The sequence below is a fragment of the Rhizophagus irregularis genome, chromosome 7 (genome assembly GCF_026210795.1).
Source record: "Rhizophagus irregularis chromosome 7, complete sequence".
NCBI classification, from domain to species: Eukaryota; Fungi; Glomeromycota; class Glomeromycetes; order Glomerales; family Glomeraceae; genus Rhizophagus; species Rhizophagus irregularis.
In genome coordinates, this window is record NC_089435.1 from 1364179 (window position 1) to 1508357 (window position 144179).

At 26.0% G+C, this 144179-nt stretch overlaps 23 protein-coding genes across 24 annotated transcripts; 13 read left to right on the forward strand and 10 right to left on the reverse strand.

Moving 5' to 3' along the window:
* Positions 1-1265: 1265 nt before the first annotated feature.
* On the reverse strand, positions 1266-4952 carry OCT59_027111 (uncharacterized protein; the record flags this gene model as incomplete). The annotated part of the gene is made up of 2 exons (XM_066136726.1): positions 1266-2204; positions 2676-4952. 2 exons carry the CDS (start codon positions 4950-4952, stop codon positions 1266-1268), a joined length of 3216 nt encoding a protein of 1071 aa, XP_065993187.1.
* Positions 4953-15182: 10230 nt separating this feature from the next.
* OCT59_027112 (uncharacterized protein) lies at positions 15183-16199 on the forward strand (the record flags this gene model as incomplete). The annotated part of the gene is made up of 1 exon (XM_025329274.2): positions 15183-16199. The coding sequence occupies one exon, from the start codon at positions 15183-15185 to the stop codon at positions 16197-16199; it is 1017 nt and encodes a 338-aa protein (XP_025173841.2).
* Positions 16200-20800: 4601 nt separating this feature from the next.
* On the forward strand, positions 20801-23059 carry OCT59_027113 (uncharacterized protein; the record flags this gene model as incomplete). Its single annotated transcript, XM_066136728.1, has 2 exons — positions 20801-22649; positions 23043-23059. The coding sequence occupies 2 exons, from the start codon at positions 20801-20803 to the stop codon at positions 23057-23059; spliced, it is 1866 nt and encodes a 621-aa protein (XP_065993188.1).
* A 604-nt stretch (positions 23060-23663) lies between these two features.
* OCT59_027114 (uncharacterized protein) lies at positions 23664-23939 on the forward strand (the record flags this gene model as incomplete). Its single annotated transcript, XM_066136729.1, has 1 exon — positions 23664-23939. One exon carries the CDS (start codon positions 23664-23666, stop codon positions 23937-23939), a length of 276 nt encoding a protein of 91 aa, XP_065993189.1.
* A 3381-nt stretch (positions 23940-27320) lies between these two features.
* OCT59_027115 (uncharacterized protein) lies at positions 27321-28429 on the reverse strand. The gene is made up of 4 exons (XM_025326912.2): positions 28208-28429; positions 27990-28130; positions 27680-27913; positions 27321-27586 (listed from the first exon to the last, which is right to left on the reverse strand). Exons 1-4 carry the CDS (start codon positions 28373-28375, stop codon positions 27449-27451), a joined length of 681 nt encoding a protein of 226 aa, XP_025173845.2. The 5' UTR covers positions 28376-28429; the 3' UTR covers positions 27321-27448.
* A 3175-nt stretch (positions 28430-31604) lies between these two features.
* Positions 31605-32454, forward strand: OCT59_027116 (uncharacterized protein; the record flags this gene model as incomplete). The annotated part of the gene is made up of 2 exons (XM_025326913.1): positions 31605-31742; positions 31813-32454. 2 exons carry the CDS (start codon positions 31605-31607, stop codon positions 32452-32454), a joined length of 780 nt encoding a protein of 259 aa, XP_025173846.1.
* A 2756-nt stretch (positions 32455-35210) lies between these two features.
* On the forward strand, positions 35211-36592 carry OCT59_027117 (uncharacterized protein; the record flags this gene model as incomplete). The annotated part of the gene is made up of 3 exons (XM_066136730.1): positions 35211-35280; positions 35499-35741; positions 35967-36592. The coding sequence occupies 3 exons, from the start codon at positions 35211-35213 to the stop codon at positions 36590-36592; spliced, it is 939 nt and encodes a 312-aa protein (XP_065993190.1).
* Positions 36593-38709: 2117 nt separating this feature from the next.
* OCT59_027118 (uncharacterized protein) lies at positions 38710-40241 on the forward strand (the record flags this gene model as incomplete). Its single annotated transcript, XM_066136731.1, has 2 exons — positions 38710-38966; positions 39069-40241. 2 exons carry the CDS (start codon positions 38710-38712, stop codon positions 40213-40215), a joined length of 1404 nt encoding a protein of 467 aa, XP_065993191.1. The 3' UTR covers positions 40216-40241.
* Positions 40242-48283: 8042 nt separating this feature from the next.
* OCT59_027119 (uncharacterized protein) lies at positions 48284-49806 on the forward strand (the record flags this gene model as incomplete). The annotated part of the gene is made up of 2 exons (XM_066136732.1): positions 48284-48540; positions 48642-49806. 2 exons carry the CDS (start codon positions 48284-48286, stop codon positions 49786-49788), a joined length of 1404 nt encoding a protein of 467 aa, XP_065993192.1. The 3' UTR covers positions 49789-49806.
* Positions 49807-52586: 2780 nt separating this feature from the next.
* Positions 52587-53559, reverse strand: OCT59_027120 (uncharacterized protein; the record flags this gene model as incomplete). 2 transcript variants are annotated; one of them, XM_066136733.1, is made up of 2 exons in its annotated part: positions 52587-53333; positions 53545-53559. In XM_066136733.1, 2 exons carry the CDS (start codon positions 53557-53559, stop codon positions 52587-52589), a joined length of 762 nt encoding a protein of 253 aa, XP_065993193.1. The 2 variants fall into 2 exon arrangements, with proteins under 2 accessions (XP_065993193.1, XP_065993194.1); XM_066136734.1 differs by lacking the exon at positions 53545-53559 and having other exon boundaries at positions 52587-52796.
* Positions 53560-55086: 1527 nt separating this feature from the next.
* On the reverse strand, positions 55087-58796 carry OCT59_027121 (uncharacterized protein; the record flags this gene model as incomplete). Its single annotated transcript, XM_066136735.1, has 18 exons — positions 55087-55109; positions 55379-55387; positions 55461-55582; positions 55648-55822; positions 55885-56018; positions 56102-56195; positions 56266-56442; positions 56519-56680; positions 56769-56963; positions 57035-57185; positions 57249-57289; positions 57359-57428; positions 57666-57715; positions 57820-57826; positions 57907-58000; positions 58086-58099; positions 58433-58483; positions 58752-58796. The coding sequence occupies 18 exons, from the start codon at positions 58794-58796 to the stop codon at positions 55087-55089; spliced, it is 1614 nt and encodes a 537-aa protein (XP_065993195.1).
* A 3438-nt stretch (positions 58797-62234) lies between these two features.
* On the reverse strand, positions 62235-64072 carry OCT59_027122 (uncharacterized protein; the record flags this gene model as incomplete). Its single annotated transcript, XM_066136736.1, has 5 exons — positions 62235-62635; positions 62710-63328; positions 63410-63579; positions 63657-63720; positions 63851-64072. 5 exons carry the CDS (start codon positions 64070-64072, stop codon positions 62235-62237), a joined length of 1476 nt encoding a protein of 491 aa, XP_065993196.1.
* Positions 64073-67146: 3074 nt separating this feature from the next.
* OCT59_027123 (uncharacterized protein) lies at positions 67147-69358 on the forward strand (the record flags this gene model as incomplete). The annotated part of the gene is made up of 3 exons (XM_066136738.1): positions 67147-68833; positions 69183-69198; positions 69274-69358. The coding sequence occupies 3 exons, from the start codon at positions 67147-67149 to the stop codon at positions 69356-69358; spliced, it is 1788 nt and encodes a 595-aa protein (XP_065993197.1).
* Positions 69359-69894: 536 nt separating this feature from the next.
* On the forward strand, positions 69895-70170 carry OCT59_027124 (uncharacterized protein; the record flags this gene model as incomplete). Its single annotated transcript, XM_066136739.1, has 1 exon — positions 69895-70170. The coding sequence occupies one exon, from the start codon at positions 69895-69897 to the stop codon at positions 70168-70170; it is 276 nt and encodes a 91-aa protein (XP_065993198.1).
* A 2587-nt stretch (positions 70171-72757) lies between these two features.
* On the forward strand, positions 72758-74355 carry OCT59_027125 (uncharacterized protein; the record flags this gene model as incomplete). The annotated part of the gene is made up of 1 exon (XM_025328516.2): positions 72758-74355. One exon carries the CDS (start codon positions 72758-72760, stop codon positions 74183-74185), a length of 1428 nt encoding a protein of 475 aa, XP_025166318.1. The 3' UTR covers positions 74186-74355.
* Positions 74356-83522: 9167 nt separating this feature from the next.
* On the reverse strand, positions 83523-90330 carry OCT59_027126 (uncharacterized protein; the record flags this gene model as incomplete). Its single annotated transcript, XM_066136740.1, has 15 exons — positions 83523-83909; positions 84345-84485; positions 84593-84967; positions 85036-85425; positions 85496-85888; positions 85960-86343; positions 86416-86799; positions 86872-87255; positions 87326-87700; positions 87768-88142; positions 88210-88593; positions 88664-89047; positions 89117-89497; positions 89570-89950; positions 90019-90330. 15 exons carry the CDS (start codon positions 90328-90330, stop codon positions 83523-83525), a joined length of 5430 nt encoding a protein of 1809 aa, XP_065993199.1.
* Positions 90331-95269: 4939 nt separating this feature from the next.
* Positions 95270-96752, forward strand: OCT59_027127 (uncharacterized protein; the record flags this gene model as incomplete). The annotated part of the gene is made up of 1 exon (XM_025322419.2): positions 95270-96752. The coding sequence occupies exon 1, from the start codon at positions 95292-95294 to the stop codon at positions 96750-96752; it is 1461 nt and encodes a 486-aa protein (XP_025166320.2). The 5' UTR covers positions 95270-95291.
* Positions 96753-100738: 3986 nt separating this feature from the next.
* On the forward strand, positions 100739-102268 carry OCT59_027128 (uncharacterized protein; the record flags this gene model as incomplete). Its single annotated transcript, XM_025332850.2, has 1 exon — positions 100739-102268. The coding sequence occupies exon 1, from the start codon at positions 100760-100762 to the stop codon at positions 102266-102268; it is 1509 nt and encodes a 502-aa protein (XP_025166322.1). The 5' UTR covers positions 100739-100759.
* An 11056-nt stretch (positions 102269-113324) lies between these two features.
* OCT59_027129 (uncharacterized protein) lies at positions 113325-116936 on the reverse strand (the record flags this gene model as incomplete). The annotated part of the gene is made up of 5 exons (XM_066136741.1): positions 113325-113329; positions 113401-113484; positions 113567-114002; positions 114073-114248; positions 114326-116936. The coding sequence occupies 5 exons, from the start codon at positions 116934-116936 to the stop codon at positions 113325-113327; spliced, it is 3312 nt and encodes a 1103-aa protein (XP_065993200.1).
* Positions 116937-121336: 4400 nt separating this feature from the next.
* OCT59_027130 (uncharacterized protein) lies at positions 121337-122416 on the reverse strand (the record flags this gene model as incomplete). Its single annotated transcript, XM_025328517.2, has 1 exon — positions 121337-122416. One exon carries the CDS (start codon positions 122414-122416, stop codon positions 121337-121339), a length of 1080 nt encoding a protein of 359 aa, XP_025166324.2.
* A 4916-nt stretch (positions 122417-127332) lies between these two features.
* Positions 127333-128754, reverse strand: OCT59_027131 (uncharacterized protein; the record flags this gene model as incomplete). The annotated part of the gene is made up of 1 exon (XM_025328518.1): positions 127333-128754. The coding sequence occupies one exon, from the start codon at positions 128752-128754 to the stop codon at positions 127333-127335; it is 1422 nt and encodes a 473-aa protein (XP_025166325.1).
* Positions 128755-134911: 6157 nt separating this feature from the next.
* OCT59_027132 (uncharacterized protein) lies at positions 134912-136614 on the forward strand. The gene has a single exon (XM_025332771.2). The coding sequence runs from the start codon at positions 134949-134951 to the stop codon at positions 136410-136412; it is 1464 nt and encodes a 487-aa protein (XP_025167465.1). The 5' UTR covers positions 134912-134948; the 3' UTR covers positions 136413-136614.
* A 389-nt stretch (positions 136615-137003) lies between these two features.
* OCT59_027133 (uncharacterized protein) lies at positions 137004-138196 on the reverse strand (the record flags this gene model as incomplete). Its single annotated transcript, XM_066136743.1, has 2 exons — positions 137004-138100; positions 138163-138196. The coding sequence occupies 2 exons, from the start codon at positions 138194-138196 to the stop codon at positions 137004-137006; spliced, it is 1131 nt and encodes a 376-aa protein (XP_065993201.1).
* Between the last annotated feature and the right edge of the window lie 5983 nt (positions 138197-144179).

The window sequence follows — 144179 nt, forward strand, 5'->3', positions numbered from 1 at the left end:
TGACTTGATCATTTTATAGCCCGTTATAATCTTTCTATTTGTCAAAAAACAAAAATTGGACACATATAGATCTTTCTTTAAAAACAGAATTGTTGAAAAAAAGGTTTAAAATGCTAAAAACTATTTAGGTTGGTACTATTGGATGATTAAAATAGATTTATTTGTGTTTTAACAATTGCATCACCCGTTAAACCATTAAATTTTTGTCTTAATAAATATTTCAAGAATAGAATGCGTTAAGAATGGCAGGATAGGATGGCTAGTAAAGAATATTCTTTTACAAAAGGTGGTAAATGGATTTTAGAAGTTTCTATAGAAATAGTTTGCAATAGTTTTAGAAATGATCATCAATTAACATATGTCGAGCAAGCATCCCATTGGGTACGTTTCTTATGAAGAATTTGGGACAAATAAAATTATTTTGCACAATAAAATAAATTCACTATGAACAATTATTAAGGAACTATTCTTTTCATCCAATCAAAAAAGCAAAGTTTTTATGATTCTACTTTTGAATTAATCAAGTTCAGGAATGCAAGTTCGATTTTTTTAATTAAAAAAAATTTTTTTTTTTTAACGGAAAAATGTCAGGTTTGACGTTTTTAATTAAAAAAAAGAATTTTTTGATTTTTTTTCTAATAAAACAACATCGAGTTCGACGTCTTTTTCATTAAAAAATGTTTATTTTTTTATTCTTTTAGTGAAAAAACGTCATTAATTAAAAAACATTTTATTTTATTTTTCATTTTTTTTAATTGAAAGACGCCGAGTTTGACATTTTTTAATCAAAAAAAAAAAACTATTTTTTATTTGTTTTTTAATGAAAAAACGTCAGGTTCGACGTTTTTAATGAAAGGGTCAATGGGTCAAATGGGTTAGATTAAAATTCACCCAACCCGTTATCAGATCAGTAAGTTTATTGGCCCAACACGAAATATTCAGGTCAACCAAACAGGTCACCCAAGTTGACCCGTCCCATTCGGGAACAGCTTCAATAAATAAATTTTATAATAATACTTTAGATATTATAATTTAGTTACAAGAAATAACGATTATAATATCATTCTAAGGTAATAATATTAGTAATTTTGAAATATGATGGATTTGGATATTATACTTAAATTTACTTAACAAATTGAAAAATGGTAATGTTCAATTCTTTTTTACTTTATTGTAAAAACTGTATGTAAAGTACACAATATAAATATTTTTTATATAATAACTGATAAATAATTCAATAAATAAAAAATAAATAACAGAATTATTTAATCAATAGGTTTGAAATCATCATCAATCTCCTGAAACACTTCTTGACTAAAAATTTTAGAGCTTGTAGAACTTGTAGAATATGCTTGTTGTATAATAGAAGTATTTACTTTTTCTTGAGTTAAATTTGCTTCTTTTTGTGTTAAATTTGCTTCTGCTTGTGTTAAAGCTTTGTCTGCTTTAACAAATTCAAGCATATCATTTTTTAATTTCTTATCAATATTAGGTACTTCAAAGATACGATTTCCATCCCTATTAAATATATAATAATCATTAATACATCCAATCCATTCAGATATAATATCTTCGAGCATTGTTATATCAGGTCTACTGGAAGGATCTGAATCCCAACATTTTTTCATTAAATCTATATAACATTGTGGAGTATTTTCATCAATTTTAGGACGATCCCCTTGACAAATTTTCGAGATAAGTTCATGATCATATGCTTCACCATTAAATGGAGGAATACCTGATGTAAATTCCCACATTATCATTGAGAAACTATAAATATCACTTGCTGGTGTATATGGTTCGTATCTTAATATTTCAGGCGCCATAAAAGGTGCAACTCCCCAAGCTTCATTAACTTTATTGTCAGAATTTTGTAAATCACTATTTATAGGTTTGCATAATCCTAAATCAATTATAAATATCTCATTGTAATCTTCTGACATTAAAATATTACCGTCATGAAAATCACCATGAGTTAAATTTGATTCATGGATTACTTTAAGTCCTAATATAATTTTTTTCAATAATTGTAATTTGTCTTGCCACTTAAATTTAATTATATCAGATAAACATTTTCTAAAACTTCCTTTTTTTGCATAACTCATTACTATAATATAATCTGAATTATTTGGATCTTTGGTAATTCCAAAGAATTGAACAAATTTTGAAAATGATTTTTTCTGACATTCATAATGATACTTCCACTATACAATTAATAATATAAAAAAAATTATTAAAATATTGCAAAGGAAAATAGAATTTGCCATTAAATATAAATACTATACCTCATTCAGAAAATTACTATTTAAATTTGATGAATTATTAAGCATTTTAAGAATAACCTCATGATTTGTTTGTCTATTCCACTGCTGTTTATCAAAATTCCAACTAAAGACAGGCCCATCTGACCAGATAGCTTTATGAATTTCACTAAATCCTCCTTTATCATAATAATTAATGCTTGACAATTTATTATAAGGTATCCACTCCAAAAATTCATAACTGCTTTTAGCACTAAGTTGTGCTTCTTGAATAAATTTATCAATAAATTCATTTTTACTGGTCCACTTTGAAAAATCTTGTTGAAATCGTTTAGCATTACATTGTTGGCACCACTGGTAATCAATACGTTGTTCACATTCATTGCATAATTCAACTTCATTTTTAAAATTTACTTTGTTACTTTCAGTTGCTTTTTGATGCCAATAAAAGGCTTTTTCTAAATTTTTTTCTATTGCTATTCCATTTTCATAATATATAGCTAATTTGAACATTGCAACTTCATGACCATTTTCTGCTGCTTTTTGATACCATTGAAAGGCTTTTTCTGGATTCTTTTCTGTTCCTACTCCATATTCATAATGTATGGCTAAATTAAACATTGCTTGTTTATTACCTTTTTCTGCTACTTTTTGACACCAATAAAAGCCTTTTTCTGAATTATTTTCAGTTTCTACTTCATTTTCATGATAAAAGGCGGCTAAATTAAACATTGCTAATTCATTGTCACTTTCTGCCGCTTTTTGATACCAATGAAAGGCTTTTTCCAAATCCTTTTCTGTTCCTTCTCCATCTTCATAACACATGGCTAAATTATGCATTGAATCAGTTAAACCATTTTCTGCTGCTTTTTGATACCAATAAAAGCCTTTTTCTAAATCCTTTTCTATTCCTACTCCTTTTCTATAACATATGGCTAAATCATTCATTGCTTTTGTATTACCATTTTCTGCTGCTTTTTGATACCAATAAAAGGCTTTTTCTAAATTCTTTTCTGTTCCTTCTCCATTTCTATATTTATTGGCTAAATAATGCATTGCTTCTTCATTATCAGTTTCTGCTGCTTTGTGACATAAATCAAAGGCCTTTTTTAAATCCTTTTTTGTTCCTTCTCCCTTTTCATAACATGTGGCTAAATTAAACATTGCCTGTTTATGGCCTTTTTTTGCTGCTATTTGACACCAATAAAAGGATTTTTCTAAATCCCTTTCTATTCCTAATCCATTTTCATGATAATAGGTGGCTAAATTAAACATTGCATCCATATTACCATCTTCTTTTTCTGCTGATTTTTGATACCAATGAAAGGCTTCTTTTAAATTCTTTTCTATTCCTTTTCCATTTTCATAACATATGGCTAAATTAAACATTGCATTCGCATTATTACCTTTTTCTGCTGCTTTTTGATACCAATGAAAAGCTTTTTCTAAACTCTTGTCTATTCCTATTCCATTTTCATAGCATATGGCTAAATTAAACATTGCTTCTTCATTACCTTTTTCTGCTGCATTTTGAATCCAATTAAAGGATTTTTCTAAATCCCTTTCTGTTTCTACTCCATAATTATGATAATAGTCAACTAAATTAAGCATTGCTAATTCATTACCATTTTCAGCTGATTTTTGATACCAATAGAAGGCTTTTTCTAAATTCTTTTCTGTTCCATTTCCATTTTTATATGAATTGGCTAAATTAAACATTGCGTTTGCATGTCCATTTTCTGATGCTTTTTGATACCAATAAAAGGCCTTTTCTAAATTCTTTTCTGTTCCTTCTCCATTTTCGTAACATATGGCTAAACTATACATTGCTTCCTTAACACTATTTTCTGCTGCTTTTTGATACCAATAAAAGGCTTCTTTTAAATTCTTTTGTGTTCCTTCTCCTTTTATATAACATGTGGCTAAATAATACATTGCTTCTTTAATATCATTTTCTGCTGCTTCTTGATACCACTCAAAGGCCTTTTTTAAATTCTTTCTTGTCCCTTCTCCATTTCCATAACATAAGGCTATGTAATACTTTGCTTCTTTAATACCTTTTTTTTCTGCTTTTTGATACCAAGTAAAGGATTCTTCTAAATTTCTATCTGTCCCTGCTCCATTTCTATAACACATGGCTAAATAAAACATTGCTTCTCTTACACCATTATTTGCTGCTTTTTGACACCAATAAAAGGTTTTTTCTAAATTCCTTTCTATTCCAACTCCATTTCTATAACACATGGCTAAATAAAACATTGCTTCTTTTACATCATTTTCTGCTGCTTTTTGATACCAATAAAAGGTTTTTTCTAAATCCCTTTCTATTCCAACTCCATTTAAATAACACGTGGCTAAACTAAACATTGCTTCTTTAACACCATTTTCTGCTGCTTTTTGATACCAATAAAAAGCTTTTTTAAAATTCAATTCTGTTCCTTTTCCACCTCCATAGCATATAGCTAAAATAAACATTGCTTCTTTATCGCCATTTTCTGCTGCTTTTTGATACCAATAAAAGGCTTTTTCTAAATTCTTTTCTGTTCCTTCTCCATTTCTATATGTATTGGCTAAATAAAACATTGCTTCTTTATCATCATTTTCTGCTGCTTTTTGATACCAATAAAAGGCTTTTTCCAAATTATTTTCTGTTTTATCTCCATTTCTATAACATATGGCTAAATTAAGCATTGCTTTAATATCACCATTTTTTGCTAATTTTTCAAAAGAATTAATACATTCTTTGCAATATAATTCTTCAGTAAAAGTTTTATTGCAATACACAATTTATGATGTTTACTGTATCAGTATCTTTATCTGAAATATTTAATTCACTAATTTTGGCTTCCATTTGATTATTTATTTTACTTGAAAAAAAAAAATTATTATTTTTTTTTTCAGACAAATTTTTTTTCAAACAAAATTTCTCTTAATATTTAATGAATAAAGTTATTAAAAGAGAATAATTTAACCAAAAGTAGACATGGGACTACGAAATAAAAAAAATAAAATGGTGAATATAAAAAAGTTTTTTAAAAGAAAAAGTACGGTGTACCGTTTGGATGAAAAGTGCCAAAATTTCGAAAAATTGATTTTTCGAATTTTTGAATTTTAAAATCTCCTTATAAGGAGATTCTCCTTATAAGGAAAATCTCCTTTTATGGAAATGTAACGTTACACAAATGTCCAAATAAGGAAGTTTGTATTACCAAATTTCCTTTTTTGGACGTTTTGTGTAACGTAGATCTATCCTATAAAAGGAAAATTTCCTTATAAGGCGATTTTAAAAGTTCAAAATTTCAAAATTTCGAAATTTCAAAAAAAAATTACCATAAAAGGAAATTTTTTTTAAGATTTTTGAAATTTTGAAATTTCGAAATTTTGAATTTGAAAATCGCCTTTTAAGGAAATTTTCCTTTTATGTAAGGGATCTACGTCGCACAATATTTAATTTATAGTGCCAGCCAGAATTATAATCTCCTTATACAGAAATTTTGTTTAAAAATATTTTTTTAACAAATCTGGTGGCTAAACTATTTACCCGAATTCCGAAATCATGTGTTAATATTTATTTTTACCAAAAATTGGAGTAATCCTGGCCGGATTTAAGAAAAATATTAATGTAACGTTACACAAATTTCCAAAAAAGGAAATTTTGCTTCTCGCAAAAAATTGGAAATTTGGTTTCACAAATACTCCAAAAAAGGAAATTTACATGGCGATCACTTAATTCCGGCCAGCATTATAAATTTTTTATATTCTTTATTAATTAAAAAAATTTAATTTTTTTTAATAAACTTTTAATTTTTTTTTTAATGATCTATATATACTTTATTAATATTAAGTTCATATACCATATAAACAAATTATCATAAGCTATATCCATCCAATAGAATGCAATCATCAAAATAATAAACTTTTAATAAACTTTAACTTTTTAATTTTTTTTAATAATAATAATAATTATTATTATTATTAGCATTATATTAATTTTTTAATTATGCAAAATAATTATCAATTTTACCAATGGCTGGTATCTTCTAATATTTGTATTTGAATAATACATATTTTTAATGAAGAAAAAGCAATATATGATAAAATTTATATTAATAAAATTTTTAATAATTTTTATTTTTTTTTTGTTTTTTTATCAAATTTTCAATTATACAAAATAAATATTTATATTTAAGTGATGTATTAAATATGTTTTTAATGAAAAGAAAACAATATATAATGAATTTATTTAATATTCTTTTTAATAAATTTTTTTATAATTTTTATATTTTTATTTTTTAATTTTTCTTAAAAAACTTTTTAACTTTTAACTTTTCTTAATTTTTTTGTTTTCTTTTATCAAATTATTTTCAATTATACAAAATAATTATCAATTTTACTAATGGCTAGCATTTTCCAATATCTGTATTTAAGCGATATATTAATGTTTTTAATGAAAAGAAAGCAATATATGATAAAACTTATATAATATTCTTTTTAATAAATTTTTAATAATTTTTATGTTTTTTTTTAATAAACTTTTTTTATAAACTTTTTAATTTTTCTTAATAAACATTTTAATTTTTTTTAATAAGCTTTTTAATTTTTTTTAATTTTTTTTGTTAATTTTTTTATCAAATTTTCAATTATACAAAATAATTATTACTGATTTTATTAATAACTCAATATTTGTATTTAAGTGATATATTAAACATATTTTTAATGAAAAGAAAACAATATATAATAAACTTATTTAATATTCTTTTTAATAAAATTTTTTATAATTTTTATAGGAATATGTTTTTTTTTCACCTGCAATATGTCACATCTTCCTTTTTTTTATTTTATTTATTTATTTATTTTATTACTAAAAGAGTGGCAAAACCCAGGCTATTACAAATAGAAGGAGAAAGAATTCGAAAAAACTTAAGACTAATATATGTGTATAGACCTTTATTTGTCATCCCCTACGGGACCTCACTCTTCGATCTGTACTATTTGATAAAGTAGGACTACGCTAATAAATCAAATGGGAACCATAAAAAAAACCATCTGAGAGACTAGCGGCTATCTAAAAAAAGAAAGTTAAAGGCAATCAAAATATAAAAATTAAGATCCGTATTTTCCTTTCAACCAAGGTTGCCACCTGTGAATACTGTAAGAGGTGGAATGTTTCACACTATTTTAAGTTGTGTTATACATATGATAACGAAAAAAGAACCGAAAATGTAGATTAAACTACTAGATAAATGTAAAAACTCCAAATAAAAGAGTACTAATATATATATATAATTAATTAAACTGTCTTAGAACTTGAAGGTCCTGGTACCAGGGAGTCATCGGTAGTATCTGGTGAAGGACGTAGTCTTTGCATGTTATAATCCTGAAATGAGAAATAATGATTCTCATTATTAATATTATCACGTTTGTTGGGCCGATATTCGACCTCTGCTGTATCATCTGATACATCAATATATTGAACGAGAAATTGAAGAAGGTTTTCGTTGTTGTATTCTTATTGTTGATTTTTTGTTCATATGATTTGATAAACGTGATTCTATCTAATAATTTTTGGCGTATCATATTAAAATATTTTTTTTTGAATACGGCGTGGAAAAACTCGTTGGGCAGAAAAAAAATGCTGAAGCTGTTTGCTAATTTGAAATTTGGCGCTTGGTAGTGTACTTGTGGAATGATACTGAATAGGGGTAGTTGACATGAGATAGTCATTTGTGTGTATCCTTAAGTGAATTTGATTGGTGTCTAAATTATGATCAACAATCTCAAAAAAGAAACTTTTTGAACGTCTGAATTCGTAAATCTTGTTGTAACCGGCTTTGTGTATTCTGGTCACGTGAAATTTTGTGAAAGAAATGAGAAAAGAATTATTTTCGCACGAAGGCGGTGAAAGGCATAAAGGAGTGTGGACATGTATAGTCGAGAATAAAGTATCCTGTAGTTGTATATTTGTATCTAAAACATTATTTTCAGCAGGTCCGTCTTCAGCAATATTACTTCTGATATCGGAAATAGCGTCCAACTGTCTATAAGATTTCAGAGACTCGTATGATACCGAGGAAAATCTATCTCAATAAAGTTTGAAGAAGTCATATCCCTAATATATGGGCATTAATAAGAACAAAAACCTTGTACTGTGACCGAAGCGCCCTACAGGGCCTCTTATCCCTTTGGGTGTTTCAAATAGAAACGAAAAAAAACCTTGCGCTAAATTACTGCGGAAAACTAACAAAATTAAAAAAGGGGGAAAGAGTTTTTTTTTTTTCATCTTCCTTTTTTTTGGTAATTTTTATATATTAATTATGTTGATCATTTTGATCACATGACTTTGTTAAGATTTTCCATTTTTTTAAAAAATCCTGGTGTGAAACCTTATGCACTTATTATGTACTATAAGAAACCTTATACTATATGTATTTTTGACCGCTCTGCAAGTTTTCTTAATATATCAAAAGAGATTTAGATTGTCATTTTGACTTTTATATGTAATATATTATAGGAATGCGACATAACACAGGTATGATAAAAAATAAAACCCATTTTTATTTTTTTATTTTTTTATTTTTTAATTTTTCTTAAAAAACTTTTTTTTCTTTTAACTTTTCTTAATAAACTTTTTAATTTTTTTTGTTTTTTTTTGTCAAATTATTTTCAATTATACAAAATGATTATCAATTTTACTAATGACTAGCATTTTCCAATATTTGTATTTAAACGATATATTAATATTTTTAATAGTAAGAAAGCAATATATGATAAAACTTATATAATATTCTTTTTAAATAATTTTTATATTTTTTTTAATAAATTACAATAAACTTTTTTTATAAACTTTTTAATTTTTCTTAATGAACATTTTAATTTTTTTTTTTTTATCAAATTTTCAATTACAATCAACCCTTGTTATAACGAACCCTAGATTCCAGACCTCAACTTCACTATATAGTTATAGTAAAGATTTTAAGAAATTTAATTGGTTAATTCATTATAACAAGGGGAAATTTATTATAGTTGTCTGAAAAATTCACTATATCAAGAGTTGACTGTATACAAAATAATTATCAATTTTACTAATAGCTAGCATTTCCAATATCTGTATTTAAGCGATATATTAATGTTTTTAATGAAAAGAAAGCAATATATAATAAAACTTATATAATATTTTTTTTAAATAATTTTTATATTTTTTTTAATAAATTATAATAAACTTTTTTTATAAACTTTTTAATTTTTCTTAATAAACATTTTAATTTTTTTTTAATAAGCTTTTTAATTTTTTTAATAAACATTTTAATTTTTTTTTTTTTAACAAATTTTTAATTATACAAAATAATTATTAATTTTACTAATGGCTTAATATTTGTATTTAAGTAATATATTAAATATGTTTTTAATAAAAAGAAAACAATATATACAATATATAATGAACTTATTTAATATTCTTTTTAATAAATTTTTTTATAATTATTATATTTTATTTTTTAATTTTTCTTAAAAAACTTTTTAACTTTTTTCTTAATAAACTTTTTAATTTTTTTTTTTTTGTCAAATTATTTTCAATTATACAAAATGATTTTCAATTTTACTAATGGCTAGCATTTTCCAATATCTGTATTTAAGCGATATATTAATATTTTTAATAAAGAAAAAGCAATATATGATAAAACTTATATAATATTCTTTTTAATAAATTTTTTAATAAATATTCTTTTTAATTAATATTCTTTTCTTTTTAATAAATTGTTTTAATAAATATTCTTTTTTTTATAAATTAAAATTAATATAAATTTGAAAATCATAAAATAAGCATATCTTAATCTGTTTTATAAGTTTACTTAAAGAAAAAAAATAGTTTTTAAATACTATTTTTAACTTTATATTTAAACGAAGATTTTGCTAATTATATCCAAAAATAGAAAAACAAGAAAATGGCATTTAAAACCTTATTTTGTATTTTAAGTAAACTTATAGAGCAGATTAAAATAGTACATTTAATATATTGTATATGTTTAAAAGATTGTATTATTTTATATATATGGTGAAAATTTTATTTAGAAAAAAATTTTTTTTTGAAATTATATAATTTACTTCTACTTTAGACATTTTTCAAAAAGGAAAGTGTAATGCATTATATATGTAATGAATAAATTTACTTATAATAAAATAATATAAAAAGGATATTAAAGGCAAATATTGGAGAGACTTATTGGAAAAAATATAAAAAATTTATTAAAAAAAAATTTTATTAATTTGCATTTTAGGTAAAATTATCTAAAATAAAATTTAGCAGTTTAAACAATTGTTAAAATTTAGCCTACAACATTACCACTAGCTAATAATAAATAATAACAGATTAATTATTGAAAATAAAAAATAGAAAGTATAATGTCTGTAATAAATAGCTTTTTTAGTATTATTACAAAATTTTTCTTATATAATCATAGCAAAAATTTATCACCTTATATAATAAATACTTTAAATACTCTTCACATTTCCATTTTTATAAGTATTCTAAAAACAGAATTTTTTCAGTAATTAAAATCTATTTATTATGATCTTATTTATCATATGGTTCATAATGTTAGCCAAAAAATCATGAAAAAAAAATTTTGTAGTAATACTACTAATAAATTAAATAAAAATTAAAGAATATAAAAGAATATTAAAAAGAATATTAAAAAAATTATCACACTATAATTAAGCTATAATGCTGGCCGGAATTAAGTGATCGCCATATAAATTTCCTTTTTTGGAGTATTTGTGAAACCAATTTTCCAATTTTTGCGAGAAGTAAAATTTCCTTTTTTGGAAATTTGTGTAACGTTACATTAATAATTTTCTTAAATCCGCCCAGGATTATTCCAATTTTTGGTAGAAATTAAATATTTCCTTTTTTGAAAAATTGATCACAAGTAATTGTAAAATTAATAAAATCAATTATAATTCCGGCCAGAATTACAATCACATGATTTCGGAATCCGGGTAAATAGTTTAGCCACCAGATTTGTTAAAAAAATATTTTTAAACAAAATTTCCGTATAAGGAGATTATAATTCTGGCTGGCACTATAAATTAAATATTGTGCAACGTAGATCCCTTACATAAAAGGAAAATTTCCTTAAAAGGCGATTTTCAAATTCAAAATTTCGAAATTTCAAAATTTCAAAAATCTTAAAAAAATTCCCTTTTATGGTAATTTTTTTTTGAAATTTCGAAATTTTGAAATTTTGAACTTTTAAAATCGCCTTATAAGGAAATTTTCCTTTTATAGGATAGATCTACGTTACACAAAACGTCCAAAAAAGGAAATTTGGTAACACTAACTTCCTTATTTGGATATTTGTGTAACGTTACATTGCCATAAAAGGAGATTTTCCTTATAAGGAGAATCTCCTTATAAGGAGATTTTGAAAATTCAAAAATCGAAAAATCAATTTTTCGAAATTTTGGCACTTTTCGTTCAAACGGTACACCGTAAAAAAAGCTCCGAGAAAAAATCAAATACGTTTTTTTTTTAAAAAAAAAAGGAGATAGCGGGTAGTTAAAAAAAATAAAACAATATATTTTTTAAAAAAGGGTAATGGGTGAGAAATAATAAGTTTAAAGAAAAATTTTTTTTTTTTAAGAATAAAAAAAAATTTTAAAGAAGTAAAAAGGGAAGGAGATGTGAGTGAATTTAATATTCACGGATGTCTATCGGGAAGATCAGGAATCGTTCGTCCATTCGAATCATGAGACAATCATGAGACAATGTCATGAGACTAAATCATGAGACAATCGTGAGACAATCATATACGCATAATCATATGATAGTAGTGAAATTATGTCTCACAGGTTCATTATTTGTCTAATAAGGATTTGGTTATTTGGTTTGATTATAGCTGATTTTTAGTTTACATACTCGGTTTAAATCAAAATTTATTTTTGAAAAAAGATTATTTTTTCATTATTTTTATTAGTTATTGTGGTGAAAAAATTATTTCTTAAGATGGGATAATGCAATTATTTTTCTATGGTTAGTTTTAATAAAAAATATTGACACCATGATAATAAATTTCTTTTATTGCCCGAAATGGCATTCAATTAGTGTTTCGATTCGGGCAGAAACCGTCATCCGGATAAATTAAAAAAAATATCCGGTTTCTATCCGGATTATCCGACTCGGATAAAAATCTGGATATATCCGGGTAGAAACCGAAATCCGGATAAAATTATTTAAATTTTTTTTATTGTAGATCATTTTTAATAAATAAAATTCGCGGCATTCATTTAATTTAATGTGGCATTTAATTAATTAAATTCGTGGCATTTATTTAATTAAATATATGGCATTTAATTAACTACTAAATTCATGGCATTTATTAAATTTATGACAATTAAATTTCGTGGGATTGATATAAAAATTTATTTATAGCATTTATTTTTTTATTTATAAATTTAAGTACAGTTAGTTAATGTAGTCCTAAGCCCTAACCAAAATAAATAAATACTGTAATCATTTTCTTGGATTTTTTTGTAATTTCACTTGAAACATATTTTTGAATAGTGGAAAATAATTCATAAAATTATGGAAACAGTAACGTTCAAGATTATATTACTCTAAGTGAAAATGAAGAGTCCAGTGATGAAGTTACAGAAATTGCTCTAATACTAAAAAGAGGATGACCTAAAAAATTATCTAGGACACTTGGAAAATAAAGGATGATAAGTGCTAGTAAAATAAGTTAACTGTACTTGAATTAACAAGTCAAATATCAAATAATCCAAATCCCTTTAAACTAACTACTACAATGACTAAACCACAAACAAAAGTGAGTTGGGTATGGGAATATTTTGTTAGAAAACAAAGTGAAAATGGAGAAATACGTGCATATTGTCAGTTTATATCAGATAATGGAGAAAATGTACAAAAAGTTATAAATATGATGGATCTGTTGTTAAGCATGGAATAACACCACCCACAGAACACATTATATCTGAAAACAAATCAATAATAAATGCCGCGAATTTAATATATTAAATTCAAATTATGTGACAAATCTTGTGACATAACTTAAAATTTTTCCTTGTGGTTAACGAATAATTAAAACAATAAAAAAAAATATTTAAAGTAATCAAATTAAATCATATATAATATTTTAACTCATCTGAAAATATATGAAATGTTATGATTTAAATTTTTTTAAAATTTTTTTTTATTTTTTATCCGGATTCTGGGTCAATCCGACCATTTTTTATCCGGATATTTATCCGGGTAAAAACCGTAATTATCCGGATACCTAAAAAAAAAAATTATCCGGGTTTATCCGGTTGAACCCGGCAACGGATCGAAACACTACATTCAATGGCCGTCCGGACACGTGATCAATGATCTGCATATACACTGTATTACGACTATTACGTAGACTTCAACCATTGTAACACCTAAGCCCATGATAAATCATGTTTGCCACCTTAGGTATTAACAAAATTACTCTTTATTAATAATATAAATAAATACAATAATATTCTTGGTTTAATAATATCACATGATAAATAGAATAATTATATTAAAATATATTTTCTTCCATTCGTAACTCTAGAATTGTAACTTATATTTTTGGGAAGTTATATCATTACCCCTATTTATAGTTGTTTATGTTTCACCAAATTCATAATTTAAGTCATGGACTTTTAACTTTGACATTTCCATGAGATTATCTTTATAAATTTTGAGATCCATGAATTTTTAATCCTTAATTATTTCCATCTATAATGATCATCATTACCCCCTTAATTATGATTCATAATAAATAGTACCCTAACGTTATGATCTACGAATTGGTCACCTGATATTTCAAATCACTTGATTTTAATGATCTACTAGTTTATTGTCATTGCGGACAAAAACTCTTTCCCCTTTCCATTTTTTCACATAGAAATCCGCAGTTAAATACTGTTTTTTTTACTTACCCTTTTTTACGTTTGTTAACGCTCGAGAAGAAAGAGGACCACTGGGTGGCCTCTTATGGAAAGGTTCTTCTCCTTATTACCCGACCTTTGAAAGCAGTTTTTATGATAAAATATTTTTTTTATCTCACACCCATATACATATTGAAAAATATGGCTTCTTTTTTTCCTAAACATATTTCCTTGGGAAAATTTTCTTTCGATGTCTCATTCCACAAATTTCACGTGACTAGACCCAAACGGGCTGGATGTAACAAGATTTATGAAATCAGGAGATCAAAAAGTTTCTTTTTTGAGCTAGTCAATCCCTCAACAAACACCAATGATATTCATCTTAAAATACACACAAATGATTATCACATGAAATCGACCCCTATTAGCTACTCTTCCACCTGTAGCTTTCCTAATCTGAAATACCAGATTAGTAAGATGTTACAACATTTTTTTTCCCATCAAAAAGTCATCCCCCGATCTATTCAAAAGAAATATTTTAATCTTATTCGTTCCAAATTACTTGATAGATATTTTCTTATCAAATCACGTGCTGACACAGTCACACAAAGAAATTCCCGCACAAAAACTTTCTTTAATTTTTCTTATAAACGTTATCGTTTTTACTTTGGTATTTTCACACCATGTAACTTCTCCATTACTCACAATTTTGGAAGTGAACACACACAGTTGTGTAGTGTCCCCTCTCCCTTCATTATGTCTCATAATAGACGAGCCTGCGTTTCTCATCATAAAAATTTAGACATTTTTCATAATGTCAAGAAACACACCCCGTTATTGACCCATAATGACACTATTAACCACAAAGAAGCTCACGCATTGCGCACTTATTTCAATTGGAAACATGGCACGAAAAAACACGTTTACTCAAATCGCTTAGGCATTTCGTACGATGTCTCGTACTTAGCGAACATATATAACCATTTCAACACGCAGAAAAAACACCTTATGTACCGTAAACGGTTAGATAATTTCCGTTCACACCATTCCGACAATAGTAAAAGGAGTAACAAACAAAAATCCCGCTTTCAGCGGGCATGTAGATCGGTTTTCTACAATCGTGGTAATAACAAAAAGTCACAGAGACGTGTGGATAGTCTTGAAGAAAAACTTCAGCGTGCTAGACAACACCGTTTTCTATTTTTACCTTCACAGCATATTAACAAACCTATACAACATGTGAATTACCATAACCCGTTCCGCCGACCCGCTCCACGTTATCCAAGGGACGATTCAATTAGTACGACAAGTACTAGCTCGCCTGCCACCAATTCACAACCCGTTCCCGTCGAAGATGAGAACATTTGGCACGACAAGCTGGGTATTTGGATTCCTAACAGTCTCCTTCCTTACGTAACTGACGAACCTGTTTATATTTCTAAAAGACAGGCCAAACTCAAAGGTCAACATTTTACGCCAGGCTGTGCGTATTGGTTAGATGGTATTAAAAAGCGTAAAGAAGCTCATGAATTAGCTTTACGTCAACAAAAAGATCAAGAAGCACATGATAATGCTCGCCTCACTCTTGAAAAAGAACTTTCCGCCAGAGCTCAACTCTGGGGTACCTCTATCAACCGTATAGAATATCGTGAAGATATGACGAAAGACCTCACCAGTTTCCAGGATCATTATCACAAGAAAATCACGCCTCTGATTGAGCGTCGTGCTGTTCTAGAGAACAGGCTTAAACAGGGAAAAAACATTTTCAAAACTAACAAACAATTACTCCAGTTAGAACAGGAGCTTGGTCGTTTTAATATCGACTATTTCTCAGTCATGAACATTGATGACTACCATTATCGTTATAAAGGACACACATCCGATGATGCGAAACAACTTGAAATCAGACCACATAAACGTCCTCCTGTCTCGACTATAATTGCAGACAGGCACACCACCCACAACAAGAAATTGAGACTAGATATTCTCTCTTCAGCAGACTTTAAAGTCTCCGCCTCACTTTAACAATTTTTAGATCACCTATCAGCTTATCTTTTATTTTTAGTGGCACGCTGATAGTCATAGTTTACGTTATACCTAGCCACTTTTTTTTATTTTTTTTGACTAGTATTTTATTACATCTTTTTTTTTGGGTAACCCCACGTACACCTTTTTAACAACGTACAACAATAAGAATAGTGTGAACCATTCCACCTCTTACAGTATTAACAGGTGGCGGTCTTTTCGACCGAAAGAAAAATATGGGTCTATGTTTAGATTGCCTTTTCTTTGGTCCATTGGGATGTGATGTCATGTTAGGGACTCCTCCGGGTTCGTTAAAGGTACCAGAGTGGCGCTGTCCTCGGGCGGTTTGATTATAGCTTAGTATTAGATAGCGTTCGACTTTTGTTTTATCTTTTGTTCTTGTCTATCTTTCTGTAATCTTGTTCACGTGGTTTTTAAAAATAAAAATAAAAATAAAAAATTGTCATTGCAAACCAATTATCCTCATGGCTAGTAGTTTAACGTCTTTTCGGACCAATATTTATCCTTAAGTCATATGATTGTTAGTTTAACGTCATCCTGGACCAATTAAAAATACAATTTTAAACTAGAAATTTATATACTAAGATTAAATATAATACTGCGCCCCACAATTATTAAATTTACTAGATAAGCTACGGCATTACACCATGCAATGTTCGTCCGTCCAGAACGTGATCTATATTAAGCACAAAATTTTCTTGCAGTACCAGCTTAAGGTATAGTTAGGAAAATATTTTGGGTAAGGATAGGAAGGCGATTTAGGAAAGAATGATTTATAATTCTGGAAACTTTGTAAGATATCCAAGTAAAAATTTTTACTTTAAAATGTTTACAAAACTCTCAGAATCCTATTGAATCCCTAATAAATGAGGTACGATATTTATAAGTATATGTTTTGATTTTTTTTTTTTTATCATAATTCATTAATTTCTTGAAATTAGAGAAATAATATTTAAATTAACAATTTTGAATCAATTACATATTCCATCAATATTTCTATATCTAGGAAGAAAAAATATAACTACTTGGTTCAATATTAGAATACAATATTGCAGAATACTTTCTATTATTTTAAAATCATCGTCTGACCAAGTTGTAGGATCCAAAAGAAGTATAGGATTTTTATAATTCCCCATTTTTAATATGTGTTCCCAAATTTCAATTTCTTACTTTCATTTGTAAATCATATCTTTTAATAAGTGAAACCAAAGATTTTTCAGGAAGTGAAATAAAATCAAATGATTTAAATATATTTTCGGGTGATTTAGCCATTAAATCTGTACAAATTAAATAATCTTGTAAATGATCAACTAATTCTTGAAGAAATAGTTCATTAGCGGCGACCATGTTCATTTAATGAAAATATCCATCACAAATATACCTACATTTTTTTTTTATAATTAGCAACACATTTTATTAATCATGAAACACGAAAAGGTACATAATTTTTTTAAAATACATAGAGACATTGGTTAATTATATTAACGATAACCCTATAACTAACCTATCTTAACCACTATAAATAAACACGCTCTAATTTACTCTATGCACCAGACTACGCCATCAATTATTTAATTATCTATACTAATTTATACCCAAGGACGGAATCTTCCTAAAAGACCAAATCCAGGCTCCATGGACTAGAGCACCCGCAGGTGGGTGATACGCGACAAGAACAACCCTCGTTTCACACGTCTCAACGTTTCGTGATGGCTAAATAAAATTCCGTTTGTTGATCGTTACGCCCACTGTCCGCTGATCAACCGATGTTGCAACCGCTCTCCAAAATAATTGGTTCTTCGGAAAAAAATTTATTTCCTTTTATTCTCCGTCTGCCACCGCCCGTTTCACACCAAGACAAAAAGAGATTATAGAGGGATTTTTTTATATCATTGATGAACCACTCCATTTTTTTTTTTAAAAAAAAAGATAAAACTGACGCCTTTATTTATTTATGGCAAACGTGACCAACAGCCTATTTTATGTAACGTATTAACAATTATAGTTCATGCTTCACAATAATAAGGGTTATGAATTTGATTATTGTCTTCCGCACCATATATGTTAAGTGCGGATAATAGAGTGAACAGTTGATAACTGTGTAACTCTACAATAATAATGATATTATAATCAAAAATTTCTAAATTACCATTTTAAAGAATTTCAAAGTGTTTCTTATATAAAGTTCACTCAACCCTCGAATCTAAAACTTATCAAATTCATCATTATCATAATAAACTTGTTTAGTTTTTTCCAAAATTACCAAATTTCAATCGAATGTAAAAATTTTTCACATCATCTTTGTCTTTGCGAATGAATTTAATAAACAATAAAAAGGAAGATAAGGTACATAATTAAATTACAAAATTTTTATTCGAATAAATAAAGAAGAAAATAAATAAATTTTAAAAATATCATTATAAAACATTTTTAACGAAATGATGAATTATTGTAAAGGTTCATGTATTTACAAAATGTGAAACAAAATTTCCAATTAAAAGATAAATATAGGTTTTGGACAGTATCCGTTTTTTTAACTAATAACATATTTATGATATTCACCAATACGGATACTATTTAATTTCAAATAATCTAATTATTCCGATAATCCAGTAGAATAATTTAATCAATTTGCTCAATTATCATTACGACAAGAAAAGGATTTAAGATTTAAAAGCATTGATTATTTCATGAAATAAAGTTTATTTGATATTTATAATCAAATAGAATAAAAAGTGAAATAAAATTTGTATTATTATTAATAAATAATCTTAATAATTCATTTTTAATCATAGATATGAATTTCGTCTAAAAGTTGTAGATTTAAATGTCTCCATAATTAAATGAAAGCGTCTGATAAATTTCATTATCAAAATATCTCTAGATTCTTTAGAAAATGCGAAAGTACTACACTAAATATTATATTTTGTGCCTTTCAGTTAAAATAACTAGTCTAAGTAGTTTCCATGATCATTTAAGTGTAAATAACTTGTTTTAGGCATCATAATTACGAAAATCAGGATGATGTCAAATTGTCAAATCAATTATTTAATTTAACTCTACATATGACTAGTGTATTTTAATTCAGTCAATAATGATTGAAAGTATTGTATTGTGATTTGTGACTAACTATTATTAAATGATCTTTATTTTTACGTTATCTAAAACAGGAACTGGCTCATGATTCACCTGATTCATGTGATACACCCTGCAAAGTCAACTTACATCATTTGTTTACATTTATTTAAAAAAACTTTTTTTTCACATTTCTTTCTTTATTTTTTTTCTCACGTTTATTTTAATATTTCTTTTCTCAGTTAATTTTTTTATTCTTTCCAACGTGAAAGTATATTGGTTTCTTACTTAGAAAAAGCGTAACTATTGTCTGATATATTGTTCCAAAGTTTTGAGTCCTCATTCATCGATTGTAAATATTTTATGAAAGAAAAATATTTTATTGATTTGATTTAAAATCATGTGATCGATTTTTTTTTTTTGATCAATCTTAAAAATTTTTTTTTAAGTCAGAAGCTTCTAAACCATTAAAATAAAATAAAAATTATTACTCATAAAAAATAAAAATTTTTAGTAAGATCCGCACCCTTCAAATCAACAAGCATGTGAATTGTGATGTCCGGACTCCGGATAATGAAAACAAATCTATAATGAGTTACTGAAAAGTATGTTTTAACTAAAATTAGAAATCTCGTCGATTAATATATGTATCTTGATACAACAGATTAATAAAGAAATGCAAAAAAAAAAAAATTTCATCGATTATTATTTTCTAAATATTTTTTTTTCCGATGCTTTGATCTGCATTATTGATTAATGTTGGACAAGAAATAATGAAACATGCTTAAAATCAAAATTTGAATTACAGTGATGGCGCATGGACTGGTATAAGCAATTAGAATTTGTTTGTTCTGAACTTGAAGTTAATAATAATTTTCTTTTAACATTTATTTTTAAAAAGTTTTTATATATTTATCCTTTATTAAATTTTAAAGTATATGATGTCCACGAATTTTTTTTTTTTAATGCTATATGTGTATAACATGATTTTAATTTATAATAATTTATTTATTATTATACGTAACGTCAAATTTCCAAGAATACTATTGAATCATCACATAATAACCAGAAATAAAAGCGAAATAATCCATTTAAAAATAATGGTTTTTGTACACTTATCAAGTTTTATTTGTGAAAATATTAAATTTATACTCATTATCCAAATTTAATTTAATAAAATTGTTTCTTATAATATTAAGACTTTCAAAGACTTTTAAAAAAATTAAACTTGTTCATTATTTTTACATTAAATATTTTTTTAAAAGTGATTACTTATTTTATTGGTATAGTTTATTTTAACTCAACGCAGATCAGAGCGCCGGAAAAAATATGGCCCGAAAAATTTTTTTAGTGTAACATCTGCTTTAGGTTAAAATATTCCTTTTTAGTAAGTAGTTACCCATTCAATGGCATACTGAATAAAAGAAAAGCTTTTAGTCTAAAAAAAAGTTTAAAAAAAAATTTAAAAATTTTTTTCGGTAAAAATAAATTTCTAAAATAACTAAATGGAAACTAATTTGAGCAATTTAAATATCTCAAACAAAGATACTGATACAATAAACAACGAAAATTGTTTATATTGTAATAAACCTTTTATTGAAGAATTATGGTGTAAAGAATGTATTAGTTCTTTGGAAAAATTAGCCGAAAATGGTGATAAAGTAGCAATGTTTAATTTAGCTAATAAATATAGAGATGGGGAAGGAGCAAAAAAGAATTTAGAAAAAGCATTTTGTTTATATCAAAATGCAGCAGAAAAAAATCATATTGAAGCAATGTTTAATCTAGCCAAAAGGTATTACAATGGAGAAGGAACAGAAAAGAATTTAGAAAAAGCCTTCTATTGGTATCAAAAAGCAGCAGAAAATGGTTATGAAAAAGCAATGCATAATTTAGCCATATGTTATGTAAATGGAGAAGGAACAGAAAAGAATTTAGAAAAAGCCTTTTATTGGTATCAAAAAGCAGCAGAAAATGGTTTAACTAATTCAATGCATAATTTAGCCTTATGTTATGTGAATGGAGTAGGAACAGAAAAGAATTTAGAAAAAGCCTTTTATTGGTATCAAAAAGCAGAAGAAAATGGTTTCACTAATGCAATGTATAGTTTAGCTATATGTTATTACAATGGAGAAGGAACAGAAAAGAATTTAGAAAAAGCCTTTTATTGGTATCAAAAAGCAGCAGAAAATGGTTTCACTAATTCAATGCATAATTTAGCCTTATGTTATGTAAATGGAGAAGGAACAGAAAAGAATTTAGAAAAAGCCTTTTATTGGTATCAAAAAGCAGCAGAAAATGGAGATGAAAAAGCTATGTTTGGTTTAGCCATATGTTATAGAAATGGAGAAGGAACAGATAAGAATTTAGAAAAAGCCTTTTATTGGTACCAAAAAGCAGCAGAAAATAGAGATGAAAAAGCTATGTTTGATTTAGCCATATGCTATAAAAATGGAGAAAGAACAGAAAAGAATTTAGAAAAAGCCTTTTATTGGTACCAAAATGCAGCAGAAAAAAATCATATTGAAGCAATGCATAATTTAGCCCTTTGTTATTACAATGGAGAAGGAACAGAAAAGAATTTAGAAAAAGCCTTTTATTGGTATCAAAAAGCAGCAGAAAATGGTGTTAAAGAGGCAATGCATAATTTAGCCTTACGTTATGAAAATGGAGAAGGAACAGAAAAAAAATTAGAAAAAGCCTTTTATTGGTATCAAAAAGCAGCAGAAAATGGTTTCACTAAAGCAATGCATAATTTAGCCATATGTTATTACAATGGAGAAGGAACAGAAAAGAATTTAGAAAAAGCCTTTTATTGGTATCAAAAAGCAGCAGAAAATGGTTCCACTAATGCAATGCATGATTTAGCTGTATGTTATTACAATGAAGAAGGAACAGAAAAGAATTTAGAAAAAGCCTTTTATTGGTATCAAAAAGCAGCAGAAAATGATTTAGCTGATTCAATGAATAATTTAGCTGTATGTTATTACAGTGGAAAAGGAACAGAACAAAATTTAGAAAAAGCATTTTATTGGTATCAAAAAGCAGCAGAAAATGGTTTCACTAAAGCAATGCATAATTTAGCCATATGTTATTACAATGGAGAAGGAACAGAAAAGAATTTAGAAAAAGCCTTTTATTGGTATCAAAAATCAGCAGAAAATGGTTTCACTAATTCAATGTATAATTTAGCCTTTTGTTATTACAATGGATTAGGAATAGAAAAGAATTTAGAAAAAGCCTTTTATTGGCGTCAAAAAGCAACAGAAAGTAACAAAATAGATTTTAAAGAAGAAGTTGAATCATGCAATATATGCAAACAGCTATATACTAATTATCAGTGGTGTCAACAATGTAATGTCAAACAATTTCAACATGATTTTTCAAAGTGGACCAGTAAAAATGAATTTATTGATGAATTTATTCAAGAAGCACAACTAAATGCCAAAAATAGTTATGAAATTTTAGAATGGATACCTTATAATAAATTGACAAATATTAATTATCATGCTAAAGGAGGATTTAGTGAAATTCATAAAGCTATCTGGTTAGATGGTCCTATTTTTAGTTGGAATTTTGACAAACAACAATGGAATAGACAATTAGGTTATGAGGTTATTCTTAAAACACTTAATAATTCATCAAGTTTAAATAGTAAATTTCTGGATGAGGTATATCTATTATTTATATTTATTAGCAAATTTTTTTTCTTTTACAAAAATTAATTTTGTTTTATTATTTATACAGTGGAAATATCATTATAATTGTCAGAAAAAATCATTTTCAAAATTTATTCAATTTTTTGGATGTACCCAAGATCCAAATAATTTAAATTATATAATAGTAATGAGTTATGCAAAAAAAGGATGTTTAAGAAAATGTTTATTTGATATAATTAGATTTAAATGGCAAGAAAAGTTACAATTATTGAGAAAAATTGTATTAGGGCTCAAAGTAATTCATGAATCAAATTTAACTCATGGTGATTTTCATGATGGTAATATTTTAATATCAGATAATTACAATGAGTTATTTATTATTGATTTAGGATTATGTAAACCTATAAATGATTTACAAGATTCTGACAATAAAATTAAAGAAATTTATGGAGTTTTACCTTATATGGCACCTGAAACATTAAGACAAAAACCCTATACACCAGCAAGTGATATTTACAGTTTTTCAATGATAATGTGGGAATTTACATCAGGTATTCCTCCATTTAATCATGTAGCACATGATCATCACCTTATTTTGAGTGTCTGTGAAGGGAAACGCCCTGAAATTGTTGAAAATACTCCAAAATGTTATATAGATTTAATGAAAAAATGTTGGGATTCAGATCCTTCCAATAGACCAACCATAACAATGCTTGAAGATATTATATCTGAGTGGATTAGATGTATTAATGAATATTATAGAATAAACAGGGATGGAAATTATAAATTTGAAGTATCTAATATTGATAATAAATTAAAAGATGATATGTTTGAATTTATAAAAGCAAACAAAACTTTAGTAGAAGAGCAAGCAAGTGCTTCTATTATACAATCTCATACACAAGCATATTATACAAGCCGTAAACTTACTGAAATCTTAGTTCAAGAAAAGTCCGATTGTTTTGAATGTATGGTTAAAATTTAATAATTCTGTTATTTATTCTTTATTTGTTGTACTATTTGTCAGTCATTATATTTCAATTTTTACTATAAAATAAATATTTAAATACAGATATAATAATTATCAAAATAATCTTTATTATAATTTTTATTTGAAATTTGAAATTTATGTTTAATATTCATATCCATACTTTAAGATTAAGAACTTACCAGTATAATTTATTGCCTTAAAAAAATATTATAATTATATTTCATAGACTATGGATTCTTAAAATATAATCATAAAGTTCATTTATTGAAGTTGTATCATCAATACCATCTTTTAAAACAGCTTGGATTATTACTTATTTCTATTTCCTTTTTAATTAAGATTGATAAACTAAACTTATATTTGGCCAATCCCTATTAGTGCTCCGCAAAATTCGGGTCTAACCCGGATAATTCAACCCGAGTGAATTTTAAATCGGGTCGGTACTAACAATTTTAATAACCCGTGACCCGCATGACCCGACCCGTCGGGTCGGGTTATTCATTTCCTTGACTCGGGTTTTGACCCGAATTAGACCCGAATGATCATTAAAATCACTGATCACATATTGATTACGCGTTAATATTGATTAATTTTATATAATTTTGTTAGATGAATGAGGTAGTATAGCGAAAATTGCTAGAGACACCTTGCAATTACAGATATGTGTATGAATTATTATTATTAATTATTAATATTACATTAACTAATAAGTTGATTTTGATAATTAATAAAGCAACCAGCGTTCCAGTAGAAAGAGTATTTTCCGGTGGAACCGATTTGATAGCTGCAAAAAGATGTAGTCTTAAAGCAGATACAATTAGAGCATGCATGTGTTTAGAGTCCTGGCAGACACAAAATATAGTCAAATTTCTGTTAAAGCAAGTGATACAATTTCGATTTTATAGTTCAAATATAAAGCAATAAATAAACAGGAATTGAAGATATCTTTAAATTCGTGCTTAGCTTTAGTTTAATAATAAAAAGTTATATGATCATCTTTTAGATCAATTACCTTGCATTATTGAAAAAATTATGTTTGAAAAAATATTTTTGACATATTACTAAGCATACAGCAATGAAAATTACTAAAATTTCGGGTTTAACCCGGGTTATTCGAATTAAATATACTCGGGTCGGGTTAAAATCGGATCATTTCTATTTTTGCCGGGTCGAGTCGGATATATTCTCCAAACCCGACTGAATCCGACCCGGTAGGAGCACTAATCCCTATAAAAACGAAATGTCTGATATTTGTATTTTTTATCTAACTTTGTCTAAATTTTATGTAAAAATTCATTACATTGTGCTTAATAACTATTTAGCTGTAATCGTATTGTATAATTTCCTTTTAATTTCTTGTCAATTTAAATCATCCTTGTTGTCATCATTTGTTTTATCATGAGAAATTTGAAGTCAAAGAATTATGAAATCTATTAAACAATTCGTATATTATTACCGACATATATTTTTCAATAATAATGGTTTTATGTGACGAAAGCCTGAAAGGCCTTAATAAAAATATATTCTTTGTGAAATATTTGCATTGCCATCACTACTTTGTGCTCTGGCCATATATTAATGTTGCACTTTGATGTTGAGATGACACTGTTGGTTAATCTAGGAATATTAATTATTGAAACTGAATTTTAATGTCATGAGACTGTGAGCAATAATTTAATGGTGCTACTTAATATTGTTATTTTGATCTGTCATACATTGTTTCAAATGTAATTTTGTATTTTTTATTTTTCAATACGTATAAACATACAGCATACTGTACACAGGATAAAAAAAGTTAAACCAGATGTACCGAAAAATTTTGTGAAAAAATTGCCACAGTTGCCCGCAGTATGAAGAGTTTTGGCTATATTCCTATATTCATCATGGCGTGTTGGCGTCACAAAAAAATTAGGATGGATTTTATTAAGATTTTTTATTTTCTACACTTAGAAAAAATTCACAAGGGTTAAAACCCTAAATGTCGTAAAAGAAGGAGGTTGAATCCACCGCCATCCATCTATTATCTTACAAGAAAAAATTCATAAGAAACGTTCCATATGCATAAATTACAAGAACCATCGTTGTTGCTATAACAAGGTCGATAAAAAAATTCTTAAGAATCATGATTCAACAATTTTCTTCCCTTTAACAAAAACGATTTATTTAGTTAGAAATTATATTTTAGGGATTACGGGTTTAAATCATATGAATATTATGAAAGTATACTTAAATACAGTAAGAGTAAATTATTCGTAATCTTCGTACGTTAATATTTAAATGATGATTGATGAACATGTCACAAATAAAAATGTTAAAACTGAATTATTCAAACGAATGATATAATAAGATTGAAACTTTGAAGATAAATCTTTAAAGTGCCCAAGAAAGTTTCTTGATTTGAAAAAGACGTTCAAATAAGAGAAAAAGAAAAGGTAAAGAGATTTAAAATGAATTAAAAGAAGTTTTTACAAAGCGCACAAATCAAGATATTTTTAAAAATAAAAAAGTATATTGGAATTTGAATAGGTGATAATAGTAATATGTTTCATAGTCATAATAATTATTAACTGAAGTTCTGCGTAGTGCTAATAATATTACGTCATTATGATAGGTACTAGCCGGCTAATGCTGGCCGGGATTTTAATGGAATTACGTAAATACACGTGATTAGCCGTAAGTAGTACTTATATGTTAATACGTGCTAGTTTTGAGGTGAGTTACTTACTTTTTTTTACAGATTGTTATCTCGTTATCCCTTTCCTTTTCCCCTTTTTAGTTTTCTTTTTTTTACTTCCTTTTCTGTAGCGCCATAGCGATAATGTTCTAAGGTTCATTTTCATTATTTCGGGAGATGGATGTGGTGCAGCACGTGACGTTTTTTAATGTTTACAGTATAGTAACCGATCTAATGTAACCCGCTTCAATATTTTTTTGTATCTAATACTAGTTAACGAAGGGTGGGTCCGCCGGTTGGATTTTGTACATTTAGTTTTAGATCAATAGTGCATATGACTTTTTTTGTAAAATTTCAAAGTATCTTCGTATCTCACAAATGTATCTACCTTTCTAAAGTAAAAATAAAAAATAAATAAAAATGAATCTAATACTAGTAGGTCAAATTGTTTAAAATTAAAGAGAAATTTGGTTTATCACAGCATAATAAGTGCGCGACATGCAATTAAACGGGTATATACTTAACCTGAATGCTATAACAACTGTCAGCTTTGATTATCTTCAACGCGTCTTGGTCTCTAACTACAGAAAATCAGTATAGCAGGTGAGATTCGAATTAAACTCAAGGCTTCTCCAGGTAAAATATAGTAAGGTTATTATTTCATTTATAAAATTTACTGATTATTTAAACTTGAAAGAATATTAAAGCAAAACTTTTTAAGAATTTCTTTTTATTTAAATTAAAAGATGATATTGAAAAATGTAAAAGTTTGATATTTATGACATGAATAATTGATATGCAAAATTTCTAATAAAACTATTTTATAATTTTATAATTTTGTTTGAGTTTCCTGAACTTCTTGTTTATTCTGAACGTCCTGTGGTATTTCTTCTTGATTATTTTGAGTATCTTGAGTATCTTGAGGTATATCGGATATCAATTTTATCTTTGCAGCATAAATGCAGAACTGAAAAGTAAAAACATTCGAAATTAGGATTTATATTAAAAATTTTTTTTATGAAAAACTCTTATTATACAAAAAATAATGATTTTATATTACCTCATCAAAGAGAATGTAACCTCCAAGGTTCGTATCAATTTCATTGAACTTGGCTTTAAGTTCTTTATTTGATACCACATTTATTCCAATTAATTTATGACCTTTTTTGAATTCTCCAAAATCGATACGCCTGTCATTATCTATATCAAGTTTTTTAAATATTTTGAATAGCTCATTGTAGTAATGAAGAAGATCGATGAGACGACCAAATTCTTTGAAATCAATGAAACCATCCTAAAGAAATTTTTATAAGTATTAGTAGGATTCAACAAGTAAAATAAGAATAATAAAAGCTAATTTGAAGACAAACTTTGGAAGTATCGGCAGCTTTATAAGCTCGCATGATGGCAGGCTTATCTTTTGCGAGGTGAGGATAGAGTTCAATAACAGCTTTATCAATTTCAGCGAGAGACAAGATACCATTACCGTTATAGTCAAAAACGTCAAAAATCTATCATAGTGGTTAATTATGAAGTTAATAACTTTAAATAACAAAATATTTATTCAAAAAGTTAAAAAAAAGTATACCTTCTTAATTTGAGCTTTGTCTAGATTATTGGTAGTAATAACTGCCTTCTTTTGAGTAGTTTTACTAGCCGCCTTCTTGTCCAATTTACTAGCAGTTTTGCTGACTACCTTCCTATCCAATTTTCCGGTAGTTCTGATAGAAGCCTTCTTGTTTAATTTTTCAGCCATTGGTATTATGTATTTTAGAATTTGTCTTATTTGTCTTGAAATAAATTTTATGATGATACTTGGGCGATATTTCCAGCCATTTTTATATAAAAAAAATGGGCAATATTCTTACATGCCAAAAATAGTACAAATTCTTAATTAAGGTATAAAATATCAGGGTTTCACTAAAAATAACTTAAAACTTCTTTCAAAAAACTTAAAAATATTAAATAAATTAATTTCGTCGGTAGTGTTACATTATTAAAATTAACTCTCTTTGTTAGATTAAAAATATCAATGGATCAGAATTTTAAAATTCAAAAGACAACGTTCAGTAGTAACTAAATCACTAGCCAAAATAAGCGAACACGATATAGTAATGAAATACAAAATTATAGAATGTTCTATTTTTTTACTTATAAAGAAGCCAAAACAAAGAAATATTTTTATGAATAATTAATTTATTTATTTTTTTTTTTGTTTTACGTTCTTAACTTTATTTAAATAAGGAGTTAAATGACCGACATATTATTCATGTATCACTAACATGATGAGAATGAGAAAGTGTAACTATATAATTTTAATAACAAAGAAATTCTTTGTCGATTAAATATAATAATGGTCAAATAAATTTGATGTAAGACGAAATCAATTATGATGTAAACTGACGATGACAATAACAATTTTTATGGGACACAAATCGGAAATAACCTTCCGAGTTACGTTACAGAAAATAATCATGTACAGTATTTGTTTTAAAAAATATTTAGATTATTAATATATCTTATATTTGTAAAATGTATCTTAATGAAGGAGTAACTTAATTATTTCATATAATAATTTAACTATATTAAATAACCTGCATTTATTTTCACTTTGGTACAATTTAATTTGAACGTCAACGTTAAATTTAATATAATAAAATCGACTGTAACACAATATTGTATTCAAAATCATTGCTACAAGTAAAAAAAAAAGAGAGAAATTTCTATCAAGAACGATACAAAGTTTTTAAAACTAGCCAAAATAGTAAACCGGATACTAAAAAAAATTTTCTTGTTTTGAAAATGGTAGTACGTAACTCGAACATATAAACTATTGGTAACGCCAAGATAATTGATACTAACCTAATAAGGATATTAATACAACCCATTTATGGTTAAATCTGTACTAATATGTTAATCACTTATTATTTATGGTAAGTTAATATTGCAATTTTTTACGATGAAAAAAAAAACAAAACCTGTTCGTTTGTGATAAGGAAATTACCATAAAAGGCTCTCATATGATAATTAATATACATGTTCAATTGTTTCATTATGTTTCATCTTCCAAATCAATCGTTACAATTTACAAAGCAAAAAAGGAGATATCCTTAAAAAGTAAACAAAAAGATGGAACATAGTTTTACCGTTCATTTCTGAAAATTAATAATTAATGAAATTACGGATAAAAGAAAAAATTATAGAAGATGAACACAAATTAGAAATAATAATTTAACGGTAATGTCTTACAAAGTCTCACAATTTACAAGATTACTAGTTTAGTTACTAGTTTTTGAGCTGTATATTTCTTCGCATCCTCTAAAGTGTTCCAAATGTCCAGAAATGTATAGAAAATTGTTTGATAATTATTTTAAATAATTAGATACAAATTTGACCTTGGGTGGACGATGAATTATGTAAATATCGCAAAAAAAGAATAAAATTATATATTCATTAAAATTTTTATTTTGTGATAAAAACATAATATTAAACGAAAATTAATTTTATTTATCTGCCAAATATTCTCGTGATTTTAAAGCTTCGAAGGAGATATTGGCGTCATCAAAGTTTCCTGTGTCAGCAACAACAACTCGGAATAAGTTGTAGAAGCAATATGTCAAATACTCTGATCAATTCCTATATTCGATCATCAATAAACATACAGTATGTAAATTGCACATGACATTCAACGGAAACTGATGACGTTATGTTAACGTTAAGTTAATGTTAACATTTTGTTCGTCACTTCGTCTTATATATTTAGTAGTGCTAAATTTAGCGCCACTCACCATATCAAAGATTTTTTATATATACATTTTGCCATAGAATTATGTTATATGACAATCACTTCTAAAATTAATTAATTTTGACCAAAAATTTGATCATTCTACCGTATTTCTTTTTTTTATTTATTTATTTATTTTGTAGGTTCTGGCTTCTTCTGAGAGACTTTTGGATGGTAAGTTAGTTGTTTGAGAGTAGAGTTTTAAAATTGATTAAGAAACGTGCTAAAAGCTAACATTTCTTTTTTTTAAATTTTGCAGAGTTTAGTCTCTCTGGAGAGGACTTTCGGACGATAATTATCATAATAAAAATTGGTCTGTATAAAAACATTAAAAAATTCAATTTAACATATACCAAGATTTAACCATTCTATTATTATCTATATAATATAATAAAAAAATTCATGTCGATCTTCTAACGTTTAGATTAGCCTGTATAAATAATTTTTGAATTGTGTACCGCATATCAGATGATTCCTTTTAAATAATATTTATTGGTAAAATGATTGACAAGTTCATGATAAAATATCTGCGCCTGATCTATACTTAAAAGGTTAACAGTTAAGATAACTTGATCAGCAAATACTGATTACTAAAATATAATAATTTTTCGATCAACTAATATTTATTTGATTTTTCTTATACCTTTTTTCATAATAATATAAAAAAAAGATTTGTAATAATGATAAATTACTGCAAATACGATGATTAATTTTTTTTGTTATAATAAATAATGTTTTTCGCGATATAGATTTTTTTGCAATAATTTTTTTTTGTAATTTTTATTTTTTTGCAACTAGAGTTTTGCTAATACTAATTAGTGATAGTATGTAACTTTTTTTAATAATAAGTTTCCTTTAAAAGAATTTTTTTTTCATAATAAATTAGTAACTGACGTTTACTAATAATAAATATTACAAAAGTTATACAATACAATAAATACGAAATTGTCTTTTTATCTTTCTTTAATTTAATTAAAAAAATAATGTATACTAAAATACATAAATACACACACATTTAACATCTAAAGACATTTTTTTTCAAATAAATTATTTTCTTAAAAAAAAAAATAGATATATTATTATAACCATACCTGCAAAATTATCTTTATTATGTTTAATTAACTCAGTAAGCGAAAAGGACAGCTCAAATTATATTATAAGAGAAGCTATTGCAATCATAAGGAAAGAAGACAATACCTCTATGGACTTGAAATTAACTTCTTTTATTCCAAAAAGCTCTTCAGCTCCTAGATGGATTCCTCTATTTGAACCGGACAATATTTTAAGACTTACAGGAAAATTTATTCTTGAGGAAGAACCTCTTCATGGGATTTTACAGGTACAATATTTTACATTTTTATATTTTAAGCTTCTATTTAATTATAATTAAACAATTGATTAAAAAATAGATAACAGCAAATGCTGGTGATCTTATTGAAATTAGCAAAGATAATCTTCCAACGAGTTCAGTTTCAGTTTTTATTACAGGATTTGTTGTTGATCAAGTTCAAAATGATGATAATATATTTAGAACTATAAAAATTATTACCTCTGAATTTGCTGGTAATAATACGAATAAGTTTTACATCAAATGCAGGTATTTAAAAACAGATGAAAGAATTGAAAAAAAAGCTACTAAAATGAGAAAAAATTCAAGTGTAATGATAACTGGTGAGTTGACTCTGGTCAACTCCAAGTTTAAAATAGAAATTCAAGACTTAAACTTTCTATCAACAACAATTGGCAACATTGAATCTTCCTCAACAACAAGTAGTTCTGCCTCCTCTTTGTATTCTTGGCCTACAACTCCATCTTCAAGAATGTCTGCCCAGAAAATAGCAAACACCCTTACACCTCAAAATTCAATACCAGATAATCAACCCTTAAATATAGTTACTAATTACGAACTTATTAATGATGAGAATTCTTCACATGATGACGATAATGATACTTCCCCAAGTACTCAAACACCACCAAATACTCGAACACCATCAAGTACTCGATCAAATACTCAAAAAACACCTAGAGGAAGAAAAAGAACAAAAAAATAATGAAGTTTATATATATTAATTATTAACAAATTATAATTATTTAATTTAACTTCTTTAATTCATTTTTTTTTTCTTTAAATTTAAATTTATATTATATGAATACTTAGTGAGCACTTTTTAAAAAATTAGTTTTTTTTCTTTTTTTGTTTTAATAACCAATTATGAACATTTTTTTTCTGATTTTTTTTAGTAAGATTTCAACTTTTTTGATTACTTTCTTTTTAATGGAATTTTGAGTTTTTTCCCCTTTTTAGTATTTTTTATCAGAATTTTTTTGTACGAACTTTGATTTTTTTTTTAAATTGATTAATATACACGTTGATCCTTATAATTTTTTTATTGTGTACCCATAATTTATTTGTACCTGATCTATACTTAAAAGTTAAGATCACTTGATTAGCAAATGTTGATTACTAACGTATAAAAAAAATTTTTCAGTTACTGGCATTTCGCTAATACTAATTAGTATTAATATATTAATCCCCTCACTTTTTTTGATCGCTTAAACAAAAAAAAATTCTCTAAAATTATTATGATTTATGATTTTTTTTAGTAACAATAGATTTCCTATAATGTTATTTTGCGATATAGATTTTTTTTCATCAGTTTTTTTTTTGTGATTTTGAATTCCTGATAACTGATATTTTGTTAATAGCATGTAATTTTTTTTAATAATAATTTTTCGCTAACAATATTATTTTTCATAATAGATCAGCAATTGATGTTTTATTAATAATAGATAATTAATTTTTGATAATAATAATAAATTCTTATAACAGATTTTTTTACTACAATGAAAATTGTATAATAGTATTTTTGTAATTTTTTTAATTAAATTTTTTTCCTTATATTGTTTATTAACATAATAGCAGATAATTTATTGTGAATATTTAATAATCATACTTTTTTGTGATTTTATAATATAATAAAAAAATACATGTCGATCTTCTAACGTTTAGATTAAGTCTGTATAAATAATCTTGAATTGTGTAGCATGATTCAGTGCCTGATTTAAACTTAAAAGTTAAGGCCATTTATTTGATCGGCAAACGTATAGATTTTTTTAACTTAGCTAATTTTTGATCGGTTAAACAAAATTTTATTGCGAAGGCAAAAATATGAATCTTGACCCGTCACATGGATTAATCTTGACCCACTGCATGCACGTTGTCGATCACATATATTTTACAATACACCATGAATAGGATCGACAACGTGCATGCAGGTGGGTCAAGTTTCACGTACGTGACGGGTCAAGATTCATATATTTGCATTGCGAAGATATTTTTTAAAAATTTTTTTTTGAAAACATATTTATTCAAAATAATCTTATTAAATGAAATTTTTTAAAATTTAAGTCCCACATTTTCGATTTTAAAGAAAAAAATCACTGTATTTATTTTTAATGAAGTGATACAATAAAAAAAACAATAACAATAAATAAAAAAGATAAGTAAATGACAATGATCAAGGAGAAAGATGCTAATAAAAAAAATGAAATAACAATGGAGTAATGGAAAGTAATAGAAGAAGAAAGGGAGTAAAAAAGAGTAATGAGAAGTGATAGGAAACAAAAAGGAAAAATATGACATGATGGATGATGAAAAAGAGTGATGGAGACGAAAAGGAGTGATGGGAAGATGAAGAGGAGTGATGGGAGACGAAAAGGAGTGATGGGAAGATGAAGAGGGGTTATGGGAGACGAAAAGGAGTGATGGGAGACGAAGAGGAGTGATGGGAGACGAAGAGGAGTGATGGGAGACGAAAAGGAGTGATGGGAGACGAAAAGAAGTGATGGAAGACGAAAAGGAGTGATGGGAGACGAAGAGGAGTGATGGGAGACGAAGAGGAGTGATGGGAGACGAAAAGAAGTGATGGAAGACAAAGAGGAATGAATGATGAAAGATAAAAAGGAGTGATGAGAGACGAAAAGAAGTAATGGAAATGAAAAGAAGTTATTGAGAGACAAAAAAAATGATGGGAATTAAATAGGAGAGAAAATAAAATAACGGAAAATGAAGATGTAATAGAAAATAATGGGAGACAAATAATGAGAAGTAGTATAAAGTAAAAATGATGAGAGACAAAAATAAAAAAGTGATCATGACGAAACAAAGTAAAAAATAAACCATAAAGTAAACAAAAAATGAAGTTAGTAAGAAATGAAATATAAGATAAAAACGAAATAAAAAAAAATAAAAAAAATAAAAAAAATAAAAAAAATACCTTTATTAATTGTAGAACTGAAAGAACTAAAATATCTGAAAAAAAATAAAATAAATTAGTGAAAAACGAAATATGAAACAGAAACAAAATAAAAAATAAAAAAATGAGAAATGTAAAGTGAAAAACAACTGAACCTTACTGGAAGAACTAAAGGACCTAAAAATGATGAAATAGAATTAAATATGTAAATTATATAAATTATATAAATTTATTAGTCTATCTAACCTTACCATATTGTAAATATTTATTATCAAAATACTAAGAAGTTTTATCCCCGGCGCAGCGCGACGGGTTACACCTAGTTATCATTATAAAATAAAGTACTTAATCATTATATTGTGTAAAATAATGGAATGTTTGGGGATTTGTCAATTGTAATTTGTAAATTGGCAAGATACTATATATAGTAATTGAACGAAACTATTTTGTTACAGATTTTACAAAAAAAAAAAAAATTAAAATTATTTATTTAATTTATTTCATTACCTTTAATATTTTCAATTGCTTGTTTATTCATTTAAATAAAAGTAATGATTTCAGATTCCTTTAAAGTAGAGAACATTGATATCAAAGGAATTAAATTACCATTTACAATACAAAGTACATCTTTTGTAAAAAAAATATCAAGTAGAGTTGAGCAAATTGATGATAGTTTTAATAATTTTTAACTTCAGAAAATGAAAGAAAATGATCTTTTTTAATATTATTATGAATGGATTCATCAATATCCTAATTCCACTCATCTAAATTTTTGATGACCGCGATGAAACGAGTCTTTATAATTCCATAAATAAACCGATAAACTAGATTATCTTTAGTTGCTGGTAGTGAACTTGGTCTCCAAGAATTAACCACTTATTTACAATCCTTTTTGATTGAAACTAAGGCAAATTGGATGGAAAAAAATTTTGATTTGATATATAAGACAAGTTTTGAGAACAATTCTTTATTGGAACTTCAAGAATTTTGTAATAATTTAATAACCAAAGAGCCAAACAAGATATTTAAATCTCTAAATTTTTCCTTAATTTCAGAAAAACTTTTGGTTTCACTTATTCAAAGTGATAATCTTCAAATGAATGAAATTCAAGTATGGAAAGATGTGCTTAGATAGGGACTTGCTCAAAATCAAAAACTTCCTTCCGATCCTACGAATTTTTCAAAAGAAGATTTTAATGCTTTGAAAAATAGTTTACAACATTGCGTTCCACATATTAGATTCTATAATTTAACTTCTGAAGAATTTGCAGATGAAGTGTTGCCTTATAAAAAAATTATATCAAAAGAATTATATGAAGATTTATTAAAATATTTCTTGAAACCCAGTATCCAATCAAGTAAAACATCAAAACCTCGTATTACTACTGAAGAAATTAATATTGATTCCATTGATTTCAAAATTATTACAATTCAACATGCTGAATTAATCTCAAAATGGATCGATAGAACTGAAATTACAGATGAGATAAAAAATACGTACAAATTCAAATTATTACTTCGTGGATCTCGTGATGGATTTACATATAAAAAATTTCATGAAATTTGTGATAATCAATCTCGTACTGTAACAATTATTAAGGTGAAGGTCAGTAAGGAAATTCTTGGTGGATATAATCCAATTGAATGGAAGTCTGATGATTCTTATGGCACTACTAAGGACAGTTTTATATTCTCGTTTAAGAGATGTAATGATATTAAAAATTATATTTTAAGTCGTATAATAAATGAAAAAGTCGCTACACTTAACTCCTTTGATCGTGGACCATCATTTGGTATCAGTGACCTTGTTTTAGATGGAGTTTTTGGTAAATGTGGTAATTTTGCTTACGAAAAACAAATCAGTGGAACTACTGATTTATTTTCTGATTTATTTTCTGTGGAAGAATATGAAGTATTTCAAATTACAAGATAAATCTCATTTACAGTTGTCGATTTTCGTTATTTTAAGGCATTTTTATTTTATTTATTTATTTTTTTAACATAACTTAAGTAAACGATATCACATGGAACTTAGTTTATGTAATGTGGACTATTATATACGATTTATCTGTTCTTCTAAATAAAACATTATCCATAAAATATTAATAAAAAGCCATAGACGATCTTTTTTAAACCATGGCATAATTTAAGATCTCTTTTTATGATCAGTGATAACAAGAAAAACTACTAATTTTTCCCCAAGTTTTTATAAACACAAAATTTAAATACGTTATGACAGAGTACAATTTAATATTAAGCTTATACTAGGTCTATGAATCTTATCAGTATATACTATAGAACTTTTATTCTTAGCGCTTATAAATTAGTACGGATATAAAAATTTATTACATTTTTTGTATTTATTCTTTTTTTATATTGAATTACGAACTTTTTGAAATAAAACTAATACCTGAGTACTATGTGTGATGATGTCATGATGGATGGTTGGGGTTCAGATACTAGCATTTGAGTAGAAATTATAAAATTTTTAAAGAAATCTAAATAACTTATCTTGTACTTATTACTTAGTATAAAAAGTCAATAATTTCAATCGAATCTGGAATTTATCATGTACAAGTTGTTGATACAAAAATTGATTTTTGTAATCATTTTATTGATTACATTCTCAATAGTTAAATATTATTAACGTTTCACATTGTAAAAGAATCATTAATTGTTCCGATCCTAAATCTGATAAATCCATTGAAGTCGGATATCCATATCCGATTTTTAAGGCGGGTGAATCCAAAAAATAGTTTACAACATTGTATTTCATTTTATAACTTTTGAATAATTCCCAGATATAACTTGTAAAAAAATTATCAAAAGTTTGGTGGTGCGAGACTTAATTTTTGTTCTATTTTTAATAAGAAACATTATTTAACGTTTCTTGTGTTTTTTTTTTTGTAGATTTCGGTTTATTATTTCCTTAATATTGTGCATGATTTCATCAAAATCCCTAATTCCACTCGTTTAATTCAAAAAATTTTTTAACATCTGCTAGAACGCCAATATTGGTAATTTTTTTTTTAATATATAATCTACAAATTATGAATTAATCGACAAAATATTTTTTTTTCTTTTAGAAAAAAAAAGGTTGTGATTATCAAACTTATTCTCAAAGTTCATAGGACGAAATAAATGATTGTAAAATCATAGAACAAATATTATGTAGGGTATGCGTATGATATTCTTGAGAAATAATTATATATTCGAATCTCAAATTAAGCTATATTTTTTTTACATCTCATTTAAGTTTATATTCAGTATTTTGAATGGTAATACAGCATCATATACATCTATCAGCAATTAGACGTTAACACGCTAATAAAACATTTTGATAAGTTACCTTTGAAGAACTTTTGATCTATTCTCATGTCAAATTTTCTAGAATTCAACTTGCAAAATAGGAATTGAATAAATTAAATATTAAATAGTTATTGGATGAGGGAGGACCCCGAAATATACATAAAAAGGTTAGGTTCAAGTTTGAATTCTAACCAAAATTAACATAATTCCGGCACTGAAAAAATGCGTACAGCTAATAGTAAATTTTTTGGCCACCACCTTACCTCTGAATATATATTTCGGGGTCTTGATGAGGGAAAAGAGATATCGGTCTTCGGCTGATATCCTCTATCCAATAACTGAGGATTAGTTCGGTCATTAGGAATACTGCGGTGATCAATAGGAATTAATTCTACTAATAACGATTTCAATATTGGATGTTATAAAAATATCGGCCATTAAAATCCTAATCGACTGAATAATAATATTTTTTATGGATGATAAAACTTTGGCAAAAAATATTTATTTGAAATTTTTTATCTTAATGGAAAGAATAAAATTATATTGAGATACTCGACATATTTTTGATAAAATTCAAAATCTGCAATGATGTTCAGATTATGATATTTCCTTGAGTAACACAAACTATCCTGTACGTTGTTTCAGATCAACAAGTTGCAGCAGCAATTATATAAGGCTAACAATTCAAAAAAATTGCTAATCCTTATCCTTTTCAATTTCTTTTTTGAATTTTATTAAATCATGAATAATAATAATTTTTTAACGAAATTATCACAAAATTTACTTGATATTTTAAATGATGAAGAATATTATGATGTTACTATTGAAGTTGGTGGAGACCCTTATATAAAAATATTTCGTGCTCACATGGTTATCTTACATTATCGTTCTAATTATTTAAGAAGAATTTTGTCAACCAATAAAAAGAAACATGATGGAACTTTGGTACATATAAAATTACCAAATATTTTACCTGAAATTTTTCAAATAATATTAAGGTAAGAATTAAGAAAAAATTGAATTTTAATTACAAAAATGATTCTATATAATAAAGTATTTTTTTTTATTTTTTTAAAAAAAATCTACACTTTTTATTTTAGATATATTTATGGTGGAAAAATTTCTTTAGAGGAATATGATATTTCGGATATTATTAAAATCTTAGTTGCTGGAAGTGAACTTGGTCTCCAAGAATTAATCACTTATTTACAATCCTTTTTGGTTGAAAATAAGGCAAATTGGATGGAACAAAATTTTGATTTGATATATAAAACAAGTTTTGAGAACGATTCTTTCTTGGAACTTCAAAAATTTTGTACTGATTTAACGTCGAAAGAACCAGTTAAGATATTTAAATCTCTAAATTTTTCTTCAATTTCGGAAAAACTTTTGGTTTCACTTATTCAAAGTGATAATCTTCAAATGGATGAAATTCAAATATGGGAAGATGTACTTAGATGGGGACTTGTTCAAAATCCAGAACTTCCTTCTGATCCTACAAACTTTTCAAAGGAAGATTTTAATGCTTTGAAAAATAGTTTACAACATTGCGTTCCACATATTAGATTCTATAATTTAACTTTTAAAGAATTTTCAGACAAAGTGTTACCCTATAAAAAAATTTTACCAAAAGAGTTATATAAAGATTTATTAAAATATTCTTTGGATCCCAATAACCAATCAATTAAAACATCAAAACCTCGTATTACTACTAAAGAAATTAATATTGATTCCAAAATCATTACAATTCAACATTCCGAATTAATCTCAAAATGGATCGATAGATTAGAAAATTCGGATGAGATAAAAGATACTTACAACTTCAAATTGTTACTTCGTGGAACTCGTGATGGATTTGCAACTAAAAAATTTCATGAAATCTGTGATAATCAATCTCGCACTGTTACAATAATTAAAGTGAAACATAGTGAAGAAATTCTTGGTGGATATAATCCAATTGAATGGAAATCTGATGGTTCTTATGCCACTACTAAAGATAGTTTTATATTCTCTTTTAAGAATAGGGACGACTTGCAAAATTATATTTTAAGTCGCGTGGAAAATGAAGGACATGCTACATATAATAATTATGGCTTTGGTCCATCATTTGGTATCGATCTTGTTCTTTATGGATACGGTGGTAAATGCTGTAAGGTGGCTTACGAAAAAAAAATTAGAGAATCTACTAGTAAACTTCCTGGTTTATTTTCTGTGGAAGAATATGAAATATTTCAAATTATAGAATAAATATATTAGCAGTTGTCGATTTTGGTTATTTTAAAGTATTTTATTTTATTTTTTATTTTTTTAAATGCACCTTAAGATCAGTAATATCACACGGAATCTAGTTTGTATAACGGAAACTATTGTATATGATTCTAACTTTTAATAGACTTTTTATCTACTCATTTAAGTAAATATTATCTGTAAAAATTATCAATAAAAAGTCACGGACGATCTTTGGAACCGTTGTTTAATTTAAGATCCCTTTTTATTATCAGTGATAGGAAGGTTATTAATTTTTTTCCAAGTTTATAAATACAAAATTTCAAATACACTATGGCGAAGTATAATTATAATGACTTGTAAAAAAAAAAATTCTTATGGAAAAAAAGTTGTAATGATTAAATTAATTTTTTAAGCTTATACTAGACCTATGAATCTTATCAGTATATACTGTAGGACATTTATTGATATCCATTACCTTAGTGCTTATAAATTAGTACAGATATAAAAATTACTGCATTTTGTAATTATTCTTCTCTTTATATTGAATTACAAACTTTTGAAATAAAACCATTATAATTAGTACCATTACTGCGTGTGACGATGGATTGTGAATAATATCCAGGTTCAGGGTATTATCCAGAAATAGAAACAATAACAATTTAAGGAAATCTAAAATAACTTATCCCGTGATTTTAAATATAATAAATGTAATAATTTCAATCGAATCTGAAATTTATCATGTGCAAGTTACCGATAATTTTTAGACCATTTTATTGATTACGTTTCCAATGGCATTATACTTCGTAAAAGAAATATTAAGTGTTGTAACACCTGAGCCCATAGAGAATTATGTTTGCCACCTCAGGTATTAACAAAATGACTCTTTATTAATAATATAAATAAATACAATAATATGCTTGGTTTAATAACATTAAATGCTAAAATAAATAATTCAAAACAAAATTCGTCCGATTTTCTCTCTTTTCCAAAAGTTGATCTTCACGCCCTTTTATGTTTGTTTTTGTGTAACTAAATTCGTAATTTCGATTCATGGATTTAAATTATTAAAGTATTTCCATTGTTTTAAAGTATTTCCATTATCTTAATTTTGTATCCATTTGATCATCATAAACTCCTGAATTATGATTTATAATATTAACGTAGATATCAACAAATTAATCACTTGACACCTCAGATCACTTGATTTCATTCAATTTAGTATCTTTCGGATCTTCATTTATCCCTAAATCTCGTGACTAATAGTTTAAGGTCATCACGGACCAATTACCTTGATCCATGTGATTATTAGTTTAACGACTTCTCGGTCCAATTATCCTTGATTCTCATGACTAATAGTTTAACGACTTTTCGGTCCAATCAAAATAAAAATAAAAATAAGTTAAAATTTTATACACTAAGACTAAATGTAATACTGCGCCTCACAATTAATAAATTTACTAGATATACTACGGCATTACAACTATCCCCCACATAAAAATTTAATGCCCTCATTAAATTTATTCTAAGAATCGAACTCGTGTCTCGAAGTGGTAGGTGCGAATTATACCACTAAATCAAGCATGCATTGTCACTTGACTCAGCTGCGTTTTAAATATTCCTTTTTGCTGCGTCTACATCTGCGGTTTATCATGTGTTTGTTAAATCTACGGTTTTCCTGTACCGGATTTCACTTCGGTCTTTCTTAGGAAATTTTCATTAGTTTTTCCTATTTTCGAAAATTATTTTTATGTCATGTGATTTTATTTCACATGATTATAAATTATCTTTATTTTTCTAAGTCCATTGATATTATCCTGATAATCCTGACTATCATAATCATATTGGTCATATTGGTCATTATAATTATCATATTCCACTACATTGAATCCTCGATTATTGTTTTGGTGGTTTGGTGGTCTGTTATAGTTATTTGGTCTTCCATTATAGTTATTTGATCTTCTATTATAATTTTGATTATTTGGTCTTCCATAGTTTCTTTGACCATTATTTACCCTACATTCATTTGCATAATGTCCTGATTGTTTACAATTATAACATGCTCGAGGTGGTGGTCCTTGTCTATTATTATTGTTTGGTGGTCTCTTTTGCCCTCCAAGTTGATTTACTAGTTTTACCTCTAATTTTTTAAACATGTCGGCAAGGTCATCCTCATAATTTTTCTCCAATGGTTTTTCAAATATATTCTTTGGCTTGTCATCTTGTATATCGATTCCTTTTCTTTGGGTACTAACTGATATACCACGTGTCTTTCTTATTAATTCATTAGTAGCTTCCTCCTCTCTTCTTGCTGTATTCACTGCATCATTTAAATTTGCTGGGTTTTGTCTTCTGACTTGATATCCCAATGTTGGTGTTAATCCTTCGATATAATTATCCACTTGTAATTCATCGTCTAATGCATGGCCTCTGGTAGCTATCCTTAATATTTGTCTAAACCTTATCGTATATGCCTCAACATTTTCATTTACTCCTTGTGTTATTTTCCTTAATTCTAACATTTTCCTTTTTCTAACATCTTCCCTGGTAAATCTTTGTTTAATCCTATGTTTTAAATCATTATCATTATCGTTATCTTGCCAATTTACCAAATGACCATTGTTTGCTTCCTTCTTTTCATTATACCATTGTGCTGCTGCACCTTTTAAACAGGTAGCTGCCATTGCTGCTTGTCTAGCTCCATTTGCTCCTGCTGCTTTTCCTATAGCAGTAAATGCTGTTTCAAATTGTCTTACCCAATCGTTTACGTCTTCTTCTTCCTTTCCATAAAATTGTGGCATACTAATTATTCCTCCAGCTACATTTCCTGCATCCTCAATTGCGTTTGCTAATGGGTTGGCTGCGACTAATCCAGCCCAATTACCTCCTATATCATGTCCTGTTGCTGCTAGTAAAGCCGCTCTAAAATCTTCCCTTACTTCAGCTCTTGTTGCTCCCATAATTATTGGTACTATTGGTGGGATTGGTGGTATCGGTGGTGTTAAAGGTGTTTCAAATAAATTTTCTATATTATAATCAGATATTTCACTTTTATCCTCAGAATTTGATTCTGAACTTTCACTTGAGTCAAAACCAGGTCTATTTATAATGTTTTCTTCATAAGGTTCTTCAAAATTTTCATTGCTATTGGTATCATTTGGATTTAAAATTTCTCCATCTTTTCCAGATCCATCTGATTCTTTTTCAGATTCATTTCCACTACTTTTACTATCCTCAATTCTAGCTTGTTGTTTTAGAAATTTATCCAATATCCGTTTTAAATTTTTCTCCAAATCATTTTTATTTCCTTGGAATATTTCAATAAATTCTTGATCCAATATTTCTCCATCAGTATATCCCATACTGATTAACCTTAATAACTCTCCATCAGTTATTTCTATTTTATTATCATCACATATTTGTTTTAATCTTTTGACCCTGATATCAATTTCATTTTCGTCATTCTCACAATCCCTACACTTGGTTTTTCCTTCGTCAAATTTATTGTTCATCCATCTTATTCCACATTCATTACAAAATGTGGTATTTTCATTTATCCATTCATATAATTTTATCCTTAATTCTTTGTCATTCGTATCCATTTCCTGGAAATATTTTTCCATAAATTCTGTTGTTAATATCATACTATTGCTTATCCTGAATTTTCTTATTCTCTCTATTTCTGACACATTTAATTCGTATCCTAGTTTTTCTAAGTCATCCTTTAATTCTAATAATTCTTTTTGTTCACAATTTTTACATTGTCCAATGTCTGCTATCATATCAGGTAACTTTCTATTCTTACAATTTCCACATATTAATGTTTCTTTTGTTAACCATTCATTTATTTCATCTTTTAATTTTTCATCACTTAGTCTCATTAATTCGAAAAATGTACCTAAAAAGTCCTCTGTTAATATCAATTCTATCCTTATCCTTAGGTCCCACATTCTTTGTATATCTTTGTCGGTGAACCTTCCACCCATTTCTTCAATTTTTCTTTTTAATGATTCCACTGTCCATTCGACATCATCCTCTATTTTTATTTCATAATGTATACTACCATCACTGTCCTCTAATTCATAACTTTCAGGACTATCACTTTCTGGGTCCTCAGGTTCCCTTGTAAATTGTTTGGTGTCAATAAATCTTTGTCTTACTTTCTGTATCAATCTCTTCCATGCATCCTTTCCTTCTTGAGTGAATGCCTCACATCTATTCTGGTGTTCTATCTGGAGTATTAATTCAACTACCTTTTCACTCCTCAACAGATCTTCTGTTTCTTCATATAATAAATCCCTGAATAACTTTATTGCTAACTTCTTAACATGTATTGCTTTCATTTCATTTTCCAATATCGTGTTATAACAATCCCAAAATTTTTGAAATCTATTTTCAACATCCCAATCTTCTAAAATGTATCCATGTTTCATTATTTCTGGACATCCTATCAATCGATCAAATACTTCATTTTCCAAGTTTCCTTCAATACAATCCCTTACAATTACTACAATTATTATTCTCAATCCTTTTTCCTTCATTTTTGGTTGTTGTCTGTACCTTATTGATTCAATTATTCTATCTACTATATTCCTACATTTTCCTTTATGTATTGTATCCTCCCTTTCTCTATTGTCCATACTTAATAAATTCAATAATTCTTTATGTGTTACATTATTGTACATTAGTATTGTATCCTCGAATTTAAATAAAGCATCCCAAAATTTCTTGAATGCTGCTGATACTTCTCTTTCTATTGGATTACATATTTCACATGCTAAACATTCCTCTGGTTCTATCACTCCTAGGTCATGTTCTTGTTTATGGTTTATATATTCAGCGTTCCAAACATGGTACCATTCCATTTTAATAAAATTCTCTAAAAATTTTCACATCTTTTACTTTTTATCCTTCTTTTATATTTTATTTGACCTATACTGGGCTTGCCTTTACCTCATTTGTTCATTACTGAGTATGGTAGTTTACAGGTTTGTACAAATAAATTTATATTCCATAAAATTTTCCAACCTAAGGTTGAAGTGTGAATCCATATTTGATTTGTCCGATTATTTGTTGTATTTCCAAGACTGATGTATCTTTCCTCGGTGTCAACAATTCATTTAATAAGTGGGAGATTCAAATCTCCCTCTTTCATATGCTCCTACTACGCCTCTAATTCTATCATATCCTAAAATTTACTGTGCTTTGATAATCTTTAATTAATAATCTCGACACCTGTATTGACATTTTATATAATTTTACTACGCTACAAAATCTCTTATCATTTATATCCTTATTAATTTTTAATAACTTTCCTTGAATATATTTGTCCAGCAAACATTATTTTAATTTTTGTTAACGTTAATCATGATTTTTCTTGGGTACCCTCACACAGAATTGTTTTTGAAAGTTCACACAGAACTATTCTCAATTGATCACACAGAATACCTCAATTGAGTTCACACAGAAAAAGCTCACACAGAACTATTCTCAATTGATCACACAGAAAACCTCAATTGAGTTCACACAGAATTACCCTACCATCGTATTTATAGTGTCGGTTTTTGGGTACACTTTTTATCCTTAACTTAACCTCAATTATTTATAAAAATTATTTTTAATCCTTAATTCATGGAACTTATTTACAATATTCTATTAAAACCCCTTCTAACTTGATTAGCCTCGCATTTCCCTTGATAATCAATTACTACCATACATATTTGGTTCATATGTATGAAAATTATTATAATAATAATTTTTCATTGACTTATCAGCCGGTGGTCAAGTTAGATCAAAAATTTAATTTTTAACATTATCTCTTTATACATTTATGGTCATACTCACCCAAATTAATACCTTTTACCTTGGTAACCATTATTTTCACGTATCCTTTAAAATATTTAACTTTATTTTATTAAAATTTAACGTTAATACACCTTAAATTCTTTTTTAACCAAGACTTAGAACTTTTAATTTTATAATTCCTTAACTTCGTCGATCCTTTATTTGTAACTTCTAATGATCACGTGGGGTGATCATTTTCTTTTCTCAGAGATCCTGTACTTATAACCTGTAGTGATCATGTGAGGATGATCACTTTTCCTTTCTCAGAGCATGCACCACTTGTAACACCTGAGCCCATAGAGAATTATGTTTGCCACCTCAGGTATTAACAAAATGACTCTTTATTAATAATATAAATAAATACAATAATATGCTTGGTTTAATAACATTAAATGCTAAAATAAATAATTCAAAACAAAATTCGTCCGATTTTCTCTCTTTTCCAAAAGTTGATCTTCACGCCCTTTTATGTTTGTTTTTGTGTAACTAAATTCGTAATTTCGATTCATGGATTTAAATTATTAAAGTATTTCCATTGTTTTAAAGTATTTCCATTATCTTAATTTTGTATCCATTTGATCATCATAAACTCCTGAATTATGATTTATAATATTAACGTAGATATCAACAAATTAATCACTTGACACCTCAGATCACTTGATTTCATTCAATTTAGTATCTTTCGGATCTTCATTTATCCCTAAATCTCGTGACTAATAGTTTAAGGTCATCACGGACCAATTACCTTGATCCATGTGATTATTAGTTTAACGACTTCTCGGTCCAATTATCCTTGATTCTCATGACTAATAGTTTAACGACTTTTCGGTCCAATCAAAATAAAAATAAAAATAAGTTAAAATTTTATACACTAAGACTAAATGTAATACTGCGCCTCACAATTAATAAATTTACTAGATATACTACGGCATTACAGTGTTCCGATCCCAAATCCGATAACGTATCCAATATTTTTAGGCGGATAGGATCTGATGAACAGTTTACAACATTGTATTCCATTTATTAAATTCTATAATTTAATTTATAATTTAATTTTGAAAATTTTTCAAAGTGTTATCTTGTAAAAACTTTACCAAATGTATTATAAAAACCTATTAAAATATTTTTTGAATCTCGATAACAACGATTCAAATTAAATGCTCGTATGACTACTAAAAAATTAATTTTAATACCGAAATCATCACATCTTAACAATGCTCAAAATGGATCAATAGATTAGGAATTACAGATGAGGCAGGAAATGAATACAATTCAAATTGTGATTTTGTGGATCTCATACGTCTAAAAAATTTTATGAAATCTGTGATAGTTAATTAGAAGACTTTTTTTTATATTGGTATTTTATCTCATATCATTTAATTTCAATTTTATAACCAAATAATCTGGAGTAAATTCTGGATTAATTATGCCCAATAAATGATCATTGAGCTCCTCTTAATCTTTGGAATCATTAATTATTGACTAACAACTCAAAATTTCGACTCTGATTATTATATACAGGAAGTACAGTACATTTTTGAATAATTAATAAAAATTTGGTTTACCTGGGTAGTGTATATGCCATATTATTTTCTTGTTTATACTGTGTATTTATTACGTTCTTTTATGTCCTCTTATCATTCATGCTAATGGTTTCGGATTATAAAATTCTTTTTTCTATTAAAGCAGTTATAATTCAATCAAATAATTTCGAGGTCATAGTTACTTGTTCATATACGAAATAAATGATTTGTAAAATCATTAGAACAAGACAAGTATCATGTAAAGTATACGTATGATATTTTTTTATTTTTTTTAAAAAAAAATCTTTCATTATTTTTCTCGAGAAATATGCTGTACGTCCGAGTCTCATTTACATCTCAATTAGTAATTTTAAAGAACTTTTGTCAATTTTTGTCTATTCTCGTCAAATTTTCTAGAATTCAACTTGCAAAATAGGAATTGTATAAGGTCTTATAAATTAAATATTATTTACTATAGATGATAAAACTTTGACAAAAAATATTTATTTGAAATTTTTTATCTTAACGGAAAAGAATGATTATCGCTAATTTCAAGATCTGCAATGATGTCATTATTTTTCATATAAACACAAACTATCAAGCATCCGGTGCTACATGTACGTTGTTCCAGATCAACAAGCTGCAGCGGTAATTATAAATAAGGCTTAATCCTTTTCATTTTTTTTTCATTTTTTTTTTAAATTTATTAAATTTATTAAATCATGGACGATAATAAATTTTTAACGAAATTATCACAAAATTTACTTGATGTTTTAAATGATGAAGAATATTATGATGTTACTATTGAAGTTGGTAATGATCCTTACATAAAGATATTCCGTGCTCATATGGTTATCTTACACTATCGTTCTACTTATTTAAGAAGAATTTTATCAATCAATAAAAAGAAAAATGATGGAACTTTGGTACATATAAAATTACCAAATATTTTACCTGAAATTTTTCAAATAATATTAAGGTAAGAATTAAGAAAATAATTAAATTTAAATTACCAAAATGATAATAAGATAAAATATTTTTTTTAAAAAAAATTTTAAAAATTTACACTTTTTATTTTAGATATATTTATGGTGGAAAAATTTCTTTAGAGGAATATGATACTTCAGATATAATTAAGATTTTGGTTGCTGGAAGTGAACTTGGTCTCCAAGAATTAATCACTTATTTACAATCCTTTTTGATTGAAACTAAGGCAAATTGGATGGAATTTAATTTTAATTTGATATACAAAACAAGTTTTGAGAACGATTCTTTCTTAGAACTTCAAGAATTTTGTAATAATTTAATAACAAAAAAGCCAAACAAGATATTTAAATCTCTAAATTTTTCTTTGATTCCAGAAAAACTTTTGGTTTTACTTATTCAAAGTGATAATCTTCAAATGGACGAAATTCAAGTATGGGAAGAAGTGCTTAAATGGGGACTTGCTCAAAATCCAGATCTTCCTTCTGATCCTACAGATTTTTCAAAAGAAGATTTTAATACTTTGAAAAATAGTTTACAACATTGCGTTCCACATATTAGATTCTATAATTTAACTTCTGAAGAATTTTCAGATGAAGTGTTACCTTATAAAAAAGTTTTACCAAAAGAATTATATAAAGATTTATTAAAATATTTTTTGGATCCCAATAACCAATCAATTAAAACATCAAAACCTCGTATTACCACTAAAGAAATTAATATTGATTCCAAAATCATTACAATTCAACATTCCGAATTAATCTCAAAATGGATCGATAGATTAGAAAATTCGGATGAGATAAAAGATACTTACAACTTCAAATTGTTACTTCGTGGAACTCGTGATGGATTTGCAACTAAAAAATTTCATGAAATCTGTGATAATCAACCTCGCACTGTGACAATAATTAAAGTGAAAGATAGTAAGGAAATTCTCGGTGGATATAATCCAATTAAATGGAAATCGGATAAATCTTCTGGCATTACTAAAGATAGTTTTATATTTTCTTTTAAGAATAGGGATAACTTTGAAAATTATATTTTAAGTCGCGTAGAAAATGAAAATTATGCTACATTTAATGATCATGATTTTGGTCCATCATTTGGTATCGATCTTATTCTTTATGGAAACAGTGGTAAATGTAGTAAACGGGCTTACGAGAGTCAGATCAGAGGAGCTAGTAGTATATTTTCTAGTTCATTTTTTGTGGAAGAATACGAAGTATTTCAAATTATAAAATAAATATCATTTAAAGTTGTCAATTTTAGTTTTTTTAAAGTATTTATTTTATTTATTAAACGCAACTTAAAATTGGTAATATCATACGGAACTTTGTTTATGTTAGTACGGGGCTAATGTGTGTGAGCTTTTTTATCTATTTTTCTTAATAAACATTTTCCGCAAAATTATCAATAAAAAAGTCACGTATGGCCTTTAGGAAACTTTATAATTTAAGATCTCTTTACTTGACCAGCGATAGTAAATAAAGTTACTAATTTTTTCCCAAGTTTTATAACACAAAGTTTTAAAGACGCTATGACAGAGTACAATTATAACATCTTGTAAAAAAAAAATTCTCATGAAATGGTTTCCAAAAATTGAAATGTTTAAATTGGTTTTTAAGTTCATACCAGGCCTATGATTCCGTAGGACTTTTACTGTTGTTCATCATTAAGTATGTCTTGACGCTTATAAATTAGTACAGATAGAAAAAATTTCAATTGTTTTTCTTCTATTTTATATTGAGTTATAAACTTTTTGAAGTAAAATCACTAAAATTATCGTCATTAATGCCTTTAGCATTCAGTTATCGACGTAAACTCGTTCTATTTCTACATTAGAATACGAAATATATTTGCACAGTGGTGCGTTATTTGTTTTTTTAAAAAAAGTTTATTCCTATTCTAGATATTCCATACAATACTTAATAAATGAACAAATTATAAATAAAATATGATATAATAAATAAAATATAGTCAAAGGTTATTAAAGTCATAGCTTTTTCATTAGGATCGTTTATGTTGAGAAAAAAATATTGTTTTATGAGCTAAATTTTGAAAGAAATTATATAAAGAAAATTACTGAACTCGTAGTATTACCCAAAAGCTTAAAAGAATATGATAGCTTAACAATATCTGAACTATATATAGTAAAAGCATAAAGGTGAAAAAGTAAAAATTGATTGATAGATGTTCAGAAAATTATAAAAAATTGTTGCTTTCATTGTATTTGTGGGTATAATTTTCGAATTTATAATAATTACTTATTATAATCATCAAAGCCTTTCAACAGAGAAAATTGCTGTAGTATCTAATTATATTAATATAATAGATAATGATTTATACACCTAAATATTCAGTTTTCTATATTCATTGGCTTACCAATTTTATCGGAGAAAAATGCTGATAAAATTGCTTTGCTGATAAAATTGCTTCTTACAATCTTGAAATTTTTGCCAAAATTAATCTTTTTCTATATAAAAACTGATGATGTAAGAAAAAATAAACAAGTGACTATTTAATGGTTTACAACATGTAATAAAAAATTGCTTTAATAAAATGCTATACTCTGTATCTCAATGGCTATAAATAATAAGTAGCTGTAAATTTATTCATAAATAGGTAATAAAATACTTTATTAATGTTGTAGGTGGAAACGGAATCTATGTGGATTCCGAATCCACATATGTGGATACGGGATGGGATGCTGGCCAGAATTAAAGCATAGTGGATTTCGTAATGCTGGCCAAGATTATTTTAAATTCTAATATTATTACCATTGTTTTATAAAATTATTAAAACACTAAAAGATTATTATACCTAACTTATAAATCTATAAATTAAAATGATATCAAATTTTTTTTTTTGTATGTTATAGAAATAGATATTTATTTAAAACTTAATTTTATCTTAATCACTAGTTGTTGAAAAATTTAGAATTTATATATAATTTACTAATGAATGATATTTTAAGATTATAACAAAAAAGAATTATAAGCTAAAAATAATTTTTTTTTTATAAATATGTTAAACAGTAAGTATTTTATACGGCGTATGAAAATGCCTTTTATTTAAATCACATGAATGACAAATTTTTTCATTACAATGTATTTTTAAAGGAATTGAATTTCTCAACGCAGATCAGCGCATCGAAAAAATTATGGTCCGAAAAATATATATATTTTTTTTTGTTGTTTCTATTTTTTGGTTAAAGCTTTCTTTTCAGTAACTTTAATGAAATATTGAAATATTGGAAAAGTTTTCGTCTAAAAAATATTTGTCTAGAAAAATAATAATTTTTTTGGTAAAATAAATTTCTAAAATAAAACAAATGAAACCCAAATTTAGTAAATCTAATATTTCAGTTACTGATATAGTAAACACCAAAAATTGCTCATATTGCAATAAACCTTTTACTGAAAAATTATGGTGTAAAAAATGTATTAATTCTTTAGAAAAATCAGCAGAAAATGGTAATAAAGTAGCAATATTTAATTTAGCTAAAAGGTTTACAATGGGGAAGGAACAGAAAAGAATTTAGAAAAAGCCTTTTATTGGTATCATAAAGCAGCAGAAAATGGTGATATTTATGCAATGAATTATTTTGCCAATAGATATTATTATGGAGAAGGAACAGAAAAGAATTTAGAAAAAGCCTTTTATTGTCCCAGTAAATAGTCATCATTTGTAATTTATATTATATTCATTTGGAATATGTGTACAGTTCACCCTCGCTATAGTGAAGCTCATGGGCTGAAAACTAAAATTCACTATAGTAAGGGAATTCACTAATCACGTATAGTAAATAAAGATAAGATTTTCACTATATTAAAAATCCATTATTATCACGTGATGTATATTATAAAGTAATAATTAAAAGTCACGACGACTAAGCTTATTTTTATAAAAAACACATGCAATAAAATAAATTTTCTTTGTTTTTTTGTAAACCTGCGCATAAATACTTTTTATATTTATGTCACTCAAAGATTATTACTTTATTAAGTATGATAAACGCAATACTGCAAATCTGTAATACAATCATTTATAAAGACTATCCTGATCAATTTGGTATTCAATAAAACCTTCACACTCTTCATGATTATAAAAGTCCCCTTCGTTAAAATATAAAGTTTCAAAATTAATATTATCAACGTCCATAATATTATCTTTATCACCTATTCTATTCATATTATTATTATCAACACCATCAACGCTATCATTAGTTTTAACAAATAGGTCTAAACTCATTTGCTTCTTTGAAAAAAAATTATTTCTGTAAACTTCCCTTCTAGCTTTTTTCATAGCTTTAAAAGCACCTTTATCAATAATATCTTGACTTTTATTTTGTTCTAAATAAATAAAAATTTTATCAAACGCGGCCAAAACTTCAGAGCTAGATACTGAAGTAATTTCCCTATCACTTTCATCATCAGAAATGGAGTTATTTTCTTTAAGAATGGCAACTATCTGTTCTTCAGTTAGTGTCTCACCAGTAATTTCATTCTCCTGATCTAATTTAATATATTCTTCAGCGGTAAGGGGATGTATATATTCAAGTTTATCAATTAAATCTTGGATTTCTTTACGTTCATTCTCTTCACGTTCATTCTCTTCTATTTCATCTTGAGAATCTGTATCATCTAATGGCAAAATTCCTGCATCTCTCCAGCAGTTAAATATAGTTTGAGAAAGAACTTTATCCCAGGCTGATACCACATACTTAATAGCTTTTTTGATATCAATTGGTGACTTACTATTGCCTGTTTCTTGTTGATAATCAAAGGCCTTGATACGATTTTTAAGGAGCAATTTTCGATAGTGTGCCTACAAATATATAAATATGGTAAGTTTAATTTCGTAATAATTAAAAAATTGCATTAAAATTTTTCAGAATTAATTACCTTAAAACTATTAATAATACCTTTATCACAAGGTTGCAGATGCGCGGTTGTGTTAGGAGGTAAAAACTTAATTTCTATATTAGTCAATTCTACACCTTCGTATAAAGCATGAACAGGAGCGTTATCTACAAGAAGAAGAATTTTTCTTCCTTTTAATCTCATTGTTGCATCAAATTGACGAATCCAATCATTCCAAATGGAGACTTGCATCCAAGCTTTTATATTCCAGTAATATTCTACCGGTAAAGATGACTTGGGTAAGTTTTTCAAGGGACGAGGGTTTTTGTATTTATGAATAAATACTGGTTTAAGCTTTTCTCTACCAGTTGCATTAGAACGAATAAGAATTGTCACACGATCTTTTGATTGCTTTCGTCCAGATATAGGTTTATCAGAAATCGTTCTTTTAGGTTCCATTTTCCAATACAAACCAGTTTCATCACAATTGAAAACATCATCAAGACTATATCCACAAATCAAATCTTGAAGCTCTTTCCTAAATTCATCAAGTTTCTCAAGTGGTGCACTTGCAGCCTCTCCTTGCTTTAAATAACAAGAAAGATTGTGCCTTTTTTTAAATCCATTAATCCAACCATTACTTCCTTTAAAATTTTCAATCTTATATAAAGATGCAAACATCATAGCTTTTTCATGTAAAACTTGATCACTAATATCAACACTATTTTCCAAAGCTTTTAATACCCATAACGTAAGTGCTTCTTCAATTTCTGGAAAAATCACCCTAACTTGTCTTTTACCTTTAGCTTCAGGTGCTTGGGGATCAATTTCAAGCCATTTTTGTGAATTTTTTAACGTACTACTAATACATCCTTCACTAACATCAAATAATTTCGCTAGTTCTTTATTTTTTAGAGAAGGTTCAGTAACTTTTTTAAGACATATTTCATGTTTTTGGGCAAGAGTCAAGGAGGCTCTTTTTGGCAAAGTTTTTTCTTGGGATATTATACCTTTGCCTATGGTTATTTGAGTACGCGAAGTTCTTTTATTTTGAGTTTTGGGCATAGTGTGTGAAGAAAATAATTAACTAGATCAGGATTACTTTTATTATAATCAAAATAAAATATGATACTTTTCCTTTTTAGTTTAAATCACGAAAAAATTCTAGCTTCTAAAGGCAAATTCGAATTCAAATAAATTATACGTGATAAAAAAAGGTAGATAGACAAACTGTACGGTACGATCAGCTGAACTGTACCAGTGTTGGCAAATTTTGAGGTCATTTCACTTTTTTGAAATGACCTTAGGTCATTTTGTATATGATCACGTGATATATTCATAGTAAAATCATGACGTAATCAGGTCATTTAAAGGTCATTTCAAGGTCATTTGCCAACACTGAACTGTACGGTACGATTAATTATAATAAAATCCATACAGTACAGTATAGCACTTATATATATATATATACATATAAGTCTTGTATTGTACCATACAGTTAAATTGTAACAAATTTCGTACAGTACAATTGTAAAAATAAATGATTATCACGTGATTCTTATATTAAATTCACAATTAAAAAAGTTCTTTATTAATAAAATTATAAATAAATAAATAGTTATATTAACTGTTAACGTGCGCAAATATTTTTATTATTGTCATTGGAAAATTACTTTATTTTACTTCGAACATGCTGCACTCTCTATAAAAGTAATTGAAAATCATGTTGAAAAAATTATAAACCTAAGAGTTTGTTTCTTTTCTCAAGCAGTGCAATTTCCCTTTCAAGCTCATCATTTGCCTGCTTTCGAATAGCTAGTGTTTCTTGCGCCAAAGTATTAACTTTTCTTTGTTGATCAAAACATGGATCTCTGTTTGATTCAATAATTTCAATAGTATCATTTTCCTTATTATGAGAATTACTTTTTTGTTTTTTTACTGTACTCAAGGATGAAGTTTGTTTACATTTACGCTTTTTTGCTAAAATAATTAAAATACAAATTATTACGTTAAATATATTTTAAAAATAATTAAAATAATTAATTATACTTACCCGCTCTTTTCTCAGCTTGAATTGATCGTGCCAATTCAGATTTATCTCTATAAGATTCAGGAATATTATATTTTTCATAGACATTTCCACTTTCCCACTGTCGTTTATCAAAGTTACATCCTCTAAAAAAAAGGAATTTTAATAAATATTTAATAAGTTTTATATACAAACAAATAAAAAGTTTTACCTAACAATTCCGGCAAGAAGTGATAAATTACGTCCATCATGATTTACGTTTGCATGTGCACTTTCTCCCACATTGGTATTATTTGGTGTTTGATTCCAAATAATATGATCCATTTTGGTAAATGCAATTGATATACCCGATAGTACCCATGAAACACGTTTATCTTTTACCCAAGCTATAAAAAAAATACTTTAATATTTGTTTGAATTTTGACGAAAAGTTAAATTTAATGATTACCTTCTGCTCCTAATTCGCCACTAGATTGTATTTTATCTAATACTATTAACACTTCTTTTTGTGCATCTAAAGTTGGTACTAAATACATAGCACTTCGAATTTCACTTGATATCTGCTTATTTTTGTCAATATTTCTAAATAAAAAAAAATAAAATATGATTATAAATTAGTAATTAATTCAATTAGATTATAAAAAATTATTAATGCATCTAATTACCGCTTATAATGAACTTGGCAAAGTTTATATATATGTTGTAAATGCTCAACTGGCGTTAAATTTGGATACTTTGAATTTAAATATCGACCTAAACCTAATTAAATATTAAATTTTATTAATACCTATACTCAAATAATTCGAATTTATACTGTAGTTTAGCTTACCTAAAGCTTGCCCTTTGTGTTGATCTGCGATAATACATCCCAAACCCCTTCCATGAATATGATAAAAATTAAATATTTCACCCGTATCTTTTTCTATGCAATTAAACAAGTCTTCAAATAGGTTTTGATATGCATCAGCCGTCTCAATATTTGTAAATATTCGTGCAAAAGTTAAAGCTATATATATTTTTAAAGCAATTAAATTAAAATTATAAAAAATTAAATAAATTAAAGTAAATAAAATTTAACTCACTTTTTTGTATTCGTGATACATATGCTGATACTTCCCATTCATTTGTAACACCATGAATTCTTTTGAATGCCATATCAATTTCAAAATATGTCAATTCAGGAATTGCTTTAAGTTGTTGCTTTGTAGCACATACAACAATATATTGGCCACTATCAAGAAATCCTGTAAAATAAAATAAATTAAATATAAAAAATTAAATTACGATTAAAAAAGTGATATAAACGTATTACGCGTAATACAATTTACTTACGAATTGATCGAATATATGGATCTTCACTTTTTTCATGTTTCATAAATTCATGTGTAACTCCCAAGATATTTTGTCCATATGGATATTGTGAACGCCGAGTTTTGCCAATATAATAATCAATTTTAGATTGATTATTCAATGATGGATGTAATTCACTTAATTGTTTTCCATTTAAGTAGTTTTGAATCATTGTTCCTATTTATTTTATATTATTTTAATTAGCTTATATAAATAATTATGATTTATATTTGTGTAATTTAACTTACCAGTTAAAAACTTTCTTCTTGTTAAATCAAGAGTATGTTCATTATTGATTATATTTTGAAGTTGATTTTTGATATTATATGGGGTTTTATAAGGTGGTGGAGGTGGATGATTATGTTTTCCCACCGATACAGTTGCAATAAATGGGCATTCCTTTAAATTTTCTGGAATTATATGGTAGAATGTAACCGGACATGCACTAGCCTTCTTACTCACAGATCCTTTAACAATTCGATTTTTGACTTTATGCAAAAATGCTAATGAAACAATAATTATTAATTATTTTAGATAACAAAAAGAATACAGTTATTAATTAATTTACTTACGACATTCATCAGATCGTGCAATATTAGGTCGTACCATAAAACACTCATCTACCGTATTAACTTCATCGTTCTGCAATTTAAATATTAAATTAATTTATTTATTTTAAAAATATATGTATAACACAGCAAAAAAATATTTATAAAAATAAATTTGAACTAAAATTTTTGTGCGAAAAAAATAAAATTACATAAAAAATCATTTTCTATCGAATTTAGAATTAAAATCCACTATGCTAATTGCCAAATTTAGTTAAAAACATTTTTGTATAAAATTACTTTTTAGTGAAACGGATCACCAGATTTTTACCTTAAAATCGATACCATAAAGATGATAGGAATATTCACTAAACATCGTTTCTAATAATTCCAGATCAACATTATTTGGAATTGTTAAATATCGGTGTTTTTCTTTTGGTTTCCAATTAGTACATCCAATAAACTTTTTTTTGATGTTATTAAACCAGCCACCTGAAAATATTATAAATTTTAGATAATTAAATAATAATAATTATAATTTTAAAAGAACTTATTATATAATTTATACGTACTTGATTAAATTCACATAATTTTGGTATACCGTTACATTTTACTCCATTTTGATCAATATATTCACAATGACATTCATATGCTTTAGCGAACACACTACAAAATAAATTAGTTATTTTATGAACTTTAATATATTATTATATAGTATTTATAAATTAAAATAAATATATGAATTACTAACCAAAGAGTTGTTTTCTCATGAAATTTTTCATTGGCGTCAAATATATTTTTGAAAAAGGATTTAGAAAAATCCACAGATGTATGACCAACATCTAATTCTTTGGACGCAAATTCACATACTTTAACACTAAGGCAATTACGTTGTTCCTTGGATACTCTGATTCCAGGAAAAAAATCACAATTTTGTACTTTGCGAATTGTACCATTGCCTCCATATGAATATTGAATATTATTCATAGCAAACGCTTTTTGTGCTTCATTCTCATCCCAACCTGATACATTATAAATACTTGCGAAACCAGTTTCAGATGTATTAGGATATTCTTGAAATTCTAAATAATAGTGAACCTCAGATGCCGTTAAATTTCTACCAAATTTAGCAGTATTTTGGGTAGGCCACTATTGAATATATAAAATATAGAAATAATAATTAATAAATATAAAGTTTAATTTAAAAAATTATTTTGGTAATTTTAATGGTACTAAATACAAGGATAAATGCTAATTTTAGCATTAGAAACATATTTCTAAGGAATCTATTCATGTAAAATATCTGTTATACAAAAAATAAATACTAAAATTGGTTTATTGCGGCACTTTCCGAAATTGACCACCTGCTGAAACAACTATTTTGACCTTTTCAGCATGTTTAGCCCAGGTTATATACCTCTTCGATAATTTCTTTATTGACTTCGGTAGAAATTTCTGCCATTTTTGTTGTAAGATTTATATGTATAAAGTCTTTGTTGACTTTTAGACGTGTTTCTTTGACGTGTTTCTTTGGGAGAGTGAGAAAAAAAAAAAAAGTCTGATCATAGATCGTTTGGTTGTACAAGTGTTATACTGTACACTGTACTAAAATTTTATTGTTACATAAATGATCGTACAACCACAAATGTACAGTACAGTTCAGCTGATCGTACTGTACAGTTTATATGTATACTCATAAAAAATTCACTAATTAATTGTGTAACATTTGAAAAATTCGTTATAGCAAAAATCTTTACTATATCAAGGGTCATTTTATTAACACTGGTTCCAGTATTTAAATTCGAATTACGAGATACAGAAAATTTATTATAAAATTCACTATATCAAGAATTATTATTTATAAAAAAATCCGTACCTAGACTTTTCTTCATTATAGTAAGTTATTCACTATATAAAAATTCACTATAGCGAGGGTGAACTGTATATTGTTAATTTTATATACTAAATTTGAGCCACTTAATAAATTTAAAAAAATATTTTTTAATACTAATAGCCAATTTGCAATTATTTTAACTCCTTTTGTAGTATCTTTTTTGTGCAATTTATCTTGAATACAGTTGGATTTTTTACTTCAGCATCTACGTTTATGAATATGTCCACTCAATTGTTTATACTGTAACAGGTACAACAAATAAATTTTGGCTTCTTTATTTCGTTAAAAGCAAGCTTTGGTATAATTTCTTAATGCATTATAATACACCATCCCGTTACAAGATATTTGAGTATTTCGTCTATATTAATCGACCAAAATGGCTACTACATCCTTCCCCTGACTAAAGAAAGTTACAAGTTTTTGCATCCTATACATCTTTGATGTTGGACTATTGCATTTGTAAATTCTTTATAAATATTTTTTTCTTTGGGATTGTAAATGCGAATCACAAACTCCTAATTTTAAATGATCATTAGATTCTTGTTAAACTGCATCTCGACTGATCTATTTGCCATATTCCAAATAAATTTCACATTTTTCTAAGTTTGAAAGTTCCGCCACATCGTCTAATTGTATCATCAATAATTACACAAGGTGAAAGAAAGTGCATTGTATTATTTTGCTAGTAGATCCTTCATTTCATTGGTCTCTTTCTCCATATTGCTCATCATCAAAATTTTGCTCATTATTGTCTTGTTATAATTCTGCCTCAATACTACTATCATATTCGCCTATACATGCTTTCATTTCAATATATCATCACCTTTATGAGCTAGCATCACGTTTAATGCATTATTAAACCTAATGGTAAATTATTCAAAATCACTATAAGTTATATTCTTGAAGTGTCAAGATCTGACATTGTTAAAATCCAATTTTGGGCTTCTGATTGAATAGTTTGCAATTAAAACTCACGTCAGTGAAAGTAATACTTGTATTAGAATATTTCAATCGTTAGTTTTATGTTACTTATTTCGTAAAAAAGGTGTTACAATATGTAAATTAGGTGTTACCTTTGATCTGAAATTTTCTAAATTTTGGCCGGCATTGTAATTTGCCCAGAGCTAAGAAAGTTTTGGCCAGAATTACAATTTAAAGATCGTTAACCAAATGAATTAATTTTGCCGATTTTGTATTTTATTTACGCATTATACACTTTAAGACAATACTATATTAACATTTTACATTATGATATCATAGTACAAAAAATTTCACATCAATTTAGTGTGAGTGGTTGTTATTTTTTTGGTTTAAACCAAAAAAAAAATAAAAAAAAAGATTAAATCATTAGATAAAAAAAAATTATTTTCAGCATTGAACTAAGAATCAATAATATTTTTTATTGTTATTAAAAAAAAATCCCCAAAATTTTATTATATCTATTGTACTATAACAATTTATTGATATTAAAAAAAAATCCAAAAAATTTATAATATCGATCTATTGTCAAAAAATCTAACTAAAAAAAGATTATTAACGTAATAAGTCAATTGTCTATTACTTATTAGTATTAACTATTTAATGTTACCGGCGGAGAACTGAACTAAAAAAAAGTTTGCCGATTAAATCGTCATAACTATAAGAACATGGAATCAGGCGCAGACACATCCCGCATTCCATGTTCAGAATTCAGATACACAATTCAAATTATTTATACAGAGCTTAAACTAAATATCACCAAATTTTTTTAGCATATTAACAGATAGATAGTAGAAGATAGATAGATAGATACTGATCCATCAAATCAAAGAATGCAAAAAATCCAAATCAAAGAAAAACGACTCAAAAATAACAGAATACAGCATCAATAACAATAATAGTGATTTGCAAAATCATACTTCTATTGTTGTTGAAATACAAACGGTGGGATCATCTTCACCCAGGAGTGTTGTGGGACGTCAATATTGTCTTGTGATGAGTATGAATCATATGATTACACTTTGAACGAATTAAAGTTTGTTTATTAATTAATATAGTATGCCATAATAACTATGCATTTTATTTAATAAAGAAATATTAGGCAAATCTAATGATATTGAGAAACAATAAAAATAACCATCTGTATTAGAAATTAACGATGAAACTGCGATATCACAAAAACAGCAAGAAAATTCTCAATCAGTTTTACTAATTTGCCACATATATTTGAAACGTCACATAATCTTCTTGACATTTGTAGTTGGCTAGTCAAAAATCCATGAGTGCTAAATATAGCTAATGCTATGTATTGTGGCATCGTTATGTTTACCATCGTAACCATATAATTTACAATCTGGTTTACCACAAGCGATTTCTACATCTTAAATGAACCATCAAAGGCATATAAAACCATTCAAGGTATATATTATGATGTTTTAATAACCATAGATCATATATAGGAAACACTTTTAAAATGGGATAAAGAAATAAAGTGTTTATTTTTACAGACTTGATGATTTCATCCATGCTATCTTTAAAAATCTCATTTCACAGCAATCAATCCAAAACAAAATTGCGTTTTGGAGATTTCTGACATAATTTCAATGAAAGTATTTTACAGATTAAGAAAAGTGATATTTTCTTAAAAAATATAGGTAAGGCAAATCCACTGTTATTAATTAACAAAATATCATTGATTTTATTGATGAGCTGTTTAGCACCACAAATTACTAATATGTTAATTCAGTTGGTTCGAACTGCCTTTGTTCATCACTACAACCGAAGGTAAAGATATTGATGTAATAAAAGGTCTCGATAATATAACCAAAGACTTATCTGTGTGGGAACAATATTGCTAATAATTCATTAATATAAATATCATTTTTATAATACATTAATAAAATTATGTATTAATTATTCATTTAATATATTATTCTTTATTAAGCGACTTAAAAATTTAAGTTCAATGTAGTAAAAACTTGACATAAATATCGTTACAATGTGTCCAAATTGCCCTATTAAACTTACTTAGATTTGTATAGTTAGAGGAAACAGTTCGTTAATGCAACTACCAAATTTTTCACATAATTCTATAAAAGTTTTCGCAATACTTATCGTTTTAATATATTTTATCAAAGGTTTCATTTGGGAAATTTCTAATATAAATTTTTTAATTCGTGTTATAATATCAAATAAATCTTGTAAATGTAAATAATTTTTAATATTAAAAAAATCTTCTCTATCTTCACTATATTCTTTAAGACTTCGTATGGCTGATTCTGCAGCATGGACTTGTTTTTTTAATATGTCACAAATTTGTTTTCTATGTCTAGAAGCTCCTGCTACTAATTCGATGATTTCATTAAAAATATTTCCAATTTCATTAATTAAAGAAATAAATTTTGGAACTGGGGCATTGACAGCATTGACTAGTATAAAAATAATTAAATTATTAATAATAAAAATCGTTGTTATTAATCAATATAATTAATATTAAACTTACTTGGATTTGGATAATTAGAAGGAATAGATAAATCATCATTATCATTATTTTTTGAATTACTTTTGACATCAATATGATTGTGCACATTATGTTGCGGAGATTGTGCATCCTCAATTTTTAAATGAATTAAAATTTCATGTACTTCTTCATTATTTTTTGAATTACTTTTGACATCAATATGATTGTGTACATTATGTTGCGGAGATTGTGCATCCTCAATTTTTAAATGAATTAAAATTTCATGTACTTCTTCAATATCGGGTCTTAATTTTGGATCGTCATCCCAACATATTTGATAAAGTCTTTGATACTTTAGAGGTGTACCTTCAATTGGATTTTCTCTATTACCATCTTTAATATGATCGGTAAGTAACTTTTGTGGATAGCCAGAAAAAGGACGATGGCCACTTGATATTTCCCATAATAAAATACCTAAACTATAGATATCGGACTTCTTATCTTTTTTATAGTTGATAATTTTAAAACATTGTGGTTCAATATATTCAACCACCCCATATCTATTACCCACTGAATCAGTTGTAACTTCCGCCAACTTTTTAGATAATCCAAAGTCAGCAATTATTAAGTTTCCATTATTTACCAATATATTTTTTGAGTGCTACAAAATAATGACAGTATTAATTTAAATTATCGAAACCAAAATCACGAATGAAATACTATTAAGTAAATACTCCTTTACCAAGTCTCTATGGATTATTTCTTTGAAATGTAAAAATTTCAGACCATCGGTAATATCCAATGCCATTCGAATTTTATCATTCCATTTCAAGGAAGCAAAATTTTTGTTCAAATAACCTTTTAAATTTCCTTCGTTAGCATATTCCAACACCAAAATATTATACTTGGGATCTATTAATTATAAATATAAATAAGTTAGATTAAACTGTATAAATAAATTATTATTAAAAAATAATCTTAACATAAACCTTTTGTTATTCCCAGACAACGATTGATGTTTGGATGATTACCAACTTCGTAAAGGAGTTTCAACTAAAAAAAAATATGATAAAAAACAAAATTTTAAATTTTATTTTTATATACTGTACAACATAAAAATTATGGTAAAAAACAAAATTAATTTTATTTATATATACTGTACAACATAAAAAATGATTTCTACCTCCTTTACAAACTCATCATTAAACTCATCATGTTCCTCCTCTGAATTTTCATTACAAATAATTTTTAATGCGACTAATCCCGTATTAGCCAAATCTGCTTTATTCACTATACCAAAACTTCCTCTACCAATTATAGTGATTTGACTAAATTTATCTAGTTCAAAATAACGGATATATCCATTTTTAATCTTTTCTTTAACCCATTCTTTTACCGAAGTCATTTTATTATTTATGTTTATTTTGTGTTATCATATATTTTTTTTTTTTTAAAAAAAAAAAGAATTTCAGCGTTTCGCGCCGTTCTAAGAATTTTAAATGAGCCCATTGATACATGATTGCACAAATGATGCATTTGTGACTTAGTCTTTTGGCTACAACATATCATAATTGGAAAAAAAAAAATGAATAAATAGTAACTATGCAGTTGCATTGATCAGCTGTGTCTATATTTGTATAACTAAAGTGTAACATGGAAACGCGTGATATGTCTGCGCCTGAACTATTCATTGTTCTAACGAAAAAAAAAGTTTTTAATCATATTTCATTTTGCAGCAGCGTATCGCAATTATCACATCGCTGAAGCTTCCTACCGGTTCTTATAGACTGAAATTTTTTTTTGAATTTTATTTTTTTAGTTTTTTTTTTTCAAACCGAAAAAATTTAATTATTTTTTTTATTTTTGGTTTTTTTATTCAATACCGAAAAAATTTTTTTTTATTTTTTTTTATTTTTTTCTTTCAAATTGAAAAAATTTTTTTAATTTATTTATTTTCAGTTTTTTAGTTCAATACCGAATATATATATATACTGTATATATTTTTTATCATTTTTTTTATTTATTTTTTTTTTTGGTGCAAGCTACAAAGTACGAAATTTTTTTTAATCAATTTTTTTTTATTTTTTTTTTTAGTTCAATATCGAAAAATAGATTTTTTTTAATCATTTTTTTTTTGGTTTGGTTTTAGTTCAATAATTTTTTCATCATTTACCTCGCTTATTTAATAAATCAATTGTGTAAATATCATAACCGATAATCACTAACTTTTTCCAAATAAAGAGTATTAACTGAACTTCTGAATAATAAGAAGCTTATAATTAAATTAAAACTTTCTGATGCACTCGCCCAAAAATTTTTGAGAAATAAAATCGGGAAAAAATTCTCTACCACTCTTAATAAATATAGAAAAGCCATATTAGACGTGAAAAGTGTTTAGCGACATATTTTATAACGAAACAAGAACTTTTATTAACAAATTTTTTCGAAATATTGAAAGTTTATTATTAGTACGAGCGCTTGAAAGTAAAATAGAAAAAGTTTATGGTATAACTTCAAAGTCTCCTAAATTTTTCCAAAACATAAGTCGAGATACTAGGTTGAATATCGAAACAATAGAGAAGAATTGTATGTAAACTATATCGAAAAGATGTTGAAACTATAGAAAGACAAATTCAAGGCTCTGTGAGGCGCAGTAAAATGAAAGGATAATAACATATGACCTTGGCAGTTTCGTAGGACTGAAGTAATAATTATAAATTATAAAAATTTTTTTTTTTCTTGTAATTTGACTGCGCAATAAATAAAATGTAATTTTATAAAACTCGTTGCTTAGCATCGAGAACTTTTTTATATAAAACAATCTACTAAGTGTGACGGTATGAGTGAAAATTTGTAGTTACCGACAGGGTTAAATTATCGTCAATCAAATTTACCGACACAGATAGGTGGTTGGCACAGCAAAATTATCAAAAAAATTATTAAACACAAAACATACAGTACTTCGCAACTACTATACATTTATTAATTTATTCTGTTTAATATTTATGAATTAACTGTTAATGCAGTAATGCTTTAATTGTGGCTAAAATTTATTATAAATATATTAAATTATATTGTTCATATTGTATTATTATGTTGTATTTACATCATTGATTATTTTTTATCAAAGTCTAAAAAAAACAGTCAGCAATTTGATTGTCGGTAATTGTTTGTCCCTTCGGTAATTTGACTGTCGATAATTTTATATATATCCAGACTCATTTTTTTTTTAACAAAAATTTTAAAATTTTGTCATGGTTAACATCAAATCAATATTTGTTAACATATTTATAAAATTTTGCGATCAGTATTTTTTAACTCTAATATCCTAAATAATTATAAATTCGAAAATTATACCCACAAATAAACAAACAGCATTGAAAGCAACAATTTTCTGAATATCTATCAATCAATTTTTTTTTCTTTCCCTCCTTTATGCTTTTCAGATATGTTAAGCTATATTCTTTTAAGTTTTTGGCGTAAGATGATTTTTGTCATTTTTTTTTTTATATAATTTCTTTAAAAATTTAGCCTTTAAAAACAATATTTTTTTCTCAACATAAGAGTTTAATTATTGGGAATTGAGATGTCATTAATTTCATTGTCAGTAATTTAAATGTCGGTAATGTGACCGGGTCCCAAAAATTAATTTATGTAAATGAAAATTTTTTAATTTATTCATCATTCATACTCGTATTACGTGACTTTATAGAAAAAAATTATATAAAAACAAATTTTAATAAATATAATTTTAAAAGGAACATAGTATGGTATGAGTATTTTTTTTCTGCCCTGCAATTTTACTTAAAGCGTCAAAGTTGGTTTTTAATGTCAATTTTGACTTATTTAACAGATTTTGGTTTTCTTCTGTTTCACGCTAAAATTTAATTCTGCCCAACATTAAATGATCAGCATAGAAAATTATATTTTTTGGAAACCTGTGTACAAACACAGATAGAAATCGTTCATTATAAATCTATTTTTAATGATTAATTTAAGTGATGTCAAATTTTTTTTATATATTATAGAATAAAAACTTATATTATTTTGCGTTTATTTTCTCAACAACTAGTGATCAAGATTAAATTAAGATTAGAATTTATATATTCGTTATTAACGAATGATATTTTTAAGACTGTAACAAAAAAGAATTATAAACTAACAATAATTTTATTTTATAAATATGTTAAATAGTAATTTAATGCATTTTATACATTCATTTTTGTAAGAAATGCAATTACTTCTTTTTATTTAAATCACATGAACGGCAAATTTTATCATTACTTTTAAAGGAATTTCTCAACGCAGATCAGTGCATCGGAAAAATTATGGCCCGCAAATATTTTTTTATTGTAACTTCTACTTTTGGTTATCAGTATTCCTTTTAAGTAACTCATTCATGAAAGTTTTCGTATAAAAAACATTTGTCTAGAAAAATAATAATTTTTTTAGTAAAACAAATTTCTAAAATAAAAACAAATGGAAACCAAATTCAGTAAATCTAATACCTCAGTTACTGATATAGTAAATACCAAAAATTGTTTATATTGTAATAAACCCTTTACTGAAGAATTATGGTGTAAAGAATGTATTAATTCTTTAGAAAAATCAGCAGAAAATGGTAATAAAGTAGTGATGTTTAATTTAGCCAAAAGGTATTACAATGGGGAAGGAACAGAAAAGAATTTAGAAAAAGCCTTCTATTGGTATCAAAAAGCAGCAGAAAATGGGTTCACTGATTCAATGCATGATCTAGCCAATAGATATTATAGTGGAGAAGGAACAGAAAAGAATTTAGAAAAAGCCTTTAATTGGTATCAAAAAGCAGCAGAAAATGGTTTCACTAAAGCAATGCATAATTTAGCAAGTAGATATTATAGTGGAGAAGGAACAGAAAAGAATTTAGAAAAAGCCTTTTATTGGTATCAAAAAGCAGCAGAAAATAGTTTCACTGATTCAATGCATTATTTAGCCATGTGTTATGAAGATGGAGAAGGAACAGAAAAGAATTTAGAAAAAGCCTTTTATTGGTATCAAAAAGCAGCAGAAAATGGTTTCACTGGTTCAATGTATAATTTAGCAAATAGATATTATAGTGGAGAAGGAATAGAAAAGAATTTAGAAAAAGCCTTTTATTGGTTTCAAGAAGCAGCAGAAAATGGCTTAGCTTATGCAATGAATAATTTAGCTGTATGTTATGGAAATGGAGAAGGAACAGAAAAGAATTTAGAAAAAGCCTTTAATTGGTATCAAAAAGCAGCAGAAAATGGTTTCACTAAAGCAATGCATAATTTAGCAAGTAGATATTATAGTGGAGAAGGAACAGAAAAGAATTTAGAAAAAGCCTTTTATTGGTATCAAAAAGCAGCAGAAAATAGTTTCACTGATTCAATGCATTATTTAGCCATGTGTTATGAAGATGGAGAAGGAACAGAAAAGAATTTAGAAAAAGCCTTTTATTGGTATCATAAAGCAGCAGAAAAAGGTGCTAATGAATCAATGTTTAGTTTAGCCATGTATTATGAAAATGGAGAAGGAACGGAAAAGAATTTAGAAAAAGCACTTTATTGGCATCAAAAAGCAGCAGAAAATGGTTTCACTGATTCAATGCATAATTTGGCAATCAAATATTATAGTAAAGGAGGAGCAGAAAAGAATTTAGAAAAAGCCATTTATTGGTATCAAAAAGCAGCAGAAAATGGCTTCAATGGTTCAATGCATTATTTAGCAATGTGTTATGAAGATGTAGAAGGAACAGAAAAGAATTTAGAAAAAGCCATTTATTGGTATCAAAAAGCAGCAGAAAATGGTTTCACTGATTCAATGCATAATTTAGCAAATAGATATTATAGTGGAGAAGGAACAGAAAAGAATTTAGAAAAAGCCATTTATTGGTATCAAAAAGCAGCAGAAGATTGTTTCACTAATTCAATGCACAATTTAGCCATGTGTTATGAAAATGGAGAAGGAACAGAAAAGAATTTAGAAAAAGCCATTTATTGGTATCAAAAAGCAGCAGAAAATGGTTTCACTGATTCAATGCATAATTTAGCCAATAGATATTATAGTGGAGAAGGAACAGAAAAGAATTTAGAAAAAGCCTTTTATTGGCGTCAAAAAGCAACAGAAAGTAACAAAATAGATTTTAAAAATGAAGATGAATTATGTAATATATGCAACCAACTATATACTAATTACCAGTGGTGTCAACAATGTAATGCTAAACAATTTCAACATGATTTTTCAAAGTGGACCAGTAAAAATGAATTTATTGATAAATTTATTCAAGATTCACAACTAAATGCCAAAAATAGTTATGAAGTTTTAGAATGGATAGCTTATGATAAATTGTCAAATATTAATTATTATGATAAAGGAGGATTTAGTGAAATTCATAAAGCTATCTGGTTAGATGGACCTATTTTTAGTTGGAATTTTGACAAACAACAATGGAATAGACAATTAAGCTATGAGGTTATTCTTAAAACACTTAATCATTCATCAAATTTAAATAGTAATTTTCTGGATGAGGTATATATATCATTTATATTTATTAGCAAATTTTTTTCATTTACAAAAATTAATTTTGTTTTATTATTTATACAGTGGAAATATCATTATAATTGTCAGAAAAAATCATTTTCAAAGTTTATTCAATTTTTTGGATTTACCCAGGATCCAAATAATTTAAATTATATAATAGTAATGAGTTATGCAAAAAAAGGATGTTTAAGAAAATGTTTATCTGATATAATTAAATTTAAATGGCAAGAAAAGTTACAATTATTGAAAAAAATTGTATTAGGGCTCAAAGTAATTCATGAATCAAATTTAACTCATGGTGATTTTCATGATGGTAATATTTTAATATCAGATAGCTATAATGAGTTATTTATTATTGATTTAGGATTATGTAAACCTGTAAATGATTTACAAGATTCTGACAATAAAATTAAAGAAATTTATGGAGTATTACCTTATATGGCACCTGAAACATTAAGACAAAAACCCTATACACCAGCAAGTGATATTTATAGTTTTTCAATGATAATGTGGGAATTTACATCAGGTATTCCTCCATTTAATCATGTAGCACATGATCATCACCTCATTTTGAGTGTCTGTGAAGGGAAACGCCCTGAAATTATTGAAAATACTCCAAAATGTTATATAGATTTAATGAAAAAATGTTGGGATTCAGATTCTTCCAATAGACCAACCATAACAATGCTTGAAGATATTATATCTGAGTGGGTTAGATGTATTAATAAATATTATACAATTAACAGGGATGGAAATTATAAATATGAAGTACCTAATATTGATAATAAATTAAAGGATGATATGATTGAATTTATAGAATCAAACAAAACTTTAGTACATAAGCAAGTAAATGCTTCTATTATACAATCTCATACACAAGCATACTATACAAGTCGTAAACTTACTGAAATCTTAGTTCATGAAAAGTCTGATTGTTTTGAATGTATAGTTAAAATTTAATAATTCTGTTATTTATTCTTTATTTGTTGTACTATTTGTCATTTTGTCAGTTATTATATTGCAATTTTTACTATAAAGTAAATATTTTAAATATAGATATAATAATTATTGAAATAATCTTTATTTATAATTTTATTTTTGTTTGAAATTTTTCATGTTTAATATTTATATCCATGCTTTAAGATTAAGAATTTACCAGTATTATTTATTTGCCTTAAAATAATATTATAGTTATGTTTCATAGACTATGGATTCTTAAAATACTATAATCATAAAATTCATTTATTGAAGTTGTATCATCGATGCCATCTTTTAGATTATTACTTATTTCTATTTCCTTTCTAATTAAGATTGATAAACTATTTTTATTGTAAGCAAAAAGGTTAATATATAGTTACTTGGTGAAACTATATTTGGCTAATGTTAAAGTCTAAATTAAAACCACCTAAATTCTGAAAATTTTGACAGGTGTCTAAGCATCTAAATTTTGACATAACTATTTGACCAAATCAAAGTCAAAAATTTAGTTTATATGATTACTAATCTATTAAAAAAATACATTTAGTTTTAGTTTTTAAGTATAAACTAAGGGCTGAAATAGAAAAATAAATTAACAGTTACAAAAGAAATAAAGAAATATTAAACTAGTATATGTGTAGTAAAATTCATAATTCTTATATTAAAACTATATAAGGTTTTAACACTGTTTAAGTTTCAAGCTTTTAAAAATAACATGTCAAAACATTTAAACAAGTTTGGACTTTCAATTTTGTCAAACTATCATGTAATTCTTAAATTCTAGTAGTTATACATATATAAATTCATATGTCACCAAAAACTAATATAATTAAATATTAAAAGGCTGGTGAAATACTTCTGTAAAAAGATTAATTCCTTGATCCTTCAAATTATTTTTTGATTCATCTGATAAATGTAAAATTATTACTTTAAATAAAATATTAAATGCGTTTTTTGGTTCGTGCTACCAAGTTCTATTAACAAAGAGACATTAATAAATAGTTTTATTGTCATCGTTTAATTCTTTTAATATCAAATAAATAACGTCTTTATTAAGTTCCGACGTTTTTCGTTTTTAAAGAAGAGGAAATTTTCCTACTGTATGAAGATTATTTAATATCCGATACGATATTACATATGTATGAAGCGTATCGGATGATCAGATTTGTGTCAGGTGATAACTAACATAATCAAGAAATTGTTAATGCGGTTTCAAAACATTTAAGAATTTTCCTGCTTGACATAAAATAAATAAATAAATAAACATTTAAGAATTTTAAGAATTGATCTACAAATCACATTTTAGGAATCTTGCAAAAAAATTTTTTTTTTTTTTCGAAAAAAAAAAAGGAAAAAAAATAATTATAAAAAATTTCAATTAATTTCTTATAAATTTTCGTTTTTTTAATGTTATTTACATTTCAAAAAGGCATTTCAATAAATATGTTTGTTACATATATTGTTCAGAAATAAATATTGCTTTCTAAATAAAAAAAAATTACTGTATTCGCGAATTCTTTCTTACTTCCCACGGCTTTTGATCGTATAAATAGGTTCACCAACAGTTTTTGTTTCTTTACATGTTCATACAATTATATATACATATATATATATTTTTTTTTAAAAAAAAAAATTATTTATTTTAAGGTTGGATTAGTCTTAGGACTGTTCTTCACGGTTTTCGGTCAGGATTTGGACTGGGACCAATTATATAAAATTTTCATCATGACAAAATTTCATTTTGAAATATCAAAATTTTTTCATATTTTGATACTTTGTAATAATATATCATTCGATTTCTTATTGATGGTTTTAAAAAGTTAAAAGTACGAGAAATAATTTATTATGTGTTACATGATCGACATATTACCACAATAGTTTTATTAATATTTCAATAAATTGAATAGTACAGGTTTTTTTAAATTTTTATCAAAAATGGACTAGTATTTTTATTTTTTTAATCTCTGTCGAGTCATATTTAGATTACAATGAAAACAAAGGTAATAAAATAAATTAATGTTAAAATTTATAGTGCGACCATTGCCTTTGTTGATCAATCCAACTATATCATACCACCGTTAAAATTACAAAGACTCGTCTTGTAAACGGTCAAAAGACCGGTCCTGACTGAAAGACCGGGTCTTTCGGAATGGAACTAGACCAGGCCGAACTTATTCAACCAACCTTATTTATATTAATTATGTATGAAATTTCATACATACGTGGTATCATGCATTATTTGTCATATGATTTTAAGTAAACATTTTTTTTCTTTTTGAAGATAAATTTAGAAGTGCTGCGTAAGATATAAATAAATAAAGTATAAATCATGAATGGTCAATTATAAGTTAATTTTTTACAGTATTGTTTATGAAAATTTTTACAGTATTGTTAATGCAAATCATTAATATTTCCATTTTCCTTTCATGATGATTTGCATACTACATATGCAGGGCACATATTTGTTTGCATACTTTACGCCATCATCCGTCCTAAAAGTATAAATTAAAGTTACAAAGCCTAATTTTCTTTTTTTTTCTTTTTTTTTTTTTTTAAAAAAAAAAAAAAAATGCCGGAACTTAATAAAGACGTAATTTTCTTAATATTAAAAGAATTACAACAAAATGATGTAAAATCTCTTTATCCATATCTTTTGATTAATAAAACTTGGTGTGAAACTACAGTACCAATTCTATGGAAGAATCCTGTTAATCGTTATTACGAAATTAATAAAGTAAATAATAACTTATTTAATGTAATTATTTCACATATATCAGAAGAATCAAAAGAAAATTTGAAGAATCAAGGAATTGAAATTTTTACAAAAACTTATAAACGACCTTCATTTAATTATATTAGTTATTGGAGACATTTGGATTTATTATTTTTACAACTCATGATGGATTTTTTTTTAAAATATAAAAATATTGAAAGGTTCAAATTTTCTATTATAGGAAAAGAAATATTGAATCTATTCAATAAAAATACAAAATTTATTTTTTTGAATTTGATTAATTCTCAAAGGTTCAATACATTCCATATTTCAGGGACTGAAAATTGTTTTTCAGAACTTGAAACTTTTCATTGTAATGATTTTATCAATTGTAATACTTTAAAAAGATTAGCTATTATAAATACATCAATTAAAGAATTGAAATTTGAAATTGACAATAATATCGATAAACCTGGAATCGTTAGATTGATTGAAGTTCAAAAAAATCTAAAAAATGTTTATTTAATTCTTAATTATACATATGTTGTTAATGAATCATATCACACAACAATAGAAAATTCGCTTATTAAATGTGCAAATACTGTTCAGTATTTGAGAATAGATTGGAAACCTTACACAAAATTTCTTTCATATTTTGTAAATTTATTAAGCTTAGAAATAAAAGCTCCTCATGACGCAAATTGGAGCCATTTAGAAGAAATATCTTTACCTCTTTTAAAGTTTTTAAAAGCACATTCCATACCATCTAGAGTGTTGACAAGTTTAATTAATAATACAAAAGCGCATCTCATTGAAATTAGTATTTTTTATCAAGGTATTGATGATGGAAAACTTATCAAAACAATTTGTCAAAGTTGTCCGAATCTTAGCTATCTTAGATTATCAATGTATAATACTAATGATATTTTGAAATTTGAAGATCTATTGATTAATTGTCTATCCTTAAATAGATTAGAAATTACCGGGATGAATGTTTCTAATGAATTTAATTGGGATATGCTATTCATAATATTGGCAAAGTTTTCACCAATTGGATTATTTAAGTTTAAATTTTCTTCTTATGGGAGTAAATTCAAATCAAGTTCTTTAAAATTATTTTTTGATAATTGGAAGAATAGATATCCTATGTTATTACAAATAATTTCAGCGGAACATATAAGCAATGATCGAAAGAAATTAGAAAATCTGGTACAAATATATAAAGTAAATGGTATAGTTGAAAAATATAACATTGATGGTGATGATTTTGAAGGGTTTAAATAGATTCATAAAAAAAAAAAACGTTGAATATGTATTTATTATTTTTTATATTTTTATAGAATACGATATATGATAGAATGCTGATTGTGATGCACGAAACCAACATAAACTTATTTATTATTATAAATTAAAGAATTATCTATATAATAAAAAAATATTTTATTATGCACTTAAATATTTTTTCCCATTTGACAATCTAACGCCATCCCTCCTAAAATATAAATATATATTTAAATTTATTAATTTTTTTTTTTTAACAGCACATTTTTTATGATAAATGAGATAAAATATCGGATTTATTTTAAATAGTAACTTAAAATCTACTCTATTCATAAATAAAGGGAATTTCTTTTTTTAATCAGATGTTTTATATATAAAGAGATTCACATGATGGAAAATGTCTGTTTTAACAAAATATTATTCAAAGTTGTTTCATATCAAAAAAATTATCTTAAAATGAAGGACAAATGTTTCTTGTAATTTTTTTGGTATGCATAAAAAAAATAGAAGAGTTATCACTTTATATCAGCTTCAAAAATATTTAAGAAAAAAACATGAAGTAAATAAATAAATTATCCGTTATCAACTTTGTGATAAATAAATATAAATAAAGACCTTCTTTGTCTAGTTATCAACGTGCATACTATTGGTACATATGTTGTTTTTTGAATGTTATCTTAATTAGATACTCATGGTATTTCGTTATTCTATGATGCTGGAATATTATAGATCATTACTAGAGGTGCTTACGGTTTCGCCCGTCAAAAAAGGCTAAACCAGTTTCGTAATAAATTTTTTATATGGTGAAATTGCGAAACTTAATATATAAATTGAGATAATGTTATTTTGGTTCGTGGGAAGCTTTATCATCTGCGAAAATTTTTAGTGTTTTTTCAATATTTCTTATATTTGCATCATCCGTTTTATGAAGTGATAGGTTCAATTCTATTTGGTTACAAGTATTGTATGACTTACCATATGTGCTGATATTATAACCTGCGTCATTGTCAGACAAATATCAACAAAGTCCTTAAATATGTTTTGTATAAAAATTATGATATATCCCGTAAGCTGAAAGATAAAGCCTTTCATATCACAGTCTACATTTTTTTTTTTACCAAAAGACAAATTTCTGTAATTTAGTAAATTGTTAAAAATATGTATTGAACTTGTCTCAGTAGCACTGTCTCTGATCCTAATGCTGGACGTTACGTCGTTCCATGATAAATATGACTTATTTAATTGCATTACAAAATTGTGAATAACTTTTTGTCATAATAAATTTGAAAGGTGACAATTAAAATTCTTTTTACATTATAAATTTATAATGCTTCATTACTATATACTATAATTTGTTACACAATTACGCACGCAACTTACGCAACCAATATTAAACATGAATAAAAGGTATTAAACACAGTTTTTATTTTTTAAAAATGGAAAATAAAGACGTTATTTATTTAGTATTAAAAGATCTAAAATATGATAAAATATCTCTTTATTCATGTCTTCTTATTAACAGAACTTGATGTAAAATGACGGTGCCAATTCTATGGAATATCCCTATTAAACTACTAGACCTTTTCCCAAAAGCACGCTTCTATAAACTTAATATTTTATTTAACGTAATATTTTTACATTTAACAGAAGAATCAAGAAATAATTTGAAGAAGCAAGGAATTAATCTTTTCATAATTTACAGCTTTTTTTATCATGAATTCTAATAAATATAAATTCATATGTTTCCAAAAACTAATATAATTAAATAAAAGTTGTTGTTAGTACGTAATTTTAAAGAGTCCAAAATCATTAATTTAGGAAAAGAAATATTGGATCTATTTAATAAGAATACAAAATTTGTTTCTCTTTATGTTCAAAATTCACATCATAACAATATTATAGAGGGTGAGCATTATTTTTCAGAACTTAAATACTTCAATTGTAGTTCCGAGGTTATTATGAAACGCAAAGTTTCATTATAGAGATTAGCTATAATTAACAAATCAATTAAAAAATTAAAATATATTGAATTTGATGTCCGTAAATCTGGAATCAATAGATTGATTGAAGTTCAAAAAAATTTAAGAGAAGTCGATTTCACCTATTATCCAATTGATTCAAGTAATCCCGAAATAGTTGAAGAATCTCTAATTAAATGTTCAAATACTATTCAGTATTTGAAAATAAATTGGAAACCTTTCACAAATTTTCTTTCATATCTTGTAAATCATTGAGATTGACATTTTTTATAAAGATACGATGATGGAAGTCTCCTCCAGGCAATTTATCAAAATTGTCCAAATCTTAGTTATCTTAAATTAACATTAAATGATAGGAATATTTCGGAGTTGAAAATGTTTTGATTAATTGTCAATATTTAATGGGACTAGTAATTAGAGAATATTATGATTCTTATTATTCTAGTAAATTTAATTGGGATAAATTGTTAAAAATATTGATCAGATCTTCGCCAATTAGTTTGTTTAGGTTGAAATTTCATTCTGAGAAGGTAAAGAATATATTAGAAGCCTTAACATCTTTCTTGGTAATTGAAAAGATAGACACTCTATATTATTACACGCATATTCAGCGAGGGGTGATCCGAAGAACCAGCAATTAAAAGATTTATTGCAATCATATAAAGTAAAATGTATAATCAAAAAATATGAAACTTGTGGTGGATTTGAAGATTTTGAATGGATAAATAAATTGGGTACTATACTATAAATAATTTGATTATTACCTTTATATATATATATATATATATATATATATATATATATATTAGTTGTAAAAATTATAAATATTCTATGAATCAAATTTAATAAACAATAAAGAGTTTTGAGTGAAGTAGCGATTTTAGGTTTTTAAGTCTAAAATGTTTAAAAGCTACTGTATTTTCTGTAGACTTCACTATTACATATCTTTCTCTTTAGGTTAATGGATAATTAAGAAAATTATAAATTCTGGTACAATTAACTAACATTTTGTGATGAAATATATTTCATTTTTTTTTTATTTTTCACATCATATGTTTAAACCATAATTTCAAGGAAAATATGAGAGAAAAAAAGCTAAGATTATACGCAATATTAACCCAAAGATAAGATTTTCTGGTAATTTTTATCTTTAAGTGGAAAAAATTTTAGTCGATCATCCCATTTTGACCAGATTTTCGCCAAAATTTTCCCATTCCATTTTTAAAAATCACCACCTGCACAGTTGCCGTGGATACGAAAAAAATTGCCTTTTTGGTAAAAAAGTCTCCAGTTAATCTTTATATTATTATGTACTTGTACATGTACATGAACATGAACATGAACATGAACATGAACATGTACAGTACATGTACATGTACAGAGAAAGTGAACATTCACTATGGAAACTTTTTGCGCTGAGTTTAACTGTGCTGCTCAAAAAGAATGTTAACTTGACAGATCATGAAATAGTATGTTGATCATTTTTTATTAAAATGTGAAAAAAAAAAAATTTTTTTTTTAATCAAAAACGTCAAAAATTTGACGTTTTTGTGATTGAAAAATCAAAAAAAAATTAATTTTTTTTAATCAAAACATCAGACTTGACGTTTTTGTGATTGAAAAATCAAAAATAATTGATTTTTTTTAATCAAAAACGTCAAAATAATTGATTTTTTTAATCAACTTGACGTTTCTGTGATTAAAAAATCAAAAAAAAAATGATTTTTTTAATCAAAAACGTCAGACTTGACGTTTTTGTGATTATAAAATCATTTTTTTTTGATTTTTATTAGCTAAGAACGTCAGACTTGACGTTTTTGTTATTAAAATCAAGGAAAAATGATTTTTATTAGCTAAAAACGTCAGACTTGACGTTTTTGTTATTAAAAATCAAGGGAAAATGATTTTTATTAGCTAAAAACGTCAGACTTGACGTTTTTGTTATTAAAAATCAAGGGAAAATGATTTTTATTAGCTAAAAACGTCAGACTTGACGTTTTTGTTATTAAAAATCAAGGGAAAATGATTTTTATTAGCTAAAAACGTCAGACTTGACGTTTTTGTTATTAAAAATCAAGGGAAAATGATTTTTATTAGCTAAAAACGTCAGACTTGACGTTTTTGTTATTAAAAATCAAGGGAAAATGATTTTTATTAGCTAAAAACGTCAGACTTGACGTTTTTGTTATTAAAAATCAAGGGAAAATGATTTTTATTAGCTAAAAACGTCAGACTTGACGTTTTTGTTATTAAAAATCAAGGGAAAATGATTTTTATTAGCTAAAAACGTCAGACTTGACGTTTTTGTTATTAAAAATCAAGGAAATTTGATTTTTATTAGCTAAAAACGTCATACTTGACGTTTTTGTTAGCTAAAAATCAAAAAAAAATAGTGTACTTTTGTAAAAGTATACTAATAAATTAATAAAAGATTTTTTTATAAACAATAGATTGTGTTTAGTGAGATTTATAAAAAAATTTAATGAGACTTTTTTTAATAATAGTTTGGTATAAAAAAATTTTCTAGGATTTTTTTTTTTAATAATATAATGGTATAGTACAATAGATAGATATAATAAAATTTTCTGGGATTTATTTTAATAACAATAGGTATGATAACATTTTTGGTGATTTTTTTTTAATATTAAACAATAGATTGGTATCATAGTACAATAGATTTATTTAATAAGATTTTTGTGATTTTTTTAATAACAATAAATTGGTAATAACAATCATTAACTTATTAAGTTAATAATTGTTTTTTAGTAAAATTTTTTCCAGTAATACTAATACTACTAATAGGTAATAGATAACTTAATAAACTTTTATAAAATAGATTAAGATATATAAAAAAAATTTGAGATTTTTTTAACAATAGATTGGTATAGTACAATGAATAGATATAAAAAAATTTTCTGAATTTTTTTTTTAATAATAGATTGATATAAATATATTTTCTGAACTTTTTTTTTAACAATAGAGTCATTAGATCAATATAAAAAATTTTTTGATAACAACAGATTGGTATGTTATAACTTATAATGGATAGATATAAAGAATTTTCTAAGATTTTTTATTAATACAATAGATCAGTTTCTGGAATTTTTTATGACAAATTAATTGGTATAGTACAAAAGATACTAGGTATAAAATTTCTTGGGATTTATTTTAACAACAATAGGTATAATAAAATTTTTGGTGACTTTTTTTTAATAACAATAGATTGGTAATAGACAATTATTACTGCGACTAGTAATTATTGAAAACCAATATGATTTGCCAATTCATTATCAGTTCAGTTTTTAATGTTTTTGCAACATTTTTTATTGTCTATTACCAATCTATTGTTATTAAAAAAAAACACAAAAAATTTTATTAAATCAATCCATTGTACTATACCATCCATTGTACTATGATACCAATCTATTATTGTTATTAAAAAAAATATAATCACCAAAAATTTAGCATACCTATTGTTATTAATATAAATCTCAGAAAATTTTATTATATCTATCTATTGTACTATACCATTAAAAAAATCTTGGAAAATTTTTTTATTAACCTTATTAAATGTAATCTATTGTTTTATTTATATTACTTATCAGTAATATTAGTGTTACTGTGAACTATAAAAAAAATCTTACTAAAAACAATTATTAACTTCAGTTAATAAGTTAATTGTTTATTACCAATATATTGTTATTAAAAAAAAATCATAGAAAATTTTTTTATACCAAACTATTATTAAAAAAAAATCTCATTAAATTTTTTTATAAATCTCACTAACACAATCTATTGTTATAAAAAAATCTTTTATTAATTTATTAGTATACTTTCAAAAATAAACTCACTCACTATATCCAAAAGTACACTAGTTAGCTTATAAAATTTAGTGAGTAATGACTAATTCAATCCTAGCTCACTGACTTTTATAAGCTTATAAAAATCTTGTAATTTTATTAAAATAAATCACATATCATGATATTTGGAATTAATTTTTTTTATATAATATTTTTTTCTTTTTTTGTTTTATTCCACTCATATTTTAATCCCATATTTTATTCTCATATTTTTTATTCTAATTTTTAATCAAATTTTAAATAGATATATGTGTATATTAATTGGAGAGAAAATTTTTTTTCTTTCATTTCTACCATTAAATTCTTTTTATATTTTATCTTTTTTTTTTACATAATATTCTCAAAAAGTCATTCGGACCCATTATTTTTTATTGGTTAAAATTTTTTTTAAAATCAAAAATATCTGGTTTTCCACTATTCTTAAAATAGTAGCCTAAAATATCATTTCAATTATTTCATTTTAATTTCTTTAAAAATTTAAATAGTGAGTGCTAATATTAAAAATTTAAATACAGAAATAATAAATTAATAAATAATTTTAATATTTACCAGAATTATACGGTGCAGAACTGAATTCAGATTTCAAATACATAAATACTGTACGTCTTGCAACAATACGAAAGATTTGCTTATGATATGTAAAAATTTTATTATTCATATATTTTTTTTTTTCTTAATAAATTAATCGAATATTTCAAAACTTTCAAATTGTTGAGAATTGGGAAAATTTGAATATTATTAATTTAAACTTTTTAATTTATTTATCACAAAATTAAAAAAAAAAGTATCAGACTGATTAGTCTCAAATTCATGGAAATTAACTCATTCAAAATTAATTATAAATTACAAGTTTTTTCAAGTAAATTTACATAAATCAAATATATATAAAATCTTCATTCATAAAAAAAGTGTTTTCTGAGAAAGACTTTATTGTGCGATACAGGTGAAGCGCGTCAGATTTCAATTAACATCTGAACATCTGATGCACGTCAATTATCAACTGATGCAAATTGACATATGAGGTACAACTATTAACTTATTGAACTTATAGTTAAAATCAATCTTTAATTTAATACTCATTTACTCATTTTCAATTGTCTAATAGATATGCAACCACATTGAATTCATTCCAGTTTTAATTTGCATCCAAATTTTTTATGACTTATTATTAATAATTTAATCCTGTGACCCTGGGCAAAAAATCATTATTAAATGAACGATCATCTTTAAAATTAACTTAATCTTATTTTTTTTTACTCAGACAGCTAGTATTTTTTATTATTGAATAAAAGGAAAATTCATTGTTCTTAACTCTTTAAGTCATTATTTAAATGAAAAATGTGGATAAATTTGTTTAAGATAACATTTAATATTTACAATAATTTATTTTGAAAATTGTAATTGTTATTATTATTAATTCTGTTATATATAATATTTGCATATAATTTAAACTAACTAAATTCTTTATTTATAAAATTCCTTTGTAAATTGATGTAATATTAAAAAAAATTTTCTTCATTAGGTATTTATTGCTATTGGATTGAGAAAATTGCAAAATGCATATTTATCAGTCTGAAGGTAAGAACCAATTAGGAAGTGGAAAGTTAGAAAACCTGAAAGAGAATTAAATATTAAAATATTATAAGGAATAAAATAACCTAGGAAAAGAAGAGGAAAAACTAAGGCAAAGATGGAAAAATTAAAATGTACTATATAATTGTACTTTACTGTATATCACTGTTAGCTTCTCTATTTCACTATTAAAAGGAATATTATTATTATATAATCCATAAATTAAATATTATTTTTAATATCATTTTGATATTGTGACGATATCATACTTATGTTGGCAACCAATAAATTTCTTCTTGACAATTGTCTTGCTATGATGGTACTGTTCAAGAGGAGTTTTAATGCGAATTTAATTTCTACCTTATTTAGGTATTTTTGAAGGCCAAATACTATATGAGTTATTATTAGATATTAATGCTGTTTTAAGTGAATATGTTTTTAATATTTTAAATAAAAAATTAGGCTTTAGTAATTAGAAATAAAGAATACATAATACGATGTTAAACTTCTTGATAAAAAAATTTGAGTTTGCATTATCAATTCTAACACTCTTTTCTGGAGGTTTTTTTTTGAAGTGTCTGGTAAAAACCTAAACATTAATTTGTTCCTATAATTTTTGTCATAATATATATAATACTGAATACTAAAAAAATATCAAAAAATGCATTTATCAATAAATTTCGAATTGCACTATCATACATTCGGTATGGAATATATAAATTGTAGTATTTACTATTATGTAAATTTACATCCCTCTTCTACTTCCTCTTAAATTTCTATCACCAGAATTGACCCAAAATTGACCTATATTCATGTCCTTATTATAAACAGGAAATAACATAATATGATTATTATACTTACAAATGTTGTATAATTTATTTAGAAGTAATCTTTGATAGAAGCTATAAAATAAAAGAATAATGTCCGATATTCCATAGGATCATGTATAGTAAAATTTTATAGTTATCCGATAGTATTTTATATGCAATATCGAATATGAAATTTATTTTATTATTAATTATACATGCAATAAAATATATCTATATACATTATCAATTATATAAGCTAATTAATGTGGAAAATTAAAAGTACAGTTATTAAATGTCATAATATATTTGCCCTTATTTAATGTAGATTTATTTTTATTAAGGAGTTGCTTTTTGACTTTCATTATAAAGTTGTAAGAAAATAATGATAAGAAAAAAAATGGTAATGAAAGAAAGAAAAAAAGGTAAACTTTGTTAGACTATTTAGGCTATTGATAAACATGATCATAGAGGCCTCTCGGATATAAAATTTATCCGATGGAAAATGATTACATTATTTTACTTATTACAGGTAAATGATTGGCTGAATAAGCCACTTCGTGGCCTAATATTTTCAGCCAATCATTTACCCTCCATAAGTAAAAATAATGTTATTCACTCTTTTCCATCGGATAACTATATAATATCTCAGTTGATTTATTTTTTTATTAAATATTGCTCATCTTACTTATTAAGTTTTAAGTTGCATAATAATAAGATTACGCCAATAAAAGCCCAGTCTTTTCCTAAACCCAGTTCACATGAAATATTTTATTATTTTGATATGTTATGCTATTTTTGTTTAACATTTTTACAATATAAAAAGTAGAAAGTTTTATTTTGGAATATATTAAAATTTACACTTATAATTTATATGAAGAATTATTTTATTAAGTGTTAATATCACAAGCATAGCATATCAGAAAAAATATTATATTTAATATGTCCAATTACAAACTGACTTTATTATGTAAAAAAAAACGCTTACATACTAACTATAAACAGTGTTGGACAAAACTATATATTAATTATAAAATAGAAGTTATACAAATATATATAAGTAAATAAATTTTATTAAACAAAATTTTATAATCATATACTTTATTTGGATTTCATACTGGAGTTAGATCACATGGTCTAAACATTGAGAATGGTCATCATCATCATATTTTGGAAGATCTTTTGTAAAGGAATTAAGTAATCGAGATATATAAATAGCTTGTGGATGGGTAGTTATTTGATAATTTTTAGTGGATATAGAATTTGCTTCTCTATATTCTTCTGCTTTCTTGAATTGCATTCCAATTTCTTCCATGAAAAAATCTTCTCTCTTGAATTGCACTTCAATTACTTCATTTTCTTCTATGAAAAAACCTTCTCTCTTAAATTGCATTTCAATTTCTTCATTTTCTACTATGAAAGTATCTCTTTTATATGAAATATGAAATGATGTGATTAATTTATCTATCTCAAAAATATTTGGTCTGTTGTTTGGGATTGAATCCCAACACTTTTTCATTAACTCGATATAACATTTTGGTGCTTCCGTTTCACTTATTTCAGGTCTGACTCCATTACAAATATCTAATGCAAGACAATGATCATGTGCACGATTGTAAAAGGGTTGTTTTCCAGTTGCTACAAAATACATTATCATACCAAAGCTATAGATATCTGCTGCTTGAGTATAAAGTTTTCCTCTTAATACTTCAGGAGAGACATAAGGCATGACTCCATAAATTTTAGTTTCATCTATATTATCAACCTCTCCACATAAGCCCATATCTGAAATCGATATACAATTACTAAAATCATTTATAATATGCAATAATAATATATTTCCTGTATGAAAATCACGATGAACTAAATTTTTTTGATGAATTTCTTTAAGACCATTAATAATATTAAGCAATGCAGATAATTTATCTTCCCATCTAAAATATACACAATTTTCATTTATCCAATGATTAAAATTTCCATCTTTTGCATATTGGAGAACCATAACATATTCTTCTGTATCTAAATTTTGAGATATTCCATATATATTAAGAATATTACTACTTTTATTTATTGAGTATTCCTTAACCTAGTAAAATTTATTTATAGTAAGTAATAATTACTAGTATATCATGTCTAAAAAATCATTTGCAATGGAAAATTCTTATAAATAATTAATTTAAAGAAATTTCATACCTCATTTAAAAATTTATCAGTAATATTTTGGGAATTATGTAAACATTTCAAGGCAATTACTCTATTTGGATTCCTATTATATAATTTTCTATCTACATTATATTCTAAGGGGCCATCCTTCCATTTTGCAGAATATACTGTAGAAAAGCCACCCTCACCTATTTTCTTAATATTACTAAACTGACTGTATGGTATCCATTCAAATACTATTTCATTATAGTCATTTATTTTTAATCGCATTTCTTGAATGCAATTATCAATTTTTTTATTTCCACTTGTACAATTAAGAACCAGAATATAATCTCCTGTATCTGGATTTTGAGATATTCCATACAATACTTGAAATGCTTTGTATTTTGTTGGATATTTCTTAGCCTAAATACAAATAAAGAGATTGTAAATAAATAATTAAAAGTATTTAGATATTTAATGAAATTTCATACTTCATTTATTAAAGAATCAATGGATTCTTGTGAATTGTGTAAACATTTTAAAGCAACTTCTTTATTTGTATTTCTTGTATATCCACAAGTCTCTCCATTATGATATAATGAACCATCCTTCCATATTGCTGAATATACTGTTATAAGGCTATTTTTGCCTTTCTCTTTAATTTCATTAAACTGATTGTATGGTATCCATTCAAGCACTACTTCATCATAGTCATAATCATTTATTATTAGTTGTCTTTCATGGATGAAATCATCAATTTTTTCATATCCACTAATCCATGTATTATTTTTTTGAACTAAGATATAGTCTCCTGTATATGGATTTTGAGATATTCCATACAATGCTTGAAATTTTTTATGTTTTGTTGGATATTTTTTAGCCTAATTATAAATAAAAGAGATTGTAAATACATTAATCAAAAGTATATAAATAATTAAGGAAATTTTATACCTCATTTATTAAAAAATCAATGGATTCTTGTGAATTACATAAACATTTTAATGCAACTTTTTTATTTGAAGTTCTTGTATAATAACCCCGTATCCAATCATCCTTATAGCATAATGGACCATCCTTCCATATTGCTGAATATACTGTTATAAGGCCATTTTTACCTGTTTCTTTAATTTCATAAAATTGATCATATGGTATCCATTCAAGCACTATATCATCTTTATTGTAATTAGGTTTTAATTGAACTTCTTGAATGAAATCATCAATTTTTTTATTTCCATTGATCCATATATGATTATTTTGAACCAAAATATAATCTTCTGTATTTGGATTTTGAGATATTCCATACAATGCTTGAATTGCTTTATAATTGGTTGAATATTTTTTAGCCTAATTGTAAATAAAAGAGATTGTAAATATAATTAATAAAATATTTTTAAATATTTAAAGAAATTTCAAACCTCATTTATTAAAGAATCAATGGATTCTTGCGAATTATGTAAACATTTTAAAACAACTTCTTTATTTGAACATCTTCTCCCTAGTCCTTGAAAGAAATTATGGTACAATGGACCATCCTTCCATATTGCTGAATATACTGTTATAAGGTCATTTTTGCCTTTCTCTTCAAATTCATTAAACTGATTATATGGTATCCATTCAAGCACAATATCATTATAATCCTCCATATTTAATTGTCTTTCTTGAATGAAATCATCAATTTTTTCATATCCACTGATCCATACATTATTTTTTTGAACTAAGATATAGTCTCCTGTATCTGGATTTTGAGATATTCCATACAATACTTGAAATGCTTTATAATTTGTTGGATATTTTTTAGCCTAATTGTAAATAAAAGAAATTGTAAATATGTTAATCAAAAAAATATTTAAATATTTAAAGAAATTTCATACTTCATTTATTAAAGAATCAATGGATCCTTGCGAATTATGTAAACATTTTAAAGAAACTTTCTTATTTAAATCTCTTGTACAATTACTCCAACTATGCTCCCTGTATAATGGACCATCCTTCCATATTGCTGAATATACTGTTATATAGCTATTTTTACCTGTCTCTTTAATTTCATTAAACTGATTATATGGTATCCATTCAAGCACGATATCATTATAATCCTCCATATTTAATTGTCTTTCTTGAATGAAATCATCAATTTTTTCATATCCACTGATCCATACATTATTTTTTTGAACTAAGATATAGTCTCCTGTATCTGGATTTTGAGATATTCCATACAATACTTGAAATGCTTTATAATTTGTTGGATATTTTTTAGCCTAATTGTAAATAAAAGAAATTGTAAATATGTTAATCAAAAAAATATTTAAATATTTAAAGAAATTTCATACTTCATTTATTAAAGAATCAATGGATCCTTGCGAATTATGTAAACATTTTAAAGAAACTTTCTTATTTAAATCTCTTGTACAATTACTCCAACTATGCTCCTTGTATAATGGACCATCCTTCCATATTGCTGAATGTACTGTTATAAGGCTATTTTTACCTATTTCTTTAATTTCATTAAACTGATTATAAGGTATCCATTCAAGTACTATGTTATCACAATACATTCTTTTTAATTGACTTTTTTGAATGAAATCATCAATTTTTTTATTTTCACTAGTCCATATATTTTGAACCAAAATATAATCTCCTGTATATGGATTTTGAGATATTCCATACAATACTTGAAATGCAATATGTTTATGTTTTGTTGGATATTTTTTAGCCTAATTGTAAATAAAAGTGATTATAAATATAATTAATAAAGTATTCAATTATTTAAAGAAAGTTTCATACCTCATTTATTAAAGAATTAATAGATTCTTGCGAATTATGTAAACATATTAAAGCAACTTTTTCATTTGAATTTCTTGTATAATTACTCCAACTATACTCCTTGTATAATGGACCATCCTTCCATACTGCTGAATATACTGTTATGAGACCACTTTTGCCTGTTTCTTTAATTTCATAAAATTGATCATATGGTATCCATTCAAACACGATATCATTATAATCCTCTATTTCTAATTGTCTTTCTTGAATGAAATCATCAATTTTTTCATTTCCACTTGTCCAAATAAGAACCAAAATATAATTTCCTGTATTTGAATTTTGAGATATTCCATATAATGTTTGAAATGCATTATTTTTTGTTAGGTATTTTTTAGCCTGAATATAAATAAAAGAGATTGTAAATATATTAATCAAAAGTATAATAATTAAGGAAATTTTATACCTCATTAATTAAATAGTCAATGGATTCTTGTGAATTATATAAACATTTTAATACAACTTTTTTATTTGAATCACTTGTATATTCTCTATTTTGTTTATTCCAATAAAATGGGCCATCCTTCCATATTGCTGAATATACTGTTACAAGACCATTTTTTCCTATCTCTTTAATTTCATAAAATTGATCATATGGTATCCATTCAAGCACTATATCATTAAAATGCGCTAATTTTAATCGTCTTTCTTGAATGATATCATCAATTTTTTCATTTCCGCTTGTCCAAATAAGAACCAAAATATAATCTCCTGTACTTGGACTTTGAGATATTCCGCATAATACTTGAAATGTATTATGTTTTGTTGGGTATTTTTTAGCCTGAATATGAATAAAAGAGATTGTAAATATATTAATCAAAAGTATAATAATTAAGGAAATTTTATACCTCATTAATTAAATAGTCAATGGATTCTTGTGAATTATATAAACATTTTAATGCAACTTTTTTATTTGAATCTCTCATATAATTACTCCATCCATACTCTAAGCATAATGGACCATCCTTCCATATTGCTGAATATACTGTTACAAAACCATTTTTTCCTATCTCTTTAATTTCATAAAATTGATCATATGGTATCCATTCAAGCACTATATTATTAAAATGCGCTATTTTTAATCGTCTTTCTTGAATGAAATCATCAATTTTTTCATTTCCACTGAACCATATATAACTATTTTGAACCAAAATATAATCTCCTGTACTTGGACTTTGAGATATTCCATATAATACTTGAAATGTATTATGTTTTGTTGGATATTTTTTAGTCTAAATATAAATAAAAGAGATTGTAAATATATTAATCAAAAGTAAATAAATAGTTAAGGAAATTTTGTACCTCATTTATTAAAAAATCAATGGATTCTTGTGAATTATATAAACATATTAACGCAACTTTTTTATTTAAATCTCTTTTATAATCACTCCATTTATCCTTCATATATAATGGACCATCCTTCCATACTGCTGAATATACTGTTATAAGGCCATTTTTACCTGTTTCTTTAATTTTATAAAATTGATTATATGGTATCCATTCAAGCACGATATCATTATAATCCTCTATTTTTAATTGTCTTTCTTGAATGAAATCATCAATTTTTTCATTTCCACTGAACCATATATGATTGTTTTGAACTAAAATAAAATCTCGTGTATTCGGATTTTGAGATATTCCGCATAATACTTGAAATGCATTATGTTTTGTTGGATATTTTTTAGCCTAATTATAAATAAAGGAGATTGTGAATATATTAATCAATAGTATATAAATATCAAGAAAATTTTATACCTCATTTATTAAAAAATCAATGGATTCTTGTGAATTATATAAGCATTCTAAAGCAACTTTTTTATTTGAATCTCTTATATAATTACTCCATCCATACTCTAAGCATAATGGACCATCCTTCCATATTGCTGAATATACTATTATAAGGTCATTTTTGCCTGTTTCTTTAATTTCATAAAATTGATCATATGGTATCCATTCAAGCACTATATCACTATAATCTATTTCTAATTGTCTTTTCTGAATGAAATCATCAATTTTTTCATTTCCACTGAACCATATATAACTATTTTGAACCAAAATATAATCTTTCGTATCTGGATTTTGAGATATTCCATACAATGCTTGAAATGCTTTATGTTTTGTTGGACATTTTTTAGCCTAATTTTAAATAAAAGAGATTGTAAATATAATTAATAAAGTATTTAAATATCATTTAAAGAAATTTCATACCTCATTTATTAAAGAATCAATAGATTCTTGCGAATTATGCAAACATTTTAAAGCAACACTTTTATTCGAACTTCTTCTCCATAGTCCTCCGTAATTACGGTACAATGGACCATCCTTCCATATTGCTGAATATACTGTTATAAGGTCATTTTTGTCTATCTCTTTAATTTCATCAAACTGATTGTATGGTATCCATTCAAGCACTGTATCTTTATAGGCATTTATTATTAATTGTCTTTTCTGAATGAAATCATCAATTTTTTCATTTCCACTGAACCATATATAATTATTTTGAACCAAAATATAATCTTCCATATCCGGATTTTGAGATATTCCATACAATGCTTGAAATGCTTTATGTTTTGTTAGACATTTTTTAGCCTAATTGTAAATAAAGAGATTGTAAATATAATTAATAAAGTATTTAAATATTTAAAGAAATTTCATACCTCATTTATTAAAGGATCAACGAATTCTTGTGAATAATGTAAACATTTTAAAATAACTTTTTCATTTGTTTTTCTTGTATAACTATTACACAAATCACGATATAATAGACCTTCCTTCCATATTGCTGAATATACTGTTATATGGTCATTTTTGTCTATCTCTTTAATTTCATTAAACTGATTGTATGGTATCCATTCAAGCACTATATTATCTTTATTATCATTGGTTTTTAATTGCCCTTCTTGAATGAAATCATCAATTTTTTCATTTCCACTGGTCCAATTTTCTAAAAATATGTTTTGAGAAAACATTGTTTTCAAAAGCCCAAAATTTTTTCTAAACAAAAATCTTATTTATAGTAAATTATGTAACGACTGTAACGTAACAAGTAACAGTAACACAAAAATTTGCCTGAATCACTTATGTAATCATTATGTAATGAAGCTTAGTAATGTCGATCATGTGATCAGTCACAAATTATAATTTTTTTTCTTAATTTTTTATGGCTTTATTCAAATTCTTTTTCAATTTAAGATAACAAACACACACTTTGCATCATTTACAGTATGTGTTTGTGAGTTAAAAAAAGATTTCTTTATTTGAATTCACACTTGACTACTTGAGCCACGTTGAAATGTGTAGTGGCAAAATCACTACTCACTACATTAGAATCACAATAAATTACACTAACCGGAATTATTTCTGGCCATTTTGATTTGAGTCGATACATTGCATTTACATTATATGAAGTACCATATTATATTCCATTTATATTGATTTTTTTCATCAGTAATTATATATGTATATCTTAGCCGTAGAAAATTAAATAAAATAGGAATTAATATATAAAGTTTGCTTATCTATTATTTTATAATATTATATGGTTTTATTTTATGAAATTTATTTAATTAACTTACACTTTTTAGATCTTAAGCACAATAAAATTGATATTAAAAATAAGGAATTAAACGAATACAATTATAATAGCTTAAAAGTTAAAACAATATTTTTGAATCTTTTATCAACTTGGTTTATCATTTACCATGTATATAACTTATTAAAATTTTATACAAATGATAAAAACGAGCGTGAATTCATAAAAAAAAATGGAGCATTTGATTGGTTAAATGTCTTATGATCGCTGATCGTTTGTGTATTTCCATTTCGATATTAGTCTCTCGGTTGGTATGAAATGACTAAAATTGAAAAAAGAAAAACACTTTGTTAAATACTTAAATTCTTTTCAATACAACCATTAATTCTTTTTTTTTTAATAATAGGAAAGGGTTTTGCATAATCTGTTTATATGTTTATGAAATATTATCAACAATATTTATTTTATTTTTTATACTATTTATTATAAATATGTAAATATTTTGAATTTTATGGTATTATGGCTCGCGTTGAAGTATTGCTGTATTGATAGCAAATTCGCCAATATCGACTTTAAAGTTCAAACGTAATTTCAATGACCTATGTGCTATATTTCATTTTAAGAAGGGTTTTGTTTGATTATACTGTATCACTTTAATTATGTATTATTGGATGATTATAGTCTAATAGCAAGCACATTGTGCTTCATTAGACTATTATTTGGTTTCAATTATCAAATAATAATATTATCGGTTTGATGGGACCGTTCATAAAATTTTTATAATAAACTCCCGTTACTATTCAATAATTTTATTAGGATAACTTATAGTAAGTTTGTCAGTTTTCATGTACTTATGGATAAATGTTATGCATTCTTTACAATTGTTTGGGCGTTTTATTTATTGTAAATTTATAACCATATTAGTAAAAGGATTTTTGGTTTCAGGTTATGTTGCGTTTCATGATTTTGTTTCACAAAATGATATTGAAAAAAATCACGAAACTTTTTATACTTTTTAGTTTTTTTTTCGTTGGTGTCTTTAACGAAATATTTTACTAGCCGTTTGATTTTCTTTTTTGTATTACTTACGGTCTACCTTTCACTATGTTGTGGATATAGTCATATGGATGAGTTTCATTATTTTATAATAAAATGTTAATAACGTTTTGTTCTTTCGTATTCATTCCCATCTAACATAAAATTGTATAATTTTTTTTTTATAATAGAAACACTACATTACTGGTTATAGTAGAAGTATATTTATCTTATTTTTGAAGCTTTATATTTTACCAAACATTATTATATAAGGAAAGTAGTAACAATATTTTGTGCAAGGAGAAAAAAAAGATTTATTATTGTTATCAGTTCATAGACGTTAAATATTTTGTTTGTATCATTTATCATCACTCCTGCTGAAAAGAAAACAATATAGAAAATATTGAAAGCATTAAATTTAATTACCAAATTTTACATTGGCTATTATTATATTAACATCGTGCTCAATTTTTCCTCGATTGGGCACGCAGCAATCGCAGGGTTTGTAAAACCAGAATTTCATATGAGAAATTGAGGATATGAGTCATTATTAATAAATTTCCTTGTAAAACACGTTTGTTTTTTATAAATGCAGTTTTTTCTCTTTGGTCCCTTTTTTACCTGATCTCTTTGGTCTTACTTCTTTCCTAACCACCTTGTTGTAGACAATCCAAAAGAGAAATTTTTTATTCACGGGAATCTTTCAGTTTTCAAGACATAACTTGAAGGCTAGTTCTTGCATTAGGATCGCTAATAGTATGATGCCTCAATTTTTGATATCTTGGGAATAAGAAAATTTATTTGAAGTACAGTAGTTATATTTTTTTTCTTACCCGCAGTTATTCTAACTAAATTTAGAGTCATCCTATTGCCGAGGTGCAAGTAGACTATAAGCAGGGTTAATAACGTTGATAAATTATAACAGCTAATTTATCATTAAATCCCAGTATACATTACATACACTATATATATTGCTACATCAACATTAATAAACTGTCTACTTTTTAGGAACTCGAAATTTAATTCAAGACCTATAACAATAAAGTTTATTATTAAATATTCCATGGATATGAAAAGTTCAAAATATGCTGAATTTATTGATTTATTGATGTCATAAATGGTTAATTTAGTATCCTTTTATAGCTAGGATAATTGAAAATTACAATTTTTTTACGTTTTTTGACGTATCAACCGTATCATTTGTAGCGAAAGTTTTTTTCTTCTTTTTTTCTTGTAAGCATTAACAGCCTAAAGATGAGAATTTGACTGATCAATTTTTGCGTTACATCAAGTCGTACTCTTGTTTCATTAATAATATAATCAATTAACCACGATTTTTAGCAGGAATTTTGGACATATTTTGAGCGAAGGATAGTTTTAGTAGCTAAGATTGAAATATCTGAATATGGAATACTTACAATGTTTTATTGGTATACGATTTACTATGTCTTTTTCATTAAAATAAATTGTGTTTAAAAAAAGCATTCTGTTTTGTCTTATTATTATTTATTTTTTAAACTTTTGGAATCACTTCAAAGACTTGGATCTAATATAAAATACATATTTTATGCTGGTATAAGTTGAAACTAATAAAATTGACCACGTTACCAATGTTTTTACATGCAATACTAATATTATTATAAATTGAAAATTAAAAAAAAGTTAACAAGCACTTATTTTTTTTATCAGAAGATTTGTTATATTGATTAAAGCATTCCTTGAATTAATTGAAATTGCAACATAATAAAAAAATACTGATGAGAAATGATAGAAAAAATGGTGAAAAGAGTGAAAGGTTGGATGGTAAGAGACGACAAGAGTAGTAAAGGTGAAAGAGGGATGAATGAAAGTAAAAAAGTTTTGCGTAAATATAGTGCATAATCAGTATTTTTCAGTGAAATTATTAATCCGAAATTTTAATGCTGGCTAGTCGAGTCTATTATGTCCATTACGTCCATTACGTGTACAGTACATGAAACAATCTTGATTATTTTTTTAACGAACAAAAAATTTCAAAATTTTTTTATTTTTATTTCTAAAATCCACAGGGAAGACAATTGGTTTCATATGGTCACGTGGTCATGAAATTCTTTGTTCATATATCACGTGATTATATAACAAAATTTTGTAAAAAAAAAATTTTTAGTTATATTTATTAAAAGAAACATATACAGTGAGTAATTTTAGTCTGTTCTGAAAGTTTAATTAAAGCGTCAAAGTTGGTTTTGGATTTCAATTTTGGTTTTATTTAAAACTTTGTTTGTTTTTTTTTTCGTTCTGCCCAACATTAATGATCGATATAGAAATTTACTTTTTTTGGATATCTGTGTTTGAAACACTTCATGTACAAATAGGAATCGTTTTAATTATAATATTTAATTATAAAAAAAAAAAAGTAAAAATAGAAGAATATATATAGGACTGCTGGACCCGGACCTCGTCCTAGGACCAGTCTTTAGCTTGTTTAAACATATGTACAAATTTCATACCAAAAAAATTCACTTCCGGAATACGGGGCTGTGCCGCTGTGGCTGATCATGATATTCATGTGATATCGGCAATGATCATCATCAGCCGGGACTTGCCCACGCCTTTTGATTTAAAAAATATTCAAATTATAGAAAGGTAGAACAACTATAGATATAAAGTAGAGGACCAAGAATCACATAAGCTTTGATTAAAAATCAATTGGTTGTATAAGATTTGAGATTGAGTGTCACAAAAAACTTGCTTTTTTCACGACATTTTAATTGTTAATTGTTACATACAATAAATTATTTATTAAACATGAAGTAATTAAACTGCTAAAATAAATTTGAAAAATAAATAAATTAATGTTTTAATGTTTTAATTATTTTAATTAATATGTATAACTTATTAGAAAGTGTGAACAAAATGAATTAATTTAAAGGAGTTCTTAAAAAATTTTAAAATTTTCGGTTAAATAATGACCGGTTAAATTAATGGGTTAATTTTCGTTTAAATTAACGGGTCAATATTCGGTTAAATTAAACAGGTTGATCAATTGCTTATTAATCAATTTCAATCTCTAGAACAGCATTAATAGCAACAGCAATAGTAACGGTAACAGACATTAAATAACATTTTATTATATATACGTGTAAAAAGTAGTGGGCCAAATATGATTTTTTTTTTTCTAAGGGTATGAAAAATGGAGATATTAAATTATGAAACATGAGCCGATAATTTCCGTTAATGATTTACACACTGCATAAATAATGTACTACTTCCAAAATAACTAACTTTGTTACACGTTGCACACTTTACGCCGTCCATCCTATATAATAGAGATAATAAAGGCTACCAGTTAATTTAATTTTTTTTTTTATTTATTTAAAAAAAATGTTGAAGCTTAATAAAGACGTAATTTTTTTAATATTAGAAGAATTACAAGATGATAATAAGTCACTTTATTCATGCCTTTTAGTAAATAGAACTTGGTGTGAAACAACCGTTCCGATTTTATGGAAGAATCCCGCTAGACAATATTATTCAACCAACAACGCTTATAATATTTTATTAAATGTAATACTTTTACATTTATCGGAAGAATCAAGAAATAATTTGAAATATCAAGGAATAAACCTTTTTATGAAACCATATCAAAGACCTTTATTTAATTATATTAGTTTTTGGAGACATTTGGATTTATTTTTTTTAGAACATATGATAAATGTTTTTGATACGTATACTGTAAAATCCAAAATTTTTATTATAGAAGATGAGATATTTAAATTATTTATTAATGGAAATACAAATTTTGTTTCTCTTTTTATTCCAAAATTACTTAATCCTCGTATATTCAATATTTTAGGGAATGAACATTGTTTTTCAGGACTTGAATACTTTTATTGTGATGATAATACCAACAGTAATATTTTAGAAAGATTGGCAAAGATAAGCACATCAATTGAAAAATTGAGAGTTGATATTAGATATAATGATGTTGATAATCCTGGAATCGTTGAATTAATTGAAGGTCAAAAAAATTTAAGAGATGTCAAATTAATCTATAATAATTCATATCTTAATAATGAGTCATATCGAAAATCACTTGAAGAATCGTTGATTAAATGTGCGGATACTATTCAATATTTGAGAATAGATTGGAATCCTGTTACAAATTTTCTTTCAACTCTCGTAAATTTAGTAAGTTTAGATTTGAATTTACGCCTCACACATTTATTACTTGAAACAAATTGTCATTTAGAAAAAGTTTCTTTACCCGTTTTAAAAATTTTAAGAGCACAGCAAGTCCCACCAAAGGTTTTAGCAAGTTTAATTGAAAGTACAAAAGGACATCTTATTGAAATAAGTATTTTACATCAAAGTGTTGATGATGGAAAACTTATCCGAACAATTTGTAAATATTGTCCAAATCTCTGTTATCTTAAATTATCAATATTTACCAAGAGTCTCACAGAATTTGAAAATTTATTAATTAGTTGTCAATTTTTAAATGAATTAGAAATTATTGGTAGTTATAATAATATAAATAATTTTAATTTTAATGAATTATTTAATTGGGATAAATTATTTTCAATCTTAACAAAATCTTCACCAATTAGTTTATTTAAATTTAAATTTTTTTCTGCTTGGAAAATCGAATCGGAATCTATAAGATTATTTCTTGATAATTGGAGGGATAGATATCCTATGTTATTACAACTTTTTTTAACAAAAAATAAGAATATGGAGCAATTACATCAGCAGCAACATCAGAAATTAGAAGATATAATAGAACATTATAAAAAAATTGGCGTAATTAAGAAATATTACATTGATGAGGTTTTAATATTCTAATAGTATTATATATAATATATATATATATTTTTTTGACATTTTTGACTAATATAAAGAACATTTTGTATTTATGATATTTAGTCAAGTATATTTACTTTTCATATAGTCAAATAGAAATTTTTTTTTATATATAAGGTATGAAAAATGTAGGAAAGTTATGTAAATAAAATCTTTTCTTCAACATCCTTAACGTTGAGCATATTATTAAAAAAAATTTTATTATATGTTTTTTATGTATGTTCTACGGATATAATTTTTGATATCTGTTGATTTTATTTTGTGTCCGACACATTTTGTTATTAGTTATACACACTTTATGCTGTCTTGAATTGCCGTGTCGATTTTATTGAAGCGCTAAACAATATTATTCAAAACCATAACGCATAAAATTTTATTTAATGCAATACTTTTAGTTTGTCAAAAAAATCAAGAGATGATTTGAAGAGTTAAGGAATTGATAATTCTATTATTTCATTCGAATTTTTTTTTTTTTATAACTCAACGAACGATTTTTCCTATAACAGATAGTAAAAGTATTAAAATATCATGTCGTAGGAAATGAGATATCGAGACTCGAGTTTATTTATTAATGAATGTGATTTGATGATATTGTATCTCTTTCATCGCAATATTATCTAAATTTCAATTGTATCGTATCTCATCCGGAAGCTTATATATTGATCACGTGATTTGAGGCGAAAGAAAATATGTATATAATAAAAAGAAAAAATTTGACGTTTAAAAGAAACGTAACTTTTTCAACTTTCATCATCAACGACCTTTGGAATTTCAGATAAAGACCAAGAATTCCTTTCAAGAACAGGCGTATTTTTAAGACGAACACCTCCTCCAGACAATTCTTCAGAAGCAACAAGTCCATCTCTTCACGTGCGGAGACGATCTATCCCGCTAACAATTAATAATGAAATTTTTTTACAAACAATACCGGACTTTTAAATGCCTGTACCATTCTGTAGGCGACAATATTTACGTACAGCATCGTTGGATGAAAGAGTAATACGCACCGAATTTCTTACACCTATTATCCAAAGGTTGATCAATAGTTCAGACGGCACTTCATTTTGGGGGATTGCATAAGTTATGGAAACAAGTTTATTTTTTTCTTTTGGCAGATTAATTTCCTTTATTCAAATTTACTATGTTTTCCGATTATAAATTGATGTCGTGATGCATATGTAGTCATGTACCGTATTTTGGCCACATGTATAATACCTTGCAAAAAACAACTCTCATTTTCTAACAACCTTATTATCTAAATAATTTAAATAATATACTGTAATAAACATTCTAGGTGTTGCAAGTATAAAACTTCAATTATTATACAAGTTTTTAACGTCTTCCATTAATAATAAAAATTCGCACAATAGAGGGAGTAAAAGGGTCAATCCTCCTAAATAATGAGTTTACGAGAAAATCAATGAGTAAAGGAGAGACAAATATAATAATGTCTTTTATTAATGTTGCGCAAGTAAAGTAATACAAAGTACAGTATTTAATATAAATAATATAAATATCAGTACTCCACGTGGCTTATCTTCTTTAGGCCTTTTTTGCTCTAGTTGCTAGGGCGGGTAAGATTTGTATCATACTCGGGGTACTATGGCCCGCAAAAAAAATACGGTAATATTTGTTACACAAAAAACGCCTTTAAAAAAAAAAAATGGTGCGGCTTAACAACGATGTACTTTTCCTAATATTTGAAGAATTAATAAATAAAAATCCTCTATTCATTAGAGCTTGGTGTATAGTAACGGTGCCGATTTTATGAAAAATCCTGAGCAATTTATTCAATCTAAAGAATCAGTGACTAGACTGTTTAACGTAATACTTTTACATTTATCAAAAGAATCAAGAGATATTTTGAAGAATAAGGAAATTAATAACCTTATTTTAGAAACATCTCAACGCCCTTTATTTAATTATATTAATTTTTGGAAATATTTAAATTTACATTTTTTTAGAGAGTAATTTCTTCATAATGGATCGTGCCTAATGTAATTTAAAGTTATAATATAAGCTTTATTCATTTTTCTATTCAACAAAATTGTCAATCATACATATCATATTTCAGGAGATGATCATTACTAGAATCTTTTCATTGCAAATCAAGGTATTTTAAAAGGATTGGCTAGAATATGCAAATCAATTAAAAAATTCTGGTTTTGATGCTAAATATATTTCTGGGTTCATTAAATTATTTGTAGTACAAAAAAATCTTAATGACGTTAGTTTCATTAATATACCAAGATTAAATAAGTCATTTACAAATCACCTGAAGGATTAATAATTAAAAATGCAGATACAATCCAATATTTGGAAATTTGTTGGGAGCCTATTACGAGATTTTTTCATATTTTGTAAATTTAGTTAGAGTGCCTTAGCACGCGTACAATAATGAGAGTTTATCATTACCTAATTTGAAAATTCTAAAAGCTTATCAAGTTGTATCTGACGTTTCAGTGAACTTAAATTAAAAATACAGTAGGAAATCTTTCTGAAATTAGCATACTTTGTGATGATGCTAATAATAAAAGACTTATACAAGTAATTTATCAAAATTGTCCAAATCTTAGATTTCTTAAACTTTAATTGGTTAGCAACATTAATATACTTATCTCAGAATTTGAGAATATACTAATTAATTGTCAACTTTAAATAGATTAACTATCAACACACTACGTGATGATAATGAAATTAGTTGGGTTAAATTATTTCAGATCATCACCGGTTGGTTTATTTAAATTTATATTTTCTTCTCAAAAGTTAATTAAATTGGAAGATATAAAATTTTTCTTTGATAATTGGGAAGATAGGAATCCTTTATTGTTAAAAATAGGTTGCTCTTATTATTTTTTTAAAATGGAGACGAAGCGACAATTAAAAGATTTATTCGAAAATATAAAACGAAAGGAATAATTAAAAAATATTTCATTGGTGATGGTTGTTTCTATGCGTATTCTTATGATGATATAGATTTTGGAATTTTTGATTAAATTATTACATTATCTCATTTTCCGTGAAGTTTGATAATTTGAGCATACGGAACTTCAAATAACGACAAAAAACATTCTTTAATAAAGTATAATTTTTACATTTAATTTGCCCATGAATAATTTTGTTATGTCTAGTGTTTTATTTCAACGTGCTTTATAAGGTTCCAGTTTCTTTATTTGGATTGAGCGGGATTCCTTTATTAATTTTGATTCACGTACAGCATGAATATATTTTATATATATATATACATTTAAATTCTATATACTTTTACTGTATGTATTTTAAAATTTTTCTTTTATTTCAATTTAAAAGATTATTGAATATATATGATATTGTTTTATATACCTCATAGTTTACAAGACACAGTATTATGCGCTTATATTGTTTATTGTTGTTCAGATATGGTTTATTATTGTTCTACATGTATAGTGTCACATATTATTTTATATTACAAAAGCTTATTCAGTTATCCCGTATATGTGTAACCTTATTTTAAAACAAAAAGGGAAATTATAATCAAACATATAGACGATCATTCATCATTGATGTATCTATTGTAAGATATTATTCTTACTTTTATTTATGGTTTAAAGAAATAGAATAATATCAAAAGTTTCAAAGTTATGATACTAGCAAGATATAAAGGCAGTAAAGAACGTATTAAATTTATTTTCATTTTGAACCACATAATTTTTTAAATGTTTATATATTTTTTTTTTTTAGAAAATAAAAAAAGCCTATCGATCAACCATGTGATCGTCAAAGCATGTGATTCTCGTAAATCTCCATGCAGGTAAGATCGTAACCAATCAGAAATTTTTGGAAAAAGCTCATTTTGTTACTAAAACAAAAATTCATTGAACGCAGATCTGTTGTGTATTTATTACACCAAATACGCCAACTATATTAAATATAAATAAAAAAGTTATTGATTTTTTAATAGCTTGGCAAACCCTTTTTTGTCTTTTTTTAAGAAAAAAAAAGAAAAAAAAATGTCAACACTAGTTGAAGACGTACTTCGATTAATATTAGAAGAACTAAAATATGATAGAATATCACTTCATTCATGTATTTTAGTTAATAAAACTTGGTGTAAGATGACGGTACCAATTTTATGGAAAAATCCTGGACAAAATCTTTTAAATGATAATTCAAAGAATTTATTATTCAATATAATAATTTTACATTTATCAAATGAATCAAGAAATTTTTTAAAGAAACAAGAAATCGATCTTTTTAAAGATATAATTGAATCATATAAACATCCTTTATTATTTAATTATATAAGTTATTGGAGATATTTAAATATACATCTTTTAAAAAGTATGATAGTTTCAATAAAAAATATTAAAAATTTTGATAAAACTGAAATACCTATTATAAGAAATGAAATATTTAATTTATTTATTAATAATAATAGAAATACAAAATTTTTACGTCTTTGTTTTCCTCAACAATTTGATTATCAATTACATCGTATTTCAGGGGCTGAACATTGTTTTTCAAAACTTGAATCATTTCGTTGTTATGCAAATACCAATAAATATATTTTAGAAGGTTTAGCAGGGATAAGTAAATCTATTAAAAAATTAATATTTGATATTATGTATAGTATTAATTCTGGAATAATTAAATTAATTGAAGCACAAAATAATTTAAAGGAAGTTCATTTTATTGATCATACAATAAATTTAAGAGATGAATCTTTTAGTAGACCACTTGAAGAATCATTAATTAAACATGCTAATACTATACAATATTTAAGAATTGATTGGAAACCTAATACAGAAATTCTTTCATATCTTGTAAATTTAATAAGTTTAGATATAAATTTAAGTTTAGTGAGAGATATAAATTGGAATCATTTAGAAAAATTATCTTTACCATTATTAAAATTTTTAAGAACTCAAAAAGTTCCATCTAGAATTTTATCAAATATAATTGAAAATACAAAAGGTTACCTTACTGAAATTAGTATACTTTATGAAGGTATTAATGATAAAAAACTTATTCCAACAATTTATCATAATTGTCCAAATCTTAAATATCTTAAATTATCATTATCTGTTAGAAATATTATAGAATTTGAAAATTTATTAAATAATTGTCAACTTTTAAATGGATTAGTTGTTGATATATATGATCATATTATTAAATTTGATTGGGATAAATTATTTAAAATATTATCAAAATCTTCACCAATTAGTTTAATTAAATTTAAATTTTCTTCTAATAGAATAATTTCTTTGGAAACTTTAAAATTATTTTTTGATAATTGGAAAAATAGAAATCCAATGTTTTTACATATTATTCCAATGTATTGTTTTACAAGAGCTGAACAACGAAAACAAAAACAACAAGAATTACAACAATTAGAAAATTTAATTAAAGAATATAAAGTGAAAGAAATGATTAAAAGATATTATGTTGATTCACATGGTTCTGCATTTGAAGATTTTGAGTGGATTCAAAGAAGATCTGATGCTTACATTGAATTTTAGAAATAATTATTAAATGATGAATATAATCATACATTCAATTTGTGTTTTGATGTGATAAGCGGGATAATTAGTTTAAATATATAATTATTTTATGAACAGAAAATTTATTTAGGAAATAATTTTAATATATTTATGTATGTATGATATTTTCTTTATTAAATAAAACAAAATAGTATTAATAATTATGATAAATATCTTACCCTAAATATGCTACGCTTTATGGAATTATAACGTGTAAAACTATCTATCAGACCATAATATTGGTGCTATAAAACTAAGTTTTTTTCACATGAAATTTTTACGTATTAAACTTATATAGAAATTCCATCAATAATAGCTGCTGAAATTATCCTATAAAATTTGAGTTCTTTAGGTGTGATGCAATGTTCGAAAATTGACTTGTTTGTCAGCACTGTAATTCTTACCTATTTTATTTATTCATCTATTTATTTTTTTTTTGTATTATAAAAAATCGTTTAACCGTTAACTCTTTTCTATATATCAAAAATTATAATTTTATTTTTTAATGTTACGCAAGTTACACAAGTTACGCAAGTTTATTGCAGTGAAACAATTTAATAAAATTAAATTTCGAATAATCATTGTTTGTTTCATTAAAATAATTAGCGCAACATAAAAAGTTAGAGTACAAAAAGTCGTGTTTACGGTAAACTGATTGGTTACCTATGCCAATTATTAACGTGATCATTCAAAAAAAAGTGACCAATCGGAATAATACCAATTGATCAGCGCATGCAGAAATTGTTATACAAATCGCCAAAGTGCGCAAGCGCGCTAAATATAAATTTACGAAGGCTTATTACTTTCCATTGTCTTTTTTTTTAAAAAAAATGTTGAAGCTTAACAGAAACTAATATTTGAAAATTTAAAATATAAAAATCTTAAGTGATATCCATAAGGAACTTCAGAGAATCTTTTTTTTTAAAATTGGAAATGTAAAAAATGTAAAAAGAGATTTCCAATTAAATTTAGATGAAGTTGTTTATTCATGAATGAAAATTGCATTATTTATTCTATATATATAATTTTTTTTAAAAAAAGAATCTTTGAATATGAAAAAAAAATAAAAAAAGATGAAAAATATAACATATATAAATCACAAAGATAAAAAAATTACTCAATTGTGAATATGATATATATTCAAGCCAACTCCCTTTATTGGGGTATCTGTAATAGGCGAATTAAATTCGTCAAATGATTGTCTTGTAATAGGGTATCATTTTTTTATGAGTTAGTGGATAAATACAAAGGATTATTTCAACATAAAAGTTTATTTCTTAATATTATACTATTTTATTATTTGTTATATGAAATTATTTCATTATATATTATATATTATATATGTTTTCTATTATGTTTTCTATTCTGTTTTATAATATGTTTTATAATATGTTTTATAATCTGATTTGCAATTTTTTTTTGTGAATAAAGGTTGTTTATATACGTGCGGATTTTACTATTTAATTAAAAAAATATTAAATAATAATAAATTTTATTATTTAATTAATTTATGATTATTAATAAATTATTAGTAGTATAATATAAATAAAAAAAACAAAACAATAATTATATTTTCATTATTATTTAGTTGATTAATAATAAAAATAAATAATAAAAAAATGTATAATCTGTTTTTGGAAATTAAGCTAATTTTGGATGATGAAAATTCTAGTGATATACTATGTTTTTATTTAAATAATAAATAAAATAATAAAAGATTGTTTTGTAATAAATAAAATGATCAACCCGGATTAATAAATTGGTACAATATGATTATTAATTATTAAATTAAATTAATATTAATATTTTCTTACTATTTTTTTTTATTTAATATGATTAAAAAAAAAAGTACTTTAGTTAAATCACTATTTAAATATTTAAATATTATTTATTATTAATGGGTGCAAATTATTTTGTTTTATTTTGCGATATATTGATTTTTATTTTGATTTCTATTTTGATGTTAATTATAATATATTTTACTTAAACATATAATTATTAAATAATTAAGATTTAGGAGAGAAATGAATTTTTACTTTACAAATAAATGTTGTTTTAATACATAACTGTAGATTTACTATATTTTTTTCTAATCATTGTTATTTAATAATAATTATTATAATTAATAATATAATAAATTTCATTATACTAGCTCAAATAGCAAGGTTGAATGGGCAATTCTGTGATAATAGTAATTTTTAATTGTTAGTTTATATTTATTTTTTAAAAAACACTAATTATTACTATATATCTGATTATTACTAAAAAAAATCGATAGAACTATTACTTAATAATATTAGAATGACGCCAGTTACCAGGAAGCAAAAGAAAGAAAAGTAAATTTTTTTTTATAACCGGGAACTAACTATTACTAATTAATATTAGTAAATGTCAATTACCAAACATAAAGAAAGGACAAAGTCTGATTGGACTCTGATCAGTAAGTTTCGAAAGCTCTGAAAATTGTTTTTATTTATTTTTTAAAAAATATTTTAATTGATTTTTTTTCTTTTTTTCTTATCTATTGTTGGAAAAAAAATTTCTAAATTGAAAAAAAATCCTAAAAAAAAAATAAAAAAAAAATAAAAACTTCTATTAAAATAAATGAAAATTACTAAATGATTCTGTTGTTAAAAAAAAAATAATAAAATAACTAAACGATCTATTAAAAAAAATAATAAAAAGTTACTAATAAAAAAAAATAAAAAAAAATTATTAAATGATCTATAGTTAAAAAAAAATAAATTGTTTAAAAAATAAAAAATACTAATCGTAAAAGAAGAGTGATATTAATTTTAAAAATTTTACAATTTATTAACTTAATAAGTTAATTGTCTATTACTTATTAATATTAACAAAACTTCAATTACCGGAAATTAAAAAATAATTTAAAATATTAGTAAGCAACATGAATACGAATAGTTCAAGCGCAGACAAATCATGTGCTAGACATTAGGTAATTTTTTTAGTATATTATAGATTTTGATAAAATATTTTAATTAACTAAAACACGGGCATCATATGAAACAATATTCAATATTTAAACATTTTAAAGCCATTGATTCATTTAATTGTATATCTTTATGATCAATTAATTTTTGAATTAATCTTTATTATCGCTGGTCCAGTTTGTATAATTTCATTCAAATAACTTTTTTACATTATTTATATTCTGTATTTACTTATCTATTAACATATTTATCACAAATAATTTTAAAAATTGATTTAAATCAAAGACTATAATATAATCAATATTATAAAAAATATTTAAAATTAAATTTATAGAAAACTTATATATCTTGTTCACTTCATCCAAAAAATTACTCATTCAAATTTCTTATAAGTATTAACGAAACAATATTAATAAATAGTAAATACAAATTTGACGTTCAATTAAAAATTTAAAAGTATTAAAACATATTGTTATTTTTCAAAATTCATAAAATCAAATATTTAAACATTAAATTCTGACGTAAAGCAAAAAAAAAAAGATAATAAAATGTAAAATTAATTATATGTGCTTATAAACAAAAAATACCATCAGATTTTATGTTCAAGAAAGAAAAAATATTATAAATCGATTTATGCATCGGTAATAAGACGTAAAGAAAGGGGTCTAAAAGAAAAAGACCTAATAAAGAGAAGACCTAGACAGAGAGAAGATAGACCTAAAAAAAGAAGACGAAAAAAATAAGTTAAAATACCATAACACACACACACTCCACCACTCACACACTCCCAACCCACATACCTAAAGAGAGATGTAAAGAAAAGGGCCTAAAAGAAGATCTAATAAAGAGAAGTTCTAGACGGAAGAAGATAAACCTAAAAAAAAGATGACGAAAAAAAAAATAAAATGAAACACCACATACACAAACCCACACACAAACCCACACTCCCACACTCCCAACCCGCACTCCCACTCCCACCCAACCCACACTCCCACACTCCCAACCCGCACTCCCACTCCCACCCACCAACACTCCCAACCCACACTCCCACACTTTCACACTCCCAACCCACACGCACTCCTAACCCACACTTTCACACTCCCAAACCACACGCACTCCCAACCCACACTCCCACACTCCCAATCCGCACTCCCAACCCACACTCCCATACTCCCAACCCACATACCTAAAAGAGAGATGTAAAAAAAAGGGCCTAAAAGAAGATCTAATAAAGAAGTTCTAGACGGAAGAAGATAAACCTAAAAAAAAGATGACAAAAAAAAAATGAAATGAAACACCACATACACAAACCAACACTCCCACACTCCCACACACAAACCCACACTCACTCAACCCACATACCTAAGGAAGAAGTGAAGAAAAGGGCCAAAAGAAAACCTAATAAAGAGAAGACCTAAACAGAGAGAAGATAGACCTAAAAAAAGAGATGAAAAAAAAAAATGACGAAAAAAAAGATGACGAAACGAAAGAAAAAAGATGACAAAGCGAAAAAAAAGATGATAAAGCAAAAAAAAAGATGACGAAGTGAAAAAAAAGATGATGAAACGAAAAAAAGGGGTCTAAAAAAAGACCTAGACAGAGAGAAGATAGACCTAAAAAAAAGACGAAAAAAAGATTATAAAAACACCACACATAAACCCAACCCACACTCCCACACTCTAAAGGAAGACGTAAAGAAAAGGTCCTAATAGATAGAAGACCTAATAAAGAGAAGCCTAGGCAGAGAAAAGATAGACCTCGAAAAAAGAAGACGAAAAAAGTATATATTGTGTATATACAATATTGTTAATTGACTAAAAAAAAGACGATGAAAAAAAAAGAGGGGTATTGAGGGTATATAAATACTTTTTCGAATACACAGTGACTAATAATAAGATAGTTAGTATCTTGCATAATACAATTGTTTGACAATACAATTGTTTGACTCGGATTTTTTTTTTTTCATTATGATACTAATTGTTTATTCCCCAAGGATGATGCGATCAGCTACAGTATATCAACTATATCATGTTGCCGGTTACCTTTTTTTTTATTTTTTTTTATTTTCAGTTTTTTTTTTAAAACTCAGAAAATTTTTTTTTTCTATTTTTGGTCCTCTTTTTCAAACCCGAAAAAATAAATTTTTTTCATTTATTTATATAATTTATATCTTGTGTATTAGATAAAAATCTTACGCTATAGTGTAAACTTTTATTGATAAAATGTACTACAATAATGTATGTGTGGCACAGAATGCAAGAAAGATAAAAAGAAAAATTATTTTATCATTTTTATTATATAAACCATCATTTTTTCATATCAAATAAATTAATTGTGAAATAAAAAAAAGTTATTTCAACACATAGTCGTTGTTTATATTTTTTTCACGAATATGATCTATATGTTCATTATAAATTATAATAGTATTTTTTATTACGTAAATTAAGAAAATTACTGCGAAGTAATTCGTCACCAGTATAGCGTGATAATAGTCTCGTATGTTACACGTTGATTATCAATTGATTACTTCGTTGAATAAATTTATATTATCTTCTGGATCTTCTGGGTGGTGTTTATTTAAAAAGATGGGTAAAAAGTCTATAAATACTGGAATAAAAAGTCTATCATCATTAGTCAAAATAAATATATTAACGAGCATGGTACAGATACCGTGAGATAAATTATTTGCTGCGTATATAATACTAATCAGATGATATCTGATATCATATTGATCACAGACTACTGGTAACGAACACCAATGGTTATGAATAGCAAACTTCTAAATTTAATTATGTATATTGATTAAAAGATAATAATCCTGCGGTTACTACTAGTTGGAAATAAATAGGCACCCTATTATTTTACTCATTATAATGAACATGAACATATAATCATAAAAGTCGGTGGTAAAAGAATAAAAGTGTATTATCTTAGGCTATGTCATTCACCTTTGATTTTAAAGCTGGCTAGTTAACATACCAAAAAGCTTTTTACGCAGAAGTGCGATTTTGCCATATAACGATAATAAATGTCAACCAATGTATGAAATTCAATGAATTCATATGTATTGAATTAACGATTTATATTTAAATTTTATTATGATTATTATTGTTATATTTTATATTTCTTTGGATAAAGTCCTCATATCACCAAAAAGATTTAATATCGTAGTTTTTGTAATAATGCATCGTGGCAGAGCTTTATTTATATAAAAATATATTACATTAAATTATTCAAAAAAAAATTACATATAGTGATATTATTAATTTTAGGGCGCAGTATAATGTTTAATTTAGGTGTATAAAATTTTACTCTACTACACTTGGAGTCTTGGATGGGAGAACAAAAACAGTTATCAATAACATTTCATCTATCCATGTGTACCGTTCAGAACATGTGACAGATTATCGGCGTAATTAGCCGTTCCCTAGATTCCTTATAATATTCACTAATACTGGGATTCATTCCTAAAAAAAATGACCGCATGGATTAACATTCATACTTACAATTGATTGTTATAAACAATGAACGAATAAGAAGCGTGGTTGAGAGAGCGTGGTTGAGAAGTAAGACGTTCACTGGAGATATTAGGTACATCTTCCTAAGTAATAATGTACGACCCTGTTATTGATATTAAACAAACATTTATATGTTATTATAATTACCAGGCGTTGTTGAGACTTTAGTCCAAAGGGTGGCAAGAGTGTAACTGAGCGAAGCTCACATTCAGGGCAAAGCCCACTATTATACAAATAGGACAAAAATGAGGGGACTTTAGAGCAATCTTTATACTATACAGTGTAATTCTTAATTACGTTAACCGTTACCATAAGACTTAAAACTATTACGCGTCTCTTCAAGTTCTTCCGGAGTATCTCTTTCAGGTAAACTATCCTCTGGGTATGAAGCAGAGGTTTCGGTATATTATCCTGGGTCTCGGACTCGTACTAGGCGGGCATTTGTACTGCAAGTGCGGACACGTCACAAAACTCCTTATAATTCGTGAGGTACACGCAACTTTAATGGAAATTACAACCGTTCTTACAAAAATCCCATTTTTTGGATAACTGAACTCTCCCCTATTTTTCGGTTTGTCTTATCTATGCCATCGTTTGCCATTTCATAAATCTGCAGTAAATAATCATTCAGTAAGGTAGTTACGATGAAATCAGATGTTTATGGCTTGAGAGATTTGGGAGTTATGTTCTATTCAAAACAAACGGCATTCGTGGTCCACTACTTATGGAACTGAAATAAAACGAAAGCATTCCACTCACATAGATGATAGAAAATAATGCTTGAGACATACAATGAAAAATTTTCAGGGTGCTTGGTATTCTGGTGTTTTTATAACAATCTGTTTCAAGTACTGACACCGGTAAAGCCATTGATACTGTTGATGACTACAGAACTTTGGCTCAAACTAATTGTACTCCTCTGGAACGTATTTCATGCTTCGTTGATGTATACCTTTGCCTCTTTGTTAAACGTCGGGTTTTTCCTTTGTGTTGACCTAAGGTATCACTTTGCAACGTATTGGTGGAACATTCATGTGCATGCAGTTAACTTGTTTGGTATCACTGTCTATAGAACGGTTGGAAAAAAATAGTATGTATTTTTGGCAACTAAATTTTTTATTACGATTCTATTTTTTCGTTTGTCAAGTAGTAGCAACTTTGCTCGAATTGTATGTCGATACATTGATGATGTGGTGAAGATGATAACGAAGTAAAAGAGAGCAACAATTCAAAGACACTTATGTAAGTAAAGTAAATAAATTTTTTATACTCACTTTATTCACTCATTATTTACGCATGCAATAAATAGTAGTATCTATAGTTTTTCATGCCAACAATTTTATAACGTTTTTTTGTTTTAAACTAAAATAGGAAAATATACTAAAGCTGATAATTCGGTTGATGAATGTTGTTGAATATAATTGAGCTTATTAAATTTGTATCAGCAGGAATTAACAAAATAAAAGAGAATATATTACTAGTACCTCATTTTGCGCTCTGTAATATTTGTATTTACCTATAATTATTATTAAGATAATTTATTGCAACGATTCCTTTTAAATAATTTATCCTTGTGATCGACTTTTTTCGATGATTAATTTCACGTTAACTTTTCTGTCATGATAGGGAACTGGTAATTTGTACTACTATAAATACACAATGTTTGTTTTGTGTATAAATTTAGAATGAAAGGTGTCGCTTACTTTATCAACAAAAAAAAACTCGAAGTTTTTAATTTTCCGCATTAAATACTGCATATGTTGCCAGAGGTAGCGTAATCATGAGTTACTAACTTTCATTTTCTTTCTTTTTCTTTAGATGGTTCTTTCAGATTTCTCTGGATGATTTCATTTTTTTCTTCCTTACTGCGCCTTTTAACGAACTGTTACTAACAGTTTTTTTTAGGTGATTCTCGAACATAGATTCGATGAGTGGTATTTACTTTTATTTTAAATTAACTCTTTCAACGAAACGTTAGAAAACGTTTCAGTTTTTTTTCTTAGGTGGTTTTTTCAATTTCTTTTGCCGGAAGATTCTCCCTTTTTTTTCTTGAATTTTTTTTTATTTTAATGAATAGTTTCTAATTGCTTAATATTTTTTAGGCGTTTCTTTGGCTGTTTGTGTGTGGGATTTTGGTGAGCATATTATTTATTTAAATTCTTTATTTCCGTCTTAAAATGGTTACTAAATTTTTTACTTTCTCCTTTTTTTAGATGGTATGGACACGTAGGATCTCGGTGAGAAATCGGCCTCAATTTTTCTTATTTTTAGATGAGTCTAGGCGTTTGGAACAGACAAGTTTTGAAAAGGAATTAAACTTTTTATAAAAGTTTCTTTTATTTTTTTTCGCCATTTTTATAGGGAAATCAGCTCAGGAAATCTGGACACCATATTCCCATTTGAGAGTTTCGAAAAAAGAATTTGAACTTTAATAAAGCATTTTTTTAATCTTTCTTTTCCTTTTTTTTGTAGGAAAATCGATTTCGGACTTGGAACCAGATCCAATCTATCGGATAGTCATAGAATTCGTGTATGTCAAAACGTATAAGTTTCAAAAAAATGAATTCAAATCCTTAAAAATTGAAACCAGTTTTTAATCTTTTTCCTACTTTATAGGGGATCCTAGATGTTTCGAAAAAAAAATATTCGAAACTTGGTTTTTGTAGGGAATTCGGTAGCAACAGATTCTCAAGTGACTGAGTTTCAGAAAAAAAAAATTCAAAATAATTTTTATTCTTTTTTTGATTTTCTTTTGTATCATTGGACTCCTGACTTCGGAACCCTTATGAAAAGACGTTAATTATAGTAACATCTTTTATCTTCTCCTCTGACTTCATTATCTCTCGGTATGATAATGGATTTTATGTTGTACAAGTGCGAAATTAGTAGATTGAAAGTAAATTTTTGGAATGAACCAAGCTAAAAACGTTTTTATTATCGTTTTTTGAGACGGTTTCTACTACTTGAATGGATTGGATGGCAAGTTGGAATTTTTTGAAACTTTTTTTTTATTGGGAAACTTTATTAATGCTTCCTTCTTTCTTTTTTTGTAGGAACGGGTTTCTGATTCTTGGCTAGATTAAATGGTAAAGTCAAAAAGGTTCCGAAAATAAAACATTAAAACTGTTTTATTATCATTATTTAAAGTTTATTAATAGGTAATCAATTTCAATATATTGTAATAGCACTTTAGCAATAGATTGTACAATAAGTTTTTTACAATGATACATTTTAACAATTTATATTACAATATGTATTATAAAGCTATGGTACAATGTTCCTACAAGACCAATAACGAGAATCTTAACATGGTTTGTATATAATGCACTGTAATATTAATTTTAAATACATTTAAAAATTTTAAGTTGTTAGCAAAGTATCCATAACTATTAGAAGTATTACTGCAGTAATCACAAAATTTGTTTTGGCTTGGTGGATTAAGTCCACATTCTTTTTTGTATATGGATGTGATTTTTTGGATGTGAAAGACTGTGCAAATTCATTATCATTCCAAAGATAATCAATAAAAATTGCATCAGGTCCCCGAAATATATATACAGAGGTAAGGTGGCGGCCAAAAAAAAATTACTATTAGCTGTACGCATTTTTTCAGGGCCGGAATTATGAAGGTAATACCTTTCCACCAGGAATTATCTATAAAAAAAGATTTTCATATTTTTTTTTTGCTGATTTGCACGCAAACTTGAACCTGTATTTCTGGGTCCTATTGCATCCCGCCTTAACCATTCTCCAGCTGTTACTCTTCCAGATGTATTCCCTCAAACTAAACTGTGTTTTCAACAGGATATTCATCAAACATTTGCAATTGAGATTTAAGAGTATTGACGATAGGGTGTTGAATAGTTATCCAATATTGAATATCAGATATAAAGGCAAACATTACTTTGTCATAATTTTTTCGTCCAAACATTCTCATTACTGTCCATAAGTCAAATATTATTTCAACATATTGATCAAAATTATTTCCTCTAAATAATATAGAATATACATCCAATGTAACAGAAACTAAATTATCTAACAATCTATGAATGTGTGATATCCAAAACCCTTGATTGTCAAATCGTGCTACAATATCTTGATATAAGACGCTTTACATGAAGACTCTTGAAGTCAAAAGTTCTTCATATATAATGCAATTTTTATATTACTGTCTTGTTATAAAATCATCAGAGTATTTATTTAAAAAAAAATTCTATTATTGTAATATTGTATATTAAAGATGGATACATAGTAGTTTATGAAATACAAACAGTTAAACCAAAAAAAGAAACTTATATTCCTTACAATTGGTAAATTCTTTTTAATGGATAAGCAAAATGGTTAAATAAATTTTAATTAATCTAAGATTATTCTATTATTTAAAAAATATTGCATGAATATTTGGCGATTTGGTTAGTATCTTAAATTAAATGCATGTTCAGTTTTAATTTTATTTATTTATCAAGCCTTTAAAAATGGAAAAAACACGTCTATTTTTGCATTTTTGTAACTTCGAAAATCTAATTGCTTGAACGTTGTTATGACAAAAATTATATATTGTTCAGGTCAAACTAAATTAACAAAATATTTAAAAATATTAGTTCAATATCAATCCTTAATAAGCAAAGAATTATAAACTTACTCTGTAAATTTAAAGAGATTTGAGTAGACTCAATTTGAATAGACTCGGCACTAGCTTGCAATTCTGAAGTTAAATTGTCACTACCTTTAATAAACAGTTTTATTTTATCTTCATCAATATATTAGTAATAAAAATAAATATATGGATGTGAATAATAAATAAATACCTTTGACTAACTTGTTAGTAACAATATTTACAAAACCCATTCTTTCAAATTCATCCAATATTTCATTAATAGTTGGTCTTTGTTCAGGTTCTTGGTTCCAACAATTTTTATAGAGTTTTTCATATTCTTTAGGGGTACCTAGAATTGTAACCTCACGAGCACCATTACTAATAGAAACAGCAAGTGCAACTTTATTATCATTATCTTTAAATGGAGGATATCCACTAGAAATTTCCCACATCAATACACCAAAACTATAGACGTCTGAAGATTTAGTATATGGAAAATTTGGATCTACAAAACGTCTTGGTTCCATATAAGCAACAACACCAAAATTACCAACATATGCTGTTGAAGTTTGATTATTTTGATTTTTTGAAATACCGAAGTCCATAATTTTAGCATTATTTTCATGAATAGCTATATTCTTAGAATGCTAAAATAAAGTAAACTATATAAATACATTTAGTACTATAATGATATTAGGTAAAAATACTAATACTTACAAGATCTCTATGTAAAATATTTTCATTATGCAAATAATTTAATCCATCTGCAATTTGAAATGCTAATTTTTTCTTATCATTCCATGTCAAATCCTTAAAATTATTTTTGAGATAATTTTGAAGATCTCCGTCATTGGCATATTGCATAATAAGAAGATATTCATTTGTTTTTGGATCTAAAGAAAAAATTTATAAGAAATCTTTAAAAAAAATAAAAAATAAAAATGCAATGTAGATAAATATTTCAAATTACCTGAACTAATACCAAAACAACGTATAATTCTGTCACTATAATTAAGGTGCATATGCATTTTTAGTTCATGAATAAATGCATCTAATAAATCATTCTTAATATAAGTTGTATTAGTTAATTTTTTACAAATAACATAATTATTAGTTTTAGTCCAAATTGCCTTTGATATTGTTCCAAATCCTCCCGCATAAAGTCGTTCTGTATTTTTTAGTTCTTTATAAGATATAAATTTAACTTTTTCATATTTTAGAGCATTTTCAATCCATTTATTTGCACTTAAACATTCTTTTTCTGCATTTTTAGACCAATTAACGTGCTTTTCTAATACCTTTTTCACTTTACCAATTCTATAAAGAAATCTAGGTCTATACTGAACATTACTAATTCCTTGCTGAGCTGCTTTTTGATACCAGTAAGAGGCTTCTTCTAAATTCTTTTCTGTTCCATTTCCATTTTCATAGCATATTGCTAAATTATTCATTGCAACTTCATTGCCATTTTCCGCTGCTTTTTGATACCAATAAAAGGCTTTTTCTAAATTCTTTTCTGTTCCTTCTCCATTTTCATAGCATATTGCTAAACTATTCATTGCAACTTCATTGCCATTTTCCGCTGCTCTTTGATACCAATAAAAGGCTTTTTCTAAATTTTTTTCTGTTCCTTCTCCATTTTTATAACATATGGCTAAATTATTCATTGAAACTTCATTATCATTTTCAGCTGCTTTTTGATACCAATAAAAAGCTTTTTTTAAATTCTTTTCAGTTCCTTTTCCATTTTCATAACATATGGCTAAACTATTCATTGCAACTTTATTACCATTTTCTGCTGCTTTTTGATACCAATAAAAGGCTTTTTCTAAATTCCTTTTTGTTCCTTCTCCATTTTTATAGCATATGGCTAAACTATCCATTGCAACTTCATTACCATTTTCTGCTGCTTTTTGATACCAATAAAAGGATTTTCCTAAACTCTTTTTTGTTCCTTCTCCTTTTTTATAACATAAGGCTAAATTATTCATTGCAACTTCATTACCATTTTCTGCTGCTTTTTGATACCAATAGAAAGCCTTAGCTTCATTATTTTCAATACCAATTCCTTCCTCATAACATAAGGCTAAATTAAACATGGCAGCTTTATTACCATTTTCTGCTGCTTTTAGATACCAATAAAAGGCTTTAACTTCATCCCTTTCAATACCAATTCCTTTCTCATAACATAAGGCTAAATTAAACATTGCAGCTTTATTACCATTTTCTGCTGCTTTTTGACACCAATAAAAGGCTTTGACTTCATCTTTTTCAATACCAATTCCTTCTCCATAACATAAGGCTAAATTAGACATGGCATCTTTATTACCATTTTTAGCTGCTTTTTGATACCAATAAAAAGCTTTTTCGAAATTCTTTTCTGTTCCTTCTCCATTTTCGTAACATACTGCTAAACTATTCATTGCTTTAGTATAATTTTTTTCTGCTGCTTTTTGAAACCAATAAAAAGCTTTTTCTAAATTCATTTCTGTTCCTTCTCCATCTATATAACATAATGCTAAACTATTCATTGCTTTAACATAATTTTTTTTTGCTGCTTTTTGATACCAATAAAAGGCTTTTTCTAAATCCTTTTCTGTTCCTTTTCCATTTTCAAAACATAAAGCTAAATTAAGCATTGCAGTTTCATTGTCATTTTCTGCTGCTTTTTGATAAAAATAAAAGGCTTTTTCTGAATTTTTTTTTGTTCCCTTTCCATTTTCATAACATATGGCTAAATTAAGCATTGCAACTTCATTGTCATTTTCTGCTGCTTTTTGATACCAATAAAAGGCTTTAACTTCATCCTTTTCAATACTAATTCCAAATTGGAAACAATAACCTAATTTAAATTGTGCATTTTTATCCTTATTTTCTGCTGCTTTATGATACCAAAGAAAAGCTTTTTCTAAATTCTTTTCTGTCCCAATTCCATTTTCATAACATAAGGCTAAATTATTCATTGCAACTTCATTGCCATTTTCTGCTGCTTTTTGATACCAATAATAGGATTTTTCTAAATTCTTTTCTGTTCCTTTTCCATTTTCATAACATAAGGCCAAACTATTCATTGCAACTTCATTACCATTTTCTGCTACTTTTTGATACCAATAATAGGCTTTTTCTAAATTCTTTTCTGTTCCTTTTCCATTTTCATAACATAAGGCTAAACTATTCATTGCAACTTCATTATCATTTTCTGCTGCTTTTTGATACCAATAAAAAGCTTTTTTAAAATTCTTTTCTATTCCTTTTCCATTTTTATAACATATGGCTATATTGTTCATTGCAACTTCATTACCATTTTCTGCTGCTTTTTGATACCAATAAAAGGCTTTTTCTAAATTCTTTTCTATTCCTTCTCCATTTTCATAACATATGGCTAAATTATTCATTGCATATTCATTACCATTCTCTGCTGCTTGTTGATACCAATAAAAGGCTTTTTCTAGATTCTTTTCTGTTCCTTCTCCATTTACATAACATATTGCTAAATTAAACATTGCAACTTTATCACCAATTTCTGCTGCTATTTGATACTGGTAAAATAATTTATTTTCATTGTTTTCAAAATCAGACATCTTTTAATAAAGTTGAAACTTAAAACAATTATTTTTAACTAAGATAGGTTAAAGTTGTAACGATCAACAGTTGGTGTAATAGAAGTGTTTTTCCGAAAAATTAATGTCACACAGGAAACACACATTCACTAATTTCATCACGGGTTACGCAAGCACGTAATGATTGACACTTATCATCCGCAGCAAACCACAAATCACGTGTATACTCCTAATGTGATTCTGGCTGACCAATCAGGAATGGACAAACCAGATTATGTATAGTTTTCGCCTAGGTTCCCATTGGATCCGATGTGAAATTGGCTCGGATTCCATGAATGACTACAGAAGATATGGGTCCGGATGATTACAAATGATCACAAATCAAAAATTGATCAATCGGACTCGGTTCACCAGCCAGAATCAATGTAACTAGGGGCTAGCCATTATGTATAAGATGAATAAATAAATTCATAGTACTTAATATGTTGTTTTAAATAATATTTGTTCGAGAATGTGTAAATTAATTGGATAAATCTCATTAAAACTACCATAACAAATAAAATTTATAGCAATCAATTAAAGCATTTTCCCTTTTTACTTATTTAATTTATTAGTAATTAGATTTTATACTGTATGTGTAACTGTAAAATAAAAAAAAATGAGTTTGATACTAGCGAAAATTCAATAAAATTAAATATTTCCGTTATATACGTAATAGAGTGACTTGAAATATCATTTTATTGCTTTAAAGAGGTCTGAGAACACTTTATTCAGTGTGGCTTTGATTCATGTGTGGTTTCAAGTGTTTAAATACCAGTTTATTTTTTAAGCTTTCAGTATCTTAGCACAAAGTGTATTATCGACTCAACCCGATAAATCATTTCTGACACTCATTACCCCGAGTCCCGACACTATTATCTTTTTTTTTTAATTTTTTTTTAGACGCAATAACCGAGACTATTTATCCAAAAAAAATATCCAAATAGCAAATTTCTTATATATATATATATATATATATATTGTATTTTCTGAGCCTATATTGCTACAACAAACAATTATTATTTTAAATTGATGAATGGCATAGTTATATAATCTTTATAGAAATTCTATCTATCACATGCGGATCAGCAATTTTTTACGTTACAATTGTTACTATTAATTGACATGAATTGTACGACTATTATCGGGAAAATATATAAATAGGTAACAAGAGATCAGCACATATTATCTCTTCAAAGCACAGAATTACGTAATGGTCGCCTGGAATTATCCAAAAAAAGAAGGATCTACACATTATTTTCATTCTATAGTACGATTGTTACCTTTTTATTCTGGGAAAACCCATTTTCAAATCCTACAAGAATTATGACTTTATTGAAATTTATTTACATAATTTAAATGGAGCTTTAAAAACAAAATTAAATGAATATGGAATTGAAGGATAATTTATTACCTTCAAATACACTTTTCAATTATCCTAGTTTTATAAAATATTTGAATACATTAAGATTAATAATTCTATTTTTGCGTGGTCTATAGATGCTTTTAAAACTTTGAAATTGAAACCTGAAACAAGATATTTAATTAAGTTTGATCATTTTGAAAGATTAATTCGAAGGTTATTATCTAGGCAAATTTACATACTTTTGATATTGAGCTCTATCATTGGGATTTTCATTTTGATAATATTTTAAAATTAATTATACGAAATCCAAATTTTATTCACAATATTAAAAATTTAAACCTTTATATTTGTAGTCATTATTATGGTTGTGATGAATATATTACAACTAAATATTATATATTAATAAAATTAATTAATTTACATCAAAATCTTAAAAAAAAAAATTTCTTTAAATGCTATTGACTTTCTTTTATATCAATCATTATTATTAATAAAAGATTATAATTGTTAAACACTTTAACTATTATCACATTAAGTTGCGTTGATTTTAAAGATATAATGAATTTAAATAAAATATTTGATCAATTTAAAGTTTTAGAATCTGTTCATCTCTTACATTGCCCTATAAAAAATATTGTCCAAACACTGTTCGGTTTTTTGTTCGGAAAACCGACCCCGTTCCGAACATTTACTTGACATTTATTGGACATTCATCATGATATTGTACGTTTTTTATGTGGTTAAAAATTCTCAATCTCCGCATCTTGTACTAAATTGTAACAAATATTTTGTATAATAGCGTGCGAGTGTACGGAAAATTGACCCCATTCCGAATATTTATTGGACAAACATTTTTTATAGGGTTGTTATTCCTTAAATACTAGTTTTATTCAACAAATTATTAATTTAAATAGACCATTTAAATTAAAAACTTTAATTATAAATGAGATCACAAATTGATGAATCATATCAATTATTATTACAAAAATGTGGTGGATATTTCGAGAATTTTTGGTGTTACTTTGGAGTTCAAAATGAACTATTATTTGAATCAGTTATAAAATATTGTAAAAATATTAAATCATTTTGATTAAAAATTTGAAAATCAGATTATTTATTTATCATTCGATCTGATTGAAAATTTGAAACAAAGTCTTAATTATCTTATAATCAAGATAACAAATAGGGAAAATAATATTGAATGTAGTTCAATTGTATTACAAAATTTAGGACAAATCCTTCCTTTTAGATTAGAATATTTAGATTTGTGCCTTCACATTAAAATGAGTGATTTGAAGTATTCTTGAAAAATTCTTAAGATACTTTTATTAAGAAATTGTTGATCAAAAATATAGAAGGACAAGGTATTTTATCTTGTATAAAAAAATAGATTATGAAAAAGAAAAGAGTGAAGTATTTGGCTACTAGAAATTCTGAAAACTATGTGGAATTAGTTTTATATAAAGATGAAGTGGAGGAATTTAAGTTGTATGATATTAAAGTGCAAAGTTATGAAAGCTCAACAGTAAGTTTCATAAATTTTCTCGGAATTAATTATAAAGTGGAGTGGTAATTTTAAAATATCAGATAGGAATGGTATATTAAATATAATTGCTTACACATTTATCATAGCGAAAGAAAATTTACTAATGAAACTTATCTATGAAAATTCTGAGGAGGTTGATATATAGTAAGTCAAAAAGGTAAAAATAGCCCTACAAAATGGGTCATTATTCAATAGTACTGATATTTGCTCTTTACAAATAAATGAAATATATGATGAAAATTTTCGCCTATAATAATTTTTAAGATCTTGTTACCTTCTGAAAACTGTATGTCTGTACGATTTTAATAATCGTCAATAATTTATGCTAATATTACAAATTACAATTTATCAAGTAAATAATTTAGCATTGGATGTTAAAAAAATTATTTTTCAGATTCTTTATAAAGCTTTGAAAAAACGGATAAAATAACTAACCTTTCCTAAAAAGAATGTAACTAGAAGTTATCAATAAAATTAATTTTTTAGAAGTATTTTCGAAAAAACTTTAGCATTATGAAAATACTACAGTACAAATATTTTTATAAATTTTATAATTATTTCTTATTATTTTATATTACGTCAATTTTAAAACTTATAACTTAGGAAAAAAAAATATTTGAACAATTAAATGTATTAGAATCTGTTCATTTCATTTATTATTATTCTTTTGATACTCATTTTACTTGATAAATTATTAATTTAACTAAACCATTCGAATTAATAAAAATCTGATGATTATTTAGAGAATTTTGGATATGGATTTGGTTATAATAATCTATTATTAAATCAACAATTTCTTCAATTAATTAATTATAAAATATTATAAAAATATGATTTTTATGAATTTGAAAATCAAACTATTTATCCAGCGTTCAATTTAATTGAAAAAATTTTGATCATCTTCTATCAACGTCGATTAATTTTCCTACATGTTATATTGATTTTTTTTTAAAAAAAAATAATACTTCTGTAAATATATTTGATATAATATTTTATTTCTTTATTTAAAAATAAAAAAAAATTTAAAAAAAATTTGGGGAAAGAAAAAGGATAAAGAAAGAAATCAGTTTAAAAAACTAAGGGAAATTTCCGGAAAAAAAGAAATCCGAAAAAAAAAAAATAAATAAATACCAAAAAAATTCTGAAAAAAAGACAATAATTTGGTCCAAAAAAGTGAAAAAAAAAAATTTTTTTTAAAAAAAAAAATCGAAAAAAATTATATAAAAAAAAATCGGTCTTAGAAGACCGAAACAATAGGATTATTTAATAAAAAAAAAATTCAGTTTTGGAAAAAAAAATGAAAAATTTTTTAAAAAAAAGAACCAAAAAATAATGGCAAGTCAGAGCATCGCATGAAACAAGTGAATTTCCATCATTTTTTTGCATATTTTGCACTGTTCTATAAACACTACAATTATATCTATTTTGTTATTGTGAATTGTGACATTTTATTATATACCAAAAATAGAATTAGACCCATTCAAAATTTTCATAACCACTAACACCAAAACCTATGGAATATTTTTCAACTATTCCTCTCATTTTATATTCATTGATAAATTCATTCATTTGCTCGCTCTGAATATAATTATCAACACCTACTCTTATTAATATGGGATTCCTATCTTTCCAATTATCAAAAAATAATACCATGCCACCGAATAATTTAATTATCGTGCTAGAAAAAAATTTAAACTTAAACAAACTAATCGGTGATGATTTAGCTAATATTAATAATAAATTGTCCCAACTAAATTTATTATAATATTCATCATATACGTTAATAACTAATCCACTTAAAAATTGACAAGAAATTAATAAATTCTCAAATTCTGAGATAAGTGAATTACTATTATTAATAAGTGACAGATGAAAATATTTTAGATTTGGACAATTTTGATAAATTGCTTGAATAAACATTTCACTATTATCATAACGATCACTATAAAGTACACTAATTTCAGTAAGATTTCCTTTTGTATTTTCAATTAAATTTGCCAAAACTTTAGGTGTGACTCTTCGTGTTCTTAGAGTCTTTAAATTAGGCAATGATATATTTTCTAATTGATTAATATCAATAATGTTATAAGGTAAGTAAATTTCTAAATTTAATAGATTTACAAAATATGAAAGAAATCTCGTAATAGGTTTCCATTCAATTCTCAAATATTGGATAGTATTAGCATGTTTAATTAAAGATTCTTCAAGAGATTTATTAAATGATTCTTTTCTTTTCTTTAGTCTACCACGATGGATGAGATTAACGATGTTTAAGTTTTTTTGTACTTCAATTAATTTAAAAATTCCAAAATTATTAGAATTAATACCAACACTTAAACTTTTAATCGATTTGCATACTTTAGCCAATCCTTCTATAACATTTTGATCAATATTACCTCGACAATAAAAGGATTCTAGTTCTGAAAAGCAATGTTCAAAACCAGTAATATGATGTAATTGACAATCAAATTTATCTGGGATAGAAATATGTATATATTTCTTATCACCATTAATAAATAATTTCAATATCTCATTTCTTATAATGGACATTTTTGATTTTTCAAAATTTTTTGAAGAAATTTCGTTTTCCAAAAAAAATAAACTCAAATATTTACAGAAATAAATATAATTAAATAAAGGTCGCTGATATGTTTCTGTAATGAGATTATTAATTCCTTGATTTTTCAAAATATCTCTTGACTCCTTTGATAAATGTGAAATTATTACATTAAATAGTAAAATCTTTGACTTTATGGTAACGTACTTCCAAGGATTTTTCCATAAAAGTGGAGCTGCTGTTACACACCAGGTTCTGTTAACTAAAAGGCATGAATGAAGCGTTTTTTTGTCATTTTTTATTTCTTCAAATATTAGGTAAAGTATATCTTTGTCGAGATACCACATTTTTTAAAATTAAAAAAAAATTAAAAAAAATGACGTGAGAAATTTTCCTTTTTTATTTATACTTAATGAAGTTTGTGTACTTTGTGTAATAAATATTAACATAATGTGTCAATTGTGTCATGATGGTACGTGAAGATCCATGCGTCCATTCACATGATTGTTAACCAATAAATCACAAATTTATCATTTTTCAAAAATGATAATAAGAGCCAATTCGTGAGAAATTAGCATTATTCTAACAATAAATTTTGGGGAATATTTCTATAACCCTAACATCTAGTGATCACGGAAGTATCCAAATATAGCACATTATATTTATCTCATTGAGTTGAATTGAATAATGAGAAATTAATCTCTCTAAAACTGATGGATTGCAACATATCATATAATATTTTAAGAATTGATTTTTTTGAACTTATAAAAGGGTGTCTTTCATTTTTCATTTCCCCCAAAAAAATTCTTAAAATTTACCAAGAGATACCTAATTGGTATACTGCAAATTTCTAAACTCGACAAATTTACAAAGGTGTGACAGAAATCCAGTAATAGGAGTCCAGTCAATTTTCAAATATTGGATAGTACCTGCATATGATACATCATTTATTCTGTCACGTAAACTCTAATAAATACCGATTGAAACCAACGTCATTTAGGTTTTTTATACTTCAATTAACTTAATGATTCCAGAATTATCAGCACAGTAATATACATAAACTTTAAGTGTTTTGATTGATTTGCATATACTAGTTAAATCTTTTAAAACATTTTGAGGAATCATATCAGCATTACAATGAAGAAATTCAAGTTTTGAAAGCAACGTTCAGCTTCTGTAATGAGATGTAATTGATAATTAATATATCGTGGAATATAAAGATGAATGAACGTCGCATTACTATTACTAAATAATTTTAATATCTCATTTCTTATAATAAACTGTTGAAACTCTTCTATTTTAAACGAAGAAATTGTTTTGTTCAAGGAATATAAATCCAAATATTTTTAAGAAATCAATATAGCTTTGTGCCGGAATATAATCACGTGATAAGACTAGAGCATGTGACTGATATATCTATTATCTAATAGTTAATATATTTTACATAGTTAATATATTTTACCTCCCAATGCCGACTCCCCAATATTTCTTTTAAAGGATCAACTATTTTCTTCCCGTCATCAACCAAAAGTGAAGCGATGGGTTTCTTGATTGCGTTAATAGTCTCTCCTTTCAACCGCAAGATTACTATCTATACCGATTCGGCCAACTGTATAACAACTTATTACCATCGACTACACTCTCCCGTCGTTAGTCCACGACGCAAATTGAAACAAAATAATTTTTTGATATGGGATTTAATTTTTTACCTTATAGAGTCAAAGAACTTACATGTCTTCTTACAAAAGTCAAAGGACATAGTAATAATTTTTTTAACGATCAAGCTGATGAACTAGCTAATGCGGGGACGCACGCATATCAAAGATCCTATAATTATCAACCACAAATTTTTCCACAATACGAGCTTAGATCTCTTTAAATGGAACAACAATTACGTTATAGATCGAAACGTGAGAAAATGGAGTAACAACACGATTGACCCTTTAATTTTCTCTTTCGCCTGCTGTCAAAGAACAAATCACCAACGGCGACATTGATTGGACTTTCACTAAAGAATGGATCAATTATAACCCTTAGATTCTGTTACTGACTTTAAGTTATCAAAGATGCAAGGATCTAAACTTAAGAAATATAACTTTCTTTATCATACCGCAGGCATTCAGCAAAGAAACTACCCTAGATTGTACCCAACTAGTGCCATCCCCTGCGTGCAATGTAATAGTCACTTGGATAATAACAAACACGTCGGACTTTGTTCCGCACACAAAGACATTTGTATAGGTATACTAAAATGTCATTCGACGACTCTTTTTGATATCATTAAAGATTACGCCAAAAGTTTAACTTATGGATTATTGGAAACCATACAATCCTCCCCATTGATCAACACCTCCTTTGATTGAAGCAACACCCGCTTTACCTTTTGATACACCATTTGCTGATCTTACTATGATTTTTTACAATTATTTACCAAAGAAAACACGATTCCAGACATTCTTGACTTTTATGGATAATATAATGCCCGACATTAACTCGCTTATTTGAAACAAGCGAAGTACATTGTTTAAAGAATGGGTGCTTTTTTAAACATTACAAAGAAGAAAAAAAATTTTATTACAAAAAACATCGTACACAAATTAGGCGTGCAACTGAGGATGCACTTTCTGCTTCGACACACACACAATATCGAGAATGACAAAGATTTACTCATAATTTCAACCCCATTGATTCCATATGGCCATATTGGTGGTTTTTACGATGCTACGGCGCATATTCGATGGACTTCAAGTAACTTCTTACATTAGGGTTCTTGGGAATCCCATAGAGATAACATTTTGTTCAATAATATAGATTTATTCTCTTTTTATAATTATCACGTTTTATTCAAGTCATATAATTAATTTTTTATAATCACTCATTTCTTTTTCTTTCCTCGGCTTGCGAGTCCCGGTAGTGCTCTTGGAGCTCTCCCATTGCTCGTTTTTATTTCCAAGGCCAAGGTATCATCGTCTCCTTCGGGTTTCGATTTGGTTGTTAGTGTTAGAATTATTTTAAACTTTTTTTTAACTGTCTGTATAGTTCGTACTATGGCTTTGTGTACTTTGCGACATAAAAAAAAACCATAGCTGATAGTTAATATATTTTATATAGTTAATATACTTTACAATATTTATATAGTGCATATACTATGGCATATATTTAATATGTTGTAATTAGTATAGAATTTATTATAAAAAGAGTCAATGTTAAGATCATCGACGGTTAAGATATTCAATAAAGTTTGATTTTTATCCTTTTACACTCTAGTCACTCTATCCTTATTTATTAGTATAAATCCTTTATTTACGTCTGATCGTATAGGCTTATTGGGAAGCTATACTATTGTAATGGCGTAGTATACCTAGTAAATTTATTAATTGTGGGGCGCAGTATTATATTTAATCTTAGTGTATAAATTTTTTATTTAAAATTGTATTTTTAATTGGTCCGAAAAGACGTTAAACTATTAGTCATGTGAATTAAGGATAATTGGTCCGCAATGACGTTAAACTATTGGTTACGAGATTCGGGAATAATTAGCGTCCGAAATTGACGTTAAACTAGTATCAAGTGATTTGGAATATCAAGTGATTAATTCGTAGATCATGACGTCAATATTAAAATTATTATAAATCATAATTAAGGAGGTAATGACGATCATTATGGATAGAATTATAAAGATAATCTTATGGATAGGTTGGATTTAATCTTATGGAAATTTTGAAGTTAAAATCTATGAAATCAAATTATGAATTTGGTGAAACATAAACAAATATAAAAGGGAGAATAATGTGACTTCCCCAAAAACAAGTTACGATTCTAGAGTTATAATTTTGGAAAATGAAGTTTTAATAGAATCTATTTATTTATTATTTAACATTATTAAACCAAGCATATTATTGTATTTATTTATATTATTAATAAAGAGTTATTTTGTTAATATCTAAGGTGGCAACGTGATTTATCACGGGCTTAGATGTTACACTATCTGTGGTTTTTAGATAAGATCTACGTCGATCAAATCCGATTTCCAACCTTCTGATAAATATAATTTTAAGTTATACATCGCTTAATATCAAAGCAATTAAAGAACTGACGATAACAATAGTTAAATAAAGGTCGCTGATGAGTTTCTGTTATAAGATTTTTAAGATTAATTCTTCGATTACTCTTCATAGTATAATGCTTGACTTGAAGTTATAACTATCCCAAGGATTTCTCCACCGCTACTACAAACCAAGTTCTATTAATTAAAAGGCATAAATAAAGCGTCTTTTTATCATTTTTTATTCCTTCAAATATTAGGGAAAGTATATCTTTGTCTGTTTGTCAAGGTAACCACATTTGTTTTTAAAAAAAATGAGTTTTCAATGTGTTTTGTGTAACGAATATAATAAAAAGTGATATCATAATGATATGCATCATTGCATCATTCTGTTTGTTCATGTGATCGTCAACTCATGAAATAGAAAACTATAGTTTATATTTTTTGCTCCGGACTCGCAATTCCTAACATTAAATTGTTTATGAATATTACCTCTTTCCGAAATGATAATTTAATTTACTTAATTTATATATTTAAGATACTTAATTTTTACTTTTGTTTTTCTTGATAAATGTGAAATGAATTATAAATAAAACAATAATTTTTCGTAAAAATAAGAATTTTATTGACAAGAATCAATATATTGATGAAATTATTGAACTGAACCTACATATTTGGAATAAATATATATAAATCATAACTATTAATGAAAAAAAATAAAATAAAATGCGTTTAATTAGACAGTAACGAAAAAAAAAATGATTTCTTTCTTTAACTTCAATATTAACTATCTGTGATAATAAATAAAAATTAATTTTTGTAATTCCTATAATAAATACAATCATTTTATACGTAAAAAATCTTTTAAGCCCAATCAAAATTTTGATAACCAATAAAATTACGATCAATGGAACATTTTTTAATTGTTCCTCTTACTTTATATTGTTTGATTAAATCTTCCATTTGCATTTTACTACATTGAAGGTTATTTATTGTTAATAGCATAGGATTTCTGTCTTCCCATTTATCAAAAAATAATTTTAAGTCTTCTAGTTTAACTGTACCACTAAAAATAAATTTAAACCTAAACAGGCTTACTGGTGATGATCTAGCCAAAATCATAAAGAATTGATCCCATCTAAATACTGCAAAGCATGTGTTAATAATTAATCCTTTCAAACATTGACAATTAACTAATAAATTTTCAATTTCTAAGATAAATAAATTACTATCAGCCAATGAATTATTATTAGCCAATGATAGATGAAGATATTTTAGTTTTGAACAATTTTGATAAATTACTTGAATAACCATTTTATTATCAACACTGGATATACTGATTTCAGTAAGTTGTCCTATTGTATTTTTAACTAGATTTGCCAAAATTTTAGGTGGAACTTGATTTACATTTAGGATTTTTAAATTAGGTGATGATAAATTCTCAAAATAATTGATATCATTCCACCCATTGCAAATTTCTAAACTTGATAAATTTACAAGATATGAAAGAAATCCTGTAATAGGAATCCAGTCAATTTTCAAATACTGGATAGTACCTGCATGTTTGATTAAAGATTCTTCAAGAGATTTATAAAATGATTCATCATTTATCTTCTTTTGTGAACTGTCATAATGAATACCAATGAAACCAACGTCATGTAGGTTTTTTTGTACTTCAATTAATTTAATGATTCCAGAATTATCAGCACAGTAATATATATCAACTTTAAGTGTTTTGATTGATTTGCATATGCTAGCTAAATCTTTTAAAACATTTTGATCAACATTACAATGAAGAAATTCAAGTTCTGAAAGGCAACGTTCAGCTCCTGTAATGAGATGTAATTGATAATTACTGATATTTCGTGGGATTGAAAGATGAATAAACGTCGCATTACTATTACAAAATAATTTTAATATCTCATTTTTTATAATAACCTGTTTGGACTCTTCTATCTTAAACGAAGAAATAATCTTTTCCAAGAAATTTAAATCCAAATATTTTAAGAAATCAATATAGTTAAATAAAGGTTGCTGATAAGTTTCTGCAATAAGATTATTGATTCCTTGATTCTTCAAAATATTTCTCGATTCTTCTGATAAATATGAAAGTATTACATCGAGTAGTGACTTGAAGTTATAACTATCCCAAGGATTCCTCCATAAAAGAGGAACCGCTGCTACACACCAGGTTCTGTTAACTAAAAGACATGAATAAAGCGTTTTTTTATCATTGTTTATTTCTTCAAGTATTAGGAAAAGTATATCTTTGTCAAGGTACCACATTTTAATTTTTTAAAAAAAAGAAAAAAAAAAAGAGAAATTTAAAAATTTTGCCTTTTTATTTTATATTTGGTTTGTTTTGTGCAACGAATATAAAAAGTGATATCATAATTATCATCATAGTGTGTATGACGATGCATGAAGATCTATGCATCATGATTTGTTGCGAGCGCACATCTGAAATGTGTGTCAGGTTGACGGCGCAGTGTGGCGTAGCGATTTTTCCAAAAAAAATTAAATTGCAATTTTTTTTATTTAAAATAAAACCTTTAAATTACTGCACTAGATGTATTTTCGTCCGCTCTACAAATTTACTTAGAGTATATACGGGCGGTCTTCCGTTTATAAGTGAATTTTGTAAAACAGATGAAAATACATCTAATATGTAAATTTGAAAGCATTGCATTAAAAAGAAAATCTTCAACTTAGATTTTTTTGAATTACTGCGCCACACTGCGCCGTCAACCTGACACACATTTCAGACGTGCGTTGCGAGCGAATTTCTAACAGGTGATTTCCATCAATTCACGTGATCAAATTTTAGTTTTTGCTCCGGATAGGGATTGGAATCGATCATCAAATGTAGATTCAATTGTTTGTTCCTTAAAAAATAATCCATTTTAAGCTTTAATAATTAATTCCATGATCAGTAAATATATAGATTCTGAATTAAAATTGTAAAATCTACTATATCGTCAGCTATAACATCGTTGCCGATCATTTGCCGATCATTTCCTCATCGATCAATTTTTCTTTTTTGAAAATATTTAAATCATGCATTTAATTTTTGGATGTAATGTTGAATTAATTTTTTTGTTTAATTTCAATTTTCTCTTCAAAATTCGATTTTATTTCGATTATCGATTCCAACCCCTAGCTCCGGACGCAATTCCCTAGTGTTAATTTGTTACTTTTTTTTTGAAATGATAATAATTATAACTTAATTTACTTAATTTATGTATTTAAGCTACTTAATTTTTTACTTTTGTTTTCTAAATAAAACAATAATTTTTCGTAAAAATAAGCAATTTATTGACAAGAGTCTAAGATTTTAGGGATCGAATCTAATTTTTTTTAAATGTTTCATCGAAATATTGATGAAGCTATTGAACTTAACATAATAAATTATTGGTTTTTATCTTTTTTGATATTTGGATCAAAGATAAATAAAGTAGAGAGCTGCGAAATTTAACTCATCATCTAAAATCAATTCTGCGTCACAAAATTTTTAGTTTGGCTGTTATATTATCGTCACAAATTTTGTTTAATTTTTAACACTTATTTTAAAAAAAAATTTAAATAATAAATATTAAATACTTAAGTTTTAAAATACCTGAGTTTCGAATAATAGCGATAGAACTGTAAAAACATCCAACCTAGGACTGGGCAAGTGTATAGTAATATCTCATTTCTTAAGATAAATTTTTTAGTCTTTTTAAAGCATATTGAAAGAAATTATCTTTTCCCAGGAATATAAATTTAAATATTTAAGAAATCAATATAGTTTAACTGAAAAAAAAAAAGATACTACCTTTTTGTCCGAAGCGTAAGCGTAGGACACTTCCATTCTACTCCATACCATGCATGTTGGTGTCTGTCCGCACGCGTGTATGGCCAATAAAATCTAAGGATCAGGTGTAACCTTAGATTTGTTTACGTGCATCTTTATGCCCCTGATTCTAAAAATATCTTTATAAAGTCACATGACTACTGTTTATACGTTAAATTTAAAAATTTTTTTATCCCTGATTTAAATTTTCTTATTTCTTAAAAGTTTTTTATGGCATTCAAATAATAAATTAATTTTTTTTTACTCATAATTTTTACATTTTGTATTTTTTTTAATTAAATGTTAACTTTTATTTTTTTTTTTGACAATCATGAGAATAAATTAAAAATTTGCAGTACAGTACAAAGTATGAAAGTATGATAATAAAATGACATTTTTTAGTGATACTATTACTTTTTTTAGCATTTTTAGTGTTATATTTTTAGTGTTCAGTTTAAATTTATGAACATGTAATTTATGATGCTTCGGACGCACCAACGGTTACCGTTTCCTAGTTATATTTAATTGTTATTGCGTATTCTGTGTAACAATTATTGCAATAGTAGTCAATGTTTTATTGGTTGGTTAATCTTGACTGTAGATCCATTCATTGGATCTAACTTTCTAGCCTAATGACGCAATGCAGTTAAATGAAGATCTATGAAACCTAGAATGTATCTTGTGAAAATAACTAATGAGATATCGTAAGTTCAAATATTTAACGAGCTGTCTAAAAATTTATTGTTTGGTAAAGGTTAGTTTAGTACTTACATAAGGTTACAACGTACATTTTTCTTTCAGAAGCAAGGTTACGAAAACGATTATGTTTAATGATCTTTTAACAACCTTACCATAATTATATTTATAAAATGGTTGCAGTAATTCAAGTTTACGATGCAAAAGATTATTCAGCAATTCTACACGTTCGTTCTACATGCATTAAAGTACATTTATAATAAGCTAAATGGATTACAAAAAGAATAAAATAGAATGAAATGACCATGTTTGAAAAAATTATTCTCTTCTAAATACATTTTACACGAATAAACTTGAAAAAATATATCCAGATGAAAATATTCTATCTTGGACTTTTAGCCAAATACTTTGGACTGCTACTTGAAGAATCATCTAGTCCAATATTATTCTTGAACTTTATTCTCACCATTCTTCACCATTCATACGAGTTGCAAAAAAAACCTACTTGTATAGATTCGTAACGATTTATCATTTCAATTATTTCAAAAATAATTCTTTTTAAATAAGATATTCTCTTGCACATTTAAGATTATTTGGAATTGTAATTTTTTAAAATAACAATAGTGAGTATTATAAATTTAACGTAGATTGCAACAATAGTACTTATACAGTTGAGAAGATTGAAATATTTAAACTATTTTTTATTTTTATTAAAAATATATATATATATATTGGCTTGTTTTAAATGAATTAATTTATTCATAATTTAAATTTTAAAAGCAGTTATTAAGGTTTAATTTTAATAAATGTTATTTATAGAAAATGTCTAACGTTAAAATATATTTTACGAAAGGTAAAATAAATAGCATCATTATATTTTGCACATATCATAAATTTGATCGGAGTAAAAAATTACAAGCGACTTACGATTTGATAGCGATAGCAAGGGCTAAAAGTTATGACTTGAGCTATCCATAAGAGTACTACTGATAGTTTATGTTATTTATATTACAAAATATTTAAACTTAACAACGTCGATCCCTCAACAAAAATTTTTGGGGAAGAAAAATATAATTTTTCATATATAAAAGATGGAGACGGACTTGCCTAAATAAAAACGTTAAATTTTTAGAAAACACAAAGCCTTATTTGTTGTGTGAGTTTAAAGATATGGGGAAACTATCAAAAAAAACTTTCTTTTAATAATAATACTATCTCGATTCATTGTTTCGGTAAGATGTCGGTAGATATGTATTCACATTTCAAATGTGTAACAGTGTAAGTAAGGCAAAAAAGTGTTTACGAAACATAGCGCCTTCGTTAAAGTTAAACTATGAAATGGTGAAGCTTCTGCAAAACTAGCATTCAAAATATACAAAAAGGATATAGAGCTTATTGTTATAGGTCGTCAAACCCTATAAAAAAATTTTATCCGAATATTTCCATTATTTCTCCGTGTCTTCCGTAAAAATTCCGTGAAAATAATACATTCACGGATATCCGTGTTAGCGAGATGAAAATTTCCATGATTTAAGGTTATTAATTCCATGAAAATGATACATTCACGGAAAAAACATGGAAAGATAAAACACGGATCAGATTTTTTACAGGGAAAGCGAACGTCTAAAAGGTTGTTAAAAGAAAAGGAAATTGTAATACGCGAACAAGAAAAATATGAAAGCGGGGAGGTGAGGAGTTAAGGAGAAGATCAAACCAGAAAGTTTGTCAGAAGAATTCCAACATAAAAGGCAATAAAAGACGTCAAGAAAAGAATGTTCTCGACGGAAAAGCTTACGATATATATTTTTATTACAACATACAAACGTTGAAATAATGAAACCTTGATAAATAATTTTTAAAAGTACAATAGGCTTAGTTAAGAAGATCAAAGTCAAGAAATTATTTAAACATCAGAAGGTAAGGACTGACATCGTACTTAAAAAAGAATATGCAGAATCTTTTAGAAGTGGAGATTTTGCTACAAAAGTAGAAGATCTATATGTCGGATGGTATAAAGGAGATACATCCACCATTCAATGTGCTGAAAGAGACTAATAATGACAGTTAATATTATGGTTAGACGAATGTTTAAATAAAGAAAATCAAGAAGAAGCTGAAAGAGAAATTATCAAGAAATATACGGGATTTATATAATGCGAAATACGTTAATATTTGTATTATACACGGAATTCGCAAGTTAATTTTATTTATTGATAATGAAGGATCGGTAAACACGGCCATCGTACAAGGTCACAAGGAAGATCAAGAAACGATGAACGACTGTCACATAAGTTCAAATAATTATCCGAGACAATTTGAGATAAACTAAAAACATAAAAAGTCAGTCAATTATGAATCTCGTGAAAATATCCAAAAGAACATCTACTATGACAATCATAGTAATCTATATCGTGTTTTTAATATTCCTTTAGCTTTATACCTTTTGATTAAATCACGAAATTCTGCTTCCACGTATGGAGATTTAATAATATAGGGTGTTTATCGCAGGATTTTTCCGTAAATTGGTACGTTATTTCACACCAAGTTCTGTTAATTAAAAGGCATGAATAAAGGGAATTTCTATCATGTTGTAATTCTTCAAACATTAGGGAAGTACGTTTTTGTTGAGTTTCACCATTTATTTTTTTAAAGCAAGATATTAAAGAGTAATAGCCCTATTAATATTTACTAATGAAACATATTTGTTATAGCAGAATGAGCAGCTGTTGTGTAAATTATTAAAATTGGCGTTCCGTAGGAAATGTTACTAATGTCATTCATTCTACACAAACTATTTACCTTTACATACGTACGGTGAAACCCAATGGAATTACTTGTTTAAGAATAATTATTCGTAACCATATTTTTATAAGAAAATTTTATCGTTAATATGCTATTTCATCTCTATCCCAGAATTTGAGAATTTGTTAACTAGTTGTCAACTATTAATTGGATTAATTATTATTGAGACAGATTAAAATATTAATAATGAATGAATTTAGTTGGGATAAATCTTTTATTAAATTGCTCTAAATCATCAGATGTCATCAGTTATATTATTTATCGCCGTTTTCAAAATGGTGTACAAAGTTTATTTTGTGATTGTATATTTGAATACCAATATTCGTCCGGTTTTCATCCGTTTTCTGTCCATATTTCGTCCGGTTTTCGTCCGGTTTTCGGTTTTCTTTTTTTATTCAAATTTAACTGCGTATATCATTTTTAAAACGGCGATAAGTTTAATCCTTTAAAATAAGAAAATATAAAATTATTTTTTGATAATTAGAAAAATATGAATTCTATATTTGAAATAAGTAGCAGTAGTTATTATGACATGAATTGAAGTAGTAATTAGAAGGTTTAATCAAAAAATATACTTTTTATTGAATTTAATACTCACATATTGTTATAAATAATTAGATAATAGTATTCTTTATTCGAAATTTTATTTAGTAAATTATTGTATATATTTTACGGAAATATTTATACAACCCGGTCCGGGAAACCAAAAAAAATCGGCCAACTTAATTTTGGTCAGTTTAATTCCGGCCGGAATTAAGGCGATTTTGGCCAGAATTACGAAAATCAGGAAAATCATGTGCGGATCCGGTCCGGGTTTCCGGGTTCGTCCCGTTTGCAGGCCTCTAGTCAGATAATTGAAGCACATCACGTTTATTATTTTTACTAAAGTTGGTTCAATATTTAAAGTAATTGGCCATCCCAATAGTAAATTTATACTAAATACGTATTAAATCTTTTCACATGCGAAACAACAAATAATTATTAGTACTATTAAACTAGAATGGGATCGTCATGCATTCATATGTCAATTGCATTATCCCAGTTTAATTGTACAAAAGCGGTCGCACAAAACATGATGTAATATTTATCATAAATAAATAAAGAAAATAAGGTGAGGTTTCCGATTTTTTTCTTGAAAAAAAAAAAAACAATGTCGAGTTTTAACAGAGATGTACTTGTGCTTATACTTGAAGAATTAAAAAGTGATAAAAATTCACTTTTTTCATGCCTTTTAGTTAACAGAACTTGGTGTTTAATAGCAGTGAGAATATTATGGAGAAATCCTTGGCAATATTTTACAACCATTAATTCTAAGATTATCATGTTATTTAATGTATTATTTTTACATTTATCAAAAGAATCAAGAGATATTTTGAAGGGTCAGGGAATTGATAATCATATTACAGAATCACATGAATGCCCCTTATTTGATTATATTAATTTTATAAAATATTTAGACTTCTTTTTTATAAGATGTATGATACCACGAAAGACTAAAAAAACAAAAATATCTATTGTAAAATCTGAGATATTTAAATTATTTATTAATAATAATACAAAATTTATTCATCTTTCTATTCCACAAAATTTTTATAATCAAATACATCTTATTCCAGGAGCTGAACATTGCTTTTCAGAACTTGAATCCTTTCATTGTAATATGGATATATCTCAAAATATTTTAGAGTGGTTGGTTAGATGCAAATCAATTAAAAAAGTAATAATTGAGAATATGTTCTTCAATTATAGTGTTAAATGTTTAGAAATCATTAAATTAATTGAAGCACAAGAAAGCCTAAATGACGTTAAATTCATCAATTTATCAGAAAGTTATGAATCATTTGATAAGTCTCTTGAAAAATCTTTAATTAAGCATGCAACTACTATCCAATATTTGAGGTTTGACTGGACACCTATTACAAAATTTCTTTTACATTTTGTAAATTTGTCATGTTTAGAAATTTTTCTACCTGGGTATAGCGTATGGAAGGATTTAAATTATTTTGAAAATATCTCATTGCCTAATTTAAAGATTTTAAGAACAAGCAGAGTTCGACCTATAATTTTGACAAATTTAATTGAAAATATAAAAGGAAATCTTACTGAAATTAGTGTACTTTATGATTATCATGGTGATGATAGTAAAATGTTTATTCAAGCAATTTATCGAAAGTGTCCAAATCTAAGATATCTTAGACTATCATTGCTATTGTTTCGTAATATTGAGTTATTAATCTCAGAATATGAAAGTTTATTAAGTAATAGTCGATATTTAAATGGATTAATTATTGACATATATACTGGATATAATACTGAATTTAAATGGAATGAATTTTTTATGATATTAGCTAAATCATCACCAATTAGTTTGTTTAAATTTAAATTTTCTTCTAATAAATTAATTCAATTAAAGGATATAAAATTATTTTTTGATAATTGGGAAAATAGGAATTCTATAATTCTAGAAATAAGTAACAAAGATTATAATGTTAATATTAAAGCGAAGCAACAATTAGAAGATCTAATCAAAAAATATAAAGTAAAAGGAATAGTTGATAGATATTCCATTGGTTTTAACACAGTATATCATGAAAATGAGTTTGAATGGAATTAAAAAAAAATCCTTATATATACAATTATGCATAAATTAGTACAAAAAAAAAAACGATTTTATATTATTGTTTTATATACGCATATAAATATCTTCATACTATCTTTATTTTAAAATTTTTATCGAAATTATTATATTTTCCATGAAAAAAACATTAAAGTGTATCACAATTATTAATATCGTTAAATATGATCCTGTAAAAATGTTAATCTGTGTTTTATATTTTAATTGATGAATATAAAAAATTTTAAAAATAATGCCCGCAAAACTTGTAACCTTTTACTATGTTCACGACTCTACCGGGCGTCTACAAGAACCGATGATGTTGATGTCATCAAATAAATCAAGAATTTAGTATCAGACACGTATTAAACTATTCGTAAAACTATCGATAACATGTCGTAACATAAAAAATAGGTGGTAAACAAGTGTTATATATATATGTCATTAAAAAAAAAATAAATACTATTTGACGATAAATCTATCAATTGTTATTTATTAATACTGTAAATGTAGTAAAATCTATTATGAAATTCATACAAGAATCTAGAGGCAATCTATATAAGTGCAGTGCGGTACGTTGCTGATTTTCTTTTAAATCCATTTAAAATTTTCATAATCATCACCACAATCGATAATACTAAAAATATAATTTTCAATTATTCCTTTTGCTTTATATTGTTCAATTAAACTTACTAACTGCTGATCTACTTTAAAACTAGGATAAATTATTTTTAGTAACATAGCCCTCCTATTTTTCCAATTATCAAAAAATAATTTTAAATCTTTCAGTTTAAATTCCTTAGAATAAAATTTAAATTTAAATAAACTAATTGGTGATGATTTAGCTAATATTTGGAATAACTTATTCCACCTAAAGTTATAATCATTTCTCACGTGAATAATTAATCCAATTAAAAATTGACAATTAATCAATAAATTTTTAAATTCTGGAATCAATAACTTTATATCAAATGATAATTTAAGATACCTAATATTTGGACAATTTTGATAAATTGCCTGAATAAGCATTTTACAACCAACATCACGTAAGGCCTTATCACAATGTATACTAATTTCAGAAAGATTTCCTGTTGTGCTTTCAATTAAATTTACTGTAGCAATCAATGGAACACGATTAATCTTTAAAATTTTTAAAATAGGTAATAAGATATTCTTTAAATTATTTGGATTATACTTCTTTATGAAAAATGATTTCTCGATTTCTAAATATACTAAGTTCACAAAGTACGAAAGAAATCTTGTATTAGGACTCCAATCAATTTTCAAATATTGGATAGTATCTGCATGTTTAATTAATGATTCTTCAAGATATTTGTAAAATGGTTCAAGTCTGTTAAAAGCATCGGTTAAATAGAATTCATTTAAATTTTTTTGTACTTCAATTAATTTAAAGATCCCATGACTATCAGTATTTTCATAGCTATCAAAATTTATTTCAATTTTTTTAATTGATTTGCATATTTTAGCTAATCCTACTAGAACGTTTGGATCAATTTTACTATTATAATAAAAGATTTCAAGTCCTGATAAGCAACATTCAGCCCCTGGAATAAGATGTACTTGATAATCAAAATATTCTGTAATTGTAAGTTGAATAAACTTTGTATTTTTATTAATAAACAATTTGAATAACTCGTTTCTTAAAATAGGTGCATTTGATTCTCCAACTATATTCGAAAAAATTTCATGTCTTAGGATAGGCAATTTTAAATGTAATTAAATAAAGGACGCCGATGTGTTGTCTCTGTTATAAAATTATTCATTCCTTGATTCTTCAAAATTTCTTTTGATTCTTCCGATAAAAGTAAAAGTATTACGTTGAATAGTTTCTTTTGAATACCAAAATAAGAAAATAGACTAGGATTTCTCCATAAAATTGATACACCAAGTTCTATTAACCAAAAGACATGAATAAAGAGATTTTTTATCATTTCCTAATTCTTCAAATATTAGAAAAAGCAAATCTTCATTGGATCGCCAAATTCTTTTTTTTTTTAAAAAAATAAAAAGGAGAAATTTTTTATCGGGTTGATTTGTCCCATTATTTTAATAGATTTTTAGTCTTATTGTGTAACAAATATTACGTTTATATTTCTGATGCATGAAGATCTGTCACTGCATGATTTTTGTCCTAATTACATTTGATTCTGAAAAATAAAATTATTTTCGATAATATATAGGAAATGGCATTTTCAATAGGAGAAGAGCTCCGTATACGCCATTGTGTTAATTAGCAATCCATGAACTTATGGAACATAACAATAATAAATCCTATGAAATACAATAGTCATTTTTTTTTTAATAGTAAAATTGACAATTTATGATTAATTTCATTGTTGATTTATTATTAACGCCGTACAGTTCCAAAATTAAGAAACCTAGTCCGGGTAACCATAGTAAAGACACAAGGCCACATGAACTGGAAGGGTATTAAACAAAAAGGAAACTGATGCAACCACTAAAGGACAAATAATATTAGAGCAAAATGAGAAAATAGAAAGATACGAACGGAAGATAACAGATTTGGAAAATCGAATAAGAGAATTAGAAACTGATGTAACGGTGAAAAAGCGAATAAAATTAGAGAAAGAGGAAAAAGCGAAAATACTTACCGGAAAAGTTAAAGAGCTAGAGCAGAAGAAGAATCAAGACATGAGTTCACTGACCACAAACAAGTAAGGTAAATTCGGGTCAAACAAAGAAAAAATCTGGAGTCGTAAAAATCGGAAAAATTCGGATACACAAAACTATCCAAATGGAAAGATCACTGAATTTCCGGTTAAAACAATTACCGACGACGATAATAATTTTGCAGATGAGTCACGTGATATTACGTTCTACGATTTTCCGTGGATGAAGTAATATATGCAATAAATGTAGGATACGTCGAACGCCTAAGAAGCTATAAATACAAGATGATTAAGGCCAGACTTTGTTTCACCAAAGCTTATGAAGATATAAATATAAACGAGGTGGCATTAATATATCTATTACAAAAAATGGCCGTAATTATTTCTTCAGAATTTTTGACTCAAGACTAATGCCGCGCCAAATTAAAGAAAAATACAGCTGGCAAGCATGTAAATAACTTGAAACTGTTAATGACGAACAAGATGGTACAATCATCCATGACCATATCGACAAATATGGCGGGTGGATCAACAAATTAAATAAAAAATTTGTCTGACGTTTGGATTAGTCTCCGTATAAATAATTTGAATTGTGTAACTTGAAATCCCATGCCATATAATTAAAACCCGCCTGGTCAAAAACTAAATGATTTTTTATCAAACCAAAAAAAATTGTTTTTTCTCATTCTTTTCCCATTTAGGTTTGATTTTTTTTCCCAAACTGAAACCTTTTTTTTTTTATTAAATAATCCTATTGTTTCGGTCTTTTAAAACGGATCAAAATTTTTTTTGGTATGATACTTAATTTTTTTTTCGGATTCCTAAAACCGATTTCTTTCTTTATCCTTTTTCTTTTCCCCCAAATTTCTTTTTCGATTTTTTTCCGAATTTTTTTTCCTTTTCGGTTTCTTTTTCAAATTTTTTTTTTCGTTCTTATTTTTTGAATTTTTTTTTTTTATTTTTTTTCTGTTTTTTTTCCTATCACCAATCCGAAATTTTTCCCCTTTTCCTTTTTCGGTTTAGCTCTTTTTTTTTCAAACCAAATTTTTATTTTCCCGAATATATTCTTTCACCATTTAGGTTTGGTTCGATGCTGCGGCACCACGGCAATTACTTTTTTTTTATAATTGTTTCAATCATTTTAGTATCAGAAGGGTAATGATTACAACAAAAATTTTTTTACAATTCCAGATTCTTAATAATAATAAGAATAATAATATTTTTTAGGCGTATCAAGCTTAATAATAATTAATTATTTATTTATTTTTTGTAACAATAGATTGTTAATTAATATTTCTGGGGAATTTTTTTTTTTCATGACAATAGATCGTTGATATAAAAGTTATTTAAAAATCCATTCACGCTTGCTGAAAAAATATACTAACATCAAAATCTGCATTTTTATAGGATCTTGAGTAATTTGCTTCAAAGAAATTTGGTTTAAAAATTCAATGACCATATAATAAATTAATTTAATTTAATTAAGCTTTAACATTACTTTTGTTGCAAAAAATATATATCATAAGTTATAATACTAATAAATATATTTTATACTTTAACTATTGAATATTTGTCAGATTATTTTATAATGTTTAGAAGAATCAAAGTTTACCTTTGGATTTTTGTTGATAAATATGATACAGTAAATACTAGTAAATTTAAAATCATAATGATGTTACATTTCGCCATTCTGATCGGGTACTCGGGTACTCTTTATAAAATATTTACCTGAGTTAAACTCAATAACTATTACATACTAAAAGTAACCATGGTAAACGCTGTTTAATCATCATAAAATTACACGACAATCTATGCTTGAGCCGGGACTGGGTGTTTGGAAATTAAGAATGCAACTATTGCGACAATACTATAATTTTATTGAATTTATCAAAAATGAAAAGACAAAAAAATTTTATTTGAACGTCAATGGTTGTTTGATACCTTTATAATTCTATAAATTTTTTTTCAATATTATAATCGTGCAGTAAAATGTTTTTCATATTAACTAAATTCGATTTTTTGTTTTAAAACCCAATTATTTTTAAGAGTGTGCATGGGAGGTTAAAAGGCAGAATATATTGAATTAAGAAAAGCAAATAAAAGTAATGATCATATGTTTCAATAAATATGTTGATTGTTACATTTTTGAATTAAATTATAATAATTAAGACAACAATAATCTTACCTTAAATGTCAACCTCAAAACCATCACTTTTGACATTTATTTATTTTAGAGTAATACATGATGTTGTACCTTCGTTCTGTCATCATGTTAAAATAAAAAAAAATAAAAATTATTTGCGCAAAAAAATACTACTCTGGACTACAATGAATCAGAGAAATAAATTAACAAACAGGAAGACACTATACCAAACCCAATGGAAAACTGAAGACAAACTAATTAGTAAGTAAGAAAATCACCTCCAAGAATTGAACTTGGACACAGAAATTGTGGAACCAACGGTGATGGATAATTGTTGAGTTAATAAGTTATTAAGGAAAGAACTCAACAAAGGAATAAAATAAAGGGTATCACATGTGAAGAATGAAATCACATGAGATAGATCAAATGATCAAAGAAAGATAAATTTTTACAAGACAAAGGATCTCTCTGACACCAATTAAGGGCGATGCAAACGATCCCCTTGTAAAATTTATCTATCTAAAAATGGTCAAATGATCAAGAAAGGGTAAATTTTTACAAGACAAAGGATCTCTCTGACACCAATTAAGGGCGATGCAAACGATCCCCTTGTAAAAATTATCTATCTAAGAATGGCCAAGTAATCCCAAGTTGACCAAAGGGTAAAGATTATGTCTCCATGCTATATTTGGTAAGCAATGGACCTAGCTACATAATATAAGATAATTTTGGAAAATATGTCAATTGAAAATAATGAAAGAAAAAGAAGACTAAACTACTGTGGGATTAAAAGTAGAATAGTATTTATAAAATAGATAAGAAAAAAGAAGAATATAAATTATGCAATTGAGAAAATAAAGAAAATGGAGAAGGATTGATAATAATATAGATAATAAATAAAGGAGAAGTGATAATAATAGAGAGAATAATAAATGTTCAAAAGAATGTAATACATTGGGAAATGAAAGAAGTCGGGTAAGAAGGAAGATTGTAACAGCACAAGAGAGTTTTAATGAAAGAAGAATTAGGATAATTATATACTTGATAATATCAGTAGACATGAGTAAAATAATAAAAAGAATGTAAATATATATGGCAAATGATGGTAGATATTGGAAGGTTGATTCAGTTGGTTGATAATGGTGGTAGCATTTGTTGAGGGGAATTTCATTGAGAACAGTATTGATAATGTTAGGACACAATTGATAAGACATTTTTGAATTGAAATTTTACAATTGAATTAAAAATTTGGATTTGATATAGAAAATTTGATATAGAAAATTCAGATTTAATGTTTGATTGAAACTTGTTTGGAAAATATTTGATTGAAACTTGTGTTTGAAAAATATTTGATACAGAAAATTTGGATTTAATATTTGAGAAAATTTGATTTTTCCTTGAGAAAATTTAAGGGTATATATACTTGTAAAAATCTCATGTGACTAATAATAATTTATTATGATTCATAAAAAAAATCAAGATCATGATGTATGAGTCACATTTATTACATCAATTAATTTATAAGTTACTTAATCTAAAACTAGTAATATGAGTTAACTTAACAACATGTAAATAAATGGGAGTAAATCATATTGATCATGATTATAAGCCATTATTAGTCATCATTATCTTAACTGGAATAGATGCCACCAGTTTTGTATAAACAAAAATAAAATATAGGGTAAATTAAAAGGTTTTATTACAAAATATATTTCTGGAATTGTCTGTCAGTACTGCTTTCTTGGTGCACCTGTAGCGACAAATTCACAACAAAAATACACAAAGAACAATTAGTAAAATATCAGTCTTTATTAATAAATTATAGTACTATCTATCTATCATCATGTGAAGCTACTTTTATCATCTATAGATCGGTGAAATCTAGATCTCTAATTGTGACTCATCAATAACAATTGGCAATAACTATTGCATCGCCTTTACCGTAAAATGTTGATAATCTGGTAATCTGGTCATGATATCAAATGAGATTAGTTTTACAGAATACAGATTCAAAAAACAACACGGGACAATATAGTCTTATATAGTATTTCGTAATTCATGAGAATAGAGACTATGTATTATATTAATGACAGTAAGGCTATGTATGGCATAAATAAAGTCTATCATTGGCTTCATTTCAAATTCGGGTATGGGAACAAATAATATGTCTATATCTTAATAATTCAACATGACATAAACGTTTCTAAATTGTGATTTTGAATGAGTTACCAGCAGCTTCCAACATTATATTCGTTGATGTGTAGAAAAATGTATTTTGCAGCCTTTGAGTCCGAATATGGAAATTATGTGTAGCCTATATAAGTTGTATAGCTTCAACATAATCAACGCCACATATTTTTTCATTGTAAGAATATAACACAACACATGTTTCTGGGAATCAATATATCATATACGAAAATTTTGGAAGTACGGTGATTGTGACGATACTTGCATGTTTTTCTGATATCGTGTTTGTAGTTTGCTGTTTGCTTCAGTTTTCGCATGACTTAAACCTTAATTTCCTAGAAAAATCGTGATCACTGAAATAATTCTTGATGGAATACAAAGAATTTCGCATTAGTTATAAGGACAAAGAAATCATTCTCAATATTCAACAGAAATGTCAACAATCTTTGGACATACTCTTTTCATATAAATTATCACCTCTTGCCCGGTCTGTACATAACATTATTCAAAAATATTTTTGCTAGCTTCTTGCAGCAACAAGTTTGTTGTTAAGTAGGCAATCTTTTTTTGGTATTAGTTTTATCTTACATATGCAAACAAAGAAGATTTTTTGAAGGAATACTAGACGGTTTCTGGAATAAAAACAAATAAGTACTTCATGGTCATCCAGCAGAATAAAGTGTTGTAGGTCCGTGAAACTTTGCAATTGTTAAGGTCTACAAACTTTATTTCTTATGAAAGTACCAAAATGGATATGATTCTCTATAATATTAACCGTAGTGACTA

What these genes read in the sequence shown, in the direction of transcription:
- OCT59_027132 (XM_025332771.2), top strand. Translation starts at nt 134,949, where the DNA reads ATGTCGAGTTTTAACAGAGATGTACTTGTGCTTATACTTGAAGAATTA.
- OCT59_027115 (XM_025326912.2), bottom strand. Translation starts at nt 28,375, where the DNA reads ATGGCTGAAAAATTAAACAAGAAGGCTTCTATCAGAACTACCGGAAAA. An exon ending in AAGCTGCCGATACTTCCAAA is followed by an intron (nt 27,914 to 27,989) that starts GTTTGTCTTCAA and finishes AAATTTCTTTAG; the next exon opens with GATGGTTTCATTGATTTCAA. An exon ending in GTTACATTCTCTTTGATGAG is followed by an intron (nt 27,587 to 27,679) that starts GTAATATAAAAT and finishes TTTACTTTTCAG; the next exon opens with TTCTGCATTTATGCTGCAAA.